Genomic DNA, 144,179 nt, shown 5'->3' on the forward strand with positions numbered 1-144,179 from the left:
GCTGAAGGGATGGATGATATCGATAACGATGGGTTTCTATTCAATATTTGGTCATCGCTCTGGGGTTATTTTCTTTTAATTTAAAAAAGAAAGAGAGTAAAAGTCCCCCTCTGGTGTGAACAGTAACCTTGATCTTTGAGTTGACTGATATTACCTGATTGTTGATCATGTTTAAAAGAGCTGAAAAAACCTCTCAACACAGAGAAATGTCAGAAAACTAAAATGATTTGGGATCTTTTAGATAATAAATGACTTAAACAAGTATGATTGGTGTAAGAAGATTAGATATTAATCTGTATTTCCAGTATCTATTGGGTCAGTGACCATGTTAATGTCATTAACAATGTTCCTGATCACGTTGATCACGCTGAACAGACTGATCTCCTTCTTTTGCTTTTCTGTGTTGAAACCGAGCGACCTTTGGTCGAACCCATGTGATGCTGATGCACCTGTTTTCAAAGGACGCGCGCAGGTTTTAGGGGAGAGACTGGAGCTGAAAGCTCCATGCTGGAGTCTGTGACGGAGCGTTCCTGCGCTCCCTGTTGCATCTTCCTTCCCTCTGTGCGCTTTTTACTGTCCCTCTTATCAGAAGCCATTGTTGTGCCATACGCACAATATGGCCCTTATGGATCCAAAATCTTTCTGATTAAAGCCGGCCTTGTTGCCGGCGCGCCGTGGGACGGTCCTTTAGGAGAAGCATTGTGCACCAAATTGTACCAAATTTTCCCCCTGTGCGGTAAGCCCCCTATTTATTTCTCCGATAAAAGAGACTCTTTCATATTGAAGGCAAGAGGGAAAAAATCTCTCAAAATACCTGCCTTTCATGTGTATCAGTTTGTTCTTCAAGGTTACAGGACGACTGTTAGTGAATAAAGAGCGGGATGATTCTTTCAAAAGTAGTTTGTAATGGAAGTCAACGAATTACTGCGTCGATTAAAATTTATGAAAACAATGGGGGGGTTTAAAATAATCACACACACATTCTTTCTTTGCATCTGCGAGGTTTATTTACAGTAACAATTTGGTGTAAGGCTTTCCTGGAATTAGAAATTCCTCGTCAAATTTAAAGCTGTTGTTTTAATTCCAGCATTTATTGATTGATTTTTTTTTTTCCCCCCTGCGGTGACGACGACCTTTTCCGGACAGTTTGGTCTTTGATGGAGGTAAAGCAGGAACCAGAAGCCCTATTGAATTCAAAATCCAATTCTTGTACTTCGTGTTTTGATTCTCTGAAAGTGAGTTGTACTTTTTTCATATCGAGGAGACGACTTTCTGAGAGACGTTTGATAGAAAAGCCTTTTTTACCTGCACTGTAACACCGACTCAACTTTTTCCCAGTCTGCCGTTTGAAAATACAACTTTGTCCCGGAAAACGAAGACCCCTGACTGCACTGCTTTTATTTCCATCCCGATCACCTCTTCTGCGGCCCTCGTCTTTCTCGCTCTCTCTCACCTATGCCGCTGAATGCAAACTTGTAATAAGTATTGACCTGACCTCCCTATCCTTTCTGTATTTTTTTTTTTTTTCCCACAATCCTGTAAAAATCAATTGACTTTAGTTCGTCCTTAGACACATGCCCTAAATCTTGTGTGCATGGGATACAGTTAAGAACGGTGCGAATAGGGCACTGGCTCTCTATTTCAGCTCCCAAACAATTACTCAAGTGCTTTTTGAACCCGTGTGTTTGGACGGCCGTGCGGCGGTCTTCTTCAGGGATCCGCTCGCCGGAGTGCACCAGAAATAAATGAAAGCTTGCTCCTCGCAGACGGAGGTCAGGGCTGCATCGTATTGGAATTGTTTCAATATGTTCTTTTCAACTACCCGTGCAATTCAGGCTTTTTTTTTTTTTTTTTTTTTTCAAATTTATTTATTCCCGCTTCAACGGCGTTACGGGAACTCCATTCACGAACCGAAGCGCACCTTTGAGAAACGTGCCAGGCGGCGGAACCCAACGGTCACCTCTTCCCATTTTTCTTTTTTAACTCCACATTAAACCTAATTAGGATTAACACATTGTGAAGGACAACGGAAACCTGTTAATGTGAATGCGAAATGTGCGCCGGTCGTCATTAAAAGAGACGCTGCTTGTTTATGCTTGGCTGCAGCCACTATACTTCAACCTCTTATTTTTGTCCCATCGCCATGATCAGGGTCAGCGGTATACATCCCTTTTTAATAACATCCAAAACAATATCTTTTTGTACCTTGTTTGTTGTAACCCAGAGGACATATTTAATGTTTTGCAATGTTTTCTGATTTGTATGCTCGCCTGCAGCGATGGCCTTCAACATTGTTCCTCCATGCCACACTGACATCAAAAACACGTCATTTCTCTACTCAGGTATACAAAGCCTCTCCTTCCTCTCAAAATTTAATAGAACCGTCACGGACGCTTCCCATGTTCTACGTAGCCAGCCGGTTTATGGTTCAAGGGTATATTCTACAAAAATGCATTAAGTGTGGATACTGTATACATTCAAAGGGAACAAAAGGAGAGGCCTGCATTTGCTTGATCACAACAGAACCCTTGGTTTCAGCCCTCCTTTGTTTGCCATTCACTCCATACATTATGGCCGCGTTGAAGTGAAACACGTGCGCCGTATTTCAGCTGCGCTTCAATACTTTTTTTTTTTTTGCGTTGTTTGCCCGGCTACTTTGTAGATTTAAGCAAACTTCAAATAAATAAGAAATCAATGTGTCTCTCCTCAGTGTAAAGGGGGAATCTATAAAATGTTGCGAGTATGTACACAAAGACGGTTTCCTTGCAGAGCTGTTGTTGATCCATTGAGGACGCCACATAAGTGGAGCCCGAAGCCCCCGCCACTATTCACCCACCCCCCTCCCCAAACCCCCCCCACAGTGCTGTGAATGCTATGCAATGTTGTTGTGTGGAAGGAAAATTTGTTCTCAATTCCTCACAAAGAGTTCCCCTGAAAAACATGAAATGCCGCTGTAATTTTAAACAGATGAAATTCTATAACCCGAAGCAGAATGTAGTGAATGCAATAAAAACACATCTGAGAATTTCTTGTATTATTATTATTTTTTTTTTCTTCAAGTGTGTTTGGGGCCGTCTTTGTTGATGCCACAATAACCCAGCAAACCAAGTGCAGCATCCATATGGCGGTGTCACCAGGAAAAGAGTCCTGATTGAAATGTTCCTCCATAAGTCACCAAGTCTCCAGCTCCTCGGGGCCCCGCCGCGCTCAGCTCACCTTGAACTCCTGCCTTCATGTGAAGCGAATCAAGGGAATGGAGGGCTTTTCCTGTGAGGACTGGAGAAGTTTCACCTTATTATTAATTCAGTCCATTTGCATGACGCACATAAAACCCAGCGCGGAGGTCAGGTTTGCTTCGCACATTCCGGATCAGAGCTCGGCGGTTCGCAACTCGACCGCAGGTTTCCAAGACGGTCCTGTTGCTTTCTGTCACAGCCACACGGTTGTAAATCAAAAGATCAGCCTTTTATTTCGACCTCAAACGTTGCTTTCAATAAGTTTTATTTGTATTTTTAGAATGATCATTTCTGATTATGTGAAGATCTCTCTGTATATCTCAATAAAATTGCTCAGTTTTGCAGTTGTTGTTTGTCAAACGTTCACTTTCACTCTGAAGGGCCACTTCAAGTCAAAGGGAGAACGTGCAAACCCTGTGAAAGTCAGGCATTGCTGTTCATCTATGCTTCAACAGAACCAAAAAAAAAAAAAAAAAACTTATGAAACAGGCCTGGACAAAAATGGTGGTACCCTTAATATTTAGTTGCACAACCTTTTGAGGCAATCACTGCAATCAAACGATTCCTGTAACTATCAATGAGATCCCCGCACTGTTCAGCAGGTATTTTGGCCACTGCTCATGAGCAAACTGCTCCAGCTGCCTCAGGTTGGAAGGTTGCCTTTTCCAGACGGCATGTTTCAGCTCCTGCTGCAACAAGACCCACGACCTGCGACTGAGACCAAGCTTTCTCACACTGGCTGCACATTTCCCTCTACAGTCCCTTGATAGTCTTGAGGTTTCATTGTGCCCTGCACAGATTCAAGACACCCTGTGTCAGATGCAGCAAAGCAGCCCCAGAACGCTGCAGAGCCTCCTCCATGTTTCACAGCAGGGACAGTGTTCCTTTCTTGACATGCGTCATTTCTCCTTCTGTGAGGCTGATGTGCCTTGGCTAAAACTTCCATTTTGTCTCATCTGTCCATAGGACACGATCCCAGAAGCTTTGTGGCAGTCTGGCTTTTCTATGATTTGTTTTTAACAATGGTGTCCTCCTTGGTCGTCTCCCATGAAGTCCACTTTGGTTCAAACAATAACGGATATTGTGATCTGACACTGATGTTCCTTCAGCTTGAAGTTCACTTTTAATCTCTTTAGAAGTTTTTCTGGGCTCTTTTGTTACTATTCATATTATCCATCTCTTTGATTTGTCATCAGTTTTCCTCCTGCAGCCGCGTCCAGGAAGGTTGGCTACAGTCCCATGAAACTTGAATTTATGAATAATATGTGCAGCTGTAGTCACAGGAACATCAAACTGCTTGGACATGGTCTTATAGCCTTCACCTTTAACATGCTTGTCTTTAATTGTCTTTCTAATCTCCTGAGAAAACTTTCCTTTGCTTCCTCTGGTCCATGTTGAGTGTGGAACACTTCATGTGACTCCCTGTCGCCCTCTATATGAGCCACTGACTGATTACACGATTGCAGACACCTGTGATGCTAATTAATGGACACACCTTGGATTGACACGTCCCTTTGGTCACAGCATTTTCGTCCAGGCCTGTTTCTTGATTTTATTTTTTTAAATAATTCTGTTGAAGCATGGTTGAAAAGCAATGTCTGACTTTCATTAGTTAAATTCATGGAATTTGTTTTATTATTACGTTCGTCAGATTCAAGTTGTTTCTCTGACCACTGAATTTTTCTTTCATTAAACAAAGGGTACCAACAATTTTGTCCTCGTGTGTGAAGTGCTTCGGCTGCTAAATCGGTAAAAAAAAGTGCTGTACAAGTGTCTCCCACTGCCAAAAGATGTGAATGTGTGTCTCTCCGGTGATGGGTTGCTGATCTGTCCAGTGTAAATAAAGGATAAGATCATACAGAAGATGGATGGATGAATATTTCAACCACAAACCTGGACTTTCCAAGTAATACTTGGATTCTGTGCTGCGAGTGATGTAAGTTGAGTAAAATTGGGGAATCGTTTCAGGTCAGATCAGGTTTGATTTAGTTTGGAGCTCAAACGGTCACCTACAGCTATTTCTCAATTCACATCCCAATAAATCCAATTAGTCTTTTTATGTCTCTTCAGTCAAAGATTACTCGAGAGTTTGTAGCCATAAAATTGTCCCGTAAATATCTTTGAGGAAAGTTTAAGAAGATGAACAGACATGAACTACTTAAAAACATTAATTAGAGAATACAAACCGATTAAAATGTGTATTTGTTTGAGAGAAAGTTAAGGTATAAATTTCAAAAGTCTGTTATTTCTGGATTGAAAGAGTCTGAAAGTGTGGAACAGAAGAGAAAAGCTCATTATTCACTGGAGTCTCATCCTGGTCACCAGTGGGAGTTATGAAATGAAAAGCTATTTAACGGCACTAGTCTGACTTCCTGTTTCCTCTCAGAAGTTTAAAGCCACTGGGTTTTGTTGATACAGATTTTGTCACGGAAAGTATAAATTGGAAGTTTCCTGAAATGCAGAGAGAGAGAGAGAGAGATCCCAAAAAATAATTTGTGGATGCTCCATTACTAACGAGGAAAAGTGCAGCTAAATCAGAGCTACTTGCTGAGATACTTTTTTTTTTAGGATGGGGGGGGGGGGGGGGGGGGGGGGGGGGGGGTGTCGCTGCACCTGCTAGTGACTTTCAGAATAAAAAGGAAACCACAGATGTGCACATACTAAGTTGCTTTTATTAATACAGAACTGCATGCTACAGAGACTGTACAGCATAAACATTTATTCATTACAAAAAAACATGGTTTTAGAACCATTTAAAATAACAGGAAAAAACAAACGAACAAAAAAAAGAGAAGAGCATAAAATAGAACAGGAACATCACAGCCGTTAAGGAAACATTCAAACTATTTATCATTAGCATCTTAATAAACCAGAGAAGAAATCGACAGATTACAGTCGCGTCATGTCAACTACAATGGCACCGAGTGGATGATTCTCTTGTAGCTTTTTTTTACAGCCTCTTGCAACATCAACATGCCTATTTTTTCTATCTACCTATATGTAGTAGTGTACTTAAAAGTGGCAGTTTGTGTATTTTTTTGTATTTAATAGTTTTTTTATGAACCTCCTAATGTACATAATTTGGCCCTTGTGGGTTTATACAGTATGATGTCCGTCTTTTTATTAAGTTTAAATTTTTAATATTTGACAATTTGCTACCAAACACATTTGTTATAGCAACATTTATACTACATACATAGCAATCTATGTAACGTCACAGCAAAGAATGGTATCCAAATTAAAAAAAAAAACAAAAACAAAAAACAAAAACAAACGAACAACAACGAAACAAAAAAAAAAAACAAAAAAAAATAAAAAGGAGAGATCCCTATGAGGTTAGAGGAGGGAGGGGCAGAGAAAATTATCACAAAATTTGGCACGGAAAATCTGTACACGAATCTACAGTCTGAGAGATGTGACTGTGCAATAAAAAAGAAGGGCTTCAGACACTTTTTCCAACTACTGAACACACGGTACCCACTGTCTCGGTTCAAGTTTTCTTTTCTTCTTTTTTTTTCTTTTTTTTTTGTAAAATGGCTTATAGACGCATTTCTTGAAATGAAGTTGTGCATACTTCTGTTCATGAGATCTACACAGTACACTGAGTGGAATCCAGGTTTTCAAGCGAGGAAAGAAATCATCGACGGAAAGGTTTGCCTTTTCGAAACCTCCTTGTAAAAATGGATAATTCATATAGTTGCTCACCTTAAGAAAAAAATATTTGTACAATGTATTAAGAAAAAAAAAAAAAAAAGGGTCAAAAAGAGACACGTACAAGATACAACAAGCAATCTCTAAAGCAATAAATACTACTGGTCCTAGCGTTGTGACATTTTGAATTTAATAACCCTCGACCCGCCCCACCCGGCCTCCCGTCAACCCCACCCGACCTGCCTGACTCCGCCCCAAAAGGTAAACAACAAAGAAAAAGAGACAACGCAGTGGAAGAATGCATATTTAACACAGTAATCCCCCCCCCTCCCCGTTATTCTGTACATTTAAACAAGAACAGGTAACATCACAATTAAAGTCGTTCCTCAGAGAGGTGTCGCCGCGAGCCTCCTGCCCTCCGAGAGTTTCCACTGATGTCAGATGATTGGTTCGCAAGCTCGTATTTAATACAAATAAAGAAGGAGAACCAACTCTTTCAAGAAAAGGGCTCATTGAATAATCTAGCCTACCTTTTTATATCCGTCTTTTAAACATTTTGAAGTTGAACTAGATAAGTTTTTTTTTTTTCTGTTTGCACTGTTGAACACTACAAAAAGGACAAAACAAAAGTCATAAAAATTTTGGCAGATTCACAAAGCTATACTACAGCTCATTGTATCATTTCTTTATAATAATTAGATTTTTTTTTCTGGTTTTTTTTTTGATAATGAGGGGTCAAATATTGACCAATGAACTTTAATAAAACAAAAACTAAAAATTTCAAAGCCGTATGGCACAGAAACGTAAAGACAAAAAGAACTGACGGTAAGTGAGATATAGCAGAGAGAGGGCCTCGAAAGGTGTGTGCGCGTGTGTGTGTGTGTGTATGTGCGTGCATGTGTGTGTGCGTGTGTGTGTGTGAGCAGAGCTAAAAAAGAGGAGAAGAATAGGGCAGACTATTCTATAGACTTGGTCACTAGCGACAGAGGCTGGGGGGCCGTGGAGGGGAGGAGCGAGGAGAGGGAATGACACAGCGATGCCGAGGGCCGGGCCAGCGACGGCGCCACCGAGGAGCCCGGCGGCCGCGAGGACGAGACGTCGCCGTGCTCCAGAGCTCCGTTGTGGGCGGAGGCGCCGGGCGTTTTGCCGGCGGCGGCGGAGGAGGAGGAGTTTTCCAGCTGAACCAAAGAGGGCGGCGGCGGCCCAGCCAGGAGGTGCGGGTGGTGGAGTGGCTGGTGGGCCGGCTTCATAGTCAGTGAGAGAGGTTGCATTTGTTCAGTCTGAGGTTTGGACTCTTTTGAGGAGGGGGAGGGAGCCACTGAAGAGGGGGAGGATGGGGGGGAGTCTAGTAAGCTTCCGTCCGTAGAGGGAGGACTGGCACAGCTGCCTTCACCTTGGATGTAGCGAATGCATTTTTTTTTTCTCCTGGGGGACAAGGCGAGAGAGGGAGAGCGTCGTTAAGCATCACATCCTCAGACTCCATCACCTCTTAGCACCGCCGCCGACTTTAATGCACCTCTGTCTTTTTTTTTCTTTTTCTTTTTTTTTTTTTTTTTAACTCAAGGAAACCCATTACTGCCCCCAAATGACGACAAAGCTGCAGGTGCATTGAAGTCACTTTTGTAAACTCGGCGCTAAGGAGAAAAGCAGCAGGAAGGATGATCAGTTCTACTAAAGTGAGAGACAGGACAGACATAAAGGAAAGATCACAGGTGGAGCACCTGGGTGGGAAGCAGGAGGGGGATGAAAAAGCCAACGGAGATGATAACAGGGAGGACAAAGATGAAGTGGACGTGGTGATGAGCGCTCTCCTCTCTTACAGGATCAGCCTGTTCTCTCTCTCTCTCTCTCTCTCTCTCACTCTCTCTCTCTCGCTATGCGAGGTTACCGGACCCGTCTCGCTCCGCCGCTCGGGTCGGCCTCTAACTCTCCCGTCTCCCGAGGCGGCCGAGTTTGGATTGCGAGGCGAAAAAAGGTCAACGAGATCCACGCTACCCTGCATCTGCCCCACAGACACGAGTGTGTGTGTGTGTGTGTGTGTGTGTGTGTGTGTGTGTGTGTGTGCGCAAGGGGTCAAGGCATCATGTTTGCATTCCTGCCTGAGGTTGGGACCCCTCCCCCCCGCCTGCCGAGTCTCCGGGCCAGGCTCCTTGGACTCAGTGGAACCCTACGAAGGAAACACTGAGGGGGGGAGGAGGAGGAGGAGGGGGAGGAGGGGGAGGAGGGGGGCTCGTTTATCTGCGGTGACTCTGCTCTGTTCAAATTTGGTTAAGGGGGGAATCTCTGCCCACCTCATCTTCACCCTGACCCCGGCAGTGACCCCCTCACTCGGCTCGCCATTCTATCACAAGGATGCCTGAAGGCCGTGGAGTTCTACTATTTAAGATTAACAGAGACGGGCCAGATTCAAAAAAGGAGTCCAAGGTACTTACAAAAGAACGATCAAGGGTTTTTTTTGGGAGACATTAGGCTGATCCTCTGTTTAATTAAGGTTACCAAATTAAACCTTTTTCCTCTAACTGAAGAGGGATGGAAAAAAAAAATATCTAAATATACTGAGAGCAGATTGCTAAGAATGAAACGAAAGAGAGGACATCAAGAAATTATTACAAAAAAAAAAAGAAGAAGAAAAAAAAAAAAAAAGGTCCACGAAACCTTGATCGCATGCGGGGTGAAAGACGGGCATGCATTTCCGATGAACTCGACTGCGCAGGCACACAACATCAGACGGTACAGGAGACTACAAAAGGATGAGCGTGAAGCTTTCATGTGGGCTCTGCAGCCATGTTGTCGCCCGGGACGATGTGGAGCATCGGCTGGGCGCTAAAAGGCCTCGTTCGTCCACTCCAGTCGCTGTGTGGTCTCCGTAACTGTCTGTCAAACGCCGGCAAATGAGCTAATATCCATTTTTTAACAGACCTATTGATTTATAGTATGTGCCGGTGTATGTTATTGATTTCCTCGTCTCGGGGGAAATTACAGCAGATGCATCTTTTAGGAAACGGAGCCCAGAGAGAACTTTTAACCTCTTTGCTCCTGAAATAAAGACTGAATTCTGGTGTTTTTCAGTCTCCTGGTATTACGATGCAACGCGTTTGATATGTGAAGGTAGGAGGGGCGCAAGAGGAAACCCCAGCAGCGGCGTAACGCATTCAAGTCTGGAGTAAGATTAGCTCGAATAACTTTTCGAACGATCAGAAAACTGGAGTGAATTTTTTCCAAAATAAGAGCCGACCTGTAACGATGCGAATGAAACACGTAACGAATGTGTTGCGCATGGAAAAGAGGTGGTGCAGAGAGAAAGAGTGGGGCGGGGTGTGGTGCAAGCCAGACACGGAGAAGGGTATTACTTAGCAGAAACAAATACCTACCATGAAAATATTCCCAATTCAAAGACTGCTTGTGTCAGAACAGAAAGACAACAGGTAGGGACTAAGTAAGGGTTATTGAAGAGGAGTTTGGAGGAAGAGGAGGTGGAGAAGGAGGAGGAAGAGGGCACAGAAAAGAGTGTCACTGAGCAGGCCCTCAGAGGAAGCAGGGCTAAATTTGTAAGCATAACATTGTTATTCAAAGGGCGCCAATTAGGACAAACATGACAGTTAGGATGGGAGGGAATTATCCACCGCCTGGGGAGAAAATGGATTTCAACCACAGCAACGCAAGAGATTTTAATTTGAAAATTACATCAGGAACCACGGTCCTGCAACGAGATGTTTCACTCAAGATAAAAAAAATTCAGCAGTCCTATTTAGAAATCCATTTTCTGCCACTGGGCTCGAACCGAGTTCAATGAGGAATAAATAGCTGTGCGGGAATTTAGAGGAGCAGGAAACTTCTCAGTGAAGAGAAAAGGAGCTGAGGAGCTTTCCATCGGTTAGCGCACTGATGGAAAGCGTGTTTCTAAAGCGAGACATCTGAGCCAAAAAAAAAATCAAGAAGAAGGTGCTCATTGTGGATGTCTTCCTCCCATTGGTACTACAGCAGTTATACCTGCATGGTTTGCACCATAAACTCAGCTGGTCAAGCCCGAACAAGGCACGACACTTCTTTGGGGTATTTGCATCTGTTAGCCAAAGAGGTAGACACAAACACACACACAGAGACAAAAAAAGAAAGAAAAAGGAAAGAAAAACAAACAAACAAAAAAAAAAAGAAAATGGACACGTCATTGCACAGACAAAAACATGTAGCCAGGGCTTAGCTGTAGGCTGGCAACACTGGGATGTCCTCCATATTGACCAAGCCATCGGACTCCAGATCCTCCAAGCCCCGACCTGCCAGTTTAGGACTTCTGACCAACCTGACTGAACTGAACGTCCTGGAATGACACCCTGGCGACCCCAGAGATGCTTCTTTATGGACACACTCACGCAGACACCACTCATACAAACACTCTGGCATGTGTGTCTTGAAACCCCCCCCCCCCTTTATTAATCCCCAAACAGGAAGTTAAAAGAAAATAAATCAAAAAAATCGAATAGTGAGACCCCAGAGAGAGACCGGCAGGGCGTGGCTGGAGGAAGCTGAGAGGTCACAATAGCCTGGCGGGACACACAGGGAGGGGGAAGCGAAGAGGGGAGGGAGGGAGGGGGGGGGGGAGAAAGAAGCAGCAGCACAGAACGGAGGAGGAAGTCCCAGCGTGGAGTTACCCAGCCTTCACCTGGCCCCGGCCTGTGCAAGCACACACCATACACACCTGCACGGGCCACACCAGTTATTCTGTTGATCGAGCCCAAAGCGCGCTCGACACTTCTTAGGAGCGCTCAGGTCTGATGCCGCAACAAGGAAGGGAAGCCAGCAGAGAGGAGGAATAGAACCAAAATCAATAAAAATGAGGAACGGAAAGTCCAAAAGAGGGGAGAAATGAGGAGAAAAAACAGATAACAGTGAATCTATGAAGCTTGGCAGCAGCTCATTGTGCAAGAAATCCCCCCCCGAAAAAACCCCTTTAAAAGCCATTAAGATGGGACTGAGAGACTGAACACAATGAGTGTGTTTCAGACGTTAGTGAAATCAAAAAAAAGCATGCGCACTATCACATTAAGATATTATTATGGAGAAACAATCACTTCTTTCAGTCACGTAATCTAAACTCTGAGCTGCAGATAAGATGGTGCCGGGACACAAACGAAGCAAATGCAAGAACCGCCGGATTAATCTACTGTTAGATGTTATCGATGCACTAAAAAAAACAAGAAGAAGAAAAAAAAAAAAGAGGCGAGGTCAGAGTGGTAGAACTAGGCAGGAGCAGCAGATTGTGAGTTAGCCTTAAGCCAGGGGGGGGATTAAAACAGCTGGAACCTGAAGAGGGACTCTACTCTTTAGACCTGGCATCAAACAGCTGATTTCTTTCTTTTTCTTTTTTTTTTTTAGGGGGAGTTTGAGTCCAGGCCTCGTCAGAGTAGACACATATTTAAAGAAGAGTCGGGCCAAACTCATGCTGGCCTGTAGGAAAGGCACAAGCGCAGCTACCGAAGCATATAGATTAAGGAGGTTTACCCTGGCATCACATCTTTAAAGTCAGAAAACAGTAACAATCTCAGCTGCGTCATGACTGTAGCCCAAAAACAAAACATGAAGGACAGCAACAGTAGATGGAGGTAAAAAAAAAAGGAAGGTAATCTAGCTTAAAGTCAAATAAATAGCAACATTTCTTAAGAAAAGAAAGCAGCAAACAAAGCAAAATATAGAGTTTAAGCTTAAATCTGCCTCATCTGGCACATTCATGGATGAATAAATAGATATGCATTAATTTAAGAGGAAGAAAAAATAAATAAATAAAACAGTTAGTAATTTAATACTCAAAATGACATTAGCACCTGTAATCGGAGGGAGTGAAAGGCAAGGGTTTGGAAAATATTCTCTGTGTTCTGAAAAAAAAGAACAGATAGAGAGGCCTTCAAGAAGAAATCCGTCACCAAACCAGCGCAAAATACATGATAACAAGTCGGCATTGCTCCTCACAGTAAGATCAGAAGAATACGAATCAAGAGAATTCAAATAAACGTGATATATATGGATAAAAATCACAGAATTAGCAAACCTCCTTAATTTTAAGGTGTAAGTGATTTTTTTTTTTCTTATGTTGGTTTAAAAGCATGCACGGAGCAAGCAAAGGGGGGAGTAAAGCCCAGCAAGCACACACATGCACAGTCACACACATCCACACACACACACACACACACACACACACACACACACACACACACACACACACACACACACACACACACACATATAGTACAGTAGTGCAGTCGATCTGAAGGGCACAGGCAGTATAAATCTCACACACACACACACACACACACACACGCATATACAACACTGGCAAAGTTAATGGCTCTTCACATTCTGAAAACACATATCACAATACCAGAAGGCTAAGGGCCAAAGGGGGGGGGGGGGGGGGGGGGGGGGGAAGGGGAGGTGAGAAGGACTGTGGGGGGTCATGCATATTCAGCTGTTATTAGCAAGGGAGAGCTCGGGAAAAAGGGGAGGGGGGGGGGGGGCATTACAAGCAACTCCACTATTTAAATATTGCATTGGGTAGCATAACTATACCAAATAAAGGGGGGAGAAAAGCCAGGCACGATAACACACGCGCACATACAAAAAAAAAAAAAGAAAAGAAACATAACACACACAAAAAAAAAAATGGCTTGACTTTTATCTTGCAAGATGTCACATCTGCCTGACACATGATGGGGTTCTTCTAATATGAGAGATAATTGCAGCTCACTTACCATTGCTCTCTGCTTGCTGCTTTTCCCTTTTTCTCTTCTTCCTTTTCCCCTGTTGGTTAGCCGCCAAAAAAATAGAAAGAAAAAAAATAGACACAGACAGGAACCTTAGTTATTATATTGCAGAATGCCCAAAACATAAAACAGAGAATAGGACTCATCTTTGTGTTTACTTATTTATTCATTCATTCTTTCTCTGCCTTTTTTCTGTCTTTGCCCTCCGGTTTGCAGCAGCCACTGCAGGCCAGACCACAGCTCTCCCTCCTCTCTCCTCCTTTCCTGCTCTCTCTCTTTTTAACTCCACTCTTTTGTTATTTTTTTCCCCCTCTGTTCTGTGAACATCTCGACGCACTTCTGCGATTCCTCGGGAGTAACTCCGCCGGTCGGATCCATCCCAAAAAAACCTGGACGGAGCTGATCAGAATCTTACATTTACCAGCAAAACAAAGGCTTTGCTCCAATTTCTGTTAACTTTTCAAGTTCTTTTGTTCTTTTCTTGATTTTCGAGAATTTTTTGCCTCTGTACCGTCAATTTAAATGAACAGAAAGAGCATTCAAGTCTCAGCTGTACTTTGAGTGGGTTCGTACTAATATAGTAAGAACTGTGTGGGAGAAGCAGTACTTCCAGTCCTCAGTACTTAAAATGCAAAAGTTCAAGAATAATTGAACTCTCAGCTATTAAATCTCTCTCAGTTCCAACGATATCTTTGTGTGGTTTAATGCTGCTTCTGAAAAGCGGATTGGAGCCGTCTTTTATTGTAAAGAGTGGCCTTGCTGGTGAGGGCAGGAACAATGGCACTTCAATCTGCAACACGTAATACATGTAGCGGCTTTCTAAAATGGAGATGCATGTGTAGAAAAAGCGAGGAAACGCGTCGAATGAAAGGTGAAACAAGTAAAGATGCATTTGCATGGTGCAAGAAAAAATCTCTCCAGAATGTAAAAATGTTTCTTGTAAACAATTAACAGAAATTCTGATCTGTAAAGACAAAAAAAATACAAGAAAAGTTGTGTTTGTCACTGTTGACGGAAGCACCGGAGTCATTCAAGAAGCTTTCACCCAAATCCAGCGAGTCATTCAGCAGAACAGCGGCCCTCTGAACATACAGCCGCGGCGCCCAAACCGCCCTTCACAGTCAAGTGGTGGAATCTCCTTGACTGGCCGAGTCAATCACCTGATCTCGATCTCAACGGCTCGCTAAAGACCAGACTCAAAAGGCAGCGAGGCATCACAACAAGAGGCAGCTCAAGGCGGGAGATAAAGGCCTCCGAGGGCATCACCAGGGGAAGAGGCGAGCGTCTGGTGGTGTCTGTGGGCTGAGGACTTCAGGCAGCCACTGACTGCAAAGGGTTCCCAGCAAAATATTTAACAAGATGATTTAATTTGACCTAATGCGCATCGCTTACTTTTTAATCCCTCAAACTTTGGGCGCTCTGTGGCAAAAGGGCTTTTATCTCCCACACACATCCTTTTAAAGTGATGTATACCATGTCGGGAAAAAACAAAAAAACAAAAAGCTGAGACATCAGGTCGTTTTTTTAATTTCCAATTGACTGGAATGAAAAAAGACTGCTCATTGCACAGTGGAGCAGTTGCTTCTTTTCACTGCAAGTTATTGCAACGTGCACAGAGGACTCAGGTAACTTTCCCGCTGCAGTGGAGGGTCTGAACCTGGCAGGACTGACTGAGGACAGCAGCCTAGTGACTGGAGGGGGGGAGAGAAGAGCCGGCGGTTACGATTTGAAAAATTAAAAACTTACATAGTTGTCTCGTGCTGACCAGCCCGGGTACAGCTGCATGTGGAGCTGTCGCTCTTTCCTGGCCAGCTCGTAGTACTTGGCCTGCTCCTCCCGTGATAGGGCGTGCCACTGGAAAAGAGGAAACGGGCCGAGATTTTAGAATCTACCGTTTAGAGAAAAAAAAAACCCCAGTATGATTTGTTCCTCAGTCCAGTGTGTGCACGTCTTACCCTTCGCCCGAGGATCTGGTTGATGGCAGCACTCTCCTTCAGTGTGCACTCAGCCACCACTTTGGCCCGCATCTCCTTCATGTAGAGCATGAAGGCGTTCAGAGGCTTCTTTATGTGGACCTGCTTCTTCTTCTCCTCTTCCTTTTTAGCGTCTGACTGTTTCCTGTGGGAGGCGGCGGGGAGGAAGAGGCGCCGTCAGCGGACCGGGGTTCACGGGAAACGGGGAAGTTCGGCGGGGCGGGTCTACTCACGAGCTGTTGAGGGAGCTGATGTCGCTGTGGGAGGATTCCTGCTTGACGTTGGGTGTGACGATGGCTGGGTGGGGGATGCCCGTGGTGTGCAAACTGTGGTGGGGGGGCACCATGTGTGGGGGGAACCTAGAGGACAGAAGACTGTGTAAATCGTCAGAATGGACACGGGTGAAATGAGGAGATGGAGCACATGTACACACAAAAAAATATACATCCGAAGGCTAAATATCAATTCCATTTGGAATCGTTTGGTATCTTTCTGACAAACGGAATTGATCTTTAGCCGCAAGAAAAAGACAAACAGTAATACGAGAAAATGTCCAAGGCTGATTCCTGTTAGGATGGAGTCCACCACTCAAAAAAACGAGTGCAGGGTCAAATGTCAGCCGACTGAATTGGAGCGCGGAATTCAGCCTGGACGTTCTCAGACTTCACACAGACGCATTACAGCAAATTGTGTCCGACAATCACCAACATTCAGGAAAATATGATTTGAAAAAGCCTATATTGTGTGGCAATAATTAGGTGCAATCGCACAAGGATAAACCTCTTGAATGCCTTTTACTTTTTTTTTTTTTTTTTTAAACCAGCCCGGAAAACCAATATAATGACCACTTGAGCCAAGTGCATTTGTACCTTCATTTAATTACATCCTCGCCAGGATTAATGCTTTTTTATCAAAGGTATCAACAACACTTATCACAGGCCCAATGAAATGTGTTGACTTAAGGGGTTCTGTGTACCTTGAACTTCTTCTATTTATACATCAGTCCCTTCTATCGCTGCAGAGACGCATTAAGCACTTCTCTGATATAAAAGAGCGTGCGCACGGTAGGTTTATGCCTCCCATAACATTTATTATCTGTAATAGGTGGGTGGATGATTCCAGGAAGAGATTCTAGTGACAGAGAAATTTTCCAATCACGCAACCGGAGATGACAAATCGCAGAACTTCCGTTCGTCGTATTATTTCACCGGGAGAAATACCTTTTGATAGCTGAACTGATATGAAAGTGCCATGCGTTGGAGGGCTACGGCTTGAACCATTATCTCTTATCAAGGAAATATTGCAAAGCAGATTTGCAAAACGCTCTATCAAAGTCTAGTATCACTTCAGGTATTGGGTCTCCATTCGCATCTTTTTCTGCCAATTCAGCAACTGTCAGCAGCTATGACATTTTTATCTCCATCCCTCCGCACTGCTATCATCATTTCATCATCTACAACTGTTCCACATATTGGGGCCAGAAACCCCTTATTTACGAAATCGCTTCAGTGGCCAGAACAGCCGGAAGACACCGCCGTGCCGAATGTGCCAGCGAACGGGAGAGACATCAATTACTGGTCTCGGATTATGCGCACATGCATATCTACATGTGTATGTTTACAGCGGCGCCGCCTCGGTTAGCGAGTGACCACACACAAATTTAAGAGAAGAAGGGGAGGATGAAGGAGAAGGAAAAAAGAAGGAATAATTCTTTTTTTTAAAGCAGCTCATTATCCGGCTGTGTCTGGCTGCATGGCTCCGAGCCAGAATATAATGATGAGGATAAACTCGCCAGGAACAACTAGTTTCTGTTGGAGGCCATCTCAGGGGAGTGCCAGTGCTCCCCCCTCAAACTCTTTCCCTCTTTTTCTCCTTTCCCCTCTTCTCCCTTCATCACTGACACATTGGTGTTTGTGCCATGTCATCCGTTGATGGGGAGCTCGGCAGCAGTGGCTGCATATCGCCCATCATTAAGGCTGCTGCATTTTCTTCACTCGCTCCGTTTCCTCTCCCTTTCCTTCCCTCTCTGTGCACTTGTTAAAATTTCCTCTGTTCCAAGATCTATTTTTTTTTCCCCTCTTCTTCTTCTTCTTCTTCTCTACTCCTCCCTGTCCCCTCACCACCTCCTCGCTCCTCCGCTTCCTCTCTCCATCCCTCCCCTCCTCTTGCTGCCACCGCATGGCCCAGGTTATGGTTTAAACATGACGGCCATCCCTTTGAAGCGTGGGGGCATCCTCATCATCATCATCGCCGCGCTCATCAGCGGCAAGCGGCGCCTTGGACCAATTTAAGCAACACAAGAGAGGAAGAGGCGGCGGAGGAGGCCCCCGCCGATCTGCCCACCCCAACCCCGGGGCTGCTACGTCTCAATCTGAAAGGTAAGAATGGCTGGCGGGGTGAGGCGGGGTGGGGAGGGGTCACTGGCGCAGCAAGCCCAGTGTCAGCCAGTGCCATTTAATTGCCAGTGCGAAGCGGTAGCCCCCGTGCCTGTTTAATGTATAATGATCCGGCCGGTGCGCTTCCCCGTTCCCCGGGAAAAAGAGAGGGAGCGGGATGATGGGGGGAACATATCAAAGGCCAGGCTTAAGCATAAGGGGCAAAGGGGCCTTCACATCCACCCACCTGTCACACATTCACACACATACACAGGGAATCGGCACTGGCTCCAACCCCATTATCAAAAATATTGTCTTTCATTTGCTCTGCAGACCGTCTCTGGTCTCCTTGGCTCCCTTTTCCTCCCTTTCTACAAGAATGTATTTTTTATCAGGACCTGGGTGTAAGGTGCTCATTGCGGGACTACGGGGTACCAGACTCGTTCCCTGCATCCTAATTCGGCTGGAGCTGCGGCACGGGGGACCGGTACGGAGCGGCGCACTCCTGCAAAGACCTAACTCCCGACAAGAGTACAAGGCCGGGATGTCTTTCCTCGCCGGTTTCCTCCAGTCAGCCTGCTTCACTACAAAACGTTTGAGCGATCACAACAGTCTGGCCCGGTCTTTGAACAAAACCAACTCGCTGAAGGCTATGTATGAAGGGAGCCTGCGATTCTGCTGACACAATTAGACAAATTGTTACGAGATTTTGCCAGCTATTTTGGATTTTTTTTCTCCACACTATTCTGGTTGGAGGGTTTTTTTTTTTTTTTTTTGGGAGGGGGGAGGCAATGTGCTAAGCCCTCCCATTCTCCAGAGAACACCCAGAGCCCTCCATCTATTCAGTTATACTAATTCAATTAGGGGCCTCATCACAGGGCATTAGCTCTTCCCCATGGCCAGTCCCCCCACACCCCAGTCCGTATATTCAATTAGCTGCACTGGAAACAAGATGATCACAATGTAGAGGCTGTCATTAAGGGACTGAATTAGCAGTCACTTAAAGCCCAGGTTTGCTCGGCGTTGCTGCCAGATGCCAATGTTTGGACAGACCCACCATCTGACCCTCTGCACCTGAGACTTGCGTGAGACGGGCCATCAAAGATGAATCCGACTCGAATCCAGACACAACACCGGCGAGTTTAAAAGTCAAGTGTTTCAGGTTTTTAACAACAGATGCAAAAATGGAAACAAGCCCAGTCGGAAGAGCTTATTTATGTAGCTTTCACTGAGGAAAGCGAAACCCAAACCATCATCTCCCTCTGCGACTGCTCCCTCCCCGTGTCTACATGATCCATCAATGTCACGACAGTCTAAACAAGACGCCCTCAGGAGCCGCTTTTCCAATCAGCCCGTAATTAAACTAAAGCTTGGCTTCATCCCTCAAGTCTAAACCAGCCCCTGTCCAGAGTCCCCTGCTGCATGGCATGCAAAGGGGGGGGGGGGGGGGGGGGGGGGGGGGGGGGGGCGAGGCGCGAGGGAGGAGCAGTGGGTGTGGAGAGAGAGACGGAGGCTGTTTGTTTTTCGTGCTTCTGCCTTCTTGGCTCATCCCAACCCACAAATCACAGGCTTTTAGGCATCCAAAATTAATTATGTTCGCTTCCCACACAATATAGAGAACATGCGTCCCTCAAGGGAACGGTAAGTAGCTAAACACCAACTGACAAATACGCACATGTGTATACAAGATGGAAACGGATACACACACACACACACAGACACACACAGACACACACCCCTCCCCAACGGGCGCACTAAAGTCCACAGCAGCACTTGAACTGGACCCTAATGGGCAGGACCGAATCAGCAGCCAAGTGTCGGGCCCCAGCTTAAATCATCAAGTCCCCTTCAAAGTGTTGCTGTTTGTTTATCTGTCTGGCTGCTTAAATCCACAGCAAGGACATGCCCCAGCTCATTTCAGATCCGCCTGACATGCAGAAGGGGTAAATGTTCTTCAGGGGCCTCATTAGAAAATGATAAATATAATTAATATTTGAGCGCGCTCGCTGGAGCTGCACGCTGGAGGATTGGCCTTTTGAACACTGAGATGGGGTGTGCGAGCGCTCCTTAAGGGAGAACTTTCTGCGAGTGTGTTGCTTGTGCATTGCCCTCACAGCCAACACAAACACGCGCGCACACACACATACACACACACACACACACACACACACAAACCAACGTATGAGTGAGAAAGAGAGAGAGAGAGTGTGTGAGTGTTGAGCTTCTAGGGCTTAACTCACCTTGACATGGATGCGTTGACAGTGAGCGCAGTTGGGTAGGGGTGTCTAAAACCCCCTGTTGTGATTGGATAAACAGGTTGACCTTGCCTAGGAAGGGGGAAGAAAAGAAGAAAGACAAAAAAGGTAAAGGAACAGGGTTGATGGAAGAGGAGAAGCTAAAGCCCTCTGTCTCTCCCTTCTCCCCACCGTGGGCCTCTTTATTCTCATTTGATCAGGACAAAAATCTGGGGGATTGCAGAGCGCAGATCAAAGGGACGAAAACTCTGAACAATTTGAATGCCACAAATCTTGATAGCAATGGCTAATTAAATTTCATAACCCTTCGCTCTGTGTCGACAGAGTGGGGCCCTGTTCCTCCCCAAGCTGGAACTAGGTGTTTTGTTGTGATAATTAAAGACGAAGCGCGGGTCTCTTTAATGGAGCCATCACACTAATTGAGGTCTACACATCCAAAGACAAACAATAATGAATGTAAATTTATACCAAAATAAAGTGCAGCAAATCAAAGGGCGCCATGGCTGCGCTCAGGGCCTCTCTCGGTATTTAGATCGCAGTGAGAAAACATTAAATTAACAGAGCTTAATTTGTAGCCTTTTGTCATATTAACAAGTGTTGACAAGAGTTACCAGGGGAGAGCCCCTATGTGGAATTGTGGGTAAAATACGGGCAATCACAGTTCATTACTCTAATTGAACCATACACAGACATGCAAAATAGTATTTGCCACAAAATGGCAAGTTGGGGTTGGCGAGGGCCTAAAGTAGCTCAAACGAGCCGCCGTGGTCCTGAAGCAAGCGTGTTAGGGAGGCCGAGTTTCAGAGAGAGACAGAGGAAGCATCCGCAACACCGAGCATGAAGCACGTGCGCACATAAAAGGCAAGACCCACTTTACTCTTCCTCAAGCTGAACATACACCTTGAGCTAATTAATTTTAATAACACGCGAATCTTTCGAGCTTTTTTATGAAAGTCAACAAGAGAATACAGTGGAAGGAGGAGTAAATAAAAAAAGGATTCGCTTACTGTGGTACTAACCATCCTAGCGGATGGGGGATCTGGCCGACGGTGCCAGGTGACAGTGGGTAATAAGGAGATATATCTGGAGGATGCGGAGGCCTTGGAATTCCTGTGGAAGAAAAGGAGGATGACGGGAGCGGAGAGGAGGTGGACAGACGAGATGATGACAGAGGGAGAGAGAGAACCAAATCTTTGTCAGTGCTGAATTCATTCTTTGTTGAGCTTCACATCTGAACGGGGCAGACATCACAGGAGTGCAGATGGGAGGAAGAGGAGGAGGAAGAGGGCTTGTTGCTCGCATGTACACACAGTGCTAAATCACACTTCCTGATCAAAGGCCTTTGAGGCGGCGCGGCGGCACAATGTGTTGGAAGAGGCAGAGGGGAGAGAGGTGAGGAGAAAACACCAACACGATTCTTGTCACATTTGTCTGGCGAATCAGGAGATTAATGATATGAAATGACTGAGGTTTAGAAGTTAACAAAACACAGAAATACAATTAAAAAGCCTTCTCTGTGATCAGAGAGCTGCCAATATGGGGCGGGCGGTTGACTTTGCCTGCTGATTTACATTGGCACTCTCGCCGTATGGATGCGTGGATTCCGCTCACACACAAATAAGTGGCAAGCGCAGACTTTGAGCTGAAGCCTGGCACCAATCAAACTGAAAGTTCCTGCTTTTCACCCTTCATCGGGAAAGAGACGATGAAGGAGCTGCTTGTATGGGATTTTTAGAATTTCTGTAAATAATGACAAATCATGACACCTCTGCTTTTAATATCTCGCACGCTGACATAAACGCTGATGTGTTTTGCTCCTTTGCTTTGTAAAAGCCCCTCTTCCTCCCAGTTAGAGCACAAAGAAACCACTTTTAACAGGATCAACAGAACAAGGGGGGTATGTTCAGCAACCTTTGGCGCAAATACTTAAAAGTGCATCATTCAAAGAAATCCAGAGTTGAAAAAAAAACACTAATTTAAGTGAATTCTGAAGCTGTGATGGAAGAATTTTTGTTTTAATTGGTGATTTTTAAGACTTTTCTCAGGTCAAACAATGATCGTATAAAGCAAATACAGTGCAAATAGTATAAATAAACTCTATAGGGTCACTGGTTTTCAAAGATTCTCAGGTTTACGTTAGAAACGGCAGTGATTTCTGGTTGTTATCCCCTCTGACAAACAATGACAAAGACGTCCAATTTGAGGACAGCTCTTTTTGAGGGCAATCACAGCATCCGCGGTGTTCCCTTTACTTTCCCGTGGCAGCTGACAGGCGGAGAAAACTGCATCGACAAGCTGCCCCGGAAAGGTCTTGTGGTGTAAAAATAACTTTCTCTCTCATGACAAACTTGAAACTGGGAACACTAGACATGTGTAAAAACACTGCAGGGACAGAGGAAAGGGGAGAGGGGGGGGGACGTCGTTTTGACACAGCTGGTGTGCCTGTGCAGGTATTTTGGCCAGTGGAAGTGAAGCCAGATGAGTCGGCTTAGATCAGAATTTGGCTACTGTTGGCGTTTGCGTCCAAAAGCTGAAGATGATTCAGATTATCCAGGCTCGGACGTTTCAGGTCTCTATTGAAAACTTTACTTTTTCTTGGAATACTACAAAGGCACGTTCTATTAAAAATGAAAGCCTGGGAAACATTATCCCATTGCTACCCAGCGCTCAAGACCTAATATAGCTCATTAATTAATTAAACACTGTGCCCAATTACGCAGCCCCATTAAGCACTACATTAAACAGCAGCTGGCACATTATTTCCCCTTTGTAAGGGCCATCATAATAAGGGAACATTATTACCTAAAACACTGGCTGAATTCGCCAGAGACCACTGAAAAGCATGAAATTATTCTCCGTACTGAAAACGCATTAACCTGAAAGGATGGGCTGAATGACAGTTAACAACATTAAGAGGTGGGTCAAGACGAAATGAATGAAAAATACCAAGAAGAGGTACAGTGAATGGCTGCATGAGAAGGATGTGTGTACAGAATCTGACTGATAAATGTGGATTCTGGATCTGCAGGACCAGACGAGGAGCCCTGAAAACCCGTTTCAGACTCTATCAAGTGCGCAATCATCCGCATTAAGTTTTATATCTTTAACTGGAGTAGAAATGGTCCCAAGGACAACCTGAGCTGTCTTCTTTTGTGTAACTGGAAAATTGAGAGCCGTGGTCATGAGGGTTTTGCGGTTGTTTGCAGGATTCCATGTTTAACGGCAGGTTGATGAGCTCTTTTTCAGGTTCTGAAACGCAAAGGCTGCCTTTCATCGAAGCCAAACCACGTTAGCGCTAACCCAATCAATGGAAAGAGACGAGAGCCGCGGCTGTCAAGAAGAGCCACTCGTGCTGAACTTGGCCTAATTCAACCATTTTTTCATTACACACAAAATAATATAGAATAATGGTGTAAATGTAAAAGTGTAAATCTGTGAAACAAAAACATTTTATACATCCATGCATAAAGCTTCCAGGAGAACCTGGGAGCAGAGGAAAAGTACCTGTTTTGGGATCCACGTCTGTTTGTAGGTGAGGTGGGGGGTTCCCCGGTGTGAAGTGCTCATTGCTGTAGGTGATCAGAGGCGTGAGAGGGTGCACATGGTGGGGGTGCTGTACCACTGGAACCTTATTAGACTGACATAAAGAGAGAAAGAAGAGGAAAAAAAAGAGGAGGTCAGAGCACTGATGTTTGGGTTCAGGGTTACAGATTACAGGCACTTGCCTAAAGAATTACAACTGAGCGTTGTAGCGCGAAGGGCTATCAAATTCCGGGTACACTCGAAGCGCCAAACCGCCAAACCGCCAAACCACAGTGAAAATAACTCGGTTTGTAATTAAAAACACTTCTGTGGTGTCAACGTGGAAGTCAGTAACACAATCTCGGAGGCTTGGGGGCGCGCCAGTTCATATTTGGACTTGATGTGTGATGAGGCACTTTTAACCACGGTTGCAGTCAAGTAATCGATCATCTGTAAACCACAAAATCAAGGCAGCGCGTGTAAATCCACAGTCATTAGAAGCCCGAGTCGGCTCTCGAGCCTCCTTCTACCCCCTCCCTCTTCCTGGCTCCCCTTCCCTCGTCTATTCCCCGGGGGCCCAGTTCATGGAGGGTATGGGTGTATTGTAATAAAAGGGTTAGGAAAGGAGAGGTGGGGCTGAAAATCCATTTCTGCATTTTTGCCAAATTAGTTTTAGCTATGTAATCTTCTCTTTGTGCTCCTAAGTGGTGCAGGCCCCCTTTTTTCAATTACCCAAAGATTACAGTGGAGCTTTAGGGGTGTGCTGCCGTGGGCCCCCGTGTTAACCGGAGCTCAGCCCCTCTCATCAGGCCAGGCCGGGACGGAGACTAATACGCAGTCCCCCGGACCACAAGATAACCAGATTAGAGCTCTGCTGTAGATTAGGCTAGTGGCAGAGGCTGCTCTCGCCTCTTTACCCACACATCCTTATCCTGCCCTCAGCAGTCAAAGAAGCAGCACTAATCAGGCTTATCATAACATGGATGATATGTTCAGGGGGAGAGGAGTGAGACGCCAAGCTGCTTGTGTGTGTGTGTGTGTGTGTGTGTGTGTGTGTGTGTGTGTGTGTGTGTGTGTGTTCAATCTACTCTCTCCTAGGCCACACAACCTCATTAGTGACTTTAACCCATGCAAGACGGGAGGGAATGGAAAAAAAAAAAAAAAAAAAAAAAAAAAGCTCCACTGTGGCACATTTCCAGCAGACTTTGAAAAACATTAATGGGACTAGATGTTGGCAGGGGGGGCATACATGCATATGATGCTCAGTTGCCTGATGCTCATTGACAATACAAATGCAAAAGCCGTGGGCCCACGGCGAGACGAACGGGAGCGGAGCTTAACGCTGCAAACTAATCAGCAGCCAGGGCCGTCTGAGGCTGAAGTTAATATCAGGTCCGCGCGAGAAGCCTCAAACAGCGACGCCGCCATTCAGAGGGCGGCGTAAATGTTCACCGTGTGGTTAAGAGAGGACCATCTGTATGGCTGGGACAAGTGTGGCCATCTAGACTTCTATAGCGGCAGTGGTGTGTGTGTGTGTGTGTGTGTGTGTGTGTGTGTGTGTGTGTGTGTGTGTGTGTGTGCGTGTGTGTGTGTGAGAGGGGGGGCATTCCCTATAGCCTTGGTCCCAATGAAAGATTAATGAACCCCAGCAGAACTCCAGGGAGGCACAGAGACTCCTGGGACTCATTCACAGCCCTGAGCTGAAAAGGCTCGGGAGGGGAGAAGGGGGAGAGAGAGAGAGAGAGAGAGAGGGGTGGGTGAGAGAGAGAGAGAGAGAGAGAGAGAGAGAGAGAGAGAGAGAGAGAGAGAGAGAGAGAGAGAGAGAGAGAGAGTTCCGAGCTGGGGAGTATATACGTGTTTGTGTGTCAGGGGTGGTGGAGGGGGCGGCGGGTGGTATGGGATTCGTTGAAAAGAGAAACACAAACCGAGACGTTTGCGTTGTTGCATGGAGGGGGGGGGGCCTGATCTGATCTGATCTGCGCATCATCCAGATGAAGGGATGAAAAAGAAGAGGGAGGAAAGTGGTAGAAAAACAATCAAGATGGAGGTTATGTCAGCTGCCAAAACGTGGCCGATGAGTGTGCAGCTGAATGCTGGAAGATGGCCTCAGCCTCCTCCTCCTCCTCCTCTCTCTCCCTCTCTTTCTTGTGGGCGCCCCCCCCCCCCCTCCCTCGCCATCTCTCACCTCCTAACCTCCTCCTTCACGACTCCCCGCTCCTCCCTCGGGTAATGATGTGAAAGAATGTTGTCAATTCTTCATCTCTGTGCGCTGAAAAGCTTTAGTGGCCATTTAAATGAGTTCTTTTGTCCGGGGACCCCGGCCATTGAGAGGACAGTTCAAAATGCCCATCCACTGAGTCCACATTTAGACAGAGGGTGTAGGAGAGGGTGTGCATGGGGCTGAGAGACATAGAGAGAGATGGAGAGAGCTAGAGGCCACATGATTTACATCATAGTCACTTGTGGTATAAGAGTGTGCTCTTTTTTTTTTCCCCCCTAAAAAAAAAGCCCAGGGAGATGTAAATGGCAATAGGAGCGACTCCTGCCTGCAGTCAGCTCAATCCTCTGCAGACGGGCGGGATGTAAAGCCAAGAAAGGGAAATTGCAACATAAACTCAAGCTTTAGAAGATTTCTGGCTTTTACTGTAGAGAAAAGAAAGACACAATGTTACTTTCTTTTTTTTTTTGATCTATTTGAGGTTCTTTATTCTCAATAAAGTTGGAGGAAAGTTGAGAAATCCGTTGTGCCATCAGTCACACACGTCCTCTCTGTGGTCTGCGGTCTCCACCTCAAATGCACACTCCACATGTTGTGCGATCGCCGCGCTAACATCCACTTTTGTCTCCCCCCCGCTGACGTCAAGGCAGCACCCGGTGGTCCCAGCGGAAAGGAGGCCCAGCACCTGCCCTGTGGCCGCCGTGGGACAATGCGGGCCCTGGGACTCGTCTGGCAGGCTGCTGGGTGCTTCAGCCGCTCCGCAGCTCGCCGAGAAAACAAAAGCGGGCGACGTGGGAGGCTCGACTCTCCCCGGTCCACAAAAGCCAGGGGAAAAGAAAGAACATTTCCTGCCCCGAACACCCCCGCTGGCTCGCATCCTTCCCACCACCTCTGTCATTACAACAAACAAATATAGTAGAAGACGTGCTGCTCCGCAGACACAATGGCCACATTTCCAAGCTTCAAGATTTCAAATCTAAAAGACCCTGAAGAAAAAAAAAAAAAAAAAAAAAAAAAAAGGCACCATCTTGTATGAACATCAATGAGCATGTTTACTCTTTCCACATCCAGGACTCATACGGCGCCGGCTGCTGAAGAAGGCCAGAGCTGAGACCCAGCGAGCACACTGAACTGTGGCAGACGCAATCAGGCGCTGTCGCCTCTGTATGTGGTATTGATATTGTCGAAGCTGCGCTCACTCTGTTCTACTCTTGAAAAGCTTGAAATGTATGGAGAGGAAAAGTAACCTTTGTGCTTCAAAATAGTCATTATGAACACCGTCTATTGATGGCGATGTTTCTTTTTAGTTTCTTTGAATCAGCTACCTTCCGACGGCTACCTTAAGTTACCTTTTCTGGCCTCAAAACTTTTTTTTTACAATCCAACTCTGCTTGTGCTAAACTCATTCCACAATCTGCAGCCCTGCCGTGACCAGAGGTATCAGGTCTTTCTTACAGTGGCTGGTGACTGTGCTCCGCCGTCGTGTGAAAAAGACCCTTTTGGAAGTGGACAAATGAAAGAGCCGCTTCAAGTCAGACCCCTGGGGAAGGGAGCGAGGGGAGGAGGGGGGGGGTAAAAGTGACAGCGGGCCCAAGTAAGACAAAGAGAGGGAGAGCGAGAGGTGGAGGCCGGACAGGAAAAAGCTGTTGGCCTTGCATTTCCGCCTGGTGGCACCTCGCAGGGCCAATTTGAGCCCTAAATGTGAAGGTGGCGACCTTGCGCGCCCGGTGGGTGGCTGGGCAGGGGGGCTGGAGCCTCCGTCTCTCTGCTTCATGTCATGATATGATGAGTTGTCACAACAGCTTGCGGGGCGCTAATGAGCTGTAGTGAGGCCGGGGCAGGGAAAGGAGGCCAGGAGGAGAGAGAGAGAGAGAGATAGAGAGAGAGAGATGTGGGGATGACAGTGCTGTGATGGATTGGGGTCCTCCAAATTCCAAAGCAAGCAGAAAAAGCTTCCAGAGAGCTGCCTCTTCCTGACCGTGCAAGCGGCCCACGTCCAAAGGCACATGGAGCGACGCCACACAGAAAAACGCACCATTGCAACACTGCCAAGCTGTTGGAAAGTGTCAGAGATGTGTTACTGGTATGTGTGTGTGTGTGTGTGTGCGCACAATCTGATTGCAGCAAAACAACAACAACAAAAAAAAAGCACAAACAAACACTGTCAAGCGATCCAATAAATCATCTGTTATCAGTCAGCGTTGTCCTGTTTAAATCTGTTTACACGCCATAACCGTGGTCCTCTGGGAGGTACAGAGTGCCCCCTCCAGGCTAAAAGATCCTCATCTCCACGCAAAAAAAAACCCCGTCACACCAACTAATGCAACACACACACACACACACACACACACTTGCTCTGGTCGCACTCAGCCAAATCAATCCTCACATTCAGGCGGACAGTCTGAAGGATGCTCAGGGATTAGCAGTGACGGGATGTGAACTGCTCTGACAAATTACAGGCTTATCACAGCCATGACCTCTCCTGCGTATCGCGCTGATTAAAACCACGCTCCCACTCCGGAATAGTATTTTTGGGGTTATTCACAAAGAGGCAAAAGAAAAAGCTCCAAACATTATTAACAACCTCAATATTTTAAGGGGGAAGGAAGAGGGTTTAAAAAGCAGATAGGAGGTGTTGATCAGTTTCCTCTCGCAGTGAAGATGCATCTCTGAGGGCAAGAGGCTCCCGAGACCACAGTATATTTAAAAGTTAATCTATTCACTTTGCTGCAGTGACATGCCGACTGCTTGATCAGAGCGCTGAACAAAAATATTATGTGGGCCAGAGCCTTTGCTCCCCTTCCTCCTGCTCTCTTCGCTAGCACTCAAGTCGCTCGTCACCATTTATTTTCGCTTCCCATCTTTGATAGTCGGCACATCAAATAGAATCGCAGAAAGGACATGTTCTGATATGTCACGGATAAATAAAACTGTGCACAAATAGCTTAAATATGAAGTGGTATTTGGTGGAAACTGTTGTATTCTGTGCAGACAAATCGCCTCTTAAGACACACGTGTGTTAAAGCTTTTTTCCCCCCTTTTCAGAGTAAACAGCCTCTTGAACTCCCATACCTGAGTTAAAGGGGGCTTCTCTAAGAGGTGATATTGTATCACAGTGTTAAGAGCCAGACTGAATTCTGCCTTTTGAAATGCAATCAGCCCCTCAGAATTTCAGTTGAAAGCCAAGCAATTAAGAATTTGAATTGGATGGCAACATTAACAAAGGAATATGGTAATCTCTGAGGTTATTGAAATCTTATTTTACATTTCATGGTTAAGACATGAGCTTGATCAAATAATGTTTTGTCGAGTAAATCGTATTCCTCTTGAGTGAATCAGGTTGCAGAAAATCTACTTTTTAAATTAATTTAGAAACGCAGCGAGGAAGGTTTATTATTAAGGCTTCAAAATGTTCTTTCTATTTAAAGTGAGTGACTTAACCGTGTGGAGCCTTCGTCTTATTGATTACAAGTACTGAGCAATCAGCATGCAGATAGGAGAGGAAGGATCTGTCAACACACACACGACACACACCCACAGAGAAGTTTTTTTTTTTTTTTTTTTTTTTTGGAAAGTGCCACAATATTTTGAAGCAGACTTGTGAAATGTGATGACCACCACTCCCTCAGCCCGAACACCACCCCCCTCGCCCGCCTCCCACCGACCTGCACCACCACAACAACCTGTCAAAATAATGCTAAAAGCCTTGAGAGGAAAGACGCGGCGGAGACAGCGAGGAGGCAGGGGAGCAGGGCGGCGCTACTCACCCAGCTGCTCAGACTGAGGTGCCAGCAGCCCACCTGCTGGAGGAGCGAGAGCCCGGGGCCTACCGCTCCTGCCTCGGCTCCCGTCTCCTCCGGCCCGGCTGGAGCTCCGTCCCGCGGGTACATGACCCCGTCGGTCCCACCCCCGCCCTCTCCTCCCCCCTCCTCCTCCTTCCACCTGACCCCCCCTTCACCCCCCAGCTCCTCCTTCCCCGTCTACGCCGGGGAGAAGCCCTCGCGCTCCTCTTGGCCGCTTCCTTCCTGCACTTCTCCTCCTCCTTTGTCTGCTCCTGTCTTGGCTCGTTCCTCCGCCGGGTGTCTTGCTGGGCATGTGCGGCGTGTGTGCGTTTGTGTTTATCGTCCCCCCTCGCGTCGCACTTGGTGCCTCAGCCAGCTGACCATTGTTCCCACAGGTTTTGACATTAGAGAGAGAGTGTGTGTGTGTGTGTGTCTTGATGCGTCTCGAGCAGGCTCAGGCTCTGAGGCCTTTTTTTTTTTCTTCTCTCTCTCCCTGTAAACACGCAGTCACCACAGTCGTCCTCCCCACCCACCCGAATCCATCCTGTAAGAAAAACCTCCAGAATCCTTCACTCTAACCACAGAAGCCCCGGCTCTTAGCGGCCAGCAGTCTCCTCTTCTTTCTCGGGGAAAGTTTTGACGGCGGTGACAACAAGCACGAGAAGTGAGCGCCAGAATGTGGACAGAAGAGACGGAGAAATTACTGTGAGCAGCTTTTCAGCACTGCAGCAGTCTTCCCACTAGCAATACTCCATAAAAATATAGACTCACAAACACACACACACACACAAAATCAGTTATTACCCAAATCCCTGCTGTACGTTGGCTCTGTGTATGTGTTCCTTAAGAGTATGTGTGCGTATGTGTGTGTGTGTGTGTGTGTGTGAGTGTGTGTGTGTGTGTGTGGGCTCTGCTGTGCCTCCAGGATGCCCAGAGACGAACTGGCAGCTTGAAAAGCTTTGGCTACAAGGTAAAGCGAGCAAAGCGAGAGATGGAGACAAAGAGGAGAGAGCAGGAGAGGGAGAGAGAGATGGAAGGAAAAAAAAGAAACAAGACACAACAACAGCCACAAAGGGAGGGCAGGCTCAGCAAAGTGTGGCCAACAGTCACTTTATCTGTGTGATGCTGACAGTCCCCTCTTCATACCCACTTTCAGGTGGGGGGGGGGGGCGACCGAGGAGAGGAGAGAAAGTCTTCACTCTGACACAGACGTGGCACCTTTCGTCGTGACCCCCCTCCCCCCCCCATCTCCTTTTTTCAAACAATACCTAAGAGCGGAGAACAATCCTCCTCTTAACTCCCCCCCAACTCCATTCAAGGTTCATGTGAACAAGGCCCGGAGCCCCCTCCTCACGGCCCTCTTTTGCCTGCTCACCATTCTCCGCCACGATTCCACCTTCAGAACCATTATCCTGCTCAACTCTGAAATCAAAAGCTAAGTTTCTCCTGGTCAAGACATCTCTTTGTTTTCTATTTTTTTACACACGCCGAGTCCAAAGTAATTCAAAGCATCTGCCATCGGTGCACAAAACCAAGGGTCAACACTTCAAATATCACTTTTTTTTTGTTACTTTTCAGAAAAATGGTTCAAAAAAAAAAAAAAAAAAAAGGCTTTTTTTAAATCATAAAAAAAAAAAGAAAAGAAAAAGAAAGAACAGAAACATTTTTAAATAATTCCACCTGACAAAATTATATCAATCTAAATGAAACATTTAATCTTTGGAAAACATCAATTAAAAACCTACTTCATAAATGAGAAAATATATTTCTCTATTAAGCAAAATTAAAATAAATGAGAAAATCATCATAGAAAACGTCTGATGACGGGAATAAACGGCAATTTCAATTAATGCATTCTATAATTAACTCCACTTGTCATCCTTCAATTATGCTTTCTAACCTCTTACTACCTGAACCTGACTAATGACCGTGACAAATTAAATATTTATCGGATAAATTATTTACATGTGAGCACAGTAACATTTAATATATTTTTAATACAACCTAATGAAGGGTGGAAAAAAAAAAACATTGGGGAGCAAAAAAAATAAAATATAATACATATATATATAAAATATATTTAAAGAAGAAGGAAATACAGGAGCAGTTACAATGTTTCACAGCCGCATTGAAGAACTTTTGTCTTTAATACAACAGAGACTTTGTTTCTCTCGCTGGTAATTTCTTTTTTGCTCGTGCACTCGCTCAGCCCCTCCACCGCTGCTGGGACCCTGCTCTTCCCTTGGCCTGCAGCAGGCAGTCCTGAGGCCCTTAAAGCCAAAACAAAGCCCTGGGAATGTCCTTTACACAACTTGGGACAATAGCGCCGGGGCTCCAGCTTGACAAGTAAAAGAGCTCCGACAAGGCGGTGGCTAATTGCCTGCCCTCCCTCCATTCAGCCGCCCCGCCACACTCCTGCCATCTCCTTTTGTCCCACGTGCACTTTCTTAAGTAAACTGCCCCGTCCGCCAAGCGAGTGATGGACAGCTCCCAATCACCCCGGCCACAATGGCATCAACACCACAACACAGGCGAGCAGAGAGGGGGGGGGGGGGGGGGGGGGGGGGACAGAAAAAAAAAAAGAAAAAAAAAATCTCTCTTTCCACTGTCTGAGATGTTCGCACGAGCACGGGACCCGGACGTGTGCGTGAAAAGACAAAAAAAACTAAACAAAAACAAAAGTTTCACAAACCAAGTGAACGGAACAAGAGCAACCTCTGACCTCCGTCAATTCATTGTTTTCGCTCAGAAATTTCAGAAAACATGAAGGCACGACTTAAAGGTCCTGCTTTTCTGGCTCCAGCGTTTAGTATATTAACTGCAGCATAATTACTGAAATTTCATTTAATTCAAAGTAATAAAAAAATAAAGGATTTAACACAAAATCCAGAAAATGAGAAAAAGTGAAATTATAAATTAACCTTAATACATTAAACAAAAAAACAAAAAGGAATAGACGATGTGACCAACGATCAAATCTCAATAAATTTAAAAGTTAACAAAGTAAAAATCTAAAATTCATACAATATAAAAAAAGAGACATGCATTTCAATTGATTTGATATAAGGAGGTTTTAACACACAATAAACAACAATCATATTTAGTTTGATGTCTTAGAATAATACAGCCCTGTCAGGCTGTCAGGACAAAGCAATCAAACAGTGCCTTTCATTATCCAAATTGTCAGTCTGTCACTTAGCAACATAAGTGTTATAAATTGCCAAACGGAGCCCAGAAAAAATATCCATGAATAAATCCCATGCAAACATAATATTTAAAGTCAAACAAGCAGCGGAAAATAAAGCACAGTGGTAATTAAAATGTAGAAAAGTCTTACCATTTAAAAGAGCTGTATTTGGGATGCTGCTCGGTTCCTGGTTAAAACAAGCATGCTGGCACTCATGGTAGTGCACAGACTCCAAGCAGACTCCCACCACCATGTCAGCCACTAATCCACTGGGGGGCAGCACCTCATCTACGGCAGCCCCCCTCGCTAAAGCCCGATGGGTTACGCCGATAAAGCAGCGGCCGGAGGACCGGCGCGAGAGCCAAGGTATGCTGGAGCGACTTGGGGACGGCGGCTCGCCGGGTCCCAGGGCGGGGAGGAGGACTGCGAGCGGGGCGGCCGGAGCCGGCTGTTCACTCCCAGCCACCTCGCGCCACTCAGACGCACGCTCAGACGGCGCTGCTCTTCACCACGCCTGACCGGGACTCCCTCTTTCCCCCTCGCCCATCTTCATATCCCCCCTTAATAAGCTCTTTTGTGTCCATCTCTCTTTCTTTGATAAGTTGAAAGAACAACAAAAAGAGGGAGAGAAAGAAAGCCTTTCATTCAGCCGCTTGGCAGACATAAAGGTAGTGGAGTGGCGTCTATAGGAGTTGCCCTAACTTGGCTAAACTCAAGCAGCGGGGTGTCTCTCGTCATGTCATTAATCCCCCAAAACTAGCCATGCTCCATTCACCGCGAGTCACACTAAATTAAATGCGAAATCAAAAACACAAACGCCGGGCAGACCGAGTGTCGGAAAAGAAAAGAAAAGCCCGGAGAAATCGCTCCGATCCAGGGCAAAGGGTGCGTGGCGCTGCAGCCACGTTGCCCCCACGTCCTGCCCGTCGCTCGCCCAGATTTTTGATGTCGGAAGCCCCGGAAAAAACAGCCACACAAAAGACCAAAAAGGGGGAAAAAAAAAAAAAAAAAAAAATGTATCAGTAAAAGAGCCTGCCATCGTGGTACAGCTTTTGCACCAACAACTCTCCTGCCTGAACTCTCTCAAGACAACTGAGGGGGGAAAAAGCAGCCCCAACTCCAAAGTCAGACCTGCCAGACAACAAGGCAACAACAAGCAGTTAAAACAATACCAAAAAACACAAATAAATGGATACAAGCCGTGGACGGTTTTCGGGAGAGCTGGCAATAGAAAAATTCAACCCGGCCAACTGGTGGCTTGAAGAGAGGAAGCCCACTCTTAAAGCCGTGATCCGACCATCCACTATACCACCGCTGTGAGCCTTTTAACCACAGCAGAAAAAAAATTACTATTGATCTTCAAATGGCGATAATTGAAAAGATCAAAAAGATTAAACAAAAAAAAAATTGAGAATGTGCTGACTTACCATGTTGTGCTCCTTTTTTGTTGTAAGTTTTTGTTTAAATAAAAAAAAAAGAAGAAGAGATATTTGCTCAAAGCTGCAGCATTGGAGGTGTCAAATTTTTGTAGCCGTCTCTTGATCGTATTACTTCCACAGTCCTGGTTTCCAATGCGTCTGAACTTTTTCCCTTTCTCTTTTATTTTGTTTGTGGTACCTAGCCTTTTTTTCCCCTGCTTAAGACTTTAAAAGCCTTCAGCTCAGTAAAGCAGCACAAATTATCTTGCCACCTTGCTCAGCTCTGATGCTTTGGCCGCTAACTTTGGAAGGCCCTTTACTACTGCATCAAAATTAGCATTGTCAAAGCAGTTAATGAATATTAATATTGTATTTGTCATTGGAGCTGGCCCATTGCTGAACTCCAAGTCATCCATCAGGGACAAGATTAAGCACACAATTATTTCTGACTGACAGGGACCAAATCTGGAAGATTTTTTTTTTTTTTTTCCCCTCCAACAATTTAAAGAAAAAGACACAACATCATCTTAAGGTACCTCCCATGAGACGAGACAAGATTAATACACTTTTAATGAAGCAAGATTTCATGGTGCATGAACAGCGGGAACCTCGAGAAAAAAGGAGAGGAATATAGAAATATTATAACTCAATTTTTACCCTTCGTTTTTTTTTTTTTTTTACAAGGATTGAATTGACAAATTATGGCTAATTTTGATGACAGGAGATACATTTTAAACTCAAAGAGCACATCTCTCTTTTTTTTTGACGAACTACATTTTCTTTGATATTTTTTACAAAAGATCTGGATTTGCTTTTTCACCCTTTTGTTGGAACATGAGAGATTAAAAAAAAAAAAAAAAGAAAAAGACAAGGAAAAAAAAAAGAGAAAAGAAAGAAGGAAGATGCAGAAGCGGCGAGCGCTGTGAAACATCGCCGCTGCTAAATTTAACATGAAACATTCATTAAGACCGCGGACCCGGGAGCGCTCACGGCGGAGCCCGGCGGAGCGCGGACCGCCGAGGACCACACAGGCAGCCTGCATCAGCACCACCCGCTGCAGCGCTTCAGCTCCATCCGCACGCACGCACACACACACACGCACACACACACACACGCCGCCTCACACGAGGAGACGCCGGCTCTGTCAGAACACCGCTCCCTCTGCACAATTTCGCAACCCCTCAGCAGACGTGTCACACCGCACAATTTTTTTTTTTTTATATATAAAATCGTTTCTAAATAACGATGTCAGTCAAATTCCTATCATGTAAAAAAAAAAAAATACTTCTGGGAGGATTTAATGAATTGAAAACGCTACACAGAGGGGAAAAAAGCATCCCTACCTGCACCTGTCTTGAAAAATTAAGCAGATGACATTGCATCTTCACTCCTCAGTAACCGAAAATAATCCCACAATTTTCTGCATCATTATTGAACAGCAGCACTTTGCACTTTTCTCATATTTGGTCATTTTTCAGCGTCAGAATTCCCAAAACTTGCGTCCGTTCCTTTTTCCCCGGGATTATCTGCTCACTTTTCCTTGGTCCAACTCATTCTCACCCCTCCCGCCCCGCGCTCGGGTTCGATTAAAAACATATTTTCTGTTTGCGTCGCTCGAAAGAATAAAATAAAAAGCGAGGGACGCTTGACGGGGCCGCGCTGAGAAATGGCAGATGTGGGGCAGTAATGCCAGCGTCGGGGTGAAGCGGCGTGAGTGTGGAGGTCAAGCTGCGGGCTCACCTCAGAGCGCCGGGCCCCCGCCGACCACCCTGCCGGCTCCCTAATACCATTAGCAACCCTTAGATGAACATACTAAATTGGCTTTTTGTTCTGATCCGGCCGCACCGAGTCGCCGGTATCGCCGCACCAATACAGATGGCGCTCCTTTTTTTTCCTGCGATGAATAGCGCGCTTTAGAAAACTCTCCCTTTTCTTACCGATCCGCGAAAGCCGTCGGCGTCACTAAATTCTCCTCAGCGTTTCGTCGACTTTTAAAATTTTACATATTATTTCGCAACGCTCTCAGTGATTTATCGAGATGGCTTCATTGCTACGTAAAGTTTCTGATAGATTTCTAAATAAATGAAAAGGTTACTGATATTTAGAACTTAAAAGTTCAATTTAACATTTGAAAGATAAATGTGAGAAATATTAGATCGAAAGAAAGAATAATAATTGCAATTTTAATAAAAAGATCATTAAATAGAAATGAATTGAATTATATGAAATACATGAAACCACTTTAATAAATAATTTCCTAATATCACAAAAAAAAAAAAAAATCTAGGAATAAAAGGCAGATCAGATGCGCTGAAGGTGTGCCGTAAATTAATTTTAATTTAACAAAACATCTCCTAATTGTTGTGACACTTATTAGGTCTTGGCGCGACGCCGTCTATATAAACGGGCGCCGAAACGCCGCGACTTCATTCAAGTTGAGAGCCTAAAACGTGTCCAATCGAGGTGAGGAGAAGGGAAGAGAGAGACGGGAGCGAGCCGAGCAGGCAGCTCTGTGGCCCAGCGTGATCACATCAGTGCTGGTATCAAATTAACTCTCCGACTTTGAAATTTATTGATCTGCTATTAAGACACTAGTGAACTTGATGAAGTGAGTGCTGTAGGTGACTCTGGGACTTCAAAGTCTTGCACCAGCCCGCATAAAACAAGCCACTTTGATCCCCGCTCCGCTCCTCCGATCTGGAGAGGGGGCTTCAGAGGAACCCCCCAATTCTGCTCTGCTCTCCTCTCCCAGCTCCCCTCTTTCCCCTTGCTCCAGCGTCTGCCGATGCCCCGGGAGCCGGCGAGGCGGCGGCGGCGGCGGCGGCGCCACACGACGTTCAATCGCGGCGCGTTTTTACAGAATAGTTAGCGAGTGGAGAGCGGAGTGGTGTTACAGCGGCGCAGACAGATCTCGTTTCTGATTCACCGGGAAATAATAAACCAACACACACACACACACGCACGCAGGGAAAAAATGCAATATGATGTCAAAACAACTAGTAGAATAAGGCGGCCATCTAAGCGTATTGGCATTAAAATTCAGTGTCGATAAGAAGGGGATTCTTCATGCCAAATACGGCATGTAATAAGGTCGGCGATGAGAGAGACAATGCAGAGTGGGAGATAGCAGCACTATTGTGTGGTGAATACATCCCCCTCTTCGCTTAAGGCAAGTCTTCCCACTACATTAAATACTGTGTGCTGCCAATCACACCTGCCTTTTTTTCTCTCTCTCTCTTTTTTTTTTTTTTCATTTTGTGCCACTGGGTGGAGGTAGTAGTTAATGTTTTCAACATGCACTGTATCACCACAATATAACAGAGGCAGACACAAACCACAGCTGGCCCACAGACGACTTCTCCTCTTCACCAGCTCAAACCATTACGGGACGAATGAAAAAGAAAAAGGAGGAAGAGAGAAAGCAACAAGAAAAACAAAACAAAACCTATTTTTTTTTTCTCCTCCTAATTTTTTTCTCCAACAGAGCCGCCTCCAGAAGTGAGGAACTAAATCTTAGGTTTGCCCTCCGCTGAGCCGCTAACTAAGCAGGACTGAGTAAAATAAATATTAACGGCTACATTAATCATCGGCAGGACAGTGTTTGCGCTCAGGCTCGGCTGCTCAAAGGCAGTGTGTGTGTGTGTGTGTGTGTGTGTGTGTGTGTGTGTGTGAGCGCGCGTGCGCTTGGAGTGCCAGGGCTAAGCTGCGTCTGTTTAATTAAGAGGGGTAAAACAGATGACAAATGCGAGACAGTTAAACATTTAATGTGTGCTTATCTCCCCCCTCATTTATTTAGTTGGGAGAGATTCAGAGTGGGTGGCGTTCCAGAGTGATGTGCCGGCGAAACGCTGGTGGAATTAGAACACAGCCCCGCGTGCCGCGAGGAGCCGGCGAGCGAGCGAGCGAGCGAGCGAGCGGCGCGCAGCCATTCCCTGACAATTGTTTTTGACGTTTTGCAACTTAATTCTGTTTGATGAGAAAGAAAAGGATTAGGTGATAAATCAAATAAACACAAATATGGATTCTGCTACACAGCTGTTTCTGAAAAGCAAAAAAAAAAAAAAAAAAAAAAAAAAAGAGAGAGAGAGAGAGAGAGAGAGAAAAAGTTTCAATGTAAATGACACAATGTCACTTAATTATGGATATGGTATTTTTAGCTGCATTGCCTAAATTGTCAAAACAAACCATGCAATTAAAAATGCAACGCTATCAAAGGCCTGAGTTTCTCCTTCATTTCACCTGACAAAGATTTAATTTTTTTTTTTTTTTTTTTCTGGTTGATCCCCATTGTGTATCTCGCGCTGATGCACATTGCCTAGAGTCAATGTCAAATCCCAGCTCCAAAAGTCCCGCAAAAAATACAGAACGAACAGCGCCCGCGGCGCACACACTCCTTTTACTCAACCCACTTGCAATATCTCACCCAAAGTTATCGCTTCCAATGTGACAATGGTAAACTGGAAAAACAAAAAAATACACCTTCTATATATATATATAGAGCAAATCTATACTGTGCATGTATTTATATCATATATACACATCAGAGTATATAGAGCGAGGGAGGGTGACGGAGATAAAAATGGGTGGCAGAGGTGTGGGGGGGTGGATGAGAGAGAGAGAGAGAGGGAGACAGAGAGAGAGAGAGAGAGAGAGAGAGAGAGAGAAGAAAAGGAGGAGGAGGTGGAGAAAGGAAAAAAAAAAAAAAAAAGCCCTGTGCCACAAGCATATATAAGAGAAACCTTCACCAATTAGTGGGGAGAAACGGGAGAGGGAGCTGCCGCGGCGTCGGCACTCAAAGAGCCAGGCCTCGCGGCGAAGCTGTCATGTCGGCAGGATTGATCAACAGGCCTGCTATTTCTAATGGCATGTTGTCATGAAGCTGCAGCCATGGGGAGCCACCTGCCTCAGTCCTCGCACAGCACTGTGTGTGTGTGTGTGTGTGTGTGTGTGTGTGTGTGTGTGCGTGCGTGCGCGCGCGTGCGCTCGCGCGCATAAGTGTGTGTGCATGTTTACGTGCATGAAAGATGGGGTTGGGGGGTATTGCAGCAGCCATACCTATTCTGTGCCCATATATCTTTTACTAACAATTTGAAAAGAGCCTGGAATCCTCCTCCCACTCTGGCAGTCTACCTTGCCTACCCCTGAAGAAATGTGCCATCTTGGATTGTTCTTTATTCTCACACAGCAAAGGCAAGCTATCGTAAAACCCGACACAATAAAGGCCAAATGTATTCCCGAGCTAACCGAGATCTATTATGATACAATTTTATTATTATTATTAATAAATTATTATTATTATTTATAAAAAAATGACGCTTCCTCCAAATTGAACTACATTTTATTCATTAAAAAAAGCGTCTCGAACATCAGACAATGGAAACTCGACGTGAAAAAAAAAAAAAAGAAGAAACGAGACGATTACAAAATAAAAGAACGAATCTCACGTTATCCTCGTTTCTTTCCGTTAGCGCGGCCACACAAATCTGGCTCGGCGGCCGAATAAGCCCCGACTGGCGAAACAATAAAAAAGTCAAATAAAAGTTACGGAACTTGAGAGTTCAAGGTAGCGGCGGCGGGCTGCTTGGAGTGCGTGTCACGTACAGTTAACCTTTTTATCGGGCATGCCTGTGGTCTCATCAGTCGATGAAATTCTTCGCCCGCGGCGGTGGCTTAGCCGAGGGACACGGACCAATAGAAAAATATTTCATTGTGTTAGCATTTCAAATGGCGAGCGGAGGGTGGAGAGGAGGGCGTTTGGAGGGGCGGTGGGGGAAGAAGCTCGAACCGATCGTTGCCAGCGGAATTAATTGCCTATTCTGAGAATAATGTCCCTTAACCGCGATCCTCGGAGGGCCGAACGCTAGCTGAGGCCACTTTTTTTTTTTTTTGTTTTGTTTGGTGTCTTCAAAAAGAAGAGCGCTTAGGGGTACTGGCCGTATTAGGGGTTTAGCTCGGTCCCCTTTAGGCTGGGGGGAAAAAATAATCAGAAGCGTTGAACCAAACTGCACTAATCCGTACCCCAATTAAAAACGCCGAACTCATTACACCTAACATTAATGAGAAGAGACAAATAAATACTTTTTAAATGAAAGCCCGATTGATTGGAAATTGGAAATCGCGAGTCATATTTTTGATTTTTAAAGTTCCGCTTTGTTGGGAGGAACGCGGAATGGAAAGCGTCGACGTTTGGCTTTCAGCCAGCGCTCGATAAATGGCTCAAGATGGCGCGACCCCGGTGGTGCTTCTCTCCTTTTATTGGAGGGGATTTAGGTTCAGGCTCGGCTACACATCGGCCAAACATATGCAATGACCCTAACTGATATCGGTGCATCTCTTCGCCACATCTTAATCTAACCTTTATGAAGCTCCGCGGCTTTTCAAACTCAAAACAGCATTAAGAACGAAGCTTTGTTTGGAGTGGGGAGAGAGAGGCGGCCCGGGGAGACGACTCCGCGAGAAAAAAGCTGGACCGGGGCCGGGAAAGGAGCCCTCTGGAAAAACAGCTGCTTGTGCACTCCAATCAGCAGGAAAACCAAAAAAATGCTAAGAAGGACACGAAAGGAGAAAGAAAAAAAAAAAAACATTGGATTTTTTTTTTTTTTTTTTTTTTTTTTTTAAAGGGGGGTTGGTTGGATGGGGCATCCCAGACGTCCCGTCCCTTCATATCGACCTCTACGGGCCCGTTCACGCTCGGTGTCGATTTCATCCCTCGGCAGATGGACGGGCGAATTCGCAGCGGTCCCCCCATTACACGCCTCTCCTCCGCTCATTGTGAATTCAGTCAACGAAGTCAATCTTATTAACTTCCGCGCCGGTTCACACATGACATTTTCTTCAATTTTCTCGCCGACATCAAAAACATCAATTAGCAGCTCGAAAATGGGAAGGAGCGAATGACAGAGTCCGATAACGCAGACTTATTTGAAGCCGAGGGTAAATCTATTCTCCAGTTTTGAATGTGTTCATTACAATTGCGTTTTCAAAGAAGACCTCCAAATAGCAAAGAAATTAAATTTATCTCCTAGAAATGTCCAGAAATTGTTTTTTTCCCCCCCTCTTTCTTTCTTTTTCTTTTTTTTTTTTTTTTAATCCTGTGTCTATCTCTCAGCCTCAGTGGGTGACACAAAGCATTGTGGCGCTGTATTTTCTTTTTCTCATTAGAACAGATCACAACTGCCACAGAAGTTGAAACCCTATACTGTAACCTCGAGTGTAACCCATAAAAATTATTTTAAAAGGAGTCCCACATTTCTTGGGGAAGAAAAGAAAGCGATAACGCAACCTGCCGGTGACCTAAGTTTTCCACAAAAAAAATGCGAGGTGTTGATAAATGTAGTATCTATTTTTACCCTACAAGGGGAGCTATTATCAGATTAAAGGAAATAAAATGCATGATGGGGAAAAAATGCATCTGTCTTTTCGTATTTATCGATTGTGGGGAATCAAAACTGACATGAGCATTTAGCATTTGACTTAAGTTATTGTTTGATCGGCATGAAAACAGTTTGGTTGTTTGTGAAAATATTCTAAGATTGCTTAAATTCACCTGAGAACATCTAATGAAAAAAAAAAAACCTTTATATTTCGAGAAAAATATCTTTAATTTAAATTTGATCGAATTAATTCATGCAATTATTCCTCTTTTGATACAAGGTTTATACCTATCTAAAATAAATAATTTAAAAAGTATTACACAAAAATATATATATGTTACAGTTTTACTTTAAATTCTGATGAAAGTAAAATTGCAATCTTTTCATTCAGGTATTTAAATTACAGGTTTTATTTCTAGCCTATAATAAAAAAATGCTTTTTTTTTTAATAAAAAATTATTGTCTTTTGCTACAACGCCTGGTTGTTTATAAGTTAAAAAAACAAAAAAACAAAACAAAACTACCATTTCATCCACAGCCTCATTGATCATTTCCTGCTCCTCCACATCATGGTTGCATCAAAATGTGAAACACAAACCTACACATTAATGAAGCTCTCATGGCTCGGTTCTTCTGCCGCCCATCAGCGAACGAACGTGTAACTCAATAAACCTTGAGCCCGTAACCTTTAAGTAAAAGGCTATTTTTTGCCGATATCCAAACATTGTCAGACGGCTTCCTCATGCTTGAGTTACATCTCCGAGGGGGTGAACAAAAGCAACTTTAGTGGCTGTGGAAAGACACTCGTAATGCAAGGCGGAGGGCGGGAGAGGAGTGGGGGGGCGGGGGGGGGGGGGGGGGCCGGTGGCATACGGAGCCGTGCGGATCACGTTCCTCCGGCCCATTGATTTCTGATCTTTTGACATTATTTAGCTGCTTTTTATTTTCTTGGCCGTCTTTTATTCCATGTCACAAAAGACAGAAATGTCCAAACAAGCGATGGTGGGAATATCTACTATGTGTCAAAAGAGCAGGCTTTTCCCGGCATTAAAGCGGCCCGATGCTCTGACGCAGTGCCGAGAATCCGCGGGATGAAAATATCGCTCTTTATAATGGGGGCTAATCAGATTTCGGATGCCGTTTGCCTTCGAGCTAAAAGGGAGATGGAAACGCGTGGAGCAATCCGGCGGTAACCAATACGCTTACAGTTCACCGCCATCCTGACCTCTGCACTCGTTTTCTGGAGTCTGCCGGGGTCAAGAAAAATGGGTTAAGTCAGTCAGAAATCTAAATATTTAACAAACGGAGTTTGAAAGCTAATTTCTGTTCTAAACAGACACGGCTGAGGGGATGAAGCACGGGAAAAAGACGGAGTGATGCGTCTGTAATACGGCTGTCGGTTGAATGCTGAACACACAGCAGTGATCAGTTCCATTAAGCGGGGATTTGATCATCTCCCCCGTGCGCTTTCACAGCCCAGCTTCAGATTAGATCACTGTGAAAATGGTCAAATGGTGTGTTTATCTCTCTGTAATTATTTTGATGCAGATGACAGAGATTGGTTGTTTGCATGCGGCTCGATGAGGGTGCGCAGTGCGAGCGAAAAAAAGGCGCACGCTCACAAAGACACGCGCACAGCCACATGCTGGCGTGGAAAAGAGCTGAATGGGTCCTCTCAATGCCATTAACCCATTAGATAGCTTCAACAAAGGCCCGAAGATAATGTTTTATGTTCCAGGAAGGGACAAAAACACGTCAGCCCACTGTGCACATGCAATTACCGAGCCATAATCCTTAAGTTACGACTAATAATAATGTTTTTGTCGGGCGACACAAATGGACTTTCAATGAGACTGAAAGTGAAAACCTCTGGCGACAATGGAATTTGTTGAGCTAAGCTTATAGATGCAACCGCTGCAGGAAAACATTGCTGCACACGTCTTACTTTTGCATACTGTGGTGTAGGATGTGGGGTGTGGGGTGTGGGGGGGGTGTATTACATGCTATCTGGCAGGAAAATACTAAAGCTCCCGCTTCCATTCCTCATTCTGACACAGGAATGAGTCATCTGAGTAGAAAAGCGTTTAATTGAAGTACAGCGAGAATGTGAAAAGGCGCGGTGAAGTTGCGACTTCTTGAAACAATTTGCACGACGGCTCTCCAGGCGCCTCCCGACGCACTACGTGAACCGATCCCCCCCCCCCCCCCCCCAACCAAACCAGAGCCGGGTTTGTGTTTCCAGCTTCTGTTGCACTCAGGACGGCCCTTAACCGTGCGGTGACCTTGAACGGAATCGTCTTAAACCCGAGAGGCGATTTTTTTTTTTTTTTTAAGATCTCCCGCGCACTTTCCACGCCGATAATGAATTCAGATTTGCATGAGAACATGTGCTTGCTCTTCCTGTTCGCCCCGGTGTTTCCTATAATCACCTCGATTTTCACTTCACTCAAGTTAGGCTGTGTCACTAGATTACTGGCCCTTCGTATCTACCTTTCCAATTACTTTTAAGAGTTTTGGATGGACAAATTTGTGCTTTCATGTCCCGTGTTAGCTGATGAGTTGCTGCTTCTGGCCATGAAAGAAGAGTTTTTAATGAGCTGAGGTAAGGTTAATTGGTTCACTAAGATCCTCTGAGTCATGTGCCTCTATATGAAATTAGGTCCATTTCCGAGAGTTTCCCTGGACGCATTTAATAACAAACACTTCAGACCAATTTTCATTTCCCACAGGGGGGGGGGGGGGTGGGGGGGTTTACACCGTGAGGCGTGGCGGAGGAGGCCGAGTTTGGTTGTTTTTTTGCATGCGTTCCTTGCCTCCGTTGCCCCATGGTGGAAACGCTATCTGTGTTTGTGTTTCTTCAAAAAAACCAACGGTGTAATGTCAACTCCCTTTCTGAACCCTCATAAATGGCTTTATGAAAACGCTGCTGTGTTTTCCGCAGATACCTGAAAGCTAATTACCAGCCAATTACTTCCACTTTTTTTTTTTGTTTTGTTTTGTTTTGTTTTGTTTCCTGAAATCCAATAAAGCCGGGGAGAGCATTTATGTAGGTTGTTGTGGATTTTCTATGTCACACAGACATCACCGAACATGGTTTTGTTCTTTAGTGTTCAGAGCATCAACGGCATTCCCATAAAGCATTTCTTTACACTGCGTTCCTAAAGAGCACATCATTACATTATTAACAACATAAGATCAGAATTAAGGCTCCGACCAACGCTCCCATGTGCATTTGTTTTTGATGGGACGGTGATTCTGCTGTCATTTCTCTTCCGACGACGCCTAAATGTGAGGCAGTCTACCGATCGCTCCGCTGCGAGGCAAGCGCCGCAGACGCGCCCCAGCACACTAATCTTCTGCAAATGACTGCCCCTTTCACTTGCCATTAGGAACTACATGATGTGAATCTACCCAGACTAAAAGACCTTGTAATCAACACTGGTGTAAATGTGTTAAGTTCAGTGTCTCGTTGAGGGGGGGTTCAATGGTCCTGACAGTGTAATTACGGGTTGCCGCCACGACGCGGTGGCCAGCGCACTCAGCGCTAATTCAATCCATCTTCATTTCCAAGAGCAACGCCCCTGCCATTGATGGATAGTTATCATTAGAGAGTGACAAAGCACTGAGGCAAGCGAGGCGTGAGCAACGCGGGGCGGCTGTGCATGTGCGGCCGGGAGGCGAGGGGACGTGTCCTCTCGGATACACGCCGCCGGCTGGACAGCAGGATTATATATGAGAACGGGGATGAATGCTGGGAGACGGGACGGGGAGAGGGCTTCAGGTCAGGGAGCAGGCCGGTATCCTTCACACACAGATAAATAAATACATAGAATACCCATATGAAGTAGTTTTTTTTTTTTGTGTGTATGTGTGTGTGCATGTGTGTGTGCAAACAGTTTGGCTCAGTGTGACCCCGGCACACAGAGAGGGTATGGCTCAACTCACCAGCCTTTTATAGCATGCTGCTCACACTGCTGACAGAGACACACACACACACACACACGGGTCTGGGCAACGTCTGCAGCCAAACACTAAACCACAGGCTGTGATTGAGGCCGACTGGCCTGCTCCTCTATATTTTCAGTCTATATATTCAGTCCACCCCGGGCTGTATATCTTAATTATGTGCTTTGCTTCTTTTCCTAAAAGAAGGGGTGACGGAGGCTGCTAGTCAGACACTGGAGCAGCAGCAGGCCACTGAAATGAGGCCCTTCCAGTCTTTATGGGGCCTCCAGCTCAGCCACTGCATCATTACATGACTTTTAAGCTCCGGACAAAAACACAGTGGATGCCTCGTTCCCCGTGTCTTTCTCGGCATAAAGCGCAACGAAGACTGCACAATGGAAACAATCCGGTTTGTGGCATTTCTTCGTATCAAGCCGCATGCCTTCAAAAACAAACTGGAACTCCAAAACTTTTTGGGAAAACTAACCGGCTGTGAAAAGCTGTAATGAGTAAATAACTCAATAGGGTGGAAGGCCAACAAATGGCCAGAAGGATTTTGGTGCTGTGCGGCGCTCACTGTGATTATCTCTTCTTTTTCCTTGTGGGTTGCAGCTTTAGGGTCACTGGCGTCGCACGCATGCACACACACGCTCATACAAGCAGGTTAGGCTTTGCCATTTCAATAGCTCAATCACATCTGGAGCTCTCCATCAATTGTGATCAGTGACCCTGCAAAGGCCTGTGCGCCGGCTCCACCTCCCTGAATCACCGAAAGGGTCGCCCCTGTCCATTAACCAGGAGGTGGTGCTACTGGGATGCGGAGCCACGCTTCATCTTCTTACTTACATCGCTGAAAGGCAGACAGGGATTTGTTTGGTGGGGGTTTTTCATAATAGCGCCGATTTAAAAAGCCTTTTTCTGACACCTGGAGTTGTAGACACTTCCTCAAAGACACAGACGCACTCTGTTTTACTGTCGGTGTCGATTTAGCGGCAAAGAGCGCTGAGAGGTTCACAGTCAGGTGATGCTGCCTACTTGAATGCATAAGATTCTCAGGCTTGTGAGCTCTTGTTTTGTTGGCTTGCTGAGAAGGATGAATGGCGCGCTGCGTTTCTCCAAACTCACAGCGCGCACTCCCACGCAGTTAAATCCGATGCTTACTCATGCACATTCCTCGTGTACCGTTGCACGCTCGCGCGCTGTACATTTTTTAACGCGGCAGCCTCCGTTCAATTCGTGCGCACGCATCGGCGGAATGAGCTCGGCGGCCAACGTGCAGCCGTAGACTGGCTGGCCTGCTCGCAGACCCTGCAGTTTGTTTAGCAACACTCCTTTTGACGACGCCCGAAGGGTGCAATTAAGCCCAATTAGAGCCTGTCGGTTTTATTAAGAGGCACAGACTGGCCAGGCTCGGGGGCAGTGAGGGGTGGAGGAGGGAGGGTGGGGGGGGGGGGGGAGGAGGAGAGGGAGGAGAGGGGGGAGAGAGGGAGGAGGAGAGTCGGCCGCATTAAGCTACTGCTACTCTTGAGAAACTAGGCGAGCATCACAGAGAGGAAACTGGTGTAAATACGCCGCATGCCAACTAAACAGAAATGACAGCTGCGACTTGACATGACGGGCCAGCGTGAGCCTTTGGAACGAGGAAATGCCGAGGACCCGAGACAAGTCTTCAACGTGGGTCAGGTTCAGCAGGTGACCTCCAGTGATCTCTGTTCAAATGGATAGTAATTACCTTTATGGGGGCACATAAAAGCCGCGTATAAAAGTACAATTTTGCGATCAGAGAGCCTCGAGGGATCAATGGATGACAAAACCAACTCATCTATAAATACTCACTGGCTACAGTGAATGCAGACATGTGTGGATGCAGATGTCACAAAGCATTTTCGGAAGGGGGTTAAGAGGGTGGTGGCTGTGTAGTTATGTGATTCTGCCCTGATGCATTAGTGTGGCAGTGAAAAGAGCAATACAGCTGGCTCGGAACAAAAACTGCAGCGTCTCTTTCATCAGCAAATCAAAAAAAAAAAAAAAAAAGAAGAGGGGGAGAGAAAAAAAAAGGAGAGAGAGAACGCAAATGAATGTATCATTTTCCCCCCTCACAATTCCTTTTCCGTCGACCCCTCGACAGAGATGTTTACAGATAGCTATCATTCCCCCTCTTTTTCACATTTGTGCTTGGACATGTTTCAAAAGACCGGGCCTTTTCATCTCCCCTCTCGCTGTGAGGAAATTTGCTCCTTAATGGCTTTCAAAACAGGAAGCGCAGACAATAAAAAAAAAGGAGAAGTGAGAAGAACGCTTCGCTCCCCAGTCCCGCTCCCCACCCACCCCCCCTTCAGCAGACGCATCCTTTGCGGAGCTGAGAGCTGCGGCGCACTTGCCGCTGTGCCAAGGTGCCAACTGTGCCAGTCACACTGACCTCCATCTGCAGGCAACTCGATACCATCTCTTCAACCGCCGCGTACTCCCACTGAATGGGCCCGCTCAGTCACAGTGAAGTCTGAATGCCATTCAAGGCTCAGGCTCGGAATTGTGTTTCGAGTTTGTGCGCTATTGTATTCTTTGTTCACAGCTGCTGTGTAAAAAAAAAAAAAAAAAAAATCCTTTATCACTAAGCTGAATACTAAAACGGTTGTACTGGAGGAATGCACACAGGAATACATTACTGCCAATGTGCAAATCATTCCACTATCAGGCAAATTAGAAGTGATTTTTCACAAGTCTTTATCAATGACCCTCAGAAGAGTGAGGTTGAACTGCTGCGGACTGGCTCAAATTACTACTTAAGATGGTCTCTTGCCAAGTACTAGGCTTGCTATTTTAATAGTATATGTAGGTGTCTGTTTACTCATGTTGTATTCATAATTCCGCCTCCTGCAGGGCATCCGTGTCCACTGAGTGCCCTTGAACATGCCATGAGTAGTCTTTCTGCGCCTCAACTAAAAAGAGACCTGAAAGACAGCTACACACGCTTCCGCACAGTTGGATAAAACAAACCTTAACCACACAACTCAACCTCACCAAAGAACAAGCTTTTTTTCAAAAGATGTTCAGAAGAGTGTTTTTTTTTCTCTCTCTCTCTCTCTCTGCTCGTCTATGCTTTTTCTCTCCCTGGGTAAAACAAATGCATCATTTTTCAAGAAAAAAAAAAATCTTTACTCCCTCCTCTCCCTCCCATTGTGCCATTTCCGTGTATGGAAGTGTTCCCTCCCATTGATTTTCTCCCAGCCAAGGCCCTACCCAACACGAGCCGCTTCCTTGCTGGTGTCATCTCCTTGTGCCTTCCTCCTTTTAACTGTGCTTTACTCTTGTGGCATAATGTGCAACTGCCAAACTGGTGGGCAGGGAGGGGAGTGCGATGGGAGGAAAAACTGATACATGCGCTCAAAAGTTTTGGCTATTGATTTCTTTTTGATGCAGATAGGGAAAAAAGAAAAACTGTTCAAAGCTGCCGAGAGCCTTTTTGATCACTGCTACAGTCGAGCCAGTTGGTAATGTTGCTGGTAGTAAGGCATTGTGCGGGTTTGTCTGTGCATTACTCTGCTTTTGTAGTGCATGGTGTTATGGCTCAGCCCCCCCCCCCCCCCCCGATTCTGCACAGTCACATGGCCTGCTAAGTATAGTGACCGGCGAGCCGGCGTGCTTGCATCGATAACGACCGCAATCACCTTTTAAAAGCGTTAATTCGAACGGAGAATGTCAAAGGGAGCAGATTAGGCTCAATCTCACAAAAACTGCAGCTTTCTCAGAAAGGCATTATAATAAGAAGGTCTGCCAGGTTCACGGTTCCCAAAAAAAAAAAAGAGAATTAAAATGTGCAGCACAACGAAGCAGGAAACTGCAAAGAAACATCGTGACATGTTGGGAATATCCACAACATCCATTTACTCCAGACATGATTCTCAAATCAAAGGAGGCAGGGGGCCATGTGCGGAGCTGTGGATATGGAGGGAAGAGTATTCTGTAGCTGCTCATCCACTGCCCCAGCTCCCCGGCTCTGCCAGCCCTCTGTGATGTGTGCCTGTGTCCACTGGGGGCTACAATTAGTCCATCAAACTCATTCCAGCCGGGAATCCACGCTGCCTCTCCAATCCCCTTCCCTGACTCTCCAAAGCCCGGGCTCCTCCAAAGAGACAGGCAACTTGTAAGTCTAGGGGAGGTTGTCTTTGATGTGCTCGTTTTTTTTTTTTTTTTTTTTTTTGCCGAGGCCTCCCTTTTTGCTCATATCAAGGCTGAAGAGATATAACAATTAAAATGGCGGGGGGGGGGGAGCGGGAGGCTGAAATCGCTGCGTGCGCTCGCCCGTGCGCCTACGACGCCGGCCCTGGCAGGTAGGGGGTGCACCCTCGGTGTTAGAGCAACGACCGGCGGAGCAACAAGAAGTCGCATTCAAGTTGAGATACGTTCTTTATATCAGAGCTATAAATCTGTCTCTTGCGGCTCTGCTCGCCCTCTGATTGGCCGGACCGGTTTCCGTCTGCGCCTGTCAGCTTGGAGCTCTCTGCGCTCCAGCGGCGGTGTTTCACAACCCTGTCTGGCCTGTGGAGCAGCGTTCACGTTGGAGCGTGTCAGCTTTCAAACAATCAACAACTCTGGAGTAAATTATCAAACAAACGTATCCCAAACTTTTTTGGGGATTATAAATGTACAACATTTACCTGGGTAAACAGGTAAAAAGTCACCTAGGGCTATGAAAACATGTAGCATCATGTTGATTTACTTAAAAAAAAAAAAAAAAAAAGAGGAAAAACAGCACACTTGAGGCTTGTTTGTGTTTTCTTTTTTTTTCCTAGTGGCACGCTGATTGTAATTTTTCAAGTCAGTCTCCCCTGACCTGGCCTGCATGGCAACAGATCCCACGTTGACCCTGAGCTGATCAAACTGTGAGCCGGCGGTTCAGACGGGCTGCTGTTGTGTAAGACACGGCTCCACTCCTGTCTGTCTCTGCTCCAGTGGGGCCTGGTGGCAGACAGCCAGGCAATTACACAGCACTGACTACCAGTCCAAAGAGAAAAGGCCCACTAACACACAAACATGCACAACAAAAACACTTATTTGCATACAACTCCACCTGCACGCACACACACACACACACACGCTGTTTCTCCAATTCTTCTCCTCACACATGCACACAGGTCCAGTTAAACACAAAGACTGCATTAAGTGGAGGAGGATTACAATGACTCCAGCCTGACCTGGCTCCGGGACTGGGCCTGGATTTACTGTTCGCGGCGAGACTGTGCCCCCGTTAAACAGGTGTGTGTTTATGCAGATGTATGGCTCAAACATGTGGCCTGCATTAGCGGCCGAAGTGGAGCCAGAGTGACTCAGGCCCAGTGCGTCATTTGGGCTTGGTGATCTATTTAGCTTCAAATCCCCTTAATTCAGGAATTCAAGACTTTTCCTCAAAGTAGAAAATGAACCAAATAAACTCTCCAATTGCTCTGGATGTTTATTTAATCTCAAGTGCAATGGCAATTACAATCTTTCATTCATTGTAAATATTATGGGTGAAAAAATAACAGGCGTAGTATTGTGACTCAACCACAGAGGAAAACAAGCTTTTAGCTTCTTTATTTTTTTTTTTTTATACCTCGTCTCAAATTTTATCCTGCGTGTAAATCAATCGTTTTAATCCCCATCTCGGCTGAACCCGAAGGTGCATGAAGACCCTGGGAGGACATCACTGTTTTATGAAGTCCCTGTAACAACTGAAAACATCTAAACAGCATTAAAAAAAAAAAAAAGTCATTAATACCTCTGCAGCGCAGTCTGGAGACTGAATGTCACTTCAAAAAGCAGATTTTAAAATTATCTTCGGGGCTGATTCAATCAGTTTATTTCCTTCACTAATCCCAACACACTTACCACTTCTTTGAGTTAGCAGGCTGAAGAATAACAGCGGCACGTCTGCAGCGATAATTTCAACACGTTTATTTTTCCATTAGAATGTTGTGTAATCGCGATGTGAAGTGAATGAATCTATAAGACGGGAAAAAGCAACTACATGCATGAGCCATTCCACCACAACAAAAGCTCCAAAGACCCGAGAAGTGAGTCTGGCATAAAGGCAAAGTAAATTGCACCAACAAAACAAAAGGGAAGTCATGCTTCAAGGAAGCAGGAGGTATTCTCTCTCCCCCTTGTTGGTTATTCCACACTTTTCCAAAGGAAGAATCATGTTTAAAAAAACAAAAAAAAAAAAAACAAAAATGCCATGGATTCCAGTGAATGCCAGTGAGAATCAAGCGAGCTATTCATGCTGCCAGTTGATTTAGGCACGCCTCGCTACACACCAATCAGCCCAGCCCCGGCCTCGCCAGCCACTCACTTGTCTGCCATTTCAACACAAGATGGAGACAGTGCCAAAAGTTCCAATTAAAATATCCATTTGTGATGTCTGTGCAGAAAAAAAAAAGAAGAAGAAGAAGAAGAAGGAAAAAAAACAAGTACCAGGCTTTTTCGATAGCGTAGGAGAAAATACAACAAAAGCTGCCAAAATTCTGTGGACAAGCCACATACTTAAGAGTTTTTCTGTCTACACAAACTAAATAAGTATGAAGAGTGTGTATGTAGGCAGGATGTGTGTGCGTGAGAAGGGGGAGACAGACTGAGCGTGTGTGCGCGCGCGCGGCGGCGTTGGGAGCGTCTTGTTATGGAGGAACAGAGCATGTTGCAGATAAGAGGGCGATGCTGTTCAAAGGAAAAGGCAGGCCGGTAAAGTGCGCGCCGATCCGACATCATCGCCTTACTGTCCCTTAATGAGCCTGGAGAGGAAGTCTGGTGTCCAAAGAATCGGCTCCTGTCTCGCTCCAATCACGCTGCCGGGCTTTTTATTCAAATCTCACACACAACTGTCACACAGCCAGTCTGGCCGCGCTGTTTATCTTATTCCAGGAGGATGTTAACAAGACAAATGAATGCATAAATACACAAATAATGCGTTTAGGTAATGTTAATAATGTATGAAATGGAAGCTGCTTTTTGACAGTAACGCTGCACTAAGGATTCTTTCTAACTGTGGTGACAGGCTTGTTTATTCTTTTCCCAGCATGCATTTCTCGGCATCTCTCGAAGGCTCTGTCTGGCCAACACTGGGCGTCTATAGAGCATCTTGCTGATGATAAAAAAAAAAAAAGAAATAGTGTGACACATTAGTTTAGACTTCTCTCCTCTGAAAAACAGCCCATCAGTGCTGAGCTTCATCCAGAACCTCTGGTATGATGATCCCATCTAATCTGGCAGAATGCAGGTCTCCTTTCCCCCCCCGTCACACCTCCCTCCTGCTGCTACATGGCTCATATCTTCAGCAGGACATTCAATTACAGTCCAGCTGTTAAATAGGATAGATAAAGACAAAATGCCTGTTCCTGCATCAGTATGCAAGAGCAGTCAAATCACAAAATCACCTGCCGCAAAAGAAGTGTCCCAAACTTCCTGGACTATTAGGAAAAAAAAAAAACAAAAACAAACACAACAGCAGAGGCAGGAAAAAAGGGGAGAAAAAAAATCTCAAAGAAACTGACTGAGTAGGAAAATAAGTATCACATCAAATTCCTTCTCAGGGCCGAGACAAAAGCAGGGCCTGGCACTCACACACTGTCGACTACACACACTGAAGACGGAGAAGGGAGGAAAAAAAAAAACAAAAAAACAACATTAACATCAAAACCAGAGCCAAACAAATCCAAGAAAAGTTCAGATAGGTCTTCATTGGAACTGCCGAGTGGAACAAAATCAAATAAATTGGGGGGTTAGTCTCGTTCAGGCTGCCCCGACAAAACCAGAAAACACTGTTTAGAATATACGTGGAAGGTGACAGAGGACGATGCTAAATGACTCAGAAAGCAGAAACCCTGTGTTTACCCCAGCAGACTCCAAAGAAAAGCCCCGTCGCCTGTTAGAACGCGGGCGGGAACAGAAAACCAAATTCATGGTAGCTTAAGTGCTCTCTGGAATCACTCAGCATCCCGCTGTCGTCCACACACACACACACACACACACACACACACACACACACACACACACACACACACACACACACACACACACACACACACACACACACACACACACACACACACACACACACACACACACACACACACACACACACACACCGAGAGGAAATTTGACTGCGACAGTGTATTCATCCATAACTTTAAATTGTTCTTTGGGGAATCTGGTGAGGCTTTAGACCCCTCCCTCTAACCCAAGCCCTCATCTTTCCTTTCCAAGGAGCCGTCCTCACCGTAACAAGCTGCGGAGGAAAAAATAAAATAAAAAAATAAAAACTCAACAGGATAGCTGCCAAAGCAATTGTGTTCTGATTCACTGTAAAACCAGAGATATCCACTGAGTTAAACTGTGATCTAAAACTCTCAAGGGATGCAAAAACAGCTTGTTTGGTCCATCATTCTATCATCTTGTCTAGACATAGAGGACTGATGATTTTCAAACTATGTGCGTCAGGTCAGGTGGCCATGGATTTGAATATTTGCTCAAAGAAACAAATTGAAACTTGAGCCAAAAGTTGCAACAACAAAAAAAAACCAACACACACAAAAAAAAACATGTTTGGTTGACATTTTGTGAACTTGACACTCTCCGCCAATAATGTCACCAATGTGTGTGACCCACACACAGTCAGGCTGACACTCCAAACTACTGAAATCCTTCAACTTCGCTACTTTCCACAGTTTTAGTCCAGTTGTTATTTTTGTAAACACACTGTTGCTACATAGAGAAAAACTGACTTTTCCTTGTTGTGATTAGTCAGCTTAAAAAAAAAAAAAAGGCTGTCGCGTTGAAAGAAGCTCAACGCCGCAAAAAAACACGCCATCGCGAGCGACTGCATGTCTTGAGCCCCTGGGTTTTCTTTAGCAGCGATTCAATGTACCTGCAGATAATGCACGCTCCAAGTATCCGTGTCATAACAATCAAGAGCCCAAAAAGCAATCTCCCATTCTGCAGGGCCACCCCTGGGATATTCACTAAATCACTTCACCCTGCTCGCAAAAGTTCACTTTCAAACTTCCTGGAAAAAGGAGCAGATATTTCTGAGGAATAACAAAGAGGGTTGGTGAGAGCAATAACAGTACAAAGTAAAAACACTGTGTTTAATCCCACTCGGTTCTGCCCCGTAACCGGAGAGAGAACGGCAAAAACAAATTACCGCTCCTGCAGATGGACATGTGTTCGCAGAATTAACTGCCAAAGTGTTTGTCTGTAATGAGAAAAAAAAAAAAAAAAAAACACCCAGCACAATCTAACAAGGGTTTGGATGAAAAGATAATCCCCGAAAACTTCAAGCTGAAAAGTTGCCATGTGCAACTGTGTTTCCCCCGTTTCCTCCTGCTGCCCTCCCACCGCCTCCTCCTTTCTCTACGTAGCGCCCCTCCTCTTTGTGGCTCCGTCCACACTACTGCTGGGAAAAAAAAAAAAAAAAAAAAAAAAAAAAAAAAAAAAAAAAAATGAGGTCAAGGATCGCCTTACTCCAGCCTGCCTCCGTATGGTCACCCCTCCCTCCGCCTCCCACCTTCCCCTGCCAGCCCCTCTCACTTAAAACCTCATTCCATCACTGAAGCCAAACTCCCACCCCCACCCCCCCCCCCCCCACCCCCCACCCCCCCGCCTTCATCCAAGCCATTTCTGTCCCTCCCCTCTTCTTCACCCCCCGCCCTTCCTGTGCCCTCAGCCCAGTGCTAATTGGTAAATCTGTTGAACCATGCCATCCCCAACAATGAGACACCTGGAGTTCTGTCAAAACAAGTTTCCCTGTGAAACGGCCCCCAGTGTTCATACAGCAGTGTAGGGATCTGCTGAGTCTGTCGTCGCTCCTGAGGCCGGGGTGGGGGGGTGGGGGGTGGGGGGCTCGGATCGTCTTATCTGCGGAAGTTTGTCAGAGATGAGCGCACTCATCTGCAAGAGCAGATCATCAGAAATCAATATCGCTGCTCATACCCTTGAATCCTTGCACTATAAAAAAAAAAAAAAATCACAATTCCAATCTTCATATTGTTTCACCTGGTCGTCGCTCCACATGTGCCGACGGTGAGATATCAGGTCAAATGAGTTCATATTTATAGACGCAAACACGTAAAAGGCAAAACATGATCTGACCCAGCTCTGGCTGCCTGTCATCCAAAACTCAAGTCACACCTTCGACACAAGGACACGGCGCTGAGGCAGACAAAGGTGTGTTTGTAAGACACACACACACGCACATACAGTAGGACAGACAGACAGACACACCCGAGAGCGATCTTGCCAGACCTCGTCAAACAAGTTCTAGCAAAGGTGCTTGTATAAAGGGAAGGAGCGAGAGGGGAGGGAGGCATCAAGCTGACAAGGGAAGAGGAATGTTAACCATCATATTAATGGCTGTTTGCACAATCAGGCATGATTTACTTTCTCTCTCTCTCACTCTCTCTTCTGGAGGGACTTATTTACGAACAACAAAGGCTCTGCGGAGCGTGCAAAAAATCAACAAGCAATTGATTAGTCAAACAATTCAAGTGGGCAATCCGGAGAGCCATGGCTCGTCTCTGAGGAGATTAAGACCTCTCCTGTGGGCTTCAGAACGCCAGCCTCACTCCGGTCTGACGGGAGTCTGACTGAAGCAATCCGACAACAAGGCTCCTTGAAGTCCTCAGCTTTTCAGCGATGCAGGAAAAAAAAAAAAAAGTTGATTTCTACCTTTAATTTACAGCTTGCATTAGATTTGTTGTTCCTTTAAAAAGCTGCACGAGGGGAATCTGCAGCGCGGCGCTTTAATTAGATGGAGACACTCGGAGAGGGATCACTTTCAGGTGAAGTCATCGCTGCTCCGAATATTCAGCCAATGGACACGAGCGGAGTGTTATTGCTCCATCTATCTCTTCATCTAAAACATAGAGCCACATGCTGTTAATAAAGAGAACTCCATTAGAAGCAGCTGCACGGGGAAATAAAAACAAGACGCGGAGCGTCCCGACTCCTGCTGGTGGATTGCACGAGAATTCGAACCAAAAGACGTACATATTTTCTGTGGAAACGACTCCCTTAAAACAGAGATGTTGTCATTACACCAGGATGACCCAGAAACTGAGAACTGGTGAAGCGCTATACAAATAAAGAAGGAGAATTAATGTTAAAAAAAACATCCTGGAGACAGAGCGACGAGTACAAAGCCAAGCAACGCTTAACAGGAAAATGGCTTAACTACCTCCACAAGCTCTACGGTTTCTGTGCGGCTCAAAAAATTGAGTTAGCGGCTTGCATAAGAAGAAAAAAAAAAAAGTCCGATCTTCTGGATTTTAAACATGAAGTCAATTCAAACATGAAGAAGCAGCGAAGCAGCAGCACTGAATCAGCACAATGCACAAAACATGATTATCATCATCATCATCATCATCATAATCAGCAAGATTTCAGCTTGTCATTCAAAGTTTGGGTTTTAAATCAGCAATTATCAGGTTTTAATTTGAATGAAATCATCCAAAAAAAAAAAAAGATACCAGCAAGATATTTTCAAAGGTCTCTCACCAAATGATATTGGTGAAGGCTCAGATCTGACTGTCCGGGGAATTCCCAGCAGAAGGGCCCCTGAAAGGGAAAGATGGACGTTCCCAAGTCACACAATTATATCAGCTCTCACATACACACACTCGCACACACACACACACACACACACACACACTCCCAGCCGAGCAGGTTTTATGCAAAAGGAAACATGTTCTCCCTGGAAATAATGCATCCCCTGGCTTTTTAGTTATTTAAACTACCAGCTCGTCTGTGCTGGCTCAGCGTTCTCCTGGGTGCGCGTTCGGCCACATTATTACTAATTTTACACGGAGAGGAGAGGAGAACATGGGCTCTGCACTGGTAACGCGGTTGTTGGCGCTGGCGGGCCGGTTGTTCAAACAATGTGTCACTTTGGTCGGACATTTAATCTCCTCAGCGTGCACACCTTCACAGATGTTCGGCCGGAGTCAGCCGATCCGCTTGTCACAATTTGGGACGGCCTCAGCGTTTTAACTGCAAACGGGACGCAGGATCCGACACAGAGGGGTAAATAATCCAAACGCCAGTGAGGCACTCCAGGTGTGTTTACCACTTGGTGATCGGCGTTAAAAAACGTCTCCCACAAGCCGCTCGCGCTGTAAAAGTTTCTTTGGAAGAGGAGGTTGAACTTGTCAGATTTCTATCGGCTGTCCCTAAAAGCAAGCGAAGAAATCAGATCCGAGATCTCGCTATCAGAGATGACGGAGGACAGAAGAAGACAGGGAAAGGGAGGTATTGATTTCCTATTGAAGAAAGGACGCGGCGAGCAGAAGTCTCAGAACATGCGGAGCGAAAGCAGCAGGGCCTTCAGCTGACTGAGGGGCTGCAGTACCTAAAAACGACTTTCTCTCCACTCAGATCACTGGGTTTCTATTTGTACTTGTGCTTGACCCCGAGGCCAGCCAGATAACTTTTCATAACCGCTCGACGGCAACACTGTGCTTACTGGTGGAACACACACACACACACACACACACGCACGTGTTATCCTTTTAAACGTCTCCAACGCAGAGTCACACTATTCTTGGGGTAGTTTAAGTTCATGGGAGTTATTCAGCAGGCCAACACCAAAGGCGAAGAGGGGTTAAAGGTATTAATTTGCAAGATAAAATAAAAACATGAGCTTATAAATTTATCTAATATTAAAAAAAAATCAGATGTTTCTAAGTGTTTATATTCCACAGAGCAGGAGGCTCGCCTCTCATTGTTGCTGACTAAGCCATCGCGGAGTGGACGGTCTGTGGGAACGAGCCGCCGTCCACACTGCTGGACAGATACAATGACTGAGGTGCTCTCATTTTCATTGTCACGGTTCCCGGGCTTGACGCCACGTCTCGACAGCTTCACATTTTGGCCCAAGCTGATGATGTAAGTGTGACACCCCCACCCCTACCCCCCCAACCTCCCGCCGGCCCCCCCCCTTACTCATGAACAGACGTCTTGTCTGGTGAGGACAGAGCGAGACAGACGACGGGCACATCAGCCTCTATCTGGCGGCTGGAGCACTTAGAACACACAGATACGATCTGTAACCGTTTTAATGTTTTAAGAAATTAAGATTTGTATCTCAGTGTTTATTGTGATAATTGATGCATTCTGGCAAATTGAGTGACAAACTACTCCGATAAGAAACTCTCTCGTATCACTACATCCTGCATTCGGATCTAAAACTGACCACAAATATATTTAAAAAGCACAATACAAGAGCGCTCATGCATGCTGGAAAACAAGACAAAAAGCCAGGTTCGTTGGGAAAGGATAAAAACGCAGACAGAAAGATCAGCTTGAGGTCGACGTTAAGAGAGGAGGTGAAAGCCTCTAAAGGTAAAGGCAGCGGACAGTGTGTGGGTGGTGCCTGCTGATCACGGGGTCGCTCATTAACAGTGGAGGAGGCTAAGGCCTCCCAGAGTCCAGGACAATTGTCTGGACAGCCCAGGTGCACGGTCCATTCAGGCCGCAGGAAGCCGCCTTTATCCCCACTCCTCAGAAACGGACAGGGAAGTGGTCAAGGGGGATGAATGTGATCCCGTCTTTGACTAAAGCTGACCTGGAGAAGCAGTCACATGCCTATCCCCTCCTTTAGCCCGTTGGGGGGGCTCTGCAGAGTCATTGTGGTGTGTCTTTTCTCAATGTTTGGCTTAAAACACAGCTCCCTTTTCTGGGAGGTATCAAAAACATGTCAGGTCTTTTGTAGCTTTTCTGAGCATCTTTCCAGGAGCACATTCTTCTGAGAATCAGGTGAGACTGAAAGGGAATAAAATGAGCATGTTGTAAAGTTGTAAAGGTTCAGGTGGGAGGTCTCGCACGCTGTTAAAAAAAAAAGAAAAAAAAAAAGGCCAGATTCCATCACTTCCTCTGCACTAATTACCATACACTTCCAGCGAGTGCCCTCCTTCTCTTCATCCCTGAGCCCATGCTTCACTACCTCCAACACACACACACACACACACACACACACACACACACACACACACACACACACACACACACACACACACTTGCACAATGACACACAGAGCAGAGCAGTTGGGAAATGGTTAACACTCCAGCCGTCCCCTGCTGCCAGTGAAAGCCCACAAAACAATGGAGACATTGTTCGGCCAGGGCTAGACTCTAGACTCTAAGGCTGTGCGTGCGTGCGTGTATGCGTGTGTCTGTGTGTGTGCACGAGGATGTCAAAAAGCAGTATGCGTGCATGTCTACACTCTCAACATAGTTTCTTTTTTTTTTTTTTTCTCATTTCCCAGAATAGCAAATTAAAGAGCTGTGATTCAATTAGTATGACTTGTGTTTAAAACTCTTGCAAACGTCACTGCGAAGGTGCTGCAGGATCCGCAAGTGGAGGAAAAAACACACACACACACACACACACACACACACACACACACACACACACACACACACACAACTCTGAGAGGAGCTGGTTTAATACCTTTCAGGCAAATGATGTCATGACATTACCAACATGAGTCTGGACTGCCGCTGAGCCCTTCGCTGCATTGTTGATGCTATCAACACACAACACAGCCTAAGCCCTGGATTTACTAAACAAGCTGCTAGGGTATGCCGTGTTACTGGGTTAATGCAATAATCACTGTCTAAATTATAAAGTGCACGGCCGATAAAAGGCGAGAAATGTGTGTATTCTCAAATTCATCGAGCACCTTTAAGCTGCTTCCTGCTGTTAAGCATCCACAGAGATGCTTGGAGCTGACAATGTCAAATTAAAACGTCACAATAAAAGGCGGGCTGACAAAGCAAGGACTGTTTGTGATCTTTCCCTCGGGAGCTGTGCGAGGCAGAAAAGAAAAAAAAAAAAATGTTTCTTCGAATCTCTCCCTCAAAAAGTACACATCAATAGGTGGATAAATATTGAATAACTTTCAGCCAATGGAATAAAAGTTCAGCGGCGGCAGGTTTTGAGGCTGCCTGCGGGGTGGTCAGGCACTTCAAAAAGGTCCTGCGCGGCCCCCTTTGAGGGCATGGTAAACAGGGGCATTCAGCGCGCCCTCAGAAACACCAGCCTGCGTGAGGTCACTTCCTCTTTTTCCAGCGCTCCCTCGCCAGACCCTCCCAATCAGAAATGAAACCTTGCTGTCCCATCTTTTTTTTTCCCCCTTCCTCCCCCTATCCTTTTCTACTGCTCTAACTTTCTCTGAGGCTTTATCCGCCAATCGTTCCCTCTATCGCTAACTGTCTCTCTGTTGTTGTTTCAACTGTCTGTGGGTCACTTAGATCAGATCGCTGCTATCTGGCGAGCCAATCAACGGCTTCTTATCACGACCGGTGCAGCCTTGCGAGCGCTCGAGGCAGGCAGAGGTCGAGGCGCCTGGATATTTCTTCCCATTTGTAAACAAAGACAAACTACCGTTTACAGCCCCATCCATTGATAAAGGCCTCACGTACAGGAACATGCAGGATTACATCCGGTAGTAGAAATGAAAGAAGAAGAAGAAGAAGAAGAAGAAGGGGGGAAAAAAAAAAAAAAAAGCTTGACCAATTGAGTGACACCTCCGGGAGTCCGTGTGGGGCTATCGTTGAAATTCACAATGCTGTACACAGTAATCTGTCTTTTCTATATGAACGACAGTCAGTATGATGCAAACCAGGGAAACATTCGATCACACTTCCCTCTCAGTCAGAGGTGGATGCTGAAGCAGGATGGAGGCAGCGCCAACAATACAAGCTGCTTTTCACATTCAATTTCATCACTTGTACTAACAGCCTGTTGTGTGCCTATGCAGCGATGCTGCAATGCCTCTGATCTTACCAGCCTGTGTACTCTATCAAACAGATCACACTGGGGTTGGGCAATATGACCACAAATATTACAATATATTCTCTCATATTGATCAATGTCAGTACTAATCACAATATGTGTTTAATAGCGCTCCCACTACTGCAATCTGTTTTGGCTTCAGTTTTCTGCTTAGAAGTGAAGCCTGGAGACATAAAATAAAAACCTACGGTCTGGTTAATCTTCAAATCAAACTGCTCACCCTGTAAAAACAAAGTCTCTCCACTTCAGTTTCATTCTGGGCTTAAATTACAAATTCAATTCAGGCCAGAAACTTAATATCTGAAGAAAAATGAAAAATGAAGTGAAATCTCTTGTTCTTTTGTCCCAACACATTTTCTAAATCGTCACTTTGTTTTTTTTAAAACACACGTCTATGTAACTTATCTGTGTCCACATATTTATTATCAGCCCACTTATGAAGAGCTGAACTGTATTTTTCTCCTAGGTAAACAAAAGCGACTGTAATTTTCTAATTGGCCATGCAACCTCTCAATATAAAATGAACCATACCATAAAACTATAAAATGACTCGGTATTTTCAGCAGTCTTCAACAGGTTTACCTTTGCACTTCATCTACATATCATGCATGAGTCAGTGATGATTTTATTCCTCTTATCTGTTTGTTTTTCAGAAACGCCAGCGGAGTCGCCACATTCTGCTGCTGCGGTTAACGTGCCGGCTCTCCGCCTTACTGGTTGTCCGTCATTGTTGTTGTAGGCTTGTTTCTGTCCCTCAGCCAGTTTCTGTTTTGTGATAAAGAGCGGGTGTTGCCTGTTTGCCCTGGCTTGAGTGCTGCACGCTCGACTGACGCCTTGGAGGCTCGATCACCATGAGTTATACTATTACAGCTGCGTGCAGATGCAGAAAAAAAATATATATATATATAAATCACTTGAGAAGGCATTTGGAAGTTGAGCAAGACAATTTTCAGAAACAAAACAGAAATGTGCATGAATGCGAGATGACATCAGTATTACAACGTAACAAGTCAAGGCTGTGATATTTTCCTGATGATGTGAAGTAAACCAAACTGTGCAGCAGGAGGGTTTTTTTTTTTTTGTGTACGTGAGGCTGAAAATATTTACAGCTCTGTGACTCATAACAGGATAAAACCGCAAATATTTACCTGCAAACTTTTGCAGCCTACGACCAGTTTAATGACTTCATCAGAGTCGGGACTCTTTTTCTTAGCGTCTCCTAAAATAACAGAGCAAGAAGAAGGCCCCTGAACTCCTCTGGTATAAAAATAACACCAGCATCGCAGGGGGAGATAAGGAGGGCCTGAGCTGAGCTTGTTTTGTTCAGAATAACACTGTCATCACTGGCTCTTTGTCTTAAACACAACTTTTGACAAGGTTTCTGTTTCAAATAAACAGCCCTGTCAACTCCTGCTATTTTAAGACGTGCTTAACTTAAACGGGCAAAATACCAAAGGGGCCTTGGTTTGCCAACTTTTGAGTAACTGCCTCAGATGGTATTTATTACAGACCATAAAACTGAAGGAACTGATCAAATGTCAAATGTGACTCAGAGGGACAATGTGTCTTGACACTGTAAGCAGCGTGATAAAAATCATCACCACCCTGCGTATGTGTGTGTGTTACGACAATTTACCATGCTGTTTCACCAGGGGCATAAACAACAAGGGTCCAGGCGTGACTTTATTAGCTCCCACACTCGACTGCTACCACAAGAGATGCAGTATTCATGAGCCTACAAACTTGGAAGGCTCTCCATCTCAAATCGTTATCAGCTTCGGAAATCTTCATTTCCATAACAATATGTTGATGCGCGACTCCAAAACCCAAGTAACAACTGTGCCAATAATGGCCAGGGGCATCAGCGGTCACCTCGCTAATTCTGCTCAATCCCCACTCCCATTGATTTTCCTGGCTCGCTAACCCTGTGACCACATGCGAACACTTCCCTATGTTCAACCTTTCCACTGACCTCCACAAAACTTTAAGCCTTTGGCGAACTACTAAGTTCACATTCAACTGCTCATTCTAGAGCTGTTACCCTCTTAGATATTGACATGCCTGGGGTGGATGCTTTGTTATGTGCACGGACTGCATATGCCCCTATGGCTGTCCAGCCAACTCTCCTGCTCCAGCACTCCTCCAACTCCATGGATAGGGTAATCAATGTTGAAGGAACGCCCACACGTTCCTCAAAGACGGTGCACTAAACAGCCCGGCCTCCGCTCGCTCTCATGAAGAAGTTGTCAATGTGAGACCAGTTTTTTGGGAATGAGGAGTTGCCGTTTCTCTGAGATTACAAGTAGCAACAACTGGCTGCGCCGGGCGCAGTGGCCATCCCTAAAAGCCAGGGAAGGTTAACTCTCTACAATCCACAAGACTGTCGAAAATCTACAAGTATGGATGACTGCATGAGAGCGGGACTTAAAAGCAAAACCCAACAAATTCAGTCCAAATTGACAATAGCAAGAAAGCAGTTCTCATTTCTAGGCTGTTCAGAATGAATGAATATCTGCTGAAAGAGGGAAAAAAATACCGAGCGGAGTGTTACTTACAACGATGTGTGCCGGTGACGGGGACCTGGCATCTTTAAGTGCTTGTCTACTTTGAAGACCTCCTGGTTGAACATCTAGCAGTGGCCATTTCATCTGTAGATACTGAATGGCAGAAAGGAAACAGAATGGAAAGAAAGAAACAAAACATGTTAACAATGCAGAAAGCAAAAGGCAAAAAGAACAAATCAAAAGTAAGACAAAAAGAGGGGAGACGACATTTCTTGACACGTGTAGGGGGTGTGGAGGCCCAAAAACATGGAAAAGCAAATAAAAATCTTAAGGCGGATGGTAGATGAGGTGACGATGGTCTCGGGCATGCATGAGTCCAGCAGGAGAGCACACAATAGTTACGGGAATCAGCTCATTTCAATTTCCAGAAACATACGACACAATATCTTTGCTTGAGTGACTCAGCTTTTTTTTGTTTTGTTTTTTTTTAACAGAGCTATATTCATTGGAACAAATACTAATGTTTGTTTTCTATCAAACAGCAGGTGGGTGATTTAAATTTGGTCATACTCCTATATACATGATGGGTTGGATCTCGGCTTGTGGCTTTAAGATGACCCCGTGTCATAAAGGCGACTGTTGTCAGACTTTTATTGGAAACCATAAAGACGACAGAGCGTGGCGTCTCAACACGCTCCTCTGAGACTAAACCTCCTGACTGCGCCCATAAATGATTGACTTGGCCTCTATCAGGAGTCTGCCTGTCTTTCTCCCACCCTCACACACACACACACACACACACACACACACACACTCACGAGCACAGAAACACAGATAAGCAGAAACAAGGGTCATGAGAAACATCTGTCTGTGTAATAAAATAGGTGGAGCTCTGAACAGGCTTTTTTTTTTGTTGTCTGAGGCATCCAAGAAAACTCTTGACACTCAATCAAAACAAAAACGCAAAACGGGCCAATTTGCCCAACGCGGAGATCTGTTTTCTGTAGACTGCCACGAAAGTGGAAGCCATTCGTTGACCCCGCGGCAAACTCCCCACAGATGTTTCACCCAGTGAACGCATGGTGTTTGACTTTGCTACCGTATGTTGTCCAAACTCTGCTTATCAATGTCACAGCCACCTACAGTTGTTTGAGGAAAAGAGGTCACAGCAGCTGTTTCAGCTGCGGGGTAAAAAGGCCCAAAAACGCCCGAAGAGGGGGAACTACTCAGGGGAACCTACAACAGGGCCGACAGCTGAACACATTGTACAAACAAAGATTTCCTAAGAACAGGCTGCTTTACTTTCATTAGACCCAAATATTAGCCTTTTTCGCTTTGTTAATGATGTTATTTTTCCCTGTATTTGTATGCAATTATGAACAGGTTTAATTCAAAAAATGTGTCGGATTAAAAAAAAAAAAAAAAAAGACTTCACAGAGAAGGGGTCATTTGAGGTCCGCACACTTTTAAAAATCCAAATTCTGGTTTGTCTCAAAGAAGAAAATGAAAGAACGGGAGCAATGGCTGCCGCTCGTTAATGCAAAGGAGGGTAACAGGCAGATGTTGTAACTTCAGTGCTACAGACACTCATTAAAAACTAGTGGGGATAATATAAGCTGTTTTATGACAAGCCACCGCAATGACGAGAGAGTTTGGACTTGGAGATACAAAGCCTGGACATTACCAAACATTTTGCTCATTTTCATTGCCCTTTTCTTACTGAGGTCATGAATTTCGCTTTAAGAGTCATTGATCAGAAGTAATAGGACTCCAAGCAATTATGTAGCAGCCATTATCATTAAACCCAGTGTCACAGAGTTTTGACGTGGCATAAATCAGTCATCTTTCGATGGATGTGTGGCAGCGGTTTAACGCGTCATGCAGAAATGTAGGTATATCTAATGTATTTTCAATGCACCGCAATCCTGCAAAAAGGTGACCACGAGCTCGTATGTGAGAGCGCGTTAGTGAGCGCGCGAGTGCGTACGTGGCCAGGGAGCGAATGTGTCATGAACCTTCCTGAGACTGTGTCTAAATCAGTGGTAATTAGCGGAGAGTTCACCGTGGGGTGCCAACCACTGCTAGACGCTGGAGGGAGTTATTGACTCCATGTCCTCGGTTACAGGCCGTGTAAGAGACGGACGGAAAAAAAAAAAAAAAAAAAAAAAGAAGACTGTTTTCGGGTTGGTGTTTCTTCACCGCTGGTGCTCATTTATGACCCAAAGACAGCTTTTACTGCAAAAAAACGGGGTTTGTTTATGCTTGTTTGTATGTCCTTTAAGTGGAAAAAGGAAAGGTTGTAAAAACTCCAGAGTTGAGGTCTTGTGGTGTTTTTATGGACCCCCCACACTGGGTATTAATTGCCATGAAGGGGAGAGAGGAGGAGCGGAGGGAGGTGTTGTAACACTAAAAGGAGGAGGAGGAGGAGGAGAGTGACGGCGCTGCTGTCATCTATGAGGTAATTCAAGACGGTGTCCGCCGGTGCCAGAGGGCTAGAAGACAGGGCAGAGCTGGAGAAAAGGGGAATTGTGAATCCGGCCATGGGAAAGCCCTGCCGCGGCGCGTGCGCGTGCACGTGCGCGCATGCCCCCCCACACGCCGATATTCACACACAGCTGCGGCCGGGGAGAAGGAGGTTTGACGGGCGGACATTCTGAGGAGGCGGCTAAGAAACGTGAAGGTGACACCCCCCCCCAACCCCCCCGCCCGCCGAGTGTGGCAGTGTGGTAACGAGAGACACCGAGAGACGAGGCGGAGGGGAGGGCGGCTGCAGCGCATGCCCTGACAAGTGGCTCCACTTCAGCTCTGCTATTGCAAATGTTCGCGCACACTAATCTCTCCTGGAGGCTTTATAGGCATGCCGAGGGAAACGGACCCTTGGCAAGCGCCGGGCTTTCCGACCACCCCCTTCCTGGCCTCCTGCCACTTTATCTCCACCCGCCTGTCTGCCCTGCTAACGGACACACTGCCTGGGCTTGAGTAGGCCGTGACCTCTGACCCCTCTCTGCCGATCCAAGCCCCTCCCCGCTCCCCACTCTGCGACCTGAAAACTTCCCTGCTATGAGGGGGCCCCCCATGTAACTCAAGAGCCATTCCAATGTGACAAATTGCTCCGGAGTTCCAGGATAACTCTCTCTTCTCCTCTGTCTTTCTTGCCCCCCCCCCCCCCCCCCCCCCCCCCCCCCCCCCAACAACCTACCATCCACCCACACACACACACACACACACAAACACTAACCAGCCTCTCTCCACCCTCCCCTTCTTGACAGACCCCCACCCGGTCAGAGCCACCCAGTGGTTGCACTCCAGCTCTGGGGTTGAGCAGCAGACGTCCCCCACCCCACCGCCCCCCCCATCTCTTCCACTACCCCTCTCCCTTTCAGCCGTCCAGCCCCACGTCCCTCCTGTTCTCTCCCCCTACCCTGCACCCCTCCTCACAGGCCAGAACCCACAATGGGAGCTGAATGACTCAATTGTCTCTGATGAAGTGAAAGACAAGGGAGTCCTCTAAATCCTTACAGAGGGATGAACTCACCCTCACTGTCCCGATTTCCGTGTCGTCTACTGCTTTCCCAAGCAAGGGACTCAAGATTGGGACTGAGGGCGAACTGAAGGGGCCACAACATATAATCAATTTAAACATTTATTTTTTTTGAGGTGGATTTTTGATATATTTGGCAACACTACTTAGAAATGTTTGCATTTTTTAGGCATGACTCTGAATTACTTCAGTCGCTGTGTGTGTCTGCGATGTGTGTGTGTTTTCTTTCGTTGGCTGTTGAGCCATTCATCCATATGTAATCAACTGCTGCTGGACCCAGGTTTGGCATGTCGGGAGCTGCAGAGTGTTAACCCAGATCCCCGTCGACTGTCATCACAGTGAAAACAAGCTGGGGCCCTGGTCTTAGTGTCACAGCTCCAGACAAATAAGAGGGGGCATCCCTGCTTTTCGCACATCATCTCCGCACATCCACACACCAGATTCTACCACCGTCGTTACTAATTCAACAGACTGGCACAGGAGCAATTTGGCCTAAAACAACCCTCCCTGGTGCTAGATATCGACGCTGATCCTCCCAGAAATAAAACCGTTTTCTCCACATCCGATCAAACATTAACTAAACGTCAATACGTGCTATTGGCAAACAGAAAAGGAAGTCTTACTCATAATTTTTCACTGAGAATGACTAACACAAAGCTCGCAGGATATCGCGTCAACAACCAGCCCCCCCCCTCCATCCGATGTGTTTGTCACATGCGGCCTGGCGGCTGGAGCAGCAGCCGTTCGTTTTGTTTTGGATTAAGAGCAGAGGGCTTGAGACCAATCAAACAAACAGAGCTCCTTATGTGCCAATGTGGCTCCAGAACACTGGTCCACTTTCCAGCACAGGACCATGAGACAAATGAGGAGGGCCGCTGAGGCTCCATCAAACATTTCAGCCATGTGAGCAATGTGAGACAGACACAGGAGGACAGACAGACAGCAGCTTGGGTTTACAGTCAGCATATGGATACTGGGTGTTGCTCCACAGAGTCCAACAGATCTTTGAGCCATCTGTGGTCGCCGCACGTCACATATATGAAATAGCTCTACGTGGGCATCTCGGGGTATGTACACAGTGGATGCATGTACAACAGCAGCGATCGCCCCATCTCCACCCCAGCATGCTCTACATGCTCGGTCACTGATTCCCACCTGGACAACAAGGCTCGCCCACATTTGAACATCTCGTGGCCGACGGGCCCAGCGCCTCCTCGGGGACAGCGCTCAGAGATGGGATTGACAGCTTGCAGATTACACCAATCAGACCGCTACTATAAAGAGCTTTATTTAAGTCTGAAATGATCAAGGCTAGTAAGAGGAGTCCATTCAAAAGCTCCGCAAGTAAACTGAGCAGAGCTTAAAAGATTAGCCCTTCCAGTTTGACTACAATTTTATCCCTTTAAAAAACGAGAGCTGAGCATATTGTCTTGATCTGCTCTGGATAACGCTGGCAGTCTTTGTCCTCACTCGCAGGTGCAAGAAAAGTAATCATCACATGCTTAAACAAACATGTAATTTATTGAGGAGGAGAAAGTAATTTTGTGTAATTGAGGGACAAGCTCCAAGCTACACCCTCAGAGTAACAAAAAAAAAAAAAAAAAAAAAAGCCCAATCAGCTAATATGCTGTGTCTGTGCCTTCGGAGGATTGGTTGAGGAAGGAAAGCTTGACAAAATTGGGGAAAAAGTTAACCAACACAAGTGGGGCCCATCATGGCTGCTTTAGTTCTACTAATGCACATTTTATGAGTAAATATTAAAGAAAAAAAAAGCACCCCACCTGCTCTGATAGCCAGAGGCATTTTGCAACCAGGAAAATAAAAGTGAAATGTGGGAAGGCCTGGGGTTTGTGTGCCCTGGGGCGGGAAAGGGTCCGCTGGGCCCATATTTACTCCAAAGCCAGAACCGCTTGGGGGTTCCACTGGCCCTGACAGCATTGGGGCCGCCGACCTGATCCAAAACCTTCCCTCCTCACCTCCTACCCCTAGCCCCCCCTTTTTCCAGCAATCTCCACCTCAACCTCAAACTCCCCTTCTCTCCGTCTTTCTTCCAGAAAAACTCGACCTGACACTTTCATATAGGTTTTTTTTTTTTTTTTTTTTACCACAGGGGGAATGAGCATGTGACCTCTCCTTGCTCTCCACCCAACTCAGACTTTGTTCACAACCTTAAAATGAGACTGAAAAAATACACTTGTGAAACTATCATTGTTAAAAATATACCTTACAAAATATCGCAGGGTTTGACGAAAAAAAACCCAAAACAAAACAAAAAATGGAGGAGTTCCTCATGTTTTGTTGTTTTCCACTGATATTTTTTGTGACCTTTCTTTACTCTAACGTCCATGGACATAATTTTTTTTATCAAGTCTGCTCTGGAAGTTAGTTGTGCTGGCTTAAACACCAGTTCATGAGATAAGTATAGCTTTGCTGTGACACTGTTTACTTAGCAGGTGTGGACAAATGTGCTGTTCAAACAACAGCTGATTGACCGGAAAGTTTCAAAGGATTGCACAACACGCAAGTTGACAAATCTCCCTGCCAGAATCACAAGGAGGCCTGACGGTCCACTTGTCTAACGTTTAGCAAAAATGCTCTTAACCCCCTTTAATAAAACTGAGCGAACGCTGAGAAGCTGCAGCGGGGACGACACACACCTGGATATAGCTATAAAGTTCACAAGAAGGAGGTGTACGGATGACATGTCTGCATTCCAAGATCCACCAACTTCGCAGCAAGTCTCAGAAAGTAAACAGGGTTCCATTTCTGACTTTTTGCACGCCCACCTCCCACCTTTGCCACTGTCCTGTGTCATTAAGAGTATCTCTTGGCTGCTCTATAAATAGTGGCAGGGAGGGTGAAGGCCAGCAGGAGATGGCTAGTCTTCCATCAGGCCCGCTAATGAACAGGCACTCTGGCACCTTTAGCATCGGGCTCTGCAAGCAGAATGCCTTTCCTTTCAGGTGTTCCTCCTGCTTCACAGAGCCGCACTTCTATCTGACTGACTCTTCCACTTCCTTTTGTTTCAGATACAAATATAACCTGGGCTCTGGGGAGCTTTCATCGGCTTTCATTATGAGCTGGGTGACAAACACGAGCAGGTTACCTGATATTAGGCTGGATACTGAAATAGTAATAAATGAGATAGTGTTAAAGTGACTTGTATCGTTTACTCATATTAGTCTTATAAATATTCAGCCAATGCTCATTTACTGGCACTGTTACAACATCAATTTTCATTATAAGCACAGAAATATGTTATATATGAGTTTGTATGTTGATAAGTCTTTTGGAATAACAGCAGAGTGAGAAATGATTTCACTTTAATAGCTCTTTTCCCAAAGCCATTTACATTGTTAGTCATATTCCCCCTTTCATACACACATACTGACACAACAATGGTAATGGCTGCCATCCAAGGTGCTCCACTGATTTATTGGAAGCCCTTTTGGTCTTACTCGAGGACAGTTTCACTCCAGAACAGGAGAAGATGAGGACTGAACCTGCAGCACTCCGATTGAGATACAACCCCCTCTGCTACCCCACTGAGAAATATCACTCAGGAAAATATACTTAGAAGATTAGATAATAAATAATGGACAGAAAAGGAATAAGAAATATTTTTTAAATGGTCTCCAAATTAAGAAAACGCTCTGAAAGTAAAAGGTTAGACTTGTGAAAAGTATAACAATAACTTCTCCGACTGACTATAAAATACAAAAAAAAATTTAAAAAATGGTAGGAAACAAAAGCAGACAACCTCTGAACTCTGACCTGCAAAACACTGCAGATGAGACAAACTACAAGCGATTTTTACATACTCTATCAAAATGAACATGATGAACAAGTGCCTCTACTTGTACTCAGATATCGACATGTACGCAATCAAGAGCAACTGGATTTACTGGTTGTGTTTTGAGCACAATCTTTCGAGAGCAAATCCGCGATCTTGGATCGAGGGCGAGACGCCATTGAGGCTGACTTCTTATTTCCATTTGTTGTTTGTTTTTACATTAATTTGTAGGCCGCGACATACAATGCCGTACATCATCTCGACAATGCAATCATAAAATATTACTGAAGTCCAGGGAAGGATCTAGTGCCTCAGTTTGAGTATTTACAGTAATTGTGAGATTCGGAATAACTCCCATTGGTGCATTGTTACTGGCAGTGAGCTGAAGACCCTCTGCTCGGTGGAAGTAGGCCGACACACTGACAGGCCAAAGACCCGGTCCTGGACCTTCCTGCTTGGAGCCTCACACACACTGACCTACTTAGAGGCTACATGGAGGCACGTCTGCAGGCCTAGGTGTGTCTGAGTCCCTTATGCAAGGCCAGGCCAGGGGGCGGAAGGAGAAGAGGTTGGGCAACTCGTACGCTCGCTCCACGCTTACCTTTGTTTGCAGGAAGCAGGCTCAGGGGTGTGGAGGGGAGAGTTAAAAAGGTGAACAGCAGCTGAGCTCTGCTAAGGGAGAAAAGTAAGCTGATTGCAGCGCCCACGTTCTGCTGGAGAACGCTGTATTTGGTATTGTGCTGGAGGAGGGCTGAACGCTGCCCTTGATGTTGGGTGTCTGGTTTTGTTCTGCGAGAGTTCACTATGAATTAGTTAAACGGTAGACTGGATATAAGGAAGCTATGAAACATGCCTCAGAGGGAGAAAATGTGTACACTCTCAGGCTTCACAGAGACTTCCGATATTCTGAAAACACTACACGCTATCACACACTTCCACCTACACACATTCATCAATCAGAAAGCATTATGTTGAAGGCATCACACACACAAACCAACAGGCAATTAATCTTCACTAAAGAATCATACGAAACCAACAAACATTTCGCCTGTTTTGTGTCTCTTTCACACTCGCACATACACCTTGAAGCAGTGCAGCTTCCATATTCATGAGGCCGACTCCCTCAGCATACCTAAAGCTCGGGATTTTAAGGGTATCAACTCAAATCTCGAATATGGTTTCAGGTTATGGATCTGTAACCCAACAGACCAGAGTAAACCATCAGCTGTAAGATATCTATTTTGAGTTCAATTAGCTTGAAACTAACTTATTACTGTTGTTGAAACACAGTATTTACTATGATATCATTTGTGAAAGAAAGAAGGAAAAAAAAAAAATCCCATACAACCAATTACATGCGCACTCGCTCAGTGGGGTACTGCCGCTTTGCCACGGTGGCTTAATGAATAAATAAGTAATAAGGACTTGGTTATTGGAGCTCATTAAAATGGGTGATGCTTGCGAGACAATAAGACCTGAAGAGGGTCAGGGGAGGCGGTTGTGTGACTAGGTCTCGAGTCAACCCCCCCCCCGCAAAATCCCCCCCTGTATCTACTGATGACCTGACCACACGGCCCCGGCTCACCTCCAAACTAACTCTGTCGGTGACGCAGGCCCGTTAGCCTCACCCTCCTGCATCCCCGCTGCCCCGACACCGTGCTGCACGCGCAAGAATCTTCATGAATACCCACACACACACACACACACACACACACACACACACACACACACACACACACACACGGCTACAAACACACACCTCTCTCATAGTTAATTACCACTTAGCTCCATCACGTGGTGATCCGTCCATAAGAGCCCCTCCACCCTCCTCCCCCGCAACACAAACAGCAGCACACATGCCAATTATTGATGAATCTTTAATATGGCGTTTTACAAAGTCTCCATCTCATTTCCTACCACTGAGCCGGTGATTACACTTCCAGTGGAGGCTTCAGCATCAAAAAATATTACATGCATAGGATTGAGGAAGAATACATTAGCTTAATGGAATATCATCGCAGGGCTGAAATAAAGTGACCTGAACCATTTGGAGACGATAGCTAACTTTTTTTTTTTTTTTTTTTTTAATTCTCCTCCTGTCTTGCATCTCTGGTTAGCTCTCTAAAAACCCCCGGACAAAAATCCCACGCCGCGATAACATGTCAATAATGAGCTGAGGCCATCTATTGATCAGCTTAATTTTGCATCTATTAGCTAGGGAACGGCTTGCTCCGGGGGCGAGGGAAGCCAGGCGCTAACACGCACCGACAGGCTGGATGGAGATCATTACAACTGATGTTCACACACACGCTGTGATTGACATGGAGATAAGGCAGGAGAGAGCCCGGGCTCGCACGCCTCCCCGCACACTAAGCTAATGATACACCAAATGTGTGCTTGGTGTGTGTACAGCAGTGTGTGTGTGTGTGTGTGTGTGAGTGTGTTTGAGCGCAGGGGCAGGATAGAGAGAGCGTCTATCTAGAAAGAGAGCTGGAGCAGGAGGAAAAGAGGAGAAGAAAAGCAGGCCACACGCCTTTGCTAATTGGCATAGTCAGACAGGGAAACTTGTAAAGAAAAAGCATTTAGTGGAGCACCTCGGCTTTCTAGATCGCCTTATCAAGTCTGTGTCATTTAAATATGGCTGACAACACCACAGGAAAATCTGGGTTTGACCTCGAACGCATGGCTTCATCTGATACTCCCTTAATTTAGAGAGTTTGCATAAGACACTCAGTTGAGGCGTTCATTATGAAAATCGTTTGTTTTCCTCTCAGCGACTGATTGCAAGCTTTAGGCGACCGGAGTCAACACAACAACCAAAGAAGATTAAAAAAAAAAAAAAAGCAGCTGAGAAGAGGTCTTTTTCCTCCTCTGAGATTTTTCATTGACATTCTCCTTTCCTCACGTTGAGAAAAAAAAAAAAAAAATGCTGTAGAGACACGAGTTCATCTGGCGGTCTCTGAACAAGTTTAGAAGACACGCCAATCGACACTGTTGAAAATCAGATGTGTTTACAGAAGGGGCTGGAGTGAAAAGCTCTCCGAGGTAGGGAGATGCACTGCTGTTTAAATTCAGGCCAAACAAATTCAGACATTCACTCTAAGGTGGCAGTGATAACGCCGCGCTGGGTTGCGCACATGTAAAGTGACAGAAATAGCTAAATAGCAAGCGGAAAACAAAGAGATAGAAATAGAAGTCTGATGCCCTCCTCCTCTCTCACCTCCACGCAAGCGGGCCAATCACGGCTTGTGATGGATCATCGGGCTGAGTGCAGACAGAGGGGCGACCCAGACACCCACGACTCGATATCTAAAAGGTGCGCGGAGGTTTTTACACAGTCACCCGACATGCCTGTTTGGAGGCGCCCCGAAAACCGGCTCGAGACCGGAGCCGTGCAGAGAGGGCGTGCAGAAAACACTGCGGCGTGATGCCCTTTTTCCTCCCGCTAACCTATCAACCACCGCTGCGGCACGGGGCCTTAGCTTGGCATTGATGCAACAAGCTGCAATATAGGATGCTGCATGCTACCCACACAGAGAGTGGAACAAAAAAAAAAAAAAAAGAAAACACAGAAAGAGAAGGGCCAGGCACTGGATCTGTACCTTTTACCTCAGTGTCAAAAAAGAAATGTCTGAATCCTTGTGTACACCATGTGTATACCTGGTTTTTATGGGGAGATGAGATCTTGTTTTATGTCAGAAAAGGTTCTATGGAGGTGAGGTCAGATGCACAAAAAAAAAAAAAAAAAAAAAAAAAAAACCCTTGGCTACAAACTGTGTGTTTTTGTCAGCTGAGGGATGCAGCGAAGGGATCGAGGGAGCAGCGGGAGGAGGGAGGTGAGGGAGGCGGGGAGGGAGGAGGAGAGTGGGGGAAAAAAAAGCCCTCAGCCAAGCCATCAAGTTGAACATTGAACTTCACAGTAGTAGCTGCCTTTCTATGCCTCTCCTTTTGATGTTACCTCCAAAGCAAAGGATCAAAGGCTTGGAGTGTGGCGTGGGGAAGTCCCAAGCTCTTAGCCTGCCAGCCTGTTATATATGCAAAAGTCTACGCCAAAAGAGAGAGAGCGGGGCAGAGAGAGAGAGAGGCAGAGAGAGCAGGAGAGGATGCTCGGGCGGAGGGGGCGGAAAGAGAAAGCTTGCATGGAATGTGGCTAAATAGCATGTTTTGTGTCTAATGAATGACAAGGGGGTGATGCAATCAGCCGGCCGGTTGCGGCGTGACGTAGCGCGGGATAAAGTGCATGCACACAAGTTTCAGATGCTCGGGCGCCCGTTGCTCGGAGGCAGTCGACGGGATGGGATGGGGTGGAGCTGGGGGTGCTGGCAAGTGTTTGTTGCCCTCATAACTTCCCCTTCATCCCCCACATCGCTCGCTCTCTCCCCCCACTCAACCTCAACCGGCAACGCGGGACAGCCCCTCCACTTCCAGCTCGCACCAGCCCAACCCCCCCCCCCCCCCCCCCCCCCCCGCCCCCCCCCCCAGCCCCGCTCTGACATCAAGGCGGCGAGAGGCTGTGTCGTCTCGACATAAATATACAGCGCGCCGTTAAAGCGGGGACTACAGTAAACACAGTGCACATCCTGGTTGTGTCTCGCCACAGCAGAAACACACAGTGGGCTCAGCTGGGCCACAGACTGGAGCAGAGGTGTGCTAAAATTGACAAATCTGTACACACACACACACACACACACACACACACACACACACACAGACACACACACACACCCTTTCCCCAAGGCTGTAGGATTAAGAGGTCCAGCTGGCTGACAGCAAGCCCTTCCTTCCCACGTATCCCGTCGATCTCACCCCCTCTCACACACACCCAGCCTCCGACCCCCCTCCAGAGCCCCTCCCACACCTCCATCCCCAGGTCTGCCAACCAACCAGTCCGTCAAGCCCGCTAAAAGGACACACACCTGAATTTCCATCCGCCCTGGTACGCAGCCACACACTGTAGGTAAAAAGTAACTCTAAATGTATTGAATCCTCTGATGAAATATGGATGTTGGCAGCAGAAAGCTTCATATCGGAGTGATCTGTCCATCCATCGAGCCTTCCTGTCAGCGATGGCGGTTGTATTCCATTTGAGAGATGGGGGAAGAGTCGTGGTGATATGGAACCTATCGCTAGTGCTGATGATGGAGAAGTCAGAGGAAATGAGACAGACAGAGTGTGTGGGATGATGGACATTTGAGATCTTGCTAATTCGCTGATTCTCCATAATCAAAAATATTTAAAAAGGGCAGAAAGGAGAGAAAAGATAAACTTGTGCATTTGCGTAAATCAGTGCTTTTAAAGACAGATAAAACAAGTTTGCATAAATATTATATAAATAGGAAGGATTATTAAACTGACAGTTCAGTCAGACTGTTTTTTGTTAAACGTATTATTGGGGATGTGGGTGAAACTCCAGAATCTATCATTATTTGTGAGTTTTCATTATAAACTTTTAATTTGCAACAAAGGATTGTAACAAAAAGCATTACTTTCAAGATATCACTGATTTACATTTGATCACAACTTGCGCCCCTCTAGCAGCTCGAACTGTGACTATCAGTTATTTTCAATCATCCCGAAGTCACACTGCTTCATCTGCGTCTTATTCCACACATTTGATCAAACACGACTTTCATATGAAAGGTCAGCCATTGTTTTTTAACAACATTCAGATGAAACTGCCATCCGTATCCCGGCTTGTTTGTATGGATCACCTGATATCTGTTACGCCACTAATGAACTCTCATGTTCACTTTCACCAGAGTGGACATATCAGCCTCCAGGGAGGGGGGGGCTAGAGTTCCCAGATATTGACCAAGAAGTCCGAAGCCATGAGAGCAAATCATACCAATTCATCAACTTCCTTCTTAGCTAAAGTTTGAAGGTTTGTGACACCGTGCGAGGAGAGAAAGACGGGTCAAGTTGGGGTGAACACCAAACGAGCGCAGCGGCAGCAGGGTGTTACTTGGGTTGTGATCACTACCAGAAGATGCTAAAGCTCAGCTTGGGGCTGCGTCGTCCCGACGGACAACTAACGAGAACAGGAAGGGAAGAAGAAGAAAAAAAAAAAAATCCATCCAGAAATTCACCAAGATACCATCGACACGAGCAGATAGCAGCCTGGGTAGGGTGTGAGAGGAGATGGGAATAAAAAAAAAATAAATAAAAACAGGCGAGGCGGCGGTGTAAGGAAGAGAATGAGAATTAGGGAGTGAGAAATGTAGAAAGGAGAGAGCAAGAGAGCGGGAGATAGAAGGGAGGAAAAAAATTCACAATGATGACACGTAAGTGCAAAGAGCGATTAAGGATTTACTTTCAAAAGGACTCCCATTGATCTTTTTTGATAGACCTGCAATAAATCAAACCGGATTGACTCGCATGAGAACCAAGCCTAATCCTTTAGTCAGATCCAGGAGAACTCCAACCAAACCAGCTGTTAATTTAGGCTTTACAAGATAAAGCGGGAGAAATCCAACCTGATGTACCCTAGGGCAGAGGCTTACATCATCTCTGTAAAGCAATCAACTTATTGCCAGTTTGGAGAGGTAATCAGAGCACATACTGAGAGAGGAGAGGAGAGGGAGCGAGGGGAGGGAGGGGGAGAGGGCGGGACGTGGAAAAAAGACAAGAGATGGCTGAAGAGGTTAGAGAAATAACAGTCTAATAACGTAAGAAACAACAAAATGAAAAAAAAAAACTGAGTTCACTTGAAAATTGTTGCCATTTCATGAAAAAAAAATAAAGTTTGCTGTTTGCTTTTTTTTCCTCCTGCATGCTGGGCAGATACACAGGTCTCCTGACTGAAACAATGAAACTTAACTTTGAGACAAAAAACATGTTTACACAGCGAACAACTCCAATTATCTCCAGAGGGTGAAGATGAAACGGAGAGAAGCTCGCAGGCTGCAAACAGTAGCTCTCTGGGCTGACGGCGCGGATTGGAGGACCGAGTCGGGGCCCCCCTCCTCCGCCTCCCCCACACCACCCTATAATTTCTCTGGAGGCCGGCCCAGACCTCGTCCCCATCCCCAGTGGCCAGTGCCACCTCAGCCGGGTCCTACCGGCCATGCTGCGGCTGCGCCCCGGCACAATCATAGTAATTAAAATGGTTATTTCTGTTCGGGGGAAAGGGAGATTGTGTTTTTTTTTTCTCTCCCCAAATCATTGGAGGGAAGCATTGCAAGACACCATCCAGCTTACACTGATGTCTCTTTCAGTTGTTCAGTGTTTGTCACCAGAGCGCCACAATAGTTTTACTTCCTCTTCCCAACCGGGTGTGTGGCACCACAACGTAGGTAACAAACGATAAAACTTTAACACCCACAACAACACTCCTCCCCCCGCCCTTCAACCTCTGCCATCCACACACTGACACATAGGCTCATTAGCTCACGTCTCCTCTGTCTTTAATGTCCTGTTTACAAGGCAAAACAACCAGATCAGGAGTGAAATCCAATCACGGAGCGGCGCAGGGCCCTTCACGTCGGCCTCACAAGAGCGCTGAGGAGAAGCAGGCCTTGTAGCCTCTGGACACTGTCCAAGGGAAACCAAACCTCAGGAGTCCAAACAAAACCACACATAAAATCAGAGTTAAAACAGCAGCCTCTATTCAGTCCATCGTGACCCCAGCAGCACACACACACACAAACATATACACACACTCTTTGACCTCGGCTTCTCTATCCGCTCCTGGTTACACTGTATGCACACAGGGATCACAGCAAATTCGGCGGGGTGCTTTTTTTTTTTTCTTTTTTCGCACCGCCGAATTGACTCAGGCTTCGACACGGTGTGTGTGCACATGGACACACACACATAAACACAGGACGCATCCATGTAAAGACTGCCACTTAAGCTCAACTCACATCAGTCTGTGCTATCTTTAGCAGCTGGGCTAAACTTTTAAAACCGCACAACAACCCACCCCCACCCCCCTCCCTTTCCCCCCCTACTCCGAGCCGGTCTCCCCTGACTTCAAATAAGACAGCCTGGCTCTTTGGCAGCGGCTGCCCACTGGCACCTCCCTCCATGGCCGCAAGGTCACACGTTTAATTACACAGAAAGTAGTAATCTCACCAGACAGATGGCAAGCAGGCCGCCTCTCAATTACTTTATGCCCAATTGAATCGTTACTGATGTTATTTGCCGAAATATGGCACACGGGGAAAAAAAAAAAAAAAAAAAAAAAGAAAAACACTACAAAAACTGGATTTGTGACGAGTGGGAGGAGGGGAGGGGGGAGAGGGGTGTTACAGGGTCATGGCAGTGTTAGGACAGAGGGGCAGATGTGCCTCCTGCCAAGCAACTGTGACTGAGATCAAAAAGGCGTGAAGCATACAAGCACGACCGTGTTAGCTTTTGGGAAAAATTGGAAGTTTAATACCGCAGTGATCAGTGCCAGAGAAAACAGACCCTTATTTTTCTCGAAACCAAAACTGGTACAGGACACTGGCCTGTGTGGAAAGAGTCGGCTCCCAGCAGCCCAGTTGAGGAAACCGCACGACAAGGCCAATTTAAAACGTGAAGAAAGTGTCTGTCTCTCTGAAGAGAGCCAAGGAAAAAAAAAAAAAGAAAAGGGAGTTGGGTTTTCTTGAGTTTTGGGGTTTTATTTTTTTTCTCTTTTCTTTAGGACGACCAGTTGGTCATTGGGGAGGAACCCAGCGGGCTCGGCTCCTTTTCTTAAAAACCCCAAACGGCAAGTGTGAGCCATCTCATCTCAGCATCCCGCCCTGCTCCCTGTTGATGCCTCACTCATCGTTCCTCTGCTCCTCCTGCCAATGGCTTCTGTGAACAATTAGAGGTCGACTTTCCCAGCGACTCAGACCACAGCATCTCCATCTCTGGCCAGGAAGCCCGAAAAGTTCAGCCCGCTCGCCAAGAAACAAGATTCTTCCCGAATTCAGGTCTGAGTTTTGCTCTTAATTCGTCACTGGCTGTTAGCGAGGCCTCTCTCTGCCTGTTTATGATTTAACATGACCACGGAGCTAAATAACAGCAAATTAAACTGCGCTGACTGGACTCATTTATGTCAAGTATAAAATGCTTCAACTGAGATCATTTCTGAATGCGCGAGGCCTACCACTAACGTTAACTCCACTGCCAAATCTCGGTTCTCAGGCAAACCAAATAAAGATAATGCCTTGGCCGGCACGGCTATAAATTCTCCGGCCCGGTTGGGGTAACTCCCGCTTTCACGTCTGGGTGTCATATTAAACCGCAGGTTTATGTCTCGGGCCCGGCAACCGCATAATATAAAGCTGAGAACAACATTTAATTCTAAATTTACCAGAGCGTAAAAGTTGAGGAAGATTAGCAGGTTGTGCCGCTGGCTTACATACGTTACACCAGTGAAAAACTCTCCCCAACCGGTGACTGTAGGAAGTCTGGACGCTTGCCACTAACTGGGAACAGTTGTGTTGAGAGTCACGTCTCCCGATGTAAAATGATCTGTGGGAGCATATAGAAAACTTCCATTTTTTTTTCTGAGGCAGGGTGAGGAATTCCTCTGGCCTATAGATGGCAGCCAGCAGTTGTTGTCCCATGAGGAGGTGGAAAGTGAGGGGAGAGCAGAGGAGGGGGGCAAGCAAGCATCTGGGAAGAAGCTAAGCAGGCTGATAGGCACAAACCGATGACTAGATTTGCATATTTACAGCACAAGATTTTTCAGCTTTCGGGTCTTCAAGTGATCCCAAAGGCGAGTGTAGAAAATGAGAAGAAAGCATCCGTGAAAGTTCCCTCGGAGGGCTCGGAGGACTTACAGTAATGGCTCCCAGGCACGACTACAACTCGGCTGCCCTGAGAGGATGGGGGGAGGTTTCACTTTCCAGTTGTGTCTCACTCGTGAGAGGAGCTGCACCACTGCCTAATGCCTCTGCACTATAGGAAGTCAGAGACAATAAAACATTTACGGCATGGGGCTGAGGGGGATTTGTACAAGATGATATGTCGGCTAACCGAAATGAAGCAAAATCTCACAGCTTCGAACTACAACACCGTTAAATCCTCACCAATACTTTCACTGAGGTTTCTCATTTTGCAATTAAGCAACAGACGCTACAAAGGGGAATATATTTAACACCGAAGGCCATTACATGCCTCTTGGAGTCTGGCATCGCTGGTGACATAACGGCAGCATGTGTGCAGAGTTGTTGCCCAGCTTACAATTTGAAACATTATGGATGCTCCGACTGGCCAGGGCATGCCTGATGGTTTTTAATTCTTCATCAGCGTGATGCAAACGTATACGAATTGGATTTCAGATGTCTGCGCAGCAATACTACTAAACTCTCTCAATACAGTGAATTAATATATATTAAAAGGGACTTTCTGAAATTGTCCCTAAAGAGGTGCCAAGGCGAAAGCACACTAAGCATGTCTGCTTTAGCCAGAGCGCGCACGGCCCCACGCAGCATGTTTTTACTTAACGCCGCAGGACGGCAGGCCAGCCCGGTCATTTCATCCCCCACTTCGCTGCCAGAGAATTCGAGCTGATGCTGTCTCCCGATGGCCCACACTTGACCGTAGGCCCTGCAGTCTTTTCCCAGCTGCTGTGCGGCAGGCATGGGTAGCAGCACTGGCACCTGTCTCTGACAAGCCTCGGCATTCAACACCGACTCTGGTTTCCCGAGGCCTGCTGCCTGGCAGTCAGGTGACATTTGCTAACACACACTTTCTCTGACACAAACCGCAAGCGAGCACACACGCACACACACCAGCGACCCAAATCTACTAAGGCAAGGGGCACTTAAGCATGATCCCGACCACTTAAAAAGCATCTGCATCATAGTGAGAGAGGTCTTAGCCTCTCATGTCTGCCTGTCTGATAGCAAACCCTGCCCTGGTTCAGGCTGTGGCTTGAAGCTGGAAACCAAAGCTTCCCTCAACGCCTCTCACCCGCCCGGCTACACACTCAAACCACTGTTTTTGCATACCGCTCAGCTTGTGTAACTGTTGAGTGGTTTTGCTCCACCAAGACAATGGCGGCGCGGCAGACTAAGCAGAGTAAGGCCATCTAATGTCAAAGCATTGCAAGAGTTCATAAACAAGCAAGCGCCCGGCGCTGCTCGAGAAACAGACCAAAATAACTTGAAGCATTGGGAAACTAAAGAGCTTCCAGGACAACATCATAAAAGTAACAAAGGAGGTTGCCAGAGGCTGAGGCGAAACACAGGCCAAACAGAAGTGTGTGTCAGGTGAGCTGGTCAGGGAGTATTCACATTCTGAGTCATTAGAACTCACTTTAAAACTTAAGAGCTCGGAGACAGTCTCAAAGTCAATCGGGGTCAGGAGACATCACACTTTTTTTTTTTTTTTTTTTTTTACACAGCTGCTCCATATAGCCATGCTACAGGGTTGGTCTAGAGGCAAGCATTTACAAGCAAGATGGAGTTTGCATGTTCTCCCTGTGCATGTGCGGGCTTTCTGTTTTCTGTAAAATCAATCAAAGTAAATCAATTTTATCTTTCACTTGCTCAGAATTTTTGAAAAGTCTCAGTTTCCTTATAAACAGAGGCAGAATGGTGGTGGTCACACTGGCCACAGTGTTGCTACACCTGCTGCGCACACAGAGAGCAGTCATTTAACTTGCAGGATGTTGGGGGGGGGGGGGGTGCCGACAGGACCTGATTGAGCTCTTGGTACTGCAAAGCATGCTGGTGCTCACTCAGCTGCCCAGCAGACCACAGCCACCCTTCCCCACCTCATTTGCAAAGCAATCTTGCTCCCCTCCCACTCAGTGCATCTTTTTGTCGTTTCCGGGCGCAGGCTCCATTGGTTCTGTCCGCTGAGACGGCACGGGGCGTTCAGCGGAGGTCTGAAGGAGACTGCTCCGCCACCAAAAAGCATCTTCAACAAGCCCCCGCCCCTCCACTCAAACAAGAGAGATACACATCCACCCGAACCCACTGAGCCAACACACACTCCCCCCCCGCCCCCGGCCTGACTAACGTGCCCTGACACTCGTACATCACCCGTAAATTGGCCAAATGAATTAACCACGGCCCCTGCTTAGGTTTACGGGCTTTAAATGGATTTTCTCCTCTGCAGGTCTGTCCAATAATTGCATTTATCCATCTTGTTGAAGCCAGGTTTACACACTCACAAAGATCATGCCAATCCCCGGATACATTTTCCGCTCTGGTGGCAAGAGCGCGAGAGATTTGTCATCGAATCATAACAGGTAATTCAAACACCAATTAGCTTGACGACTTCGCCGTGTGTCAATGTCTGGCTCTCTGTCGGACGGGGCCTTAAGTTAGAGCAACGAGGCGCCTTCCGTCCCTTCATCTGTCAGCGCATCTCCTCTCGTGGCCCTTCCCTTATGTCCGTGTGTGATAAATACGGCCTTGTAATACTTTTATCTCCTATCCAAACCTCCAGGTTAAAGCAACAAACACCCACAGTGGGGAAGAGAGTGGCGGCTATGAGTCTTCATTGTTCACACACACACACACACACACACACACACACACACACACACATGCAGACGGGGGGGACGCAGAGCTGTGAACACCGGCATCAGTGGGGGTCATCTCCACACTTGTGAATGTTTGAACAGAAGTGCATTAGACACTGGGGGGGCCCAACGGACAATTCAGCTATGTAAACATGCAGCAACTTCCTTCCCTCCAGTCCTCCAGGCCTGCACTGAGACAAGCCACTGTTTAAACAGCACACACAGCATTCCTGTGCCTGGGCCCCGGCCAGCTGCTGCATCCTCGCTGCGGGCCGGCCCGCCTGCCTGAGCAGAGACAGATACAGGCCTTACAACAGCAAGGGTCATCCACAACACACAAAGGCCTTTTATAAACATGCAAAACGGGACTCGTCCTCCAGAAACGACGCCGGCTTCTGAACCGCTGACCGCCACAGTCCAGGCTCCCCTCCCGCCGTAGAAAGATTCGCTGACATTATTACATCACTGAAGGATCCCTCCCGAATCTTCCGCCTCGCCACGCCGTCTATAATGACAAGGCTGGAAATTGTCTTTATCTTTATTGATATTTGAAACATGCAAAGTGTTGCAAACAGTAAAGATAGAGGGGGGCCATAAAGAGGAGATAAAATGCCTCCTGGTTCTAAAGTGCACTGTGACGTGCATCACATGACACAAAGGCCACGACTGCCCGGTGACGCCAGGTCGTAATCTCAACTTTCATTATAAGTCTGCTTCACGTTCGCAGGTAATAACGGAAATTAACCTTTGGTTTGCATGCCAACGTATATCAAACGAAACTAACTTTCCAACTGAGAATGGAGCTCTAATATGCAAGTAAATGTACTTGACAATCTACACCGTAAAACTGAGGGAAATACTAGATTATAGAACAAGTGGTGGTGCTCATTATTATTCAATTAAAAAAAAATTCATGCTTGGCCTCTTTAGATTTTTAGTGAAGGATGTCAGATAGTGCACCTGAGGAGCAGAACCGACATCCTCCATCTACACTATCAGTGTTATTTCAGGTATCTGAAGTCAGTTTAGACATTTTTTTTTTTAATTAGAAATTGTTTGGACAAGTTTCACACCACTTTGCAAGATTTAGCTGTATGACTGACGTGCCGATGTTTATCTTTCAGATCTGGAAAGATCCTTCACCTTAGGGCTCAAATTTTCATTTGACACATATTTGGCCTTTAAAAGGTAAAATTTACGCCTACAGCGTTAAGCTACAAGAATCACAGATAATGCACACAATCAATGAAAAGATTCTTTTTTCCCATTGTTGAAACACTAAAACTCCTGATACTAATCTTTTACACTTTTCTCAGATCTGGTTTGGTTACAGGAAGCTGACGAATGCTCCAGTCGTGGACGCCACCAGAGCCGCCAGCAGCAGTGAACTGAGGGTCACTGTTTGAATCGCGGAGTGATTTCAGGGTGAGCAGATTACATTGTTTTGCACATCGACAGTGTCACACTCACTCCTGCCAGTCCGGTCGGCAGCCAGTTCATTTATTTCCTCTATCTGTCGTCTATCCGTCCATCAATCCGCCTCCTCCTCCTCCTCCTCCTCCTCTCCGGCTGAGACGGCGGAGGCCGCTCATCTCACCTCGGGACAGTTGTCCAAACAAGACACTCCATTCACTGCGACCCCTCGAGGGAGGACCACAATTGACAATTCACTTCCGCAAGTCAATTTGTTCACTTTTGGAGTTGACCCTGAACACTGCTGACACGCCGGCCTCTCGCCGGAGTGGAATGAATACAAAATATTGAGCATAGCAGGGGGTCACGGAGCAGATCTTCAAAAAAACTAAAGACGTGCTAAAATTACACGAGGACATCTTTTGAGTTTTAGGCGTCAAATGAGAATGGCTACAAGAAAAACAAATAACTGACTGAGTTCGTATTACTGAAATGATGTCAAATTACCTAAATCTGAATCAGTAATTTCGCATGATGCTGCACTTTGGAGTGCAATCACCATTTAAAGCTCCGACAACGTCACCGCCGGCACAATTGCTGGCAACTGACGTGGTAGGTGTAAGCAACGTGTGGATGTGACAAGCTGTTCAAATGAAATGTTATCTGGAGCCACACACAAGTTGACAGCTGTCTCTTTACAAGAGCCGTGTTATTATTGTGTGTAAATAGGTTTCTAACAGCTGGTTAAAGAGCTAACATGGGAATTTACTCCTAATCTGTTTTCCACTGGAATTGGTTCATCAGCTCGGGAAAAAAGAAGAAGAAAAAAAAAAAGAAAGAGAGAGAATCTGACGCTGTTCCACACTGCGGGGTAAAGGAGGTTACATTTTATTAGCCTTGTGCATTTTTTAAGTAATCTTGCCAACAATTTTTTTTTTCTTCAAATCCCAGCATAATCCGCAGATTAGCAGATGAATTCATTTCTGCCTGCACTCTAAAACCTCCCTCACCTTTCGCAGGCAGTTATGAATCCACCAACCTCAACACGACAAACAAGCAGACGATCACCTCATTAGCAGACTCGCCTCACTTCCAAAACACACACACACACACACACACACACACACACGCACGCACACAGTCGCACACACATGCTCCTTGGAGCTTATCCCGCTACAATTAAAAGTTTAATTAGTAGATTAAAAATACATCGACTGGAGTTTTATCACCTTAAACTCCTCCATTATGTGTTTAGCACACACAAGTGCCTCCTTCCCATCTGAGCCATTCTGAACAGATTATCTGCATACTGAAATTCCCTCGACTGCATCGAGGCTGGAGATACAAATTGGATACAAAAACACGACTCCAGCTAAACAACATCTGCATAATATATCCTACGTAACTGAAGACACAAAAGGTTGTTTGTTTAGGTTTAATATCTTAAAATTAAAGTTTTCTAAGCTCAATTAACATCTTATTTAAGCTCAGAATTAACTGATCAGGGGCTGCGCAGGTTTAATTTACCGTTTTTTTTTTATTACTTTTTTTTTTTTAAAGTTGCATTAGCTGCGAGTGTCATTCTTCTGTGGCGTTCTACCACATCCATGAAAGGCTGGTTTACCACAGGTGTTCGCTGCACACGGGCACGGCTAGTCATTATCTAGCCCAACGTGATCATTAAGAGCTGTGATGGCAGTGTGGCACCTCCTCCCTGCACACACACACACACACACACTCATACATAAAACTCCTACCGAGACTCGAGCACTCCCTATCAGTTGTAAAAAAAGGAAAGAAATGGGGGTGAAAGGGGAAGCAGCGTTCTCAATGCAAAAAGCATGTCATCGCCGGTGAACTTTGACCCTTCCCAGGCACACACTCCTCCATCCAAACACAAGGTCGGCACCACCAGGACTCCTCCAGCGTCACGGCGGTCCGCACACCCCACACGTTTTTTTTTTTTTTTTTTGGGCGAGGATGGGAAACGCCGAGAGAGAATGTGGAAGTGGAGGGGCGGGCGGGTGGGTTTGTGGTGTTGGTGGTGATGGGGAGGGGTTACACACACACACACAAAAAAAAAAAAAAAAAAAGCAGAAACCACACACAGGAACACATGCTTGTTCGTCAAGCGTAGCTGAAAACTGAAACTCTCCTGTTCCAATCTGTGTTCCTCTCCGCTCAGAGCCCCCCCGCCCCCCCCCAACACCACTCCATTTTTTTTTGCAAACGGGAAGATAAATGTGAAGCCTAGGGGCACTATTGTTTGGACATCTAACCAGGAACTGTCGCTGCTCTCATTGCCCTGGCATTAACAGCAATTATGCGCTCTATTCAGACGGCTTTTGTGCGTCCGACCCCCGCCCCCCCCGCCCCCCGAACCCTCCCCACCGCCGTCGCCCCTCCGCGCACACACACTAACACACATTTCCCGCTTTTCTCGGCCCCCTCCCACCCCCGTGCTCGCTCCCTCCCACTCAGCAACTGGTGAACTCATTTGGCTACGGGAGCGCTCTGGTCCCATTATGAATGAACTCGCTGAAATATGCACGTTCAGGCGCATGGAAAGGGAAGCGCATACCAAAGGTAGCTGACTCCTGAGCTCAAACTCCTCACATGTGGATTTCTTCCTCTTTCTCTTAAAACAGAAGTCCAGCTGAACGTTACACGTACCTCTCCAGCTTTTACAGGAATATAACATTTTCAGCAAGTTTTGTAATTACGACGCTTTTTTTGAAAAAATATTGATTTCAGGTAATCATCTTCTGAAACCAGTTAATCTTAATCCCACCATTAGCCCTCAATTCTGGAAGATGCTATCAATAGGCTCTTATCGCTAAGCTGGATGCAGCGCGCTAGCACAACCAATAACACTTTAAGCGATCTTATCGCCACTTTACATGAGCTCAAACATTTCTCTGTTGCGGTGACGACACCCCTGGGTGTCCTGGATGCTTTTCACTGTCCTTCAACAACTTAATATTCAAAAACACTGATGTATTTTAACATTCAATGGAATAAATTAAGGTTATAATATCAAGAAAGGAGCAAGATCGAAAAGAAAATGGGCCAAACAGGCTCATTTATATTGGCTTAAAAAAACGATCTGGCTTCATGCGAGCACATACACACATAGAATAATTTAATTTCCATGTTCGAGGGAGCCCCGAGCCCTGTGGGCCACGGGCGAAGCCGGCCTATATTTAACAGATGACACAAGTTGCATTCCAGATGTACAGTACTATCTTTGTGCTGCGCTCTATAGAAATGCACTGGAGAAAGGGGAGTGTGAGAGGGGAGGAGGGGGGGGAGGAAGAGGGTTACACTGAGAGGGGGGGGGGGGGGGGGCGTCGGGGTGAGAGGGACCCCAGTGCACAGCTGCTTAACTAATGCCTCCCCCCCCCCCCTCCAGTAGAAGAGCAGAGTGTGGTGGCTCACTGGCAGAAACAGGGGAGGATACAAGAGGTGAAAATGGGTTAATTTGTTTTGAGAATACTTCTTGCATTATTTATTTATTTAGGAAAAAAAATTTTTTTTTTAAAAATTAGAAATAAATAATGATCCAGGCTGTGCAATGATTTAATGAGTAACAGACATAATCTGTTGCATTGAAGTCCAAATTAGGCCTCAGATTAGCTGTTATTACATTAAAAACAATGAAGTCAGTGATTTAATTAAAAAAAAAAAAAAAAAGAAGGTTGAGCTCCAAACCAGACTTGACTGTGCAGCTGCTACACCCAAACCCAGCTCGCTCTGCCACCAGGGAACCACTGCTCCCTTCGCACTAGTTTCAAATCTGATTAGAAACACACCCCGCAAACTCAGTGATTTTTTTTTTCCTTTTTTTTTTTTTCTTCTTTTTTTGCGCCTCTGTGCTGTTTCAAGCGGAGTGACAGACCGACGAGCGCGTAAGCGCTCACGCGGCTCAGCCTGCCAGCATCATCAGCATTAGACAATTAAGCTGCGCGAGCTGGGAGAAGAAAAAAATAAATAAATATTATTCACACACACATATATATGTATCTCCTTGGTAAATATTTACTGCACAAATCTTTTCCATTCATTCACCAGGCACTAACAAAACCTTACTGTACTCCCTCTCTCACTCTCTCTCTCTCTCTCTCCCTCTCTCTGAATCCTCCCCTCCACCCCCCTACCCCCCCCCTACATCTGCGATTCATTGACTTTACAATTTACCACATGTCGAGATGGGAGAGGTCGAGCCTCCATCTGAATCACGGCACAAATATGCGAGTGATTTATTGTTTTAAAAACCCTGGGCCGATTTAGTGCAACTCCACTTTTCCTGAGCATTACTCCTATTGGCAGACCATGAACAATTACAGTTCGGACTAATTAAGCTCTGAGAATGTGCTGTGCACCGCTAATGTCTAGCAGACCCCAATTTTAGTTTAATGGTGCCAAACTTTGCTTCCCAGCACCCCCCCCCCCCAAAACCCCCATCCCTTTTCTCTAACTTAACTCCTCAAATCCAAAGCAGATTGTACTTTTTATGACTGTTTATTGAGTCGAAGAAAAATAAGAACCTTTTCTTTCCCCTCTCCTAGCCTGGGATGAGAGAAACAGCAGAGGGAGAGAGAGGAAGAGAGTGAGTGGAGGGAGGGAGAGAGAGAGAGAGAGAGAGAGAGGGAGAGAGCGGGAGCCGCTTCCGCCATACTTTGTAAACAAAAGTGATTTGCAAGACAAAAGGAGCGCAACCTTCCAACTAAATTCAGAGTGCATTTTGCAGCTTGAGGCACAAAATGCGGCCACGTTGTGCCACGAAACCCCCCGCGGACACCAATTAGGCCCTATTAACATGTAAAGCCAATTTGATAAGGTGTGGGCCCTATCCCTTAAATCCGCATTAAACTATCTTTCCTCTTGTCGCAGCCAAAAAATCCATTTACAGCAGCCGAACACACATAATCCATATGATATACCATTGTTATGCTTATGCCGCTGCCATGTTCAGGAAAGATACTGTCTGTGTCATTTAGAGCAGATAAGGCCGCGGCCATGTGTGAATGTGAGCACAAAGGAGGTGTTGTTGCATTCACTCGTGCACGTTCATTACAATAATCTGAGCAGAAAATCCGTCATTATGTCGTTCCCAAAATAAAAAATGATAGAGGGATGAGCCGGCCCGTATCAAAGTGGATTTTTTTTTTTTTTTTTTTGGAGGGGGGGGGGGGGGGGGGGGGGGGGGTGAATCTCCCGCAAACATAAGCGGTCCTGGTACGACAAGGCAACTGAAACAAAGAGGAAAAAGGGGAGAAAAGCTATTGTTTGAGCCACACAAAGCCTTTCCACCGTCTTGTAGTAGAATGATCACGGGTTCAGGGAGCATCTTGGGTTTTTTTTTTTTTGTCTGCCTCTCTAAACAAAGTAGTGGATGCTCAGTGTTGTGATTTCTTCCCCCATTTGCTTGCCCCCCCCTCCCTTGCTTCCACTTGCTTTTTTTAACTACTCGTAATTATACATCGAAACTCAAAACCTCCTCCAAAAGTCTCCAGGCCGGGAGAATTATGGGGCCAGGGGTGGCGTCAAATATCTTAACATTCATAAGTCCGAGAGGCAGTAAATAAAGCCGGTGGATTTACGGCCCTGCAGCCCCCGATGCAGGAGAGCTGGCCGCGCAGATCCCACTCTGCCTCCGTGTCTCCAGACCTGTTGAGGTGTGATGTTAGCCCACAGCACCGGAGTTAACCCGCCGCCTCCGTTCACAAGCCCCACGTTAGCATCGGCAGGAGACAAAAGGTAGACGGCGAGGCGAAGGGAGAGCAAAAAAGGGAACGGAGAGGGGGGGGTGGGAGAAGAAGGAGATAGAAAAACCAGGATGAACTCGCCATGCCACTTCTCCAATTCAACCTGCACCCAGTGATCCAGCAGGCCTTTGTGTGAGGTTTAGGGAGGAGGGAGACGGCAGGGAGAGGAGAGGAGGAGGCGAGGGCAGGAGGGCTCTTTAAGCCCGGGCACAGCGTCATGTCAAATTGCTAAATGATACTAAATTGTGAGCCTCCTTGGACTTAGGTGGTAGGAAAAACAAATTCCCGCCGGTTATGACTCCCAGAGGTCAGACAAACTATGGTAACGGCCACATGCTGGAATTTTTTTTCCCCCCCCTTAAGTCATGCAAACACAAAAATTACGGAAACACGTTAAGATGTCCAGATGTATCAGGATCAGAGCCAGCTGAAGGTTAGGGGGAAAAAAAATGAACAAAAACGACCTGAATTCAGTGAAAAATTAACAGTTTTAATCTGAATCACTGTTTAAAAATTATTTCTACATACAAGAAAAAAAAAAAACACAGCTTTAAAGGCCTTGATATTGAAATGAATCCCTTAAAATAATATCACAGCATGGCCAAAACCAAGAGGAAGAGGAGAAGAAAAACTGAAGGGAAAAGCAGCGAGAATCAAAGCCTTTCATGGCGAGACAGGAGTCTCATTCTAATAATACTAGCAGTCATATTCAGAGTCTAACATGACAAGTTAGGGTGCAAGACAGCTAATCAATGTCCAGGTGAATTATTTATGCCAGCTTTAAGTCTAATAGATTTATATTACAGCCACCGCTGACTTCAAAGCTCTAATGGCTGGACACACAGAGCGCTGCAGACAGAGGGGGCCGGCGCAGTACAGAAGGAAGACCACCGAAAGCCGAGGACCGTGTTCAAGCCATCGTAGCTGCTCAGGTAGATCAATCAATTAGGCTGTAATAAACGTTGTCTCATAATCTGCTAATAGGCACCTCCTCAAAAGTCAGCGGGGGCTTTCAGATTTTAGAGACGGCTTCATCTCCGACGTGAGCAAATTACGGCGAGGCGACACAACAACAGGTAACGAGTCGGGAAGCGTGCATTTAAAGGGATTTAAAAGAAAAGAAAAGAATGGCAAATTATGTCCGAAAATAGTATTTCAGGGGCACCAAGAGGAGAGCAGAGGTCACCGGCGTCTCGCCGCAGCATCCTCCAACCGTAACCACACAATTTTAAGCGCTTTCCTCCCTGCTGCATAAGCACAATGCAACGAGCGCTGCGTACAGGAACACAGCACAGAGACGGCCACAAAGAAAACTACAAAACTCTGCCACCGAAACAAGGAGGCGCCTCAGTTCAAATCGTCCACGTTGCTGTGAATGTGTGTTTGTGTCAGTACTGATGAGAATAATGAGAGACTAATTCCACATACCAGCAAGCAGCGTTAACAAGGCCGGCTGACTAAGAGAGGAAGAATGGCAAAATGTTCTCCTATGAGGAAAACACACACACACACACACACACAAACACACATCGAGAGAACTGTGCAAGCAGCAGCAGGAATTATTGCATGTGGAACCATGAGTGATCTTGTCAAACTCAAAAGCAAGAAATTGTGTCAAACACAAAAGAAAGCATTATGTGTCAGGTGTGCATTTATTTAAAAAAAAAAAAAAAAATGAGGTAACAAATATCAGTTTCGTCAGGCAGAGCTGAAGTGTTGGGGGGTTGGAGGGTCATATTTCCTAATGCCTGGTCTTTGCCTTAACCTTGTAAAATGAGATGACAGGTCCTAAAGCGCAGACTTGTAATTGCAACCGTTTAAAATAGGAGAGAAGAAAAAAAAAAATAAAAAGACACCCATGGTTGAGAAAATTATGCTGCTTAAGGACTGCTATTGCCCAGTGGGACCAGCGAGGTGCTGAGCAAATGAGTAAGTGTGCATAATTATAGCATGGCTGATTGTGTCTAAATAAATAACATGAATTTATTTATAAATATGGGTTTATATGTCACGTATTTATTTATTTAATTTTTTATTTTTTTTAGGGGAGGGGAAGTTGAAACAGATTCCTTGCTGGAAAAGCAGTGCACATGCAAAAAACAGTAACACAATCATTTAATTTTAATCAATAAATCAAACCTTAAATTGTATGTATGTATGTATATATATATATATATATATATATATATATATATATATATATATATATATATACATACAATGAATGGAAAAAATCCCCCTTGCATGCCCCCTTTCACATCTTTACTCACTGTGACACATGCAAATGACTTTGAAGAGCTCATTAGCATATTGATTTTATTTGTTTTACATTGCTCTGCACTGCTTACAGTGTGTCAGAAAAGCCAGCGTCAAGGTCTGGATGCTCATGCAGCCCGTGTTAGAAAAAAGGGCATTTTTGATGAAGCAAACACAAGCCACTTGCATTATTCAGCTGACTGCATTCACGTTATACAGTACTGCATATTGTAATAACAATACCGTAGTTATTGTTATTTACAATTTCACAGCGATCGTGCAATTTATTTAGCTTTTTTGATTTATTTTTTTCTTTTCAGACGGGGACATGACTGTGTTTGAGGTGTGCATGCATGCCACATATCCACGTTGGTGACAGAGATCCTGCAGGTTTAGCAGCGTTAGCATGTTAGCTCCCGGTGCAGGCTGGGAGCTGCATGCAGGACTCCGTGTGCACTTCACGGACTCCTCCGAAAACTTGGATCTACAATTTTTATTCTCAAAGTGACAACTCAGCGCGTCTGCCTCCGTGTCGGACGTGTGTGTGTCTGTGTTTATATGTGTGTGTGTGTGAGAGAGAGAGAGACAGAGTGTGTGTGAATGCGAGCGTGTGTGCAGGAACAGCTGTAAATAAATGAACTTACTGTGCGTGCTGTTGGAGAAAGTGATCCATTGGGAAGGTAGGGGCTTGTGAGATCGGGGATCATTATAAATGGATAGCCCGGGTACGGTGGGTTCTTGAACAGCCCTCCATCTTGCCTTTTCGCAGCTAACATGGCGGGGGGGGGGGAAAGAGGAGAAAACTTTTTTTTTATAAAGTGGCCTTGCAAAGAGAAACTTTCTTCCCTGATATTTGCATGTGAGGAGTAAAGCGGGGGGAGACCCCCCTCCGCCGGACACACAGAATGTCACAGTGAAAACACAATAAAGCACAAACTCACCCTCCTCTAAACTTTCTCTCGTTTTGTCTCTGAAAGTTTCAGATCTAGGCGTAGGCCGTCTTTCCGCCTTGAAATGCAATGAAACACAAGGATTGCGTTAAAGTTAACACGGAGGGGCGATAGTTAACTTTCTTTTTTAAGTCTTCAGAGGACCGTAGGCCCCTGAACTTAGCGGATCCGGGACGCCCGGGTCCGCGTCTCCCCGCCGGGCTCCACTCACCTCTGAATCCGACGAGCTGTTCTGATTCGTTTCCGACTCGTTTACAAGCGAAGATTTGACATCTGCTAAATCCCTTTCTGCCGAGGAGTTCTCCGAAATCTTCTCTTCCTGCTCCCCTTCGTCTTTGAAGGAAATCATTTCATCGTTTGCACCCAGATCGTCCCCTCCACCGCCGTTGAGCTGCGGCATTTTTCCCCGAGCAGAAAAAAAATCTTTTCTCCTTTTTTTTGTTGTTTTCTGTGGAGTAAAAAAAAAAAAAAAAAAAAAAAAAAAATCCAAAGTTTTTAAAAAACCATTGATCTCGGCGATCTAGAAAAGTCCGAGTTTAAGTTTGGGGTCTGCACTGGCGTTTTCCAAAGCTCTGGCGGTCGGTACAAAACTAAAAAAGAAGGGAATGTTGGCAGAAAAAGGAAGCCGGAGAAGGAGCCGAGCCGCTCGGATTGAGGGAGTTGAAGTTGGTCGGAGTGGTTTTCAGTTCAAAGGCGGCGCTGATTGACAGATAGAGAGGGATGGAAATAGAGAGAGTCTGGATTCAGGATTATTGACAGGGAGAAACACACAAGAAACTAATGAGATTCAAACAGGGAGGGACTTGAAGTGACGTTTTCATAAATAGGAGGAAAAAAAGAGTGAGAGAGGGAGGGAGAGAGAGAGAGCGCGAGAGAGAGAGGGAGAGAGAGAGAGAGAGAGAGAGAGAGAGAGAGAGAGAGAGAGAGAGAGAGAGAGAGAGAGGAAGCCGGAGGACGACTGCAGTGAAAAGCATGTGAGGAGGAAAAAGGCAGTTTGGGAGCAGGACAGTGATGGTAAAATAGGAGGAAGATAGGAGTTGCTTGCAAATGTGGATTAAACGCACATATGGGCGGTCTCCCAGTGGAGGGAAAAAAATGAAAAGAGGGGTACTTCCTCAGGCTGTTTGCAACCAGTTTGACTCCTCTATTCCCCACCAGTCTGTCACACTTGAGCCCCCCCCCCCCACTAAAAAAAAAACAAAAAAAAAAAAAACTTCCCATTATATCTTCAACTAATTTTATTTAATTTTTTCCCCTATCCTTCACATTCACTGCCCCCTTTTTTTTAATGCTTACTAAATACCAGAGGCCTATCAAAGCAGAATAAAAGCCATTACACCGGGCTTGTTTTCCTATTTTATCTGCTTTGTCAGTGTCTTAGATCTATTTTTCATCATATTAGATAATGTTTCCTTAGATCTATTTTTTGGGATGGAGGGTGTTATTGCATCCTGCTTTCTTGACAGGTGTGATGTCCTCTGGGACTAACCTGAATTCCTCACTGGCAGCGCAGACTGAGCTGTTTTTATTTTCCTCCTCTCCCTCAGCAGTCAGACTGGACACAAATAACTGATGCAGATTTGGATGCTCCACTTCTGGGTCTTATTTTATGGAAAAAATCTGCACTAAAAAGGCTTATTTAGAGGGGAAATTTAAGCCTGTTGGCTCTGATTTATTTAAATAAATATAAAAAAAAAATAGCATTTGTGAACATTAAATCAAACATATTTATCACACATTGTTTGAAAATGTGTTATTTTCACACGAATGCATTTTGAATTGATTAAAAATTAACATTACATTTAAAAAAAATCAGAAAAAATATGGTGAGTTAAATAATTTAAGCGTGGCCTCAAAATAAGAACAGGTTAATTAGAATTGCATTACAATAAAAAAAGATCAGTTCCTGCCCACATGAGATGTACATTAAAATCAATACGAGGGGGAAAACAGACCCCGAAGCTCACCGCCCCTCGTAAAAAGGGGAGTAGGCATGTGTGCACGGCTCCGAGCGTGCATTCGCTTGCTTATATGTCAGAGATGAGCTCAGCATCAGTGATTCAGTCACCTTATCTCATCAGCCGGGAGATGCACTCTCTGTTATAGCCAATATTTGAGGGCGCAATCACACAAGCATCAATTAATTCCAGTGTAGCTGCGAGGATTGAGCTCAAACATACATCCAGGTGACACTTACACTCTGTTGCAACATGGTTGGCTCCTTTCAGGCAAAATAAAGCAGAGTAAGATCAAAACCAAGACGTAGAATAGCTGATTAAAAAATATTGTTTCATGTCATCAGGCTGTTCGACGTGTAAAAACAAATATTATGACACTAATTCCTCTGTATCTGCTCACAGCAGTGTTGTCAAACAGCAGTGATGGGGAATTATGTGCACAGCGTAGCACCACAGCGCTGTGAATCTGCCTGCCGACGCACCTAGACCAGGCAACACCATGAAAGCAGACGATTTCGCTCAGTGATCACTGATGTGCTTTATCTGGTGGAGGTGAAAAGCAGTGTTTGTGCTCGCTGGCTGCAGCCCAGCCAGCAGTGCTAGAGAGCAAGGAGGGAAAAGGGAAAGGGATCGCCGTCTCTGGTTCTCATCCAGTGTGTCTGTGTTTAGGCAGCCGGCGGAAGAAGAGGCACCCCGCCGCTCGGGGCCCTCCAAACCCGAGCCCACACAGACCAGACCAAAGCGGAGGGGCTCCAAGCTGGCCTCTCCCCGGATTGCCTCAGCAGGTAGCTGAGAGTTTACCGGGGGCTGGCAGCGTGTTATCATGCGTGCCGTGGGGACACCTGCCTCTGATGCCGACCTGGTGATTCTAATCTGCAGGACCCTTTAATAACATAATGATAGGCTGCGCGGCTGCCGCTGCTCAGCGACGGCGCCGGAGCGTGAACTGGTTCTGCTGGCGTTATCTATTCTGCCATTCTTATTGTTTTCTTTTTTTTTTTTGCATGTTCACCTCAGCTTCTTGAGGTTCCAGTTTTGGTACCACTGTGGAGTTTCTCATCCGTGCACTTACCAATGAAGAATCCAGCTGTGCTCCTGATCACAGCTCTTCCCTGTTCACTTTGACCCCGCCGTCTTTGAACGTCACTTTTAGCATCAATCACATTTAATATGAATGATGTATTTCTATACAAATTTCGGATAAACAAGCACAAATATTTCACATATTCATGTGTTACCTTGCTGCCAGCTCAGTTGTGCTCTATATATTCCCTGCAGCTTTGAAATAGAAATGCTCAACCCATTATTGCCCTCTTAAATCATATTCATGTCTGCTGTTGGATTTATCCTACCTGTTTAATGCTACTTCTGCAAAGGTCAGGGACAAAAAGACGTCAATCTCCCAACTTACCTTGAAATAAATATAGAGGAGATTTTTGCATATTACACATTTTAGCTTTAATTGTTTTCCGGCTTCAAAGGATTCAAGGGTGGTGATTTTTATTAATGTTGAATAATTAAATAGTCAAAGCGCTGTTTGGATATGCAGAGTGAGCAGAGCTTTCATGAAGAGGGGTCACTGTTTAATATCAATAATAATCTCACAATTTTACTGAATCTCTCTGCATATGTGCAGTTTATATCAGTGAAGCCAGTAGTTTAAACAAAGCAGGTTAAAGGAAATATATGGAATTAGCATTTGTTTAGGCTGCTCTCTTGTTCATATACAGCTGACATAATGTATATTTTCATTTGTTAGGCAGAAGCAGATCTATTTTTATACTCACAGGTATGTCTGCAGTTGATCACGACAAGGAAAAATAAGCTATTTATTTCAATTCAGTTTCACTGATGAAGCTCTCACTCATCACAAAAGTCATCTTAGGGCAGTTTGCATAGCGAGGTCAAGACCCTGCAATAAAAGCAAGAGCAAGCAAGCACTTCCCACACAATTACATACATACAAGGCCGGTTAAGTAAATTTGACTTATGAGCCCATACAAATATTTGTAAAAAAAAATATATATATTAGTGAAAAAAAAAATTATCTGCATGAGGGAAACATCAGCTGCATACATCTTCTACTGTATGTCTGCTAACAGGTCCTGCTTCTACGCCGCCAACCATACCCTGTAAAAGGTTTCTCATCGCTGATTAACATATTACTGTAGGACATTTTCTTCTCTTTCTGCACACAAACAGGCTTTATTTACGGTAACAGGTTCATTCTAGTAATGAGGTTTGCTCACTTGAACTTAACATTCAACTTCAGTTGCGTTCAGTCGAGTGCAAATTCCCTCTATTGTAGTGGGAGATGTTGTAAAACATTTTTTTGGCATTTATTTGCGAGTACAGCTCATATAAATTCTATCAGCGGGATAATACTGCAGTTAGCCTTAATTACATCTATACTAATGGTCCTCGTCAGTTTTTTTTTTGGGGGGGAATGGACAGGGTGGAGAAATAGATGTGCGATTTACCCAATTATGAGAAGCACGATTCAAGCTGTATGTTATTTATTAGAGTAAAAGCAAAAACAGACCGCAAATATCTAGATTAGGCTTGTATTTGTGCGTAAATGGTTAAGTCCTGTTTTCTTAAATGGCGCACTCATTGTGCTTATTAAATTCAGCCCGTCTCCATCCAGAACATTTCTACACGAACTTATTTTAATTACTCACCGGATGGATTGGGTTTCTATACATCAAAACGCAGGAAATGAAGAGGAAAGAGTTGCTTTCTTAAAAAAAAAAAAGAATAGAAAAGAAATGAGGGTAGAACGTATATACAGCTGATATATATATTTATTTCTGGCCTCTTATTGTACTTGCAGAAAAGGAGTCTCTCTGCTCCCATGCTCCTCAGCACTCTAATCATTTGACACAATAGGCCAATGCAATTTGAAAAATAAAAGCGTTGTGTATAGCAATTGCATTCTCGAGTCCTTGAAGAATTAATTTAAAAAGCAGAGTCCTCAGTATTATGTTGACCAAATCTTTAACTCCAGAGGGTATCACGTTTTCACATATAGAACCAGTTCTCTGTTGAATGAATGCACATTTACAGACATTCAGAAGCTGTCAGAGGGATTGTTTTTGTAGTATCACATTAGAATTTAAAAGAAATTGAATTATAACAAGCGAACGTGTATGAACTGTTAGATTATCACAGCCGACATCGCAAATTTCAATGAAAACAATGAGGAAAAGAAGAAATGGTGCAATAAAGAATGAGCCACGTTGGCATGATGTGACTCTGCTTTCAAATCAATATCAGCCTTCTGAGAGAGATAATAGAAAATATCTCAACAAGCACTTCATTAGGTTAGCACTTTGTTAATCAATTATTAAAATATATCAAATCTCAGGATGCTTGATTTTTTTTTTTTTTGTATAAGAGTGGAAGAAAAAATGTGGATTTGTGTCGGGAGAACAGTTTGGACACATGATTGATGCAGACGCGCTGCATTTCATATCAGTGCAGGTATTGGACTGGAGCGGGAGCTGAGCGTCTCCAGAACTCGTCCCCGCAGCATCGTGGGAACCATATTAGGCCGGCTACGTGAGCTGTCTCCCGTCGCCTCCAAAACAAACAGCCCAGCGTTTTTCAGAAATGGACGCGATAGTCATTAATCAAGGTCCGAGGCAGGCCCTGAACTCTCTAAACATGGAATCCACCTGAGAGGCGAGGTAACTTATGGACTGTGTTGCAGCGGCGCGCACACAGCTCACCTGTCCGTCACGGCAGCGGCTCACAGGGAGAAGGCGAGCCAAGCTGCTGCAGGCTGGTAAATGTTACTTAAAGGTCAACGGTATATAAGCCAACGGGGCGGTGGTTAGAGTAATATTTTCACACTGGCTTTACAGTGAATGCATCAGGCTTCAGATAGCCAAAGAAGAATTTTATATGCTGATTCATTCCTTGATAGGGAGAGAGGATGGTATGTCTCTGTGGTTCCTATTCATCTGGAATGCAAAGTCCAGTTATTCTAAATGTCCAGGCGTCTGCACGCGGAGTTGATTTTATCACACAGGACATCGCTGGCAGACAGTGTAATTAAAGCAGAGAAAGACCGATAAATGGATAAACGCCACTGGAGTTCTTCTTTAGAGCAGGCCCCCCCAGTGAAAAGATGGATATAAGCTCTTATCTCAGCGTTTCAGTCACCATCGCCAGCTCCTGATGAGTTTGAGATGTTTAGTTTGTCAGCTGGTGAGCCACTAAAGCAAAAGTCAGACAACTCATTCAATCTCTGACCTTTGTGGTTTGTTCAGCAGCAAAACAAAAGCTGCAGGCAGATGCACGGGACGAATGCGGAGAGAGTGGCTCTCTGTTGACCTCTGCTTTGTATCTACGGGGAAAATAAGAATTGTCCCCTTTCTGGAAGCAGGACCCTCCACATCTCTGTGCTTAAATAGGGGAAACGCTTTGTGATTGTTGGTGAAGTGATGGGGAGCATCTCATGGAAGGCACTTCCTCAAACAGGAAGCAGAAGGTCTTATTGTGCGAGGACTAAAAAAGAGGAACTGTGTCTTCGCCTTGTTTTTCCACAAAGAGCCTTAATTAAAATCACAGTGTGGACAAGTTGACCTTTCGGGGTCTGAATGAAGAGTCATCCTGTGTATGATGGAGGCAGGTTCTCTTTGTGCGACTGTGTGCGAGTTTTAAGTTGAGGTTTTTAGGTGCTTTTGTGGATTGTCTGGAGCCTGAATGCCATTTTCAAGATATCCAGGGCACTCTTGTAAAGTGAAGGACATTTTGTGTTTCCTCAAGCTTTGCAAACATTATCTCATCAAAAATCAAATCAAAACACAGAGGGGAATTTTAGAAATCATTTCAAACATAAAATACGCTGAGTGAACTTGACTTTACTGCTCATTTGCTGAGTTATAAAGTAGTGGCTGTTTTTCTTTCAATGCCATAAAATCTTGGAACAGCTTTTGTACAGGGAACCAATTGCATCTTTAACGCTCTGTGTGCACACTTATTACGGAGCCACACAATGGAGACGTGACCTTGAGTCAAATGAGTCGCCTCTCGGTACAAATCAGAGCATCGCCGCGTTCATTTGGCTATGTTTTCATTAGCGGAGGAGAAAATGAGCCCATTAATGAGACATCAGTCCACATTCTTTGTACAATGCGAGTCAAAAAAGCTAAACATCATCCAAGGTTAAGTTGTGAGCAGGTTAGAGTTGATGCGAAGGCTCATATCCCTTCAGTCTCGCGCCGCTGTCATTATCTCCAAACAACACGAACATGAAAACAGCATGTTGATCTGAACTGAAAGCTGTTCATCAGTCTGTGACATATAGCCACATGCACACACAAACTCTTTTTTCCTCTATTTTCATAAAGCTCCCGGCTGTCTATGCACAGCAGAACCGTCCTGATGGAGGCCTCCATTAAACCGCTTTTATTTACACATATTCATAAAAGGGCATGAAGGACAGGCGTGTGTGTGAGCGTGCGCGTGCGTGTCATTTTATCTGTCTTTTGCTCTTTATCTAAAGGCATCAATTATATAGTGGAATTGATTAATTAGAAAAGTACAGCAGCTTGGTTATGTTCTCAGACATTTCTAGCCCAATCTTCCTTTTACTGTTCTCCAGCTCCAATACTCCTCCATAACCTAAAGAACTATCAGCATTTTTTTTTTACATGTTTCCATAAGACAAGAGTGCGAACTACTACACCACTGTGCAACCCCATTTTCATATCTATACATCACTCACTAAGGTATCATCATGCAGTTGTTAAAACACACTTCATCTGACCGCTAGTCAAGGTTAAAACAGGAAACCCAAGTAAAAACATTGAGAAGAGCACAATAACTTGTCAACGAATGCTTAAAAAAAATGACCCCATTGAGAAATTGGGACGTAATAATTGAACGGTTGTGTTTTTGCTCATGTGTTTTTGCAGCAGGTAGGAAGCAACAAGAGCAACAAAATGCACCAAAGTGCACATTTAGCGGAGTAATTTCTGCCTTTGTTGAGAAGCTCTTTGTTGTCAGCGTGATGCACACTGTACGCTCACAGCTGCTCTTAAAGGTCTGTCTGTCTTTTGTTTTTAATGCTTGACTCTGATGGAGGGATGTGAGTGTGTGAAGTCTGAGGGCACAGTTGGTTCAAATATTGATTACCTCTCAGGTATTCATTTCTCCTAAAACATTGATCCCAAAAATCCTTCATAATCACACAGATAGTTCTGTGTTAGGTAGATCAGATTTCTGCACACACACACACATGCACACACATACACACACACACACACACACACACACACACACACACACCACAATAAGGCCCCAAAGCTTCATGTTTCTGCCTGGACCGGAGTGTTTTGGCTGCAGCCCTCGTGGTCTTCTTCCAAGATCCTAATTGAGAAATTAATGCAGAAAAATCAATTGGCCTCAAGTTTTATGTCCAATGGACTCCTGAAGGCTTCAAGCGAGCAGCAATCAATGCTTTCCACATGGGTGGCTCCGCAGCCCCTTCACTCTTTTGTTTATGTGGTCATAGCTGGAGGATTTTGATATGTGAATTTCAATGAAATGAACATTAATGAATGTTCCACCTTTCTTGTTCCCCAGTGATGTACAATGTATATTCCGGGGCATGAAATCATGTCTTTGGTCGCCGCTTATCTACAACTTAACGGGAGGAAAAAAGGCTTTCTAAGGACTGGGATGTATTGTGTGCAGACTGTGCCCTTACCGGCAACACTTTTGAGCCGGGCCTTATTTACACTTCAAAATGAGGATCTTTAAACATTCTGTGATCATCTGCGGCATTGTTGGCGGATGAATCAGTGTGTTTTGTGCATCCCCTTTGCCTAGAGGACATCAGCTCATTTAGGGCCATTTGAAAAACTCTGCACAACATCATCTGGTCAATGAAAAAAGCAGCCTTGAAATTCCCTTTGACACAACTGTCTTTTTCCAGCGCTGGAGACGGCGCGGGGCATGCATCACCTTGTTATGACTCAAGGCGAAAAAAGGCAAAACGGAGAAACAACCAAACGAGAGAGATGTAAAGCTTCGAGTGAGAACAATTTAGGTTGAAACACGGGCGCGTATTTCCTGCTCGCTCTCTACCTGCAACGGTCAGAAATCCCAACAAGAGGGGGAAACGGACATCTGCTTGTGGCGGTCGCACGGAGGGGGAAAAGGAAGTGCCATGTTCCTCTTTGTGCTCGTTAACCACCTTCCAAATTCATCATAAGCCCGGAGATCAGATCACAGTAATATTTGATCAATATTAATAAGGATAGGCAAACTCCTCCAGTAATTACCACAGTCTCCGGGCTTTGATTTCGACCATTACTAACGCCTCTGCATCTTTAGATTAAAAAAAGCGACCCCCTTTTATTTCATAACATTAAATCCCGACATGCATCTTCTAAAAGCTCTAATAAGACAAAGATAAGATTTGCATCCCCATACAAGTGTCTTTTTCAATTGATTATGAAGCCGCCATTGATGTGCGAGAAATTGATGTTTTCCTCTGTTCTTAAGGGCGGCTAATAGAAGGGGCGGGCTTCGAGGAGGAGACTTTGCTACTTTGATCTTCAATCAGTAAAAAATCCCACTTCTTCTTTGTCAGGCTATATTTGGTAAATAACAGTGACAATCTGCAGGGCCTAGGAAAAGGAGGGAAGGAGAGAGGGAGAGGAGGAGAGCGAGATGTGTGGAGGCGATAAAGAGGGGGAGAGAGAGGGAGTGTGAATGGGTGCGGGGGGGGGGGGGAATAAAAGGGAATTATTTTACTTGTTAAATATAGAGCGTTAAAAAACAAGACAGGACCTCACCGTCACTTTCGCAGAAACACCAAAGTCTCGTTCGATTGGCTCTCGGCAAGCCAAAATAGCCGCGGCCATCTGCCGCCATCACCTCATCTGACCGACGACAGGAAATATTTCTTACCTTGGCTATTCAGGGCAAATCCAATTTTACGTGTGTTTGTGTGAGTGACGATGCGGGATGACACACACACACGCGGTGGGCTTCTAATTAGGCCCCATGAAAAACAACAGGTGGATGTGAGGAGGGCAGTAAATCACGCCGCCAAGATGGCTGCCAGTGTTCGAAATGCCTTCCCAGGATTCATTTTTTTTTCTCCTTCTTCTTCTTCTTCTTCTTCTTAACACGAATTGTTGGCGGACCCGGCTCTTCGAACAGATGCACGAGATGTTTTGTGAGACCCCCACATTTTTGCAGACCACATCATTCCTGTCTGGCAGGAAGACGGCAGAGTGTGTTGAGTGTGTGAGAGAATGGCTTCTATTCCAGCACCACCGGACGGTTAAATACAGACAGAGGATTACCAACATGCTTTTGTTTTTTTGTTTTTTAGGTGTAGCTGAATGAAAGTGTGGCTCTTCCTGTATTGAGTTTTACGGTCATGGTAAATAGTTTTTTCTGTACAACACACACGAGTAGATGGACAATAACAACAATGGCGGCCTGTAGAGTGTTGTGACCTCCAGTCTATAATCTCCTGGGACGTAAGAGTTTAACAGTTGAGCGTCACCTGCAATAGCAATCTAACTTCTTTTTCTGTCCACATGAATGCCGGTGTTCTCCCATTGTTACTGTTTATAGCGTATTGTTCTCTGCGCGCAATGTGTGTGTGTGGTTTCACTACAACGGCAAGCAGCACCAACTAGAGGAGCTACATGAAAACGACGCGGTTTTCGGTGTTTCTGCCATTTTCTGTGAAAACAGACATTATTTTTAACACATATTGCAGTGGAAACGCAAATCTTTTGTAAATTGCAGCCGGGTATTTGTTGAGGACGTGTCGCCAGTCCATCACAAGAAAGAAAGTCCACAAGGACTCAAATTTACAGCGACAGGAATTATGTAATCAATAATCAGAGTAGCCAGGAGGAAAAACGTGCAAAGGAAGAACATGAAAACTCCCAGCAGAGACTCAAACTACAAACCTTCTTAATGTTTAATAAATATTTATCTCTACATGGCTGTTCAGTTTGTGATGTTATATCAAGAAGGTGAAACCAAGAGTAAAATACTGAAAAATAGGAATATGTGTCTGTATATGCAGCTCTTTGAACAAATGGGAAAATTCTTTAAAAAGAAGGAAAGTTGTGGAGAGGGCATTTGCTTTATAAAAGAAATTAAATAAAATTAAACTCACTGGGAAAAGTTGAATAACAAAGCCTTGAAGAGGGAGTTGTTTTTCAAAAAAAAAAAAAAAAAATCCCTCAGTTTAGTTAAAAGGGACATGAGACAGGAGGCAGAAGCTGCGATGGTGAGCCGGATAGACAGAACTGGAGATGAAGCCAGAGACAGAGGGAGCTCAGTGGGAGGTTGTGGAGAGGCTGGGGGCAGGCTCCAGGCAGAGGAGAGGGCAGGGAAGGATCCGTGGCCCGGGATCAACAACAGCACACTCAATAAAACCCCCAGTGGACACCAGGGAGAAAACCTAATATGCCTTCAACACATGCAAGCACTCATTTACAAACGTCTGCAACCTTTAAGGAACAAACAAAAGGTGATTCGAAGCTGTTCGATATCAAGCCTGTAACCAAAACAGATGGCATATATACCACAGACATTTGTCTAATTTTTCAGACTCCAATATTTTATTTCTCCCCACTAATTTTTCTTGCAGCCATTCTTAAATCTTTGTCTACCGAAAGCAATGAAGGGTGAGTATTGAGCGGGGGAAAGGCTTATAAAATGGCAAATTATCGTAAAACCTTCTCATAAGATGACAGAAGTTGGCTGAAGTCCAGGAAATCCTCTTAAACACTGTAAATGTGCCATAACTTTTTTAATTCAGTGAACTTTAAAAAAAAAAAAAGGTTTTTACCATGCTACAATCAACATTACAAAAACGTGTGGTTTCGAAAGCCTAATGGAAGACATAATGAATATTACTGTTTGTGATTATCGTGGATTTTAATGCATTCATTAATTGAATGAAGGTTTATTTATTTATTTGCTCAGCTTAAATGTGCACAGTTGCATGTATGATTTCCCCCCCCCCCCCCCCCCAAAAAAAAAAAACAACAAGCCCATATGACCTCTCCACGATACGGTAATGGGGGTATGATATTGATTTTTTAATTTTGTGAGTGATTCATGAATATGTATTTGAAGAGTGAATGGCTGTTTCAGTCACTGCTGACCAGTCTGCCTCCGTTCCTTCCTCGCCCTGTGAGGAGAGACGGGCGTGAACGTGGCGATGCAGCTGAGGAGCCCCGGTGAGGACTGAGGGCTTCGTGTAGTGGTTACCGGCTCACTGAAGCCTCCGACCCAGAGACCACCAGCCTCTCAAAAGCAACTCAAGCCAAAAGAGAACATAAGAGCCTCTTTCTTCCAGCCCTGTTAGAGCCCGCATCCATAAAAAGCCCTGCCGGTCCACTCGGTCTAAAGATGGACGATTACTCCAAATATCTCCGACCCAAACTGTTCAAACTCCTCGGAATTATTCGCACAAGCAGTCCCTGTCCTCAAAGTGTTCCAGAACAGCTAATGAGGGCTTGATAAACGCCGGCTCTGGCTTTACACAGCAGAAAGAATTAGATTTTTAATAACTTCTTACAGCCTTTGCGGTTGAAACAAAGCGGCGAGAGTCTGATGCGCCGGAGCTCTTTTTCGCTTCCGTCTTTCCCGGAGTTGCTCAAATTCAAACAGCGGCACACAGACAAAGAAGATGTGGAGGGAAAACTTTGCCGTCGTTCTCGGGGAATGAAAATTTCAGAGGGGCTGTTGCTCTCCGATCCCTGCAGGTCCATTAGTGGCCCCCGTACCCCGCCACGACGGGAGAGGAAAACCTGTGTCAAAAAGTCTGTTTTCGAGCGGCGCCTCATCAGCATATTTGAATAATACATAGTGCTTATAAGCATATTAAATGGAATGTGGCCACGCGTCATTTGAAGGCAGAGATTAGACCTTCCCAGTTAATTATAAAGATGTCAAATGTCAGCGGGTGAACCCACGCCCTGAGGTCAGCCCCTTTAGTTTGGTGATTATATGCACAAACTATAGATAAAGTGTCATCATACAGGCTATTAAGGTGCTGAGGCTTAAAGAGAGGCTTCCCCTCGCCGCGATTACTATGCAGAGGCTGTCTGGGGAGGAAAACGAGACCACGCACTCTTAATGGTTTCTCAAACAGTTACCACACTCAGCCTTATATTTTCCTCACATACTTTGAAACAAAGATTAATAGGGAGGCTCAACTGATGTTAACTCGCTAAATTAGCTGGCTTAGACCTTTAAGTTCCCCAAAATCTTTTGAGATAACGCTTTAGCTGAAACAATAGGGGCGAGCCGGTGTGTGTGTGTATATGAGTGTGTGTGTGCAGGCTTGTTTTGGTCATTACTGTACCATTAAGACCCAATCAGCTCAGCAGGGCAGCCTTGTGGAAAGCAGCGCGGGCCGGAGGAGAGCACCTTGGGTTCACCTTGACAGGACCGCCAGTCAAACGAGGCAGCCCTCTCTGTGTTCCTGTCAATCCGATCCCCCCTCTGAAGTTCATTTAAAGGGAGGAGCAGCGGCTCACTAGCTCCTAACAGGTAAGAGGGGCCCATATTATCAGCCCTCAGAGAGAGCAGGGCAGAAGTCTGATGTGCTCTTTCAACTGTACTAAACTGTCTCTACTGTAGCTCAGCTCACCGACTGACTAGACACACACACACACACACACACGCACACACACACACACACACACATATATATATACAGCAGCAGCTTTGAGGGCTGATTGGAAAACAGAGAGAAAGGGAAAGAGCAGAAAGTGAAAAGGAACAATCGGGAAGATGAGAGGAGCTGATTTGCATGGGGAAATGGAGATGTAAAGAAACAAAAAGATTAAGGGTCCGGGAATAAGGATGAGATTAAATCTGGGAGAGACCGGGCTTGTGTGCCGGTGTGTAACATAGAAAGGAAGAAGGGGGGGGGGCAGCAGGAGGGGGAAGAGGAGGTGAAAACAAGACAGAGAATGCTATATTTTCAATGGAAGGTATATTGCAATCCTCTTTTCTGATTTTAGGTGTGCACTGGGGGGCTATAGGAGTTTGTTTTGGTTTGGGGGAGCTGACACAACATCCACTGTTTCCACCATCAGGCATTAGCGGCCGTACACAACACACACGCACACACACACACACCCAACTTAAGGCCCAGCCCAGCCCTTCCAGCTTCCTCAATATTTCATGGGTTGAGCCCACGCTGACTAACTCAAGGCCATGCAAGCGCGGCTCCCAAACCGGCCGGAGCGCGCTCAATCTGCCGAGGATCCTGGCTGCCGATATCCACCAAGGTGGAAACAATAACATTTAGCCGCTTTTTTTTCCCAGGAATCAGCGAGACAAACAAAAGAACAGCTAATAAATATGACTGCCGTGAATGTAAATGTACATTTTCTTTTTACAGCGGGTTCCTCAAAACTGGGGAGGTTCTCTGGCAGTACTGTATTTTCTGTCTGATTTAGTGCAATAAAACAAAAAAAAACAACAGCAATTTTGCTCATTTTGGATTTCACAACACAATTACATGTAGAGCGTCCTTGATAGCGTCCTGCGGGTCTCAAAGAGGCAAAAAAAAACCTTGTGGAGTTCACATTTGGTTGGGGATGATTGCAGGAAGTTACCTCATGCAAGGATCTTCAACTTTTCTGGGGAGTTTTCAGTCTCCGTTCCGGCGTACCGGTGCTCCTCGCTAAAAATCCCAGCAGACGGCTTTCTGTCCGGAAACATACAAAACAAAAACCTCAACTACTCACGTCTGTTTAGTGCATTTCGCTAATATTGTAGAAAGTATAGCATAAAATATGAGCTAGCTAAGCTAGCAAGCTAGCAACCAGCTAAATGCTAAAAGATCTTTTAGTTTAGTTGACTCACCTTTCATGAACATTTTCTTCATGCTCTTCTGAAATGAAAAAAAATATTTTAGACTCTGGTTTTCCTTCAAAAAACAAGAAAATGTTTTATTTTATCGTCAAAATTTATCAGATTTCAGTACCGTCCCAGGAGGTCGCACTCACTCAGATTCACTCCAAAGAAAAGACTAAAATAAATTACTGTTAAAGTCAAAGGTCTGGGACATTTGAAAAAAAAAAATGAGTCAATAAATATAAAAATGAAACTCTGATTTAGAAAAAGGGTTTTTTAGAGGTTTGCAAGACCAGAAAATCCTTCAAAACTAGAAAATCCTAGGTTTGATTATCGGGACAATCCTGAGAGGAGCAGGTTTTCTCCTGATATTCCCATTTGATGGATTCCGAAAAGATTCTCTATACTTTAAAGTTCCACTATATAATATGTCAACAAAGAAGCCTAAATGTGATTTTTCTAAATGAATTTCGAGATGCTCAAAAGATAAAATGCAGCCATTCGCAATAAGAAGAGGCGTGAAATTGAACAAATATGGTTCCTTGCCTCATAAAATCTAAATAATAACAGAATAATGTGATTTTTTTTTGTTATATGACAAAGAATAAATCATCAAAAACATACTGGCATTATCTTTCAACTACTCAACAACAAAACTCGTCTAAAAAGGTCTTTCCAGGTTTCCAGCTGCTCTTTAAGGTAAAAGGTACGGAGGAATAACCTGTTTTATGCAGCTTGAGGCTTGTTGACAATAAAAAACCATCAGCATGTCTCTCCAGGAGTCTTCTTGTCAACGTTAAATACGACTCCATGTGATTTGTTTGTGACCTGAACCTGAGTCCAGGAGATGAAGGTTTCAGTTTAACCCTTCGACAAGACGCTGCTTTTACCGAGCGTAAAGATCATTGTGGGTGTTTGTAGATTTCATCACAAAACCTGAAACTGTACGCCGCTTTTTTTGGCCTGATCTTTGTTTTTCGAGTCTGTTCAGCGTGAAAATCGAACCATCAAACGCTCCAATTTTCGCCACTCTGCCTTGTTTTGTCTGGATTTTCTTCAAGCCGAGTGTCATTGGAGAGTAAACTATGTGTATGCTTTCAGTCCTTTGTATTTTTTCTCTCCTCCGCCTCCCTTTTTTTTTTTTTTTTTTTTTTCCCCCTCTCTCTCGCCGGATGTGTGCGAGAGAGCCAATGCGCGCCTGTGTGTGTGTGTGTGTGTGTGTGTTTGCAAACGAACGTGTGCAGGCTTTGTTTTTCTTTTGAACATCCCTTTGATGTTGCTGTTTATTTATTTATTTCTCTGCCTGCAAAGGCCTTTCCTCGGCGGTTAGGGCTGCAGCGGATTGGGCGCGCGTTGCTCTGAGTGCCATCCATCAGCGAGGAGCCTCTCTGACGGATGAACCGGTGACCCCGGCTCCCTATAGCACATCAGCTCGGAGCTGGAGCTGCGCTGGGGGATTTTTGTTTTTTTAAGGAGACGTAGTGTAACCAGGAGGGCCTCTGCTTCATCGCCGCCCTGTCTGGCTGAGTATCAGTGTGCGTCACATGTAAAACAACTATTTCATCTCTGGCCAGGAGGCACTGCTTTACTTTGGTTCCTCGATAATAACGGAGCACTTTTCTCCACTTTCATATGGCTGATTTGATACCTGTTTCTTCTGCGTTGAGCCCACAATGAATGAAAGGCACAAAGCTCTCCTGGTTAAATCATCACTACAAAACTCGAGCAGTCATGTTTAGAAAAGATCTGCTTCTTTGTAAAAAGCCAAAGGGATAAGTCAGCGTGCATAGAAATGAGCAGGTAGACATGAGCTGTTAGCGAATGAACAAAAAAGCTCAAGATGAAGATCAAACCGTGGTTCTGGGTGGGTTTTTTTGGATTGAATCTGGCAGCTATAGGGCCACAGTTTGTTCATACACGTCAAGGTGAGGCTCTTGGAGGCTTTCAGGAGTTGTGGCTCCACATTTCATTTGAGAACAATTGAAGGTTTTCGTTGCTAAATTTAGTAATTTAGTGGTAACACGATGTAAATGGTTGTCTTTGACTTCATTAACACTCATTTTTCCATTTTGGAGTTATCAGATTATTCAAGTGATCATTTCAACATCACAATGTGAACGACTTTGTTAGATAACAATAAATATCTAATGATGGGAAATCAGATTTCTTCACGCATGTAAACCATTTAATCTGATCAATTTTGGGGTTTTTTCACATTACACGTTTGAAAATGTAAGTAGAAGAGAAAAGACAACATACGTAACACACATCAGCAGAAAGCTTTGAGTGAAGAAAAGATTAATTTTAAGTTCAGTGGCATGAAAAAAACATGCTCATTTAATCTCATTATATTTCAAGACTGAAAAAATTCCAATAATGAACACAAAAACATAGTTTCTCAATTATTGAACGGAACGAGTCCTGCTGAATCTGTCCATGGTGCTGAAACACCCCAAACAGAGACAAACTCATGGTCTCCCATCACACTGACTTGCATATTTTGCTAAGTTTTCATTGTGCTTATCCATTTAAACTCATAAATGTACAATTTGGGGCTGTTTAACTGTGGTTTATCAAACCACCTGTTAGTCCATTCTTGATTAAATCAGCATCATTTGACTTGTTGAATGGCTGAGCAGATTTTTTTTTTAAAAAAAGTAACATGCCCATAAAACCCACTGCGATTCTTTGGATGGAATATATTTCAATAAAAAATTACAGCTGTGTATTTCAGAGTGAAGCTGACCCGCTCTCCTCTCTGAGTTCATACGACTTTCTTTGTTGATTTTCCTGTTCTCTGAGAACTCTTTCAGACCGTGGCCTCCAGGATCATGTTCGGCTTGTCTCTTTGTCCACACGTCTGCCGCTCCTCGCACGGCGTCTCCTCTGGTGGATAGCCATCATCCATCAGTCTGAATGTCTCAACCTGTTGAGCAAAAACACTGACAGACACCCACTGAGACACCCTGACAGCTGAAATAAACCGGAGCCCCGGGGTCCTTTTGTCTCTGCTTACTCACACGATTGTGTCGACTAATATGCAGCTAATGATGCCAAACATGCACTCAGATTTCGGCTCCTGTTCAATTTACATTGCTTAAAAAGAAAATAACAGCTTTTAATTTACATTAAAATAGACCTATTTTAATGCTTAAGAGTTGTTTTATTTTTATATAATGAAGTCATGTTGTGCAAATGTAAGACAAGTTGAAGTTGCACAACCTACACGCGATAACGCCCGTGGACGTCGACTCGGTCCCGAAACCCAAAACTGCATTCGCGCTCCGCTCCACAGGTAAGATGCTTTACTGTACACGGCAGCCTGCTTATCATCAGATCCTGGAAACTCGAGCTCACATTCCTGCTGAAGTGGTGCTTTATCATTGGCTGCTGCCATTTTAATGCCTCCTAACCTTTCTCTTTTCTGAATTCCAGTAGCCACCCGCGCCCTGCAGACGGCAGACCGACCAACGGCGCTGCCAGTCTTTTCAGGCGCGCTGCCCGTTCTGTCAAAAATAAAAAATAACTTTGGAGAAATTCTAACAGGTGAACTTATGGATTTATTTGTCACCTGAAAAATGGGGGGGGGGGGGGGTTGTTTTGTGTTTGGTACAGGCTAATGTTACTTTCAGGATGCTGCTTGGATGACTGAGCCAATTCAGAGTAAGACAGCATCAAACAGTAATTCAGTTAAATAGTGACACAATGGGCAGGATAGAGAGACAGCAGCTCTGCAGCTCTACAACTGTAACAAAAACATTTTTTTCCGTGCAAACAAAAGTAACCGGACTTGAGAAGGGTAATAACTTTTAAGATGTGACTTGTAAAGCGATGAAAACCTGAAAACCAGAGGGAGACTGGACAAAGATGTAAAGTGATAGTAGACCGTGCGGCCGTCCGTCCTGAGCCAATGGGAGCTCAAGGCCACGCGGCACTACACACACGGAGATGAGAGTCTCCACACACTGACCTCCCTGCATTCTTTATGGAATAACTGATACTCACAATGAAAACTTCTTACTTACACCATTCTCCACGCCATTGTCAGGTTTGAGAGAAAACCCACCACTTGATAAATCTTTTTTTTTTTTTTTTTTTCTTTCCATGTTGAATGCACACTACAAATCTGAGCGCTCATTGAGAGGCTGGAGACGTGCGCGGCTATAAGATCGCTGCCTTTCTAAATGGGGCCGTCCTTCAACCGCTGCCATCAGCCTGAATGCAAGAAGATTACATTTGATTTCGCTGGGCGCAAACAGTGGCTCTTGTTGAATGAAGAGCTTGCCTTACTCAAACCATGAAAGAGACTTTTTTTTTTTTTTTGTCCATTGGCATGAATTCATTTGAAAAAATTCTGTGCTTTTCACATTGACCACTGCACTCATCTTTGACAATGGCCGTCCACGGGGGAACGAGCGCTCTCGACACCTCCGCGACCTCACACCATCTCCCGGCCCTTGACGAGGCCTTCAGGTGGACCCAGGATGAAAGATTTATAAGATATAGATTATGCAAACAATCGGTGTTGTTTATACGGACATAAATGCTTCTCCAGCAAATTAGGATTCAACAGGCAGGAAACAACGGTCTGTATTCAGTATATTCGTTCATCAAAGTCTCAACAAAAAAAAACCCTTTTCTTAAGAGACGACACAAAGTGTTTTTGTCTGCTGAGGAGTGTTTGACTCAGTTTAAATCTCTTTTGTTCTCGCCTTGGTTCAATCTGGTTTTCGCAATATCTGAGAGACAAAAAACACAAATCTTAAATAAATCCGTGCGGTTTCAAAGTCCAAACCAAATATTTGATCGATCTTTGAATCACAAAAGGGAGCTGTGACAAACAGAACCTCCAGCGCAGATAGACAGCGTGTGAAATATTTAAACAACTACGATTCTCATTTACAGTCAGTGGCTCGGCACATTGTAGTACAAAGTAAGACAGAGCTTAGCGCGTTGAATAGGTGAGTACATTTTCCTTTAAACACAAATGGCTTGGTCTAAAGCTCCAAATCAAAGCCTTTACATCGACATATATTTCATTCTTTTTTTTTACAAATGGAGGTAGAACTGAAGCTCTCACGCTCATCTGTTTTGCATCAAAACCTTCTAAACTGAGACAGACTGCTTCCTGAGAGCTGAGCTCACTGCATTGTGGGTACATCACAATGTCTTTCTGTAGAGATCCTGATCAAACTGTCAAAGATCGAACTATAGTGTTTCAGTTTCAGAAGTGAATATTGTTGATGTTACTAACAATCATTCTGTATTCAGGAGTGAATTCTGGGTCAATGAGGGCCTGATCCTTCGGGAAAGAGGAGTTTAGGGAAACAGCAACAGCTGCTCTTTCTTTTCTGTTCAACCAGGTGTTCATGAAAGCTAAAGCTAAATTCATTTGCTGTAAACCGCCACACACTGCTCAGTTTGGAGGCCTCGTTCCAGAACAGACGAGGAAACGTTCGGACATTATCTGTGCAAACACACCTAGCCGCAGGCTTCGCTAAGTAAAACCTCATTTACATTTGTTTTACTCGTCTCGTGTGTTTTTCTGTTGTTTCGCACCAATCCATGCTTGATACGGGGAGGAAGAGCACATTATCTGCTTGCCAAGGACCCAGCGCAGCGTCCTGAGAGCCAAACTGCTGGGCGGCGAGCAGAATCTGCCTGCTGAAGGTCTCTGGACATTTCTTTTGCTGCCTCTCTGGAGGGGGGGTGTGTGAATTCAGCATTTTGATCCCGGAGTGTAATCGAGCGTCTCCTTGTTTGGAGAACTGCTGAGGGATTGAAGCGCGATCAATCACCTCTCTCTGGACTGTCCGGCCGCTTTACATGTGGCTGAGGCCAAGCTGCTCAATGGTGGGAACAATGAGAAGAAGAAAAAGCAAACAAAGAGCTTGAAAAGTTTTCAGAATGCGCGGGACAAGCCGGCGTTTGAGTTCGGCTCATGGTTTTCTCATTACGCCATCGTAGCGAGACGACCACTCTCACTCAAAGGGCCATTTATCGTACGTCCGCCGCCAACACACACAGAAGGTCATTTGGCGTGTTTTAGGAGTAGTTAGTGTTGCGCCGGCCGATCGGGCTACAAGTGTTGGCTACTCCATGAATAAAGACGTGTTGTCTGACGCTCTGGAGCAGCGCTGTCCCGTGTATCGTCAAAATTGGTGGTTCACGTTAACAAGCACGCCAACACAATCATTCATCCGGTTTGACCCCCCCCTCCTACGTCTGGTCAAAGGAAGACCTGTAGGCCAAAAGCATTGTTGGCTTATTTAGCATAAAATGAGTGCATTAATACCCCGAGACTCAATTATTTCACAAATAGTTTGGTTGACACTGCAGGTTACAGGAAGCTGCCGACTTTGAAGACCTTTCGCTGGAGGCGACGCCGGGTTTTGGCACTAATTATGTATAACAGTATGGCATGTATCACTTGAAATTAGGCGGCTCATTCCCAACACTTTTTAAACTCTTCTCTGTGACAACTTAAACTCTCAGAGCAGAATCTGTGTCGGATGGAAGCGGATTGATTCAGGTGGTTGTTACAGACTTTTAATGGAATTCTATCGGAGATTTCCTGCATCAGCCACACGGACGTGTTAATTAAATTAGTGTTTTTAAAGTGACGGCAGAGCTGGGATCTCTCTGAAAAGCCCTCGACCGCATGACACAGCGTTTCGGGCTGCTGTGATTTTTTTCCCCTTCAGTCCCGGCTCTCCCGTCTCGCACGGTGGAATCAGACGATCATCTTTACCCATAATCCCCCCGCTGACTCCTTCCCCTTTCACTCACCTGATTAGAATTTCTGCCGTGGCCTCTGGGATTGGATGATTTCGACATATTTTATTTAACTGCTTTTGTAAGCCCTAATATTCAGCAGCTGTGATCTATGGCTGAATTACAATTTTCAGGGTCAAGGAGGGACTTGGCTGTGGAAGAGGGGTGGGTACAAGTGTTGCACTGGTAGGGGGAGATGGTGAGAGTGTGTGTGTGTGTGTGTGTGTGTCAGAGGGTTGAAGGGGTGGGGGTGATGGAAAAAGGAAAAAAAAAAACAGAGGAAAAAGGTAGGGAAGAATCTCACGAGTTGTCTTTAAAAATGAATGAGAAAATGGGTAATCCCAGAGTCGCAGCATGAAAAGAGGGAAAATCAATATGGCCTCTCAGTTCACTTGGGCCCTCACAAGTCCTTGAAATGAACAAAAAGTTGTGCATTTTGTTGCCACATCCATATGTCTCAATAGAGGGGTGTGTTTGTGTGTAAGGCGAAGATAGTGTGTGTGTGTGAGGACTGTAAGCCTGTGTGCTTCAGGAGCTGCAGCTTTGTGTGGTGGAAAATGTTCAGTTGGTTTTTAGGGAAACTTTGCCTCCTAAATATTAAGTTAAAGTAAATTATGTGAGTAAATGAGATGTTTGTGAAGCGCTTCAGCCGACCTGTAAAGGGAACGACGACCTGGACATCAGAAAACCCCGGAGAGGACAAAGCAGGATCTCTGCATGCGGTTAGTGCGACACTGCCATCAGAGAGCCGGGAGGAAGAGAAGAGGACGTATTACAGGTTCCGTAACCTTTGGACCCTCGATTCAATTGACCCCACGCGCCATCCTGCGGCAGGCCCCCCTCACAGGAATCCAATTGTACTTCCTGGCCTACGCGGAGAAAACTGGCCGGAGGGCTCAGAGATTGGATACCTTATCATGAAAATTTAATTGCCACCAACCATCTGAGGCAGAGGCTGCATGGGGGGGGTGGATATGTAACAGGCTTATGGGGGTAAAATAACCTTTTTTTTTTTTTTTAAACAAAATAAATAGACATTTCTGTCACAGTCCACCTTCAATCCACGTGAGCTACCGCTGGGTTATACCTAACGAGCGTACCTTCTCAGTCCACCCATCCACCCCCCGCCCCCTCCTCCTCTGTGCTCTCATGCTAAGCGATGCCCACCACCCCCCCTCCATAGTTCATTAGCGAGCTCCTCAGTAGCCTGTCATGGCGGATGTGCTCCATCAAAGCTGATCGACTCCCCGTTTTTCCAGAAAGATGTCGCGGGTTATCACCGCGCGCTCAGATCTCCGGCTACGGGAGGAGCGTGACTGGCAGGCCGTCTTTTGAAGACAGTGATTCCTCCACTGATGCCTCCCAGTTGGAAATTTAGAATCGTGTCTGTTAAGACACCGTATGCAAAGTAAATTACTGTACAGGGGCGAGTCCAACTAAACTCTCCCCGCTCGGAACGTCCAGGCCACTGAGTGCCTCGCGGGCAACCTGAGCTCTTTTGCACTCATCCTCGCCTCGCTCCCGTCTTCCACCTTGCCGTCGTTTGTATTTTAAAATGAAAACTCGGGAGACAAAATCACAGAATATAATCATTTTCTTCGAGTGCTTCAGAAACTTCACAAACCGGGGTTGTCTGATAAGATTCAGCTCAACGTCCGAGTCCGTCTTCGACGGCAGCGATTAGCCTGAGGTTGATCAAAATATAGGGTTTTCAATTAAAAGTCCAAGGGGCAGAGAAACATTAACTAAATAAATAAATGCATGGACGGGAGAAAACCCTTCGTCGGCGCCGCTTGCTTCATCTCCGCATTATCATGCAAATGACACTGCTGGTAACAACTGTACGTCTTTGTAGTGGTAAAGCGTTAATTTCAGTTCAAAGGTTGCGGCGGTATTCTACAGGGAGGCGGATGGAAGGTGCGATGGGGATAAACAGGAAGGGAGGGGGAAGGGGGGGGAAAGCTGAGCGGTTTAGCCCGGCTCAGCCGAGCTCTGACCCAGCTCTTTGTGTTCCTGTTGTCTCCATGGCGAAACATGTCAGAGCATCCTTAGCGTAAGGCCGGGATGTGCCTTCAGAGTCCATCCGTCTTCTTTAGGATGCGTCACTTCCTGTTCTTACCTCCAGAGTCGCTCCTGAGCAGGAAGTCTTCCGTACCAGTCACGACACAGGGTCTGAGATTCAGAGCTTCTTTAATCACAGATGTTAAACAACACGGACACTGACGGCGATCAGGAGAGTTATCTCTGGAAGTCTGGACTGGCCTCGGGTCTGATCGGCCAAACCGGAGCGAGAAAGATGAACCGATAAAACCCGGTCAAAAAAAAAAAAGAATAAAGAAAAGTCACACAAACAAGACAGACTTTGAAATTCATACATACAATTCAGCATCAACTCGGAACACACACTCGCACGTGTCCATGTATGTGCGGCCGCAGGCCCCGTGACTTCCTCCATAATGGGGGCCATTGTCGTTTCAGCGCGAACACAAACGCCAATAAAACGGCTGACGGCGCTGACGGGACGGGAGAGGAGACGGATAAAGGGCGCGGGGAGAAAAAGAAAGCCATTCTGCTGGGACGGGTGGCGTGTACAAATGGAGAACATGGCTCCTCTTCTGACGGCCATACACTGGAGCGAGTGTGTCTTTTTATTGGGGCGCATCCACCATACGTGCGCCAGTGTGTGTTTGCTGAATCAAACAGAAGAATATTCATTGTAGTGCTCAAACAGTGCCATTGTGTGTGCGTGTGTGTGGTGTTGTTTTTTTTTTCCTTGGTAACTGTTGTTGCAGGGCCTCTTTTAATGTGTGTGTGTGTGTGTGTGTGTGTGTGACAGCATCGTGGACACTCCTGAAGATGAAGCGCCCACCCTCCCGTTGTGATCCCACCACTGGCGCTGTTTATCCCGTTTAAGGCCCGCCCTCCGCCGGGGGACAGGCGGCTCAAACGACGCTTGTCACAATCCCTTGTCGTCTTAAATGGCTGACAAACATCCGCCGTTTTTCGTAATGGTGGAGGTTTTCTCGCCGAGGAACCTTCCTCTAACAACTTTTTAACGTAAAACCCCGGGCGCCGGGGGACGCGCACGAGGGCTGACGCAACATCCTGGTTGTGAAAGATCATTCCTGTAGGAAAAACGGTCTCCACTGTTCCAGTAAGAGAGGGAAATCATATCTATAGGATCACTTATCGCTTCAGCGCAGCCGCGCGAGGATCTGAACGCGGTTCAAGTTTTGAAAAGAGGATGTCTCAGTTCTCACAGGACAGCTCGGCTCGTGGACGTGCGCGGAAAGTGAAGGGGGGGGGGAGGGGGACACCCAAAGACTGGAGGAGAGCTTCAAAAATCACTTTTCAGACATCAAATAATTAATCACCCCACCCCACCCACGCACACTCCCCGTCCCCACCCCGCTCTCCACCCACTGTCTGCACGGAAGACGGAGCTGCAGTCACTTAAGGAGGGTTAACACCCGTCTAAATTAAATATTAAAAGGTGTCTGTACCTGCTGATATTGTTGCCCCTTGGAATAAGATATAACCTATTTTTGACAAGTTTTCATCCTCAGCCTTCTGCGGCGAGACGCTCCTCGGAAACCAAATCAGTGAATGGAGGGAGTGGTAGAAGTGTGTGTGTGTGTGTTTTGGGGGGGGCACCAATGAATAATCTACTTCATATTCCAATGACACCCATCGCTCAGAGAGAGAGAAAGAAAGGGATGAAGAGAGAGGAAGAGGACGAGATGGGGCGGTGGGGGGGGGGGGGGGGGGGGGGGGGGGGGGGGGGGTGATAGCCAACGTCTGCCGAGGTATCACATGACGGTGCTCCTGTTTAAATAATAAAACCAAATGTGGTCTCTAAACAAATCGTTATCTCCCCACCTCCGTGCGCGCTGCCTTCCCCCTGCCCCTCCCTCCCTTTCCCCGCTTTAAAAAAAAAAAACAAAAAAAAAACTTGTTTTAATGCCATTTCTTAATGAACATAATAGCTCGGCGCTAATAATGAAAAGAAAATAAAAACATCTAAAAACGCAGAGGGGCCCCCGAGTTGTCGCCGGCGCTCAATTATTTCCTTGTCAAGTGGGTCTGTTTTTAATGAGGCCCTGTGGGACTGACGTCTGTCAGTCAGCCCTGACTTTTTGACACCATTACAACTTCAAATAGAAGCCGCCGCCACGCTGCCTTCCACCGCTCACTCGCTAGCTACCGCTCCGCTCATCTGACAGGCTGGGAGGGAGGGGGGGAGGGGGGGAGGGGGGAGGAAAGGTGGCAGGAGAGGTAGAGAAAAGAGAGGGTGAGGGAGGAGAAGAGAGGGAGGGAGGGAAGAGGAGAGAGGGGGGGGCGAGAGGGAGAGAAAGACAGAGACAAAAAAAAAAAGAGGAAGGAGGAGAAGAGAGCACATCAGCATGTAGGTAGGCTACACACACACACACACACACACACACACACTCCGACGGGCTGGAAACACAATCACCGAGGGTCATTACCAGATGAGGTTTGTCAAACTGCCGGGAATTTCGTCCCCCCCCCCCTCCTTGTTGCCTTTCCTCCCCCATGCCTCCTTGTTCCCTTCCTTCCTTAACCCCCCCCCTTACACACACCTTTTTTTTAACCCCTCTTTTCTGCCATTTTTTTCTCCTCCGTGATTCCTTGACTTTAATGATAAGTCTTGGTGGGTCGGCCCCGCGTGGGACGGTCGGAGCCGCACTATTTTGTTGGCTATTAATTTGAGGCTTTGAAGCCTGTGAGATAGTGGCCAATAGCGGAGGGTGTTTCGGGGGGTGGTGGGGGGGTGGGTTTGGCTCCCCCCACCATCTTCGAAAATGAAGACTATGGCCCTGAAACAGAATAGCAAATGTCCTCACTGGGAACCGTCGCTCTAACCACAAAAGACACACGTGCTCCTCCATCTGCATGTGTGTGTGAAAATGTGTGTTCTGAAAATCCTCCCAATATGCTCTTAAATTCAGACACCCCCCCCCCCCCTTTTTTTGAAGAATGGCTTTCCCCTGAACAGTTAAACAGCAGTAAACTGAAGCATGCACATTTTTTTTTTTTTCAAACAGCTGTAAATGCATCACATCGTCAGATAAACACAGAAACGGGGGGGGGGGGGGGGGGGGGCACCGCAGTCTTCAGAAGCCGACATCGAGAATAAAAAAAAACAAAAACAAAAAAGGTACAAGTTCTAAAACAAGTTAGATCCACTTACGGAAGAAAGAAACATAAAAGCTTTTAATGATGGAGAAAACAAAAACAAAACAGAAGCTAAAACCTCGAAATCCACACGTTTCTGGTTGGTCCGGGTGTGCAGTCTGCACAGAATCAAGAAGACATGTCATTAAAGGTCATTCTGAATAACTCTGAACATCATAAAATATACAGCGACTAACACAGACACTTTCAATTCAGACCTTTTGCATTTATAAATAAATAGTAATGGAATCACTTGCAATGAAAACGCTACACAAGACTGAAGTGTTAGCACGCACAGTATGAAGACCGTGAGTCTTTTCTTTTTCTACAATAACCGATAAAAAGTTCCGTCGGAGGGGCTGAGCCACATAATGTAGACAGCTGACCCATTATTTCGACTGTATTTGTGAGGATTGGGGTCGGAGAAGAAGGAAAAGATATTCTGATGGTCGATTCTCTTGAAAGGTTCCAAATAGCTGCAGACAAACAGCTCTGATGACGTGAATGGAAGCTGGAGTGACCGGTGCCGTGCGCCTATTTCCGGCTGCGCTGAGCCTTTCTAAAGCAGGAGTGTGAACACATCTTATCTAAAGGCACTGTCCTCTGAGCTGTGTGTGTGTGTGTCTATGTGTGTGTGTGGTGTGTGTGTTTCATGAAGAACAGCTGAATCATTTAGTCACAGAAGCTCATACACACTGCAAGTATGTGAAACTATGCGTCAATGTGTCAATCGACGTGCCCCCCCCCCCCCCCGAGTTCACGGCTGTCACTCGTGCGCGGAACTTCACCTTCGCGCTGCCTTTTGTGCACGCACACACACGCATATTCTGAATAACACTTAAACCACTTCTGCTACAGAAAAGTGGGAAATTGAAATCTGCTGAGTTACAAAAAAAAAAAAAAAAAAAAGTTCACCTGGGACAGGAGGGGCTGCGACGCCACGCCGAGGACGACTCCATGAAATATAGCAACTATCATAAAAACTCCGTTTGCTCCCTGGGCGTGCGAGCAAAGAGCCTGACTGGGAGAGATGGGGGAGAAAAAGAAAGTGCAAAGTGGGGAAGAAGAAAAAAAATAAAATAAAAGAGAGAAAAGGTAGAGAAGAAAGAAAAAAAGAAACAGCGAACACGAAAGAAGAGTGAAATGGGGAAAAAAACGCTCCCTGTCAGGCTTTGGAAACAGTGATTCATGGGGACCATTTGTCCTAATTACAGCAGAACAACGCTTTTGTCGCTATTAATCACGCGTGTGTGTGTTTGTATTTGTGTCGAGGGGGAGGGCGTGCGTGTGTGTGTGTGCGTGTGTGTGTGTATATATGTTTGTACAGGGGGAGATCAGTGGCCTCGCAGATTGAAATAGATGGCCAGGATGATGGTGAGGAGGATGATGGCTCCGAGGATGAAGACCAGGACGCGGTTCTGGATGATCCTGCGGAGACAGAGACGAGAACGCAATCAGTGAAAGTTCACAGCAGCCGGCGCGAGTCAAACGGCCGCATGTTTATGTGCAAATAAAACGAGCCAGCCATGCAGCGAAGGCTTATCGTGTTTAATAGTTACCAGAAGGCCCGAATTTGTCAGTGTACAGTCACTGGCATGAGAGAGAGAGAGGAAAAAAAAAAAAAGACGACACACCCGCAATATTCTTAATATGACTGTCGTCTGAAGAAGACGGGACCGGCTCCCGGCCTCGGAAGATGCCATACCGACGCGTGTTCACATGTGAACAGGCAAAAACAGAGCCAAACACTTATAAACAAGCGTGACACGCAAATATATACACGCACATAGCAGACAGGCTCTAAAACTTTATTTGCACAATAAAGTGGAAAAAGTGGCTCAGTAGTTTCCTGGAGGTCATAAAAATCGCTGAATTACTGATGGAATTTGCCATAAAACGACTCACTCTTTCGCGCGTTTAAATTTTTTTTTTTCCTCCCCTCCGTGGCTGAAGTGAACTCGACAAGAAACCCCCCCCCCCCCCCAAAAAAAAAAAAAAAAAAAGATTAAGGAGTGTCGGAGGAAAGGAGCTGTGCGGACCTCCGGCATCTGGGGAGCAAAGCAACTTATCTCCTGTGTGGATATCTGGCCCCGAATTCTCCAGAGTTTGTGTCACCACAGACACACACTCACACACACACACATTCCTAACCCTCCGCTGCTCCTGACAAATGAGAGAATTATCACATTTGCTGACATGTGGAGGGGTGGAGGAGAGGCCGTGCGAGGGGGGCACTGTCCACTTCTCTAAGCAGGAGATGAATAGCCCATGCTGCGGCCATTTATCACTGTGGAGGGGGGGGGGGGGTTGCTCAGTCACCCTGCTACCCTCTAAACTCCGACTATTTGAGGAGTGGGACACACACACACACACACACACACACACACATACATATACACACACACACAGGCTCTTCTTGCGTTCACCTCAACTCGCCACTTAGTTTTGAGCCCACGGCTATGGAAGAAAGGCTGACAAAAATACAACCGTGCGCAGTGTTGTTATGTATCACAGAGACGCTTTCATGCTTACATCTTTGTGTTTTCTTTGTGTGTATTCTTTTGCAGAGAAGTGTCCTTTCTGGTCTACTTTACACAGCGACTTTGCAGCAAAAAAAAAAAAAAAAAAAGAAAGGAAAACCTCTCCAGCCACTTACAAAACGAACAGACTTTCTTTAACCATGAAATCCAGGATGCGGAGATAAACTAACGGCGATAACCGATCACCACTAACTTCACCGGGTGACGCCAGAGAGCTCATTACAACTCATAAAGAAGTGTTTCTAAGTGGCGCCGCTTCATAAGCAGACAGTTTATTCTTGAATAAATGCATACATTATGGTGACAGTGTCACGTTGTCGAGAGCGAACCATCTCGGCGACGGCGAGGGGGTGGGGGGGTGGTGGTGGGGGGGTTGGAAATTAGACGCGGTGTTATTTTTATACCCCCGCCGCCGCCGCTGCAGGTCCTGTCTCGAGCCACGCTCAGGCTTTCACCTGACAGGCGAAAACACAAGCAAAGCTGCGACAGAAATAAAACATTGCTTTGCATTTGTCAGACGTCCGCGCGCCGCCGTGGCGGCGGGAAAGCGGATTAGAGACGCGGCGATACGTCGACCTGATTGGGCGGAGGCGATTGGCTGAGGCCGGCTGGGGAGGAGATCCCAGCAAAGCGCTAATCACGGCGTGCTTAGCAAGGCCACGTCTCCCTCTATTAATTGACATTCATTATTTACGATGATTATTTATCCCAGCCAAATACCCAGAGGAGGCGCTTGTGTGTGTACATGTGCGTGTGTGTGTGTGTGTGCGTGTGTTTGTTGATGTTTCAACAGGGGAAAAAGACGAGAGGGCAGCAAAAAAGGCTTTAGTGGAAGAAATGAGCAGGAAGTCGGTTTTAGCCTCATGGATAAGGCGCCGGGGTCTCGGTGTGGGGGCGGGGTTCTGTAAAAACTGAATTTATTCAATATTTATTTCTTAAAAAAGGCGCCTTAACAACACAGGACGACTTCAAACACACCAACGGTTCAAAGCAGGAGAGACGACCACCGCGTGGCGATTTGACAATTTCTCTGTCTGGGGACATGTGTTGCTGAAAAATAGGTCTGAATTCATGCTCTGCAGGGCGTATAGTGGTCAGTACTGTCACCTCACAGTAAAATGTTCCCCTGTTTGAGTCCAGACTGTTCACGTTCTCTAAGTACTTTAGTTTCCTGCTTGATACAAAAAGTGAACTGGTGAAATGTTTGAGACGAAATAGATCTAATCTAATGTGACGATCCGTCTTTAATGCTCGCAACAATTCAAGTACAACGAAAAGATCCTGTGAAGTTCATGAACTGAGCGTCACCTTTGACCACAGGACCTGTGAGCAGACACACACACACATACACAGAGTCCCAGACAGACTGGGAGGAGTTAGTGTAAGGGGTAGAGTCATAATTCAGATGATTGATGCTGAAATGTGTTTAAAAAAAGGCTGCCTGTGACACTGTAAAGAGCCACAGTCTTTCCCACTGTTACACTAGCAGCCGGATATGAAAGCTGTCACCTTCCTTTCAACTGACACCGAGGTAAGAAGGCTGGAAAATGTCTTCTTAGGTTACATTATACCCTGGGTGGGAAGTTTTGCTTTATCAAATGGAATCGCAAGCGCACAAAGCGACACGATTCAATACTTGGTGAAGACTTGCTAATCTTCCATTCAAGCCTATTAGTTTGGGTTTGTCATGACAATTAGCATTTCTGAGGAGGAAAAAAAAAACAATATACACAGATCATTTTCATAATCCTCTGGAAAACTAATTTGCATAATGTGACTTAGAGATTTAATCTAAACATTTGTGTTGTGTATCCCACTTTGAAAGACGAGCGCCTAAAGCAGGACTTCCTGTTAGTTTGTTAACAACAGAAGCAGCCGAGATAAAACCCACAGAACAGAACACCTGCCCCACCAAAAAAAATACCCCAAAAAAGGGGAGGGAAAAAAAAAAAAAATTGGGAGGTGGTGAGAGTGAAGAACATGGTTTTTCTCTGCTGTATGGTTGATCCCGTCCTGACACGTGGCCAGACAGAACAGAACTTATCAAACCGGATCCATCCTCCAGTTTTGACACTTGACATGGAGGTGGGGGGTGAGGAGTGTGTGTGTGTGTGTGTGTCTGGGCAGGGGGGGGTTGGAAGGATTTTGGGATGTGTGAGTGATGCACTGAGCGCATGTACAAGAGTGCAGACGTTACATGCTGACCCACATGCACACTCCTGGTTCACACACTGAGTTTGAGGAGGCTTACCTTCACCCCGCTTCCTACTATGATACTATGATCCCAAAGTATTTTCTCTGACTCTGAGCTCCTCGCAGCGGAAAAAAAAAAAAAAAAAAGTCTTCTCACATGAAGACGGGCCAGCAGTAACTCTGAGTGGAATGACAGCACATAGGACTGGCTATTCTATTGGCTCCTGATGTGCCTTCAGCGCAGGCAGCCAGTCAGATAGAGCCTTACTAGACAGAAGTACACAGAGATGCAGCACTGATGTGTGTGTGTGTGTGTGTGTGAGAGAGAGAGAGAGAGAGAGAGAGAGAGAGAGAGAGAGAGAGAGAGAGAGAGAGAGAGAGAGAGAGAGAGAGAGAGAGAGAGAGAGAGAGAGAGAGAGAGGAGAGAGAGAGAGGAGAGAGAGGAGAGAGAGAGAGAGAGAGAGAGAGAGAGAGAGAGAGGAGAGAGAGAGAGAGAGAGAGAGAGAGAGAGAGAGAGAGAGAGAGAGAGAGAGAGAGAGAGAGAGAGAGAGAGAGAGAGATGGACAACTGCAAGAAAGAGAAGAAATATGGGTGCAAAAAGTAAAGAAAGCAGGCTGGTCGGAAACGGACAATAAAGCAGCTGAAAACAAGAGAAAGGGCTGAAGGAGAGAGGGAGAGAGAGAGAGAGAGAGAGAGAGGAGAGAGAGAAGGTCCGTTTACCCGGGGAGGCAGAGCTGGAGGAGAGGCTCCTCGGAGACAGATGAAAATAATGAGGACTTTTCTGTCAGGAAAGATTTACAAAATCGTACCAGTGTTATTAAAATTTAAAATCTCCCATTTTTTTCCCTTTTTCTTCCTTCCCACCCTCTTCCTCCCTCCCTCTCTTCCTCTCCCTGTTTTTTCCCTCCTCTTCCAGCAGCACAGCCTTATTACCAGCTTTAATGAGCACCAGGATACACCTCAGCTGTGTGTGTGTGTGTGTGTGTGTGTGTGTGTGTGTGTGTGTGTGTGTGTTGGGGTCCAAGTCCCTGGTTCCTCTATCAGCACCCCAGATTCCCCAGTTCCTTAAATGATGTGTGTTTGCACACGCACACACGCACACACACACACACACACACACACACACACACACACACACACACACACACACACACACACACACACACACACACACACACACACACACACACACACACACACACACACCTACCTATCAGACAGATAACACCCCTTACCCCAAAACAAAAACAGTCTGAGTGAGGCAGACATAAGCAGATAGGCCCATCCCACCTTAAAACACACACACACACACACACACACACACACACACACACACACACACATACACACACACACACACACACACACACTGCACAAAGAGCAAACTTAGCTGCAGAGTTGCATCTCTCAGGCCCTCCCCGATCCCTCCTCTTTCCACAAGTAGACCAATAAAATAAAAATCAATGACTGTCTGAGCCATTCTGGCTCTCCTCCTTCTAAACCCTGGGAATATACAGCATGGGAGAGGAGGAGGGGGGTGTGGGGGTGGGGTGGGGGGGGGGGGACGGGGTGGGGGGTGAGGAGGGGAGGGGAAGGATCAATGTGTTCACAAATGGTTTGAGTGATGGACACGGAGGTGGAACACTGGTGGGGGTAAGTCCTAACTAATGCCCGGACTTGTTACCACAAACTAATACAAATAAATGTTTCATGGCGGAGGCAGAACGTGTTTGCTCTCCGCGCATGCAAACAAACGCACACACACAAACACACACACGACAAAAACAAAAGGCTGAGCGAGATGGGCCTCCGATCAATCCGTGGTGAGCGGCAACGGCCGGCGAAGACGCGCAACGTTCCGATGAAAGTGAACGAAACGAGGCAGAACGGCTGCGAACCGCCGGATCAGGTTCACGTTGCCGTGCAGAGATAATGACTTGACCTGTTTGTCGGAGAGATCTGATCCCGCCACGTATGTTCAGCCTGCTGCCCCGGAGGGGGCGTTCAAGATAAATGATGATTTCAGAAACATGAACACACACACACACACACACACACACACACACACACACACACACACACACACACACACACACACACACACACACACACGCTTATACACAGCCAGAGTGGGTCTTTAATTGGAAGCTGTTTACTGTAATTATTTAAAGAAGAACAGCATCGTATAATTCCCTGAAGAAAAACAATACTTAAAGACTTGCCCACACCTAAACGCTCACAGCAGTAAAACTACAACTGATTACTTCATTAATACATACGGATATGTACAACGATGAACTCCTGTATTGATTCATGTGTAGTGAAACTCCCTTGAATGTTATTGTAGGCTAACACACAAAAAAATGCATTTAAGTTGATTGAATATGAATCTTTAAACTGAAAATTGTTCTCATTCTGTCCCGATTGATACACTTATTTACTAATTCATGTTTCCTTGTCAAAATATCAGAAAATATCCTTAATGTGTTACATCTCCCAAAAAAAGATTTCTTGTCTAAAATGATAAAATGAAAAGCCAAAAATGATTTTTAGCACTGAATTACACTCGAATTTACATTTCAGAAACCAAAATTTCACATTTTAATTGAAATATTTACTATTTTTTAAGGAAAAATGGATTTTTCCTTCAACGTATTAATAATCTAACAGTTTGTTACTATTTTATGTCCAAATTATTGATCCCCAAAAGGGTAACAGACCTTTTTCTGACCTGTATTGACAAAATCATAAAAAAAAAAAAAAAAAAAAGGAAAAAAAATTACAACTGAAAAAAAAAGTGACATTAAAGATGGACAGGTTTTTATTTGGAAGATGTGGTTGGAGCAAGGTATTTCATGTCAGCCTGATTCTCTCCCGCTTTACTCCCCTCCTCTCCACCAACGAGATGCAGGAGAACAGCGCCGGGGCCCTGCAAGTTCATCCATTTTTTATTTAGCCGGCTAACAACCCCGGCCAGCAGCAGCCGAGACTGGGACCCAGTTCTCTCCCGGAAAAGTGGTGCAAGGAGGAAGGGAGGGGAGGGAGGGCAGGAGGAGGAGGAGGAGGAGAGAGGAGGAGAGAGGAGCGAGGGAGGTAGAAAGAAGGAGTAAATTTAGCGTGGGAGGCAAGAGTGTGTATGCAAGGATCCGCGAGTGTGGGAGAGATGAGACGGAGGATGGAGAGAACGAGGAGATGGGAGAGGGAAATGGAAAAGAAAAAAAAAAAAAGAGGCAGAGAGGGTGAAAGAGGAAGAGAGAACACGCTGCAACTGTGTCTGGAATTTTTAAGAACTTTTCTTGCCGCCAGCGATTTCAGGTAGCTGCTGCAGCTTCTCCTCATCCCGGTGTGATGTACAGGTGGCTTCTCTGAGCTCCGAACACACACACACACACACACACACACACACATCATTCCCTCGCCCCAACCTCCGCCCTCCTCCGTCCTCCCTCCATCGCCGCCGCCATCATCTTCCTCCTCCAGATCGTGGCTTAGTCCCCCTCACTCTCACATTTAGTTCTTATATTACTTTTTTCTTCTTAGTTTAACTGGAGGAGTGTGTTTAAAGCAAGGCTTCCCCTCCTTGTTTTCTTTTTTTTTCTTCTGTTTGGCCTGTGTGTTTATCAAGGCGCCGGTTCACAGTCAACAGGACACCGTCATCCGTGCACGTTTACAAACTGACAAAACACGCTTACACAACCTGATTCAGTGCTCCACTGCCGTTATACTGGTTAGTCCCTCTCCATATAAACTCGAGTGTTACGTTAACAAACATTTTTTTTTTTTTTTCTTTTTGTGGAGTGTCAATTAGAGTGTTGTAATAAGATGTTATAGTCCAGTAACTCAGCACGGTGTTGCAGGACGATGTCAGGTTTTCTGTGCAGGACCGGAGTAAGTTTAATAAAACGGATCAGAATAGATATTTCACACACAGTGAAGGAAAATTTCATTCAAACTTAGTGGGATTTTCTTATGAGAGCCGAATCGTTCAAAGATAGAGATTCTTGTCATTCAGTTGTGTTTAAAGCTTGAACAACAACTTAATGTAGTATTTACTCAGCCAAAAATAATCAACAGCTATTCTTTTTTTTTTTTAAACTGTAATTCCAACTAAGAAATCATTTGATGTTCCTTCAGTGCTTCATGATACTATTGTACGTTTTTTTTTTTTCAGCTTGTAAACTGTTGATTGGGCCAAAAACATTTTTCCAAGCTGCAGAATTTCGTGTAGTTTTTCTGATACCTGACATTCAAGACCAAACAACTCATGAAAAGAGGGAGAAAAGCACCAACAGATGAATAAATATTAAACACAGCATTCAGAGTCCAGATTTCCTGATAAATGGACCTGACTTTGCGCAGTTTCCCCAACTTCAGCAATCTCAAAGTGCTTTACACCGTATTTCACACACTCAAGGTTCAATGTCTGGCCCAAGGACACGCCGATATATGGACGGAACGAGATGGAGGATCAAACTGCCAGTCTTGGACGAGAACATGCTGCAGCAAAGGAAACTCGGTCGTGGTAAAAAAAGCAACTCTAAATCCATTATGTTTCAGTTTTTTGCGATGACACTTAATCCTCCTCCAGGATGTTCGAACAAATCTACAGAATATCTTGAAAACAGTAAAGAAAGTTTACCTTGGGAAATTGATGACATTTTGGAATCAATCATGATTAATAATTCACTTGACTTACTTCATTTGAACATCCCTTTATTTATAAAGACTGCATTCTTGAAAATAGCATAAATATTACTTAACATACATTTAAGTTTTGCAGTTTGCAAACCTGACTTCTTCTTTATTCCACATCATCTTGAGAGTAATAAAACATGTAAAAAGCACCGACCTCACAGACTGATACCTGACATCCGGCACCTCCTCCTCTCCTTTCTGCAAAGATTTCCCAAGATTTCACAAAAATCCCCCTTGTATACATGCAGTGAGGGCCAGGGGCCAGCTGCAGATCAGATTACTGGCCCCAGTCAAACAAGGGAATACCATCAGCCATGAGAGCCGCAGGCCCCGAAAACCATGATGTCCATAAACTTTTACTGTTTTGTCCAGTATTGAACAGTCATTAAAGCACATAAATCATAAGTGCTCTGCTGCTCGATTTCTTTTCCTTTCTTTCTTTTTTTAACGTAACAAGTGCATTGCTATATTGGTGTGAAGGAAAAAAAAAGCAGAGTGACACACAGCTGACATCTGACACCGACTCTATTGTGAAATCTAAACCGCGTTGTTCAAACTAACAGAATCAAATGAGTTCGATAAAAAAAAAATAATTGATTTTTTTCAGTGTTTAAAATAATTTAAATGTACACAAAGTGGAAAATGAAGCATCTGTTTCCTAAGTCTCTTATCTTCACAAGAACTTTTACTGACGGCTTCATCTTGTTCCTTCAACAGGAAAATAAAACGCTGAACAGATAAATGCTTTAAACTCTCTGGACCTGAAAAAGCCATCTGTTTAGGATTCCAGGACAAAGAAGCCACGAGGATATTAGTGTTTATGTCTGAGTCTTCATATGAACTGGTGAGGAAGAAGATCCTCTGCACCGTGTTTGTTTGCCATTTTTAAGCCGCTCTCCCAAATATTTGCTTCCAGTCCCGTGTGGTTTTGGTTTTGCATCCTGTGTGTCTGCAGATGCGGGTCATGTCGTAAATTTGCCCACGAGCGCGCACGAGAAACATACACAAGCACACCGATACACACTTAGGCACGCACACGAGATGGACCTTCTCCATACGAATGTGCCTGCAAACATTCATATAGGCCCAACTTTCAAAAAATGGCACATTTTCATATGTACACCAACTTTTTTTGTGTAAAATCTGTGATGTTTCTTTTCCACATGCAATAGAATAAGTAGTTGGTCATTTCTGGTGGGTTTCAGACCGTCACAGTTATCTATATGACGGCAGGAACTCCAAGTGTGAAGCAAGAAGCTAAAGCATTCGCCCTCTGCTGATGGGCCGAGGTGGAAGGTCGAGTTCGCATGTCAATGCTGACTGAATGCCGACTGGCCGAGTCGTAGGTAGAGCAAGAGAAGCATGAACGTGACCTTGTGACCGCCGGGATGCTCTTTTGCCCTTGCTCTGTCCTCCAGGCACCAAAGGACAAGGTTCACCGTGTCAGATTATGTAAAGGACTGTGCAATAGCAGTGTTGCACGCGTGTGTGTACGTGTGTGCGCGCACCGAGGCACTGCTGGGTAGAATATGTGTAAAGTGCAGCATTGCGATCTGATGTGAAATAGGAGAGAACAATTAAAGATTATGAGAACTGTCAGGTCGAACTTGCTTGGACATGCAGGTAGGCAGAGTGGGGAGAGAGAGAGAGAGAGAATGTAGGGGTATAATGTCATCCTACAACCCCCCCCATTTGACACTACAAGGGGAAGCTTTAGTCAGTCTAAATAATCCATGCTGTCCCATTAAATTTGCAGACTAGCTTCCCTCGGCCAAGTGCCTCGGCAGAGAGACGGAGGGCTGGTATTGAACTGGGAGACGTTAGCGAAGGAAGTCAGGTAATTGATCAGAATGAACATTCGCAGCAGAATTTTACATGGAAGAACTCACAGATTCAATGACATTAAAGCCAAGACTGGATTGTCAGGTATGAAGGAAAAACATGGTTTAGAGTGAGAAAAAAAAAAAACCCAGAACTTTGAGTGGCACTGATTTGCTCATGATTGCCTGTCTCACCACCAAATCTCACCTCCAAGTCCCGAACCCATGAAAAACAACCATTTGGAGCGTGCGGGGGAAGCCAGTGCTGTGACAGCGATGGTTGCAGTAACAGCATTATTGACTTGTTTCTCCAGCAACATTTGCTTAGTGTTCTGGAGGCCCGATCAATAAGACTGTGAGCTCTGAAGCCCGGCTAATCAGGGCTCGCAGCCATGCGGGGTCAGTCTTCTGCAACAAAAAAAAAAAAAAAAAAAAAAAAAAACTCGGAAAGAGAAAGACGAAGTAAAGAAGCAACAAAACGGGAAATCATCGGGGGGCAAAAGAAAGAGAGGAGGGATTTCTGAGACGGAGGCGACAACAGGCTGAGTTTGCCGACTATGAAATCTGCTTTAAATCATTGCTTTCCTTATTTCCACCGTGAGAGGTAAACTCGTGTGGCATCCGCTCTCTCCATCTCAGCTTGAGTGTGGGCGTCAGGCACCATGAGAGATGCAGATTGCTGCTTCACCTCTGCTTTCCCCGCGAACCGCGGTTCAGAAGTCAAGGGGCATCTGGGTTGCTCTGGGACTTTTGGAAATAAAAGAGGCGATCCATATTTGCAGAATCCAGTTGTGAGATCTCCAGAGGACGCGCGGTGCTCGACACAGATATGGAAGGAGGGAGTTAATCAGGAGCATGTTAGCATTAATATTCAGATGGGAATTCAAAGGTTTTTAAGAAAACAGAGTCAAGCGGGCTTAATGACACGACAACAGGTTAAGTCTTGTGGAAATTAAAGGACTGCTGTTTGCGCGCCTTATAAATATACAGAATAAACATCATATATAAGCACTGTTTTTTTTGTTGTTTGTGACCGAGCTGATTCACCTGGTCCACAGAGGTCCTGATGCTGCCAGGGAGCTGGGAATCAAGTCAAATAATCCCCATCTGCAGGCTTCCACTCTGCACATCACAAGCCCACTATGGAATGCTATGGGAAATTCATGGGGGAACTGTCCATCAAATATTAATGATCTGGTAGAGCGAAGTGGGTTTTCATACAGTTTTTTCCCCTGGTATCTCTGGTCACTGCCACTCTGTGAGACTTCCCACAAGAAACCAACCAAAGAGAAAAAGAGAGAATAGAAAAAGAAAAAAGGGGCAAAGAACAGTAAGGAAAAGGCAAGAAGGCTGTATGGGTGTTCAATATTTTCCTTTTGAGGGCCCAGAGTCTGGTTAGCTTCAGTGCAAGCAGAGTCTTGATACACAGGTCCCAAGGTGTAAACACAAACTTGTACGCTGTTTGTGTCATTGTTTTTCTCTTTCTCAGCACTTCTATCTGTTGTGTTGTCAGGTGGCGGAGTGGGACTCCTGCATCCAGTGACACAAACGTAAAGGCAGGGTGGTTTGCACTGACACTGAGCTTTTCAGTCGCCTTCCTCCAGTCTTTGTCACAAAAAAGGACCAGCTATGACAGTAGGAATCGAAGTGATTGCCGGATGTACGAGTCAGTACCCGCAGCTTTGTGAAAAAATATTAACTTTATGAGAAGAATACGTGTTATTTTTAGGTTATAAGGAAGAAAAAAAAAAAAAGAAAAAAAAACCTTGCGATTCTGGTGAGAAGTTCAATGTAGACGAGGCAAATGAGATGAGAATAATAAATATAAAAGAAGGAATGAAACAAATGCTCATACTGTCAGGGAGATATTCAATCCCTTATTAAAAAACATGCTCCGATAGAAGTATTGAATGTGCTCATCAATGGAGCCCTGTTCTCCGTCTTTGCCACGGCCCTCGCACAACACCCCCCGAAATACCAACACCCACCATGGCAACATAAGTGGAAATGCAGGGTCAGCAGCGTCCCCTCTGGCCTTGCTGACCAACAGATATTCTAATAATCACCTTCCTTCTGTACTGTCAGGCCTGCAACCAATGGATCCCTCGTCCTGCTTTCGCCCTCTGTCTCTACTTATACTGGGGGCTTTACGGAGCGGCGCTGCTTCGATACATTAAAACTGCTGCCCCATGATCAAACGAGCAAATACCTCCCGGGTCAGCAAAGGGCTACCCCACGTCAGTTAACAATGCAGCATTTAAACATCAGTCGTATGCAAAGCGGCTGATACACAGGGGAGGAGATGGGCGGCAGCAGAAAGCAGAGAAGCAAGGCCTGGACCGGAGAGATAATGAGCGCAGAAGCACACGGGAGAACATCAACGGCTATTTAACGGCACCGTGTCAGCTCCTACACGGCTTTATGATGAAAATATAAGATGTGAGGCTCCATCAACATCATAACAAGGATGGACTAATCATTGAGCGCATATTTATCTTGGTCAAACTGTGGGCCCGATGCTATTGCATTAAACTGCGGGAAAAGGAAAAAAAAAATATTTTCCATTTGCATCTTCTTAAAAATATGAATAAACTAGCTTCAGCATTCAGCGTTCGGAATATTTGAGGATTTATTATAAATGACAAAAAAAGATGGCCACAGAAAACAAACAATTGACCTGAAAATCACACGTACTGGGAGAGTTTTGATAAAGGCGGGGAAGGGTAGCAGATTATTGTCAGTTCCAGCAGATATTTATTTTACATACTCGTGGCATGCCAGCCCGAATGTCTACACGGGGCCGCAAGGATGGAAGCCCACACACATAACATACAAGCACAGGTCATATTTACACATGAATTCCCCATGAGTCTGGACGAGTGGCCGGCATACAGCCGCCCAAAAGAGTGTGGAAAAATTACAAAGCTACGAACTCACAATCTCATTATGAAACGTAGGAAGCACAATTTTTAGTGGGATGATTTCTTTAATCAAGAAGCTTCTGGGTGAGGAGGTGAAGAGTTTTTTTTTTGTTTTTTTTTTTTGTCTTTCCTGGCTTATCCCTCACTCCCTCTGCCTACTGCTTGGTTAACCGACTGACCTGCTGTCAAAGGAGCCTTTGTGAGTGTGCATTGGCGGAAGGCCAATCAGATCCTCTGGCTTGTCTGTCTCGGAGAGGAAAATGGCGCCCCTGGTATGCCATCAGCGGCAGAAATGTGCAGACAGTCTGACTGCTGAGGCAGGCTTGGCTTGCTGTGGCCCTTCCAAAACTACGCCCGAGGAATTACCTGTTTGGCCCTCAGCCAGAGGGACTCGTTCTGCAAAGCCTTGTGGTTGTTTATCTATTTATTCACTTACACCTCGTGCACACGGGCACTTTAAGAAACATTTCCACTGCTTAACATCCACTTCCACAGGTTCTGACAACAGACTTCTTTTGAACTACACAGGTACACAGGATAAAAGCCTGTTCAAAGGGTTTAACTTGCAGTAGCAACAATAAGTTATACGACAAACGGATTCCTGTGCCGAGGAAAAACCTGCCACTGAATGACGTCTAGATTAAACTGCTCAATTATCTTCTCAATAAAGTAAAAAATATGTACTTTTACATCATTCCTGTTCAATTAGCAAAACTTTTTTTAATTCATTAATGTTTCTGATATGAATCTGGATTGAAATGCCCAATTAATAATAGGCTGATTTACAAGTTGGAACTTTTTGAAGGCAGCCAACATGATTCCATTTTATTTTTGGAAATTCTGCCATTTTCAGCTAATCAAATTCATAATTTAAAAAAATGCTGATGAGAAATGTAATTGAGCTGTACTCATTTCAAATCTCTTAATATGGGTGCACGTCTGTGGAGACAGTGGAGGATACATCAGGCGACAGAGGTTCACAAACTTCAGGTTAAAAACTTGAGCTTGGCTTACACTCACAGGGGTCAGTGACACTAAAGTAAACAAAAACATGGCAGGAGCACAAATAAATGTTAAGTGTAATTACCGTAACAGTCTGTTTGTGTACTTTTTTTCTAAATTCCAGTCACAGAATCCCAGTCGAAACATAAATTACAATTTCAGTCCGCATCTTCTGAACTGAACTGAAACTTTAGATTACATGTAAAACTAAAAATGTGCAGTGTGCAAGCCAACAATGTGACAACAGAATCTGACTTTTAATTTCATGACACTGAAACTTTACGAGCAATGGGCCGCATGATTTTTTTTTTGGGGGGGAGCTGTGTTAACACGACAGATCTTCCAGTTATGAAAAAGGTAATAGAGAGTTTTATGTATTGGGTGAGGCTGTTGGAACTTCCAAGAGCAAGAATAAATCAAACGTCGAAACAAACACGTGCACAGCACAACAGGAAAACAAGTCCCGACAAAGCCCCGGTTTACAACGGGATTCATTCACTGTTCAATTTCTGCTGGTTTCCACTGCGTGAGACCTGTCAAAGACGAACACGGCGGCTCAACAAAGTGCCACTTGTGACACTTCATGCGAGGAAGCAAATGTTCAGGCTCCTGCTTCAGACACAAACTTCTGACAGCGGGAGATGATGAAACGGAGCAGATCCCAAATTATCTGAATCTGCTCAACCTGCTGCAGCCTGGAGCGTGCCCCTCACCCTCCCCTGACAGAAGGAAAGAAAGTGAGGGAGAGGCCAATAAATCCGGAAAGAAGATAGAAAAAGCGATAAAGTGGGAATGCCTGCGTTTTTTTCTCCTCGGTGTTTAGGCGTGTTCCGTTTGCTGCGGCGATACGAGACCCTTCCACTGTTTACTTAGTGACGTAAAGTGTTGAGTCAGCAGTACAGTAAATTTGCGCAGACCAGAAAGTCCATCTCTCTTTAAAAGTTTATAATCACACACTCGAACCGAGACGTGCAAACATCTCCTCGGGCGCGGTGACGTGCTGTTACAACCGCACGTCGAGCGACACCGCTCAGCGGATCGGTAGCCTCCGCGTGTTTAGGCCCGAACAGAAACGCCATTCTTGGCCGCGCTCACGTGTATCTGCGAGCTCGGCGGAGGGGAATGAAGAGGGGAGTCGAGACTTGTTCTTTTCACACTGAGAGGTGAGTCAGGGAGCAGGAACAGAATCCAGAGTCTTATGATCCTTCTGGGTAAATATGATTTATTTTTTAATCTTGCATCATTTCAGTTCATTAGTTGACCTTTTTTTTTTTTTCGTTTTAGTCAACTCCGTGCACCGTACTCACTTCTGCCAAAACGAAGGTTTGCTGGTTTGAATGCGGCCGACTTGATCTCTGTTAGAGGTGAGAGCCATTTTGAATTGAACCCTTCCGGCTCTGCAGCGTTATCAAAGTCTCCATTTCCCAGGCGGGGGTCCACACCTCAAACAGTGCCAGTGTCAGCACAAATAACCCTCATCCCCCCGTCTTCTCCTTCATTTGGGTAAAGTGCATCGGCTCGAGCGGCCCACGCAAAGCGAGACGCTTCAGCAATGAGGGAGAAAGGAGGAAGACTGGGAGCTGTGGGGAAAAAGATGGATGTGACAGGACAGTTAAAGAGAGACTGAGAGGATAGTTCAGCTGAAAACTTATTTTCTCACAGACGCATTAAATAAGTGGTTTGAAACACACACAAAGCAGACGAATTTGGTAAGACTTTTAGATGTTCTTTTTTTTTTCTTCCTAAAAAGAAAACAGGATCGCCGGACAGATCCGGAGGGTTCTTATTGGTCAAGTGTTCCAGTGACTGTGCCACTCTGAATCCGGAGCGGATTTCACGGGTTGTTCTATTCTGGTCTGCAGGCCGCAGTGGTGTGTAAAATGAGAGGGACTGCTATGTTTTGGGAAATCTAATTTGAGGCCTGTGTTTGTTTTCCCCGTCTTATTTTGCAACCGGGGACGGGAGGCTCCGGAGCAGCTCGGCTCTTTCGTCTTTCTTCGTTTCACAACAATGTCCAGCAGCGGCGTCCAACAAAAACCCGTCGGCTCGACCGGTGACATGGAGCCCGCACCGGTCCGTCCTGCTCTGGACGCCGGCGGCCTCCAGCAGTATTGCCACAGACTCAAGCACACAGTTAATTAGGAGGTTACTTGCAGTGTCACCGGAGCATATGCACATGTGCGCACATATAGATGTACTTAAAACAACATAAATATTAGCAGCCATCTTTTTGGCAGCTAATTGCGGCCCGCTCCCTGTGGGAGGAGAGAGGGGTCCTCCGTCGATAATTAATCCTTGTTTAAAAAAGTAAATGACATTCATTAGCAGGGAATGGAGCCAAGTGCCAGTATTTACATGGCAATAAACTGGAGCATGCTGGTGGCGAGCTTTTAATGTTACAGAAATAACTCCGGGACAGGGGATGAGTACAGTTGCTTTCCTTCCTTCTTTTTTTTTTTCCCCCATGTCTTCGCACCCAGGAACAATTAGGCCCGGGCGAACAGATGGGGACGCCTCTGAGTGAGGAAGCTCCTCTGAACAACTCTTCATCCCCGTCTTATCTCACTCCCTCACACACGCCTGCGCACACACACACACACACACACACACACACAGCCAAAATAAAGACCAGTACACAAATCCCCCCTTCAGAAATACACACAAGCACTCACGCACACATCCGGACACACAAGAGGGCCTCACAAGTACTGAGCCCGCTGCGCTAACTTTTAACATTAACTGTCAAAAAAAACAGGCCTCTTACAACGGGCTAAAAGGGACTTTGAAAACGTGGCCGCACTGAAAACACTGAGCTGTGATGGCGAAAACACAAAAGCTGGCCGTACTGCTGAAACACGGAAAGGGACAGTGGATTTCGATACTGATCAAAAGCAAGGTTCTGCACAGCTCTATGTCACACATGGCAACTTTCTGCTGCTAAGACATCAGTGTTTGGGTTATCATAATAGCTTCTTCTCTCTCTCTCTCTCTCTCTCTTTTTTTGTCAAAATGTCAGTTATCGCCAAAATCATTTGCAGAACAAACACAACAGATATACATCTCTGCGATATTGTCAGTGAAGCCAGCATCATGCATAATGATCAAAATGTTACATAAAGGCCCGTTTGTTGCACAACACTGAGGTTTCTCCACAATGGGACTAGTGTCTGCGCAGTGTAACATTAGGGACGTGCACAAGAATGGAGAGCAATGAATGCAGAGACAAGGAGCCAACGCTGATTACAAAACCTTCACAACTGTATGCTCGCATTTTAAATAAGAGACCAGCAACAACTAGATGATGCTCAGAGAAAGCTTTCCAGATTTAGTGTTGAAAAGTCACAAAAAGCAACACACCTGTTATTGTGCAGCCTTTGTCTTGCTAAGTACAACAAATAAGGTGTCAGTCCTGGGGGAACCAAAAAAAAAACAAAAAACAAAAAAAGTGTCAGAATGCCCCGAGTCTCGGTGACGGACACAGGGGATGGTCCATGCACCCTCCGGTCATGCCACTGGACAGGGAGTGTTCCACCAGGCCGTCCAGGCCTCTTCTTTACCCATGAGATAAGGTAACATCACCTTGTGTTTGCTGACACCTTGAGCCCCACAAGGCCGCCTACTCCTCCATATTCTGTTACAGCTCTCCAACAATGGGCTCTGTCGACAGACAAACACTAATATCTGTCCTTCTTCTCACTGCTGAATGTCTCTCTATTCTCAATAACCTCATTATTGTAGGGCCTCATTTCGTCCTGTGTCTTTCAAACTGACAATAATAAGTTCATGTTTATCACAGAAGACATGAGAAATAGGTTGTGTAAGACTGAAATTGTTGCTGCTCGTACAGAATCCGTGCTTTGAATTTCTCACATATCCACATAAACACTGATGTGTTTTGGTCTCTTGAAAAAAAGTCTCAGAGGAGATGATTGAAACTAACCCTAACCCTCTTACAAGAATCCAGAAAGAATGTTCAGCATTTAAAAAAAAAAAAAAAAAAATTAGCCTATAAGTCACAAAATACGTTCAATTTTTGGTCATTTGTATACTTTCTCACACATTTTCTGAGGAATAGGTTGTGAGGAAAGATGTTAATAAGTTATTTTTGCGACTTCGAACTGTGTTGGGTAGAATTTCACCCTTCAAGCAGCCGTCAAGAAGTATTTTAGCGACTGCCCTACACAAGGTTAAGAAGGTCAAAGGGCAGAGTTACTGCACTTTAAGTCACTACTAAATTAATGAATGAATGTTTAGTGGAGCCTGGACTGCAAATGTAATGGTTTTGTCTCCAATATGTTCCTAATCTTCCCTTTTTTGTCCCTTGATGCTGATCAAATGTCAGACTGTTATTTATTTTTTTGCTACTGGGAGGACTGAGGCCTGGCGCAGCCCGTCTCTCGTCGAGAGGAAACTCACAGGAAATCCAATAAAATCCTGGGTCTGGGTCAGGCTAACTCGCGCATCCAGCTAGACCCACTTCCGCGACCTCTTTTACTTCAGCCACTCCTCACCAACCCCCAATCGATCTGCTTATCTCCCGAGATCAAAGGTTTGCACCACTGTTGTACATTTAGCCTCGGCTGGGTCCTCCCACATCATGTCTAAATATTAATGATAATAAAGTCTCACACCCATCTCTGTGTCAGGCAATTACAGCCAACATTGATCCTCGGCTCTCTGCTCCAATTAGAACTCACCGCTTGTAATGCGTCCTGGCACATCAAAGGATAACAGCCATTGATCCACTCCTGGATCTTAACGTTTACTGTTAGGAGGGAGGAAAGAGGACGTGGTGTGGCAGAAGGAGAAAGCAATATTCTGACTAGAGAAGAAGAGAAGAGCAAAGAAATCATTTTATCCAGCGAGTCAGGTAAAAGGAAGCACCGAAACTCAGAGGGAAAAGGCAGAGCAGAGGGGGCTCGATAATAGCAGATATTCTGACAGTTCAGAAAGAAAGCAGCATCTGGAACCCTGGTAAGACCCGTCCACAACAGAGCAGATACACAAACACTGAGAGATCCTCTCTCTTTTAGTCAAACACTGCTCTTCTGGCTCAAAACTACGACGAGCAGGTTAAAAAAGCCACATTTTCACAGTTTCTGGGGTGTCTGTCTATCATAACTTTAGACGCCAAATCCCCAAGAAACAATTGAAAAGTCAATTTTATAATAAGTTCAGCTCAGGGACAGCCGGTCCCACACAGATGCCCATCAACTGACTCTCACTGGCAGACTTTCAGCGTTACGCTTCCTTAAACTAAATATCGATGACTGAACTACAACCAAACTTAATAAACGGAGAAAGACAAAAAAACAAAAATTCAGGGAATTTGTGATGAAGCTCACACAATCCATGTGTCAGTGGGAGGCGAGAGAAGCTTCAGTGAAACGTGAGTTATCATGTCACCTCCCACATCTGCATCTTAAGGCCAACTATCCTTGACAACTGACCCCTTCCAGCATCATGAAGTTGGAGGAAGGCAATATTTTTTTTTCTTTTCCTAAATCAACCTACAGCTTTTAGAATTGTACAATACGCCATTCTACAGAAAAACACGGCGAGAGACGGAAACGGGGTAAAAATCTGACCCATTGAGTCAATAGACAGCGACACGTCACCACTAAACCAGGGACATTCCTTGCACAAATGAAGCTACACAATCCCACTGTTGACACCATTATCTGACAGGGCTTGTTGTTGTGGCCTTTCTCTGCCAGACCGATAGCTCTGATAGTCCTGGCCTCGGCCGCGACCTCACAGCTGCCTTTGTCACTGAGCTGGAGAAAGGCTTGTCCGTCGCTCTGGGCTACAATGATACTCTTCACGGCGCCATAATACACTGGAACACTGTGCAATGCAATGCAACCCAGTGGTTTTTATACCTAGAATTAATTGACTAACTGTGGTTGGCTTCTTGAGTTGAGAAGATAGAAAGTTGCGGGACAAAAAGCAAAGAAAGATTCCACATTTCATGAGCAGAAGCGTGAATTTAGATATTAAAGCACAACATTTATTTAAAATGCAATAAGCTATTGAAATGTACAGAGACATAAATAAGCTTTTAACGCCTTAACTATATGTTAGTGTAATATATTCGTTCCTACTCCGGACCCACTGTCCTCTGGCTGTGGTGTCCCTCATTATTATACGCTTTGCGAGCATGGTGCTTTGCTTCAACTCCGTTGCTCCGCTTGTACAATGTAATTAAAGATTGGTAGAATGAAACCAGTGTTTAGAAATGGTTTATGTCAAGCCTGTTCTCAAACGTTTGACCACAGGGGAACTTTTAGATGGGATGGGTGTGCATCAACGTGTTGTTAAATAAAACAGAGTCTTGGCTCAAAGGGCCTCACCAACAGAGCCTCGGTATGAGCCAAGCGCAAGGACGAAACCTGGGTACAATAATAATGCAAGGGTGACGGGAGGAAAACATTTGTTTCTGGCTGGAATATCAGACTCCTCACATGCGTGTGACACTCGGTGATGCATTCAGGTCAGCTGAGGAGAACGAGGGGATTGCTGGGCTCCACAAACAGGCTGGGAAAGTGACACCAGGACGCGAGGCCAAGGCATCAATGTCCTCGCAACTTCCCTTTAACAGTGCAGCAGCGTTCGCCGTGGCGCCATCCGAACACGGGGTGGGGGTTAAAGTTTACACAATGGCGGACAGGATGTATGCGCGTGACCCAGCAAACACTCAGAAAATAAACAAAACGGCTCTAAAATTTCAAAGGCGAAGGCTTCCATGACAGATTTGACAGAAGTGAATATTAGTTATGACTGACATGCACAGAAAACCCTTTTCATTCATATTAGTGATAGTTTATGTTCTATATACACACACGCACACGCACGCACGCACGCACAGCCTGGAACTAGAAATAGAAGAGCATTTGCGATATCATAACCGGTTTGGAAGCTGAATCTCATCCAAAAGGCGACATGCAAATGCAGGATGTTTTTTCACTGATGCAAGACGCATGTTGCATGAGGCAGTTCAACTTTTGAAATGACAAATATTTACATATTCATTGATTCAGAATTTTTTTCAATCAGAAAGAGGAGGCCCAGCTGTCGTTTTAAGACATTTCTATCCAGGTGACTTTTGATGGGGAAACCACATCAGACACAAATCATTATTCACAGCGGACTTTTTTTTTTTTATATATATCTGTTCTGAACATGTGCCGAGCAGATCTTTTAAAAAGTGCAACTTTTCAGCATGCGTGTCTAAAGCAGGTTGAAAAAGATTTTCCTACAAAGTGACATTGAAACATAAAAATCCCAGAGTGAACTCTTGTTGACTCACCTGCATATAGAATCTAAGAAAAACGATAATTACAAGCGCTTTTTGTGATTTTCATCAATTCTCATCGAAATTTTGCAATTTTGTTCTTCCTTTGGTTTTTGCCACGAGCATAGAAATTTATTATGAAAATAATACAGTTATTAAGAGAGTGATTCAGGAGGTCAGCAGTTCTCTTTTTCACAGGCCCGAAAGAACTTTGGCAGATACAAGATGGCCAACTGAACTTTTGGACTGTGGAAGCAAAGTGTCTGTGTGTGTGTAAATAATCTTACTGCAGTTATATTACACTACAGGGGTAGTAAAAAAAATGCAGTTATGAAAAAAAAGGAAGAAGAAAGTTGTCAGTTGTCTTGAATTCAGACTTCTGTTACTGTCTACAGAAGTGTTGGCTGCCAAAAGAACGAATGAAAAGAAGAAAAAAAAAAAAGGAGAATGTTTGCTAACTTTTCTTTGCTATTCTGTGAGCAAGGCTGTTCGCACTGAGACAGATCACGATGGGATGATGTTGACCCTTGAGGTGCAAACTGAGATCCCTGTCGCCACAGAGACGCGAAGACTGTGGTGTGAGCGGGGAGGTCTTCTCTGCAGCTGGCAGCAGGCCTGGCCTCGCACCGAGGTGCTCAGCCAGCAGCTCCTCGCCTCTGTCGCACCCCCACCCCCCTCCTCCTCATCCTCCTCCTCCTCCTCCCTCCACCTCCTCTTCCTCTGCAGCCTCCTG

The 144,179-nt window shown here is 45.4% G+C and overlaps 2 protein-coding genes across 26 annotated transcripts in view; both read right to left on the minus strand.

The window, feature by feature from the left end:
• Positions 1–5,890: 5,890 nt before the first annotated feature.
• On the minus strand, positions 5,891–94,657 carry tcf7l2 (transcription factor 7 like 2). 22 transcript variants are annotated; one of them, XM_030098266.1, is made up of 16 exons: positions 94,401–94,653; positions 94,181–94,247; positions 93,884–94,008; positions 64,069–64,170; positions 57,217–57,276; positions 23,750–23,882; positions 21,253–21,355; positions 20,231–20,317; positions 15,849–15,989; positions 15,598–15,760; positions 15,389–15,496; positions 13,631–13,694; positions 12,707–12,757; positions 11,584–11,656; positions 10,259–10,283; positions 8,225–8,312 (listed from the first exon to the last, which is right to left on the minus strand). In XM_030098266.1, exons 1-15 carry the CDS (start codon positions 94,587–94,589, stop codon positions 10,277–10,279), a joined length of 1,473 nt encoding a protein of 490 aa, XP_029954126.1. In that variant the 5' UTR covers positions 94,590–94,653; the 3' UTR covers positions 8,225–8,312; positions 10,259–10,276. The 22 variants fall into 22 exon arrangements, with proteins under 22 accessions (XP_029954110.1, XP_029954109.1, XP_029954113.1 ...); XM_030098250.1 differs by lacking the exons at positions 10,259–10,283; positions 11,584–11,656 and adding an exon at positions 10,878–10,950 and having other exon boundaries at positions 5,891–8,312; positions 94,401–94,657; XM_030098249.1 differs by lacking the exon at positions 10,259–10,283 and having other exon boundaries at positions 5,891–8,312; positions 94,401–94,657.
• Positions 94,658–120,436: 25,779 nt separating this feature from the next.
• The window catches only part of vti1a (vesicle transport through interaction with t-SNAREs 1A), a 108,868-nt gene continuing 85,125 nt past the window's right edge, over positions 120,437–144,179 (minus strand). For all 4 annotated transcript variants that reach the window (XM_030097347.1, XM_030097348.1, XM_030097350.1 and 1 more), the window contains one exon: positions 120,437–122,409. In XM_030097347.1, the coding sequence (XP_029953207.1) occupies positions 122,316–122,409 (94 nt within the window). In that variant the 3' untranslated portion in view covers positions 120,437–122,315. The remainder of the gene's footprint in view (positions 122,410–144,179) is intronic.

The sequence above is a fragment of the Salarias fasciatus genome, chromosome 8 (assembly GCF_902148845.1).
Source record: "Salarias fasciatus chromosome 8, fSalaFa1.1, whole genome shotgun sequence".
In the NCBI taxonomy this organism is placed as follows: Eukaryota; Metazoa; Chordata; class Actinopteri; order Blenniiformes; family Blenniidae; genus Salarias; species Salarias fasciatus.

What these genes read in the sequence shown, in the direction of transcription:
- tcf7l2 (XM_030098250.1), bottom strand. Translation starts at nt 94,589, where the DNA reads ATGCCGCAGCTCAACGGCGGTGGAGGGGACGATCTGGGTGCAAACGAT. An exon ending in ACAGCTCGTCGGATTCAGAG is followed by an intron (nt 94,248 to 94,400) that starts GTGAGTGGAGCC and finishes TTGCATTTCAAG; the next exon opens with GCGGAAAGACGGCCTACGCC. An exon ending in GAGAGAAAGTTTAGAGGAGG is followed by an intron (nt 94,009 to 94,180) that starts GTGAGTTTGTGC and finishes CCGCCATGTTAG; the next exon opens with CTGCGAAAAGGCAAGATGGA.